This window comes from Anomalospiza imberbis, chromosome Z (assembly GCF_031753505.1).
Source record: "Anomalospiza imberbis isolate Cuckoo-Finch-1a 21T00152 chromosome Z, ASM3175350v1, whole genome shotgun sequence".
NCBI classification, from domain to species: Eukaryota; Metazoa; Chordata; class Aves; order Passeriformes; family Viduidae; genus Anomalospiza; species Anomalospiza imberbis.
Window position 1 is genome coordinate 52,458,682 of NC_089721.1, and position 117,555 is coordinate 52,576,236.

The 117,555-nt window shown below is 39.4% G+C and overlaps 2 protein-coding genes across 6 annotated transcripts; one reads left to right on the top strand and one right to left on the bottom strand.

The window, feature by feature from the left end:
* Positions 1–21,788: 21,788 nt before the first annotated feature.
* GRAMD2B (GRAM domain containing 2B) lies at positions 21,789–63,142 on the top strand. Of its 5 annotated transcripts, none has more exons than XM_068177440.1 (14): positions 21,789–22,011; positions 47,037–47,159; positions 49,226–49,307; positions 49,611–49,677; positions 50,595–50,698; positions 52,710–52,805; positions 53,479–53,550; positions 53,668–53,748; positions 54,384–54,495; positions 56,172–56,294; positions 56,484–56,571; positions 57,057–57,158; positions 58,699–58,792; positions 61,851–62,015. In XM_068177440.1, exons 1-14 carry the CDS (start codon positions 21,887–21,889, stop codon positions 61,884–61,886), a joined length of 1,305 nt encoding a protein of 434 aa, XP_068033541.1. In that variant the 5' UTR covers positions 21,789–21,886; the 3' UTR covers positions 61,887–62,015. The 5 variants fall into 5 exon arrangements, with proteins under 5 accessions (XP_068033541.1, XP_068033542.1, XP_068033538.1 ...); XM_068177441.1 differs by lacking the exon at positions 61,851–62,015 and adding an exon at positions 59,442–60,645; XM_068177438.1 differs by having other exon boundaries at positions 21,790–22,011; positions 61,845–63,142.
* Positions 63,143–74,917: 11,775 nt separating this feature from the next.
* On the bottom strand, positions 74,918–90,968 carry ALDH7A1 (aldehyde dehydrogenase 7 family member A1). Its single transcript, XM_068176943.1, has 18 exons — positions 90,755–90,968; positions 90,600–90,653; positions 89,577–89,642; positions 87,849–87,929; positions 85,405–85,528; positions 84,659–84,791; positions 84,027–84,071; positions 83,588–83,665; positions 82,648–82,745; positions 81,618–81,659; positions 79,913–80,007; positions 78,968–79,052; positions 78,571–78,677; positions 77,769–77,885; positions 77,236–77,333; positions 76,997–77,070; positions 76,172–76,247; positions 74,918–75,406 (listed from the first exon to the last, which is right to left on the bottom strand). The coding sequence occupies exons 1-18, from the start codon at positions 90,929–90,931 to the stop codon at positions 75,352–75,354; spliced, it is 1,605 nt and encodes a 534-aa protein (XP_068033044.1). The 5' UTR covers positions 90,932–90,968; the 3' UTR covers positions 74,918–75,351.
* Positions 90,969–117,555: the final 26,587 nt, after the last annotated feature.

Genomic DNA, 117,555 nt, shown 5'->3' on the forward strand with positions numbered 1-117,555 from the left:
GGACGGGGTTAAAGGAACAGAAGACACCTGATCAGTGTTCAGTGTCTCACTTAAAGCTACACATCACTTGAAGCACAACAATACTTTCTCATGCCAAGCCATTATCTTTGCTAGAATAGTATGTATTGCCCGTGGTGGTATTTCTCACTTAGGCAGAATATTCAAATGTGATACCAGAAATACAGCAGTAGATGACATAAATACACTGTGATCTGGGGGAAATTTCAGGTTCCCTCGTCTCTGTCTAAGTCAAGCAGACCAAATATTAAAAAAAAATTTAAATGCCCTATACCCAAAATATTTTGTTCTCCAGTTGAGGAATTATGAAGGCGGCTGATCAACTGTAAGAGTAGAAACAACACAGAGGAAACTGGAACTTTGTTTTCTTGTAAGAAAGTTGAGCTCTAGGCCCAAGTTTCTGTAATAGTGGTCAGAATCAAGTTGGAATTCAGTGTTTATATTCCTTTCTTTAAACTGAAAGCAATAAAAGTTTCAGAAAAGAAATCCATTGAGTTCTTATGTAGTTATGTAGACAATGTGGTTAACATTACCTACTCTTGCTGTAATATTATTTTCTTCCATATTTTAAGGGAAGGTTGGTTGGATGTTACAGCTTAAGTGTTTTTTTAAGGAATCATAAATCCATTTTGAATTAACTATATAACAGAATTTTTCCCTTGGACTTCACAGCTATCATAGATTTTCAAAAATTTCATGTGAAGCTATATTAAGTTACAGTAAAATCCCTCACTGCTTTTCAGGCTATGATTTCTAAGTGATAAGTAGATATTAAGGCATGTGAAAAATGACAACATAAACAACCTAATATAACAGCTTCTGAGCCACAGGCAACAGTAAAACTAAATTTCCGATACCAGTAGGAGTTAGCAGTACCCTAAAGATAACTGAATTGCATGGTGCCTGTTTCCTTCATCCTTAAGAATGTTTCAAGGTGCTTGCTGTCTTGCAAAACACTTTGATTTTTCTATAGTGCAGAATAAACTGCCAAGTAGATAACAGCATTATCTTGCTCATATATGGTTCTCATTTACTGAATTGCAATCTCAGAAGGAATCAAAACATGTAAAGAAAATACCCTCAAAAAGCTGTAGCATCAGTGTAGCTAATAGTCCTAATATATGACATAGTACCTGGAGTGCTCCAGAGACAACACCAATCTGTGTTAGAAACTCAGATTCCCTCCTCGGGATCACTATGAGTCCCCTTTCTTCAGCTATCTCTACTGCTGCCTTTCCTCATTCAGAGAAATAACACAGAAAGACATATTGTCTAGAAACTTTTCTATAATTCATGTGTAAGTTTTGAAGGCTGGGCTAATGTGAGATTCTTACAGTCATGTTAGGAGGAGAGAAATATCAGCAGCTCCTCCCCTATTTCATTATCTCTTCTATCTCTTCCAAGCAAGAATAAATGAACTCAGAATTTGGGTTCTCTTCCCTGTGGCACTGGGTACACACACTTTTCCTATCCCAGAGAGACTGCTGCAGTCTTAAAGAGGGTCCATCCCTCTGTCTTCTAGAAGAGCCTTTTATAGCACCTTTAGACAAAAATACCCACAACAGTAGAAAGAGTTGGATCCCCTTATCTGAGACTTCACTAGGGAGTATTTAAGACTTGGCAAAAGAAGATATTCTTCCAGTTCCCCATACCTGTTCAGGTTTTTGTTTATATCAGTTGTGATAGAAGCAAGAGGCTCAGGTGGACAAGTTTTCTCTACCTTGTGCACAGCAGTAGCCTTAATTACACAATCAAATTTCTTTCTACAAGAAGATCATCTGAGTGGCTTGGGATGCTGATGTTCATTATATAGAAAGTACTCTAGCACTATACTGTTGCTCTTACTACTCAGCACAGACTCACATTTTAATATATTACTCACACTTTATTCTGAATACTGATCCTGAGATCAGCTCAGCCTGTTAGACCCTGGTGCTAAAAACATCAAGGTTGTGGGTACAGTCCCCGTATGAGCCAAGAGTGGGACTTGATCCTTATAGGTTCCTTCCAACACAATATTCTGTGATGCTGTGGCCTGCTAATTTCTGTGTGAAATGCAGGTGTTTGTCACCCATTACATTGTCTTAGTGTGCACTTCCAAACACTCCACAAGGTAAAGGAGCATCATGATTCTTTTGCTTTTACTGATGATAAATGAAAGTATGGAAGTCAAAGTTAACATTGTGATGACAAACTTTTTCAAGTCAATACAATGTGATTTTTCAAGTTTTCAGGACAGAATTTCCATTTACTAAAGTTTAATTGTGAAATCTCAACATGTATGTGAACTGGGATGCTTAGGGTTAAAAGTAAGAAGCAAATAATTAATGAGGATTATAGCTTGGAGCTCAGGTTTTTGGGTCATTCTCTTTGGTTTGGTTACAGTAGTTTGGCTAGACTGACCTATAAAAATTTCAGTAAGACTTTGCGCAATGAAAATTAAATTCTCAAGGATAAGTTTAATCTTAGTTTTAAGACCTTTCTTCTCTACATCAGTCATCAAATACTCCTGTCTACATATCATTCAATCTCCACAAACCTTTGAAAGTTTTATCTCATACTCCAAATGTTTATTACAATTTTCTTGTTAACATCACTACTGTTCAGTATATTGTGCAAGCATACTGACTGTTCAAAATACAGTAGGAAAAGCACCCACTGTCCATTTACTTACACATGAAGATGTGCTATATCTTGCTGGAAACTGTAGTATTCCCAAATCATCTTTTAAGACTGCTTGGGAATAATTCACCTACCCCCTTATGCTACTGTACAGCATAAGCCTCTAAGTTGCATGTTAGAAACTATGAAATTAACAGTTCCCCTGCATTTGTCTCCTAGCCTCAAACTATTTCAAATGTATATATTCAAACAGACTGAATTCATTAATTATACTCGAACAATTGAGGGCATGATCACAGTGAACAGCACTACTGCTGCCAGAGGAAAATATTTCAATGAGGCATGATTGCAAGGGACCCCAGACCTTGCAGATTCTATTCTTATGCTCAAGTCAAATCAAGTGGCACCTTTCAAGTATTCAATTGTTTTTTAAAGAAAACAACTGCTTCAGAAAAAATGTTTTAAAGCAGAAATATGTTGTGTGAATGTTTCTGTCCTTTGTCTTCTACCCCTACATTTTATCCTGGAAGTTGAAAGAAGTTTCCTGAATTAAAAAAATTATTCATAATTAAGCCCTCTTCTCACAACAATGTCTCCTCTGCAGGGAATGGAAACTAGAGAAGTTTTATTCCACACATAATAAGGATTCTATGGCCTTCTCCCATACTCTTGTAGTATTTTTTCTTGGAGAATCAATTCCAGTTACTTGGATTTTCTGCTGGGTTTTTTGGGAGTTTGGTTTGACTTGTGTTTGGTTTCTTTTAAAGAACTGAAGCCACCTAGCTTTTAGCTTTTGTACTTTGATTTCTGTTACTTCCCTGGCTGAGTTCCTCTTTACCACAGGCAGATGTTCTCAGGCTGTGTCTTACAAGTGTTCTCTGAAAGTTGTCAGGCACATTTACATATTTATCTAGTAGCAGGTGTTATCTTGCCTAGAGTTTTTTCATGTAACATCTGTCCCAATTCCCTACTTGATCATAAAAGTTTAGTCCTGCTTGCCTCACAGGATATAAAATTGTTCTCTGGAAACAAATAAACTTTTGTTTTGTGTCAGTGGATTCCCATAGTATTCTAAAACTACTGTTCTGTCAGGATACTGGAAAATGCAGAGCTGATATTAAAACAAAAGTAAAAACCGACCAACTAAAACCCTAAACAAACAGAAATGTTAAAAACTCCGCATATTACACACTACGTTAAGCCTGAGGAATTCTCATTACATTTAAGAGTAAACTCTGCTAAGGTTTGCAAATGTAAGTACTGTTGTAAGTTTTTTGCACCCTATAGGTAAAAGTGTGTCTCTCTTTGGCTAATCGGCCCAATACTTTTTTTTTTCTGGAAAACAGCTTAGATCTCCACGTGTTTATACACTACAGTTTCATGAACTGCAGTATTCCATATCCTCAGATCATCTCTACAGTTTCAGGCACTATCTACCAGCAGAAATGGACCAAACCCACCATCTGCCAAGTTGTAGCTGTTTTGTGAAGCATGCATGGCTTTTCAGAGTTTTCATTCAGTATCTTTTCTTTTCTTGAATACACGTTGCAAATGAACTCATCTGCTTAAAAGTCTCACTCAGCTCCATCGGATCAGTAAAACCATATCCTCCAAGGTTAATTTTTGCAAAGAACACCAAGTTCTTCAAGTTCCTACGTTTACATATAAAGGCGACTCTACAGAACAAATCCTTTCATGTAACTAAAAGCCATGGCAGAGTAGGAAGCCCCTCAGATATACCATGTCATGACAACAAATGCTTCCTGAAAACCTGCAATATCACTTACTACTTATATTTGCAGGGTCAAACATTATTTATTTTTTCTATTATTTTTATTATTATTATTTTTGCATGTCTTAGCACACTACCGAGTGTGGTATGCAGTAATTATTCAGAAATAAGGTTTATGCAGTTCTGATTTCAGACACTTCTAAAGTACCAAAAGCCAGCTTTCGCACCTCATTTGCCTCGGATCTGCAGCTCTACTGCAGCAACAGTCAAGGAATCAGCCTGCAAACACTCAAGAAGGAGCACAAACTGCTCCTGAGGAGAGCACTGCCTCCCCAGAAAGCAAGATAATAAAGCTACTACTATTCAATGTCTTTCATTTTTCAGTACCTGCTAATTGAGTATTGTGCTACCCAATAAAGAGATACAACACATGCTATGAACACTGACAGGCCTTTTTCTGTCTCAGGTTTTGTGGCACCTGCAATTTTAAAAGCACTTGAATATCATGATCAAGATTAATTTGACTGGTGCTTCATAAATGCAAGGGAATGACTCCTTCATATTTTTGCAACAAATTGTGGCTCTCCTGTTTTGGAACCTAACTTTTCATCTTCAATTTCTTGTGATATCTTTAGACTCCATTCCAAAAAACTAGCATAACAATTAAGTTTTAAAGTCACTTTATTGAATGAAAAGTCTGTTGTTACAGTACTAATTTGGGAAAGTATTTGAAAATACTATGTAGCAAAACAGACACTGCACAGAATAATGAAACAATATAATACAGATGCAAGTCATTGGCAGATCAGTTCAGAACTACTGAGGCTTAATATGGTTATTAAAATTAAATTATCATTATGAAGTAATAAGTTTCAATACAGTATTAGGACTTGTTCATGAAGTAGCAGCTGTCAAAAAAAAAACTTCAAGATTGTGGCAAAGGGTGTACAGGTGTGTTTCTGCACATGTGAATGGTCCCAAATGATGACATTCACAAACTGAGTTCTCCTGAAGGGAGTGCTTAATTCAGAATGTTTATAAGACATAACAGATTTTGTCAACTTGCTTTCTGAATTTTAAATATAAAATGAAAGCATAGGATCCCATGCAAAGAAACTGGAGGCAGACATTGCATTCTTCCCATTTGGATTGTTTGGAAAATGCACTTAATGGTTTAATTCCAGTTGCTCCTACAGAGCAGCTATGGGGAGGCCACTAAAATCTGGGAACATCACAGGATTAAAGGAATGCTTCTGAAATCACAGAACTCTTGTAAGGCTCAAAGGAGAAGGAAGTGGAGACATTGCACACCATAGCTGAGTCTTCACACCTTTCTATGCCTGCGGTCTCTGCAAGCCTCTGGGGCTGTCCTGCCTCCCTTGAAGCATACATTGTTTCCCATGGTTGTCCATTCTGGCAGCAGCCCCTGCTCTGGCCATGCATGCCCAAATCCCAGATGTTCCTCCTAGCCTGACTTGTCCATACAGCATAAATTCCAATGTCCAGGCTAAGAGTCACCCCACAGCCCCAGCAGTCTGGGCACTGGCTGAAGACCTGTCCATCACAATTCTGGCTCAGGAGGCTTTCAAGCAGAATCTTCAAAGTCACCACTTCAGCAAAAATGACAAGGGCACTTCTGCATGGGGGAAAGGTGCCCAACTGGCTAACTTGCAGAGTGGGGCACTTGAGACCTAATGCTGAAGTCTTCCCTCTTCGTCCCTGGCCAATATCTCTTACAGACAGCAGGACACTGCACTGCCCTCATATGGCCTACAGCATTTCACAACAGTTGGATTTACTGCTCGACTCCTGAGTCCAAACACCTGCAGCTCTGGAAATGAAAAGTGGTAACTGCTATTTGTCACCTTGTCCTCTTGCTGCTGCAGCATGCCAAGACACAAGCTCCAGGGTGCAATGTCACCACCATGGAGCAGCATGGTGACATTTGAGAACTTACCCTTGGAACCTGCAGCCAGCCAGTGCCAGTTCCTTGGCATTTGCTGTCTGGCAGGACCAAGCCCAGCTGCTCAGGGAAATGCCTATGGCTAGGAATCATTCTGCTCTAACCCTGACAAGAGAATTTGAACAGGAGCCATCTCCAGGAAAAATATAATCTGCTTCTGCCTAGTATGAGTTCCTTCGGCTGAAAGATTCAGCTTCTCCTGTTCCTCCAGAATGGGACAAGAAAACAACTTGCAAAGCTGGTCTAGCATCCCTCAAGGAAGAAAAGCATTTCCAAACATGCACTGATTACCAAAGTGCAAACAGAATCAATCCCTTTTGTTAAAGAGGAGTGCTATGGTGAAGCTGTTGACTTTACCTTTCCAAACAGAATCATACATTCACACACCCCCCCTTCCTAGATTCATATGCATACACACATTAGTGGATTCCCCAGGTACTAGCATGGACCCTCTTATCTCACATATAAACACTCACAGAATATTCTGAGTTGAAAGGGACCCTACAAGGACCATCCACTCCAGCCTGTAAGTAAATGGCCCATACAGGGATAGCACAAACGTTAATGTTATTAACACTACGTTCTGACCAAATGAGCTGATCTCCTCTCAGTATCTCTTAATGGATGTCAGCCTTCTTTTAATCCTGCATCACCTGAGGTACAAGGTGAAGTGTCTGGAAGTTGCAGTTCTGATGTGGCACAAATGCAGCCCTGTAACTGGTGCACAAAGTGGCCCAACCTCTTGACCCCATACTTTCCCAACAGTGCACCAAGGCAGGAGGCCTAATAGACTTTTAGGATCTCAGCACCTTTTTGCAACAGTTGATTCCTCTGCATGTTTACAAGCACAGCCCCCCATCCTGTGAACTTACCTAAAGTGACATATTCAAAGTTACAGCATTTAGGCATCTTATTAGGTCAACCTGGAAATTTTCAGATTGTTCCTGTGGTTTAGGGCGTGCAGCTATATATGTGTTCTCCTTCTGTCTTCTTTTATTTTGTTGAAATCATATCCTAGAAATATGAAAATTCAAGAATGAGAAGAGTACTATGCTAGCAAGCCTCAGCTGTTTGCATCCTAATTTCTAATAAAGCTAAAGTCCTTTCCTGATCATCCAATGTATAGAGCTATTTGATCAGGGAAAATATGTATTTCAATTACACAAACCATACATTTGTGTACACTGTTAAAAAACCTTCTTTCAAATTCTTTACCTTTTCTTTGTCAGTATTAGCTGTATTTTCAGATACAGAAACATTTTACAGGTGTAGCCAGCCACTAGTTCAGTTTAGAATGGCATTTCTAACGCTATATTTGAAATTGAAGAGACTGTAGCTCTGTTAATTACAGCAAGAGCAAAGAACCAAAGCAACTATACAGAGACTGAATGAGATATCAAGAATAAAAGCTGAAGCCTCACAGGGTAGGCATGCAGTTTTGATGCTGCATAGTCCAAAATTAAAAAGCAACACAGGACTCAGTGCAGCCTTTGCTGTGTATATAAATATATATATTTTAAAAATATATATAAATACAAACAACACAGACCAGGACAGCTTTGCTTTCTTCATGATACTCTTTAACCTTTTAAAGACTAGGTATTCTGAACCCTGGAATAACAAGAAGGCATCCTGAATTTCACATATCAGCTGAAGCTCCTCTGATGATAAGTGAATACAGGCATGTTCAACTAGCAGTTTTATCCAGCTTTATAACAGGCCTTGGAGATTACACATCACCATCTGCACACTTTGGATTTAATTTCCATGGTTTGGGATGAGCTGAAAGGCCAATTTGCCAATGGCACACAATCGCCTGCATTTTGATTGACTGGTAGATGAGGGAAGACTTTTGTATTTACTACAATGAAGTACATTCAATAAGTAACATTGGTAGAATTACCAAAATTAATAGTTCCATCTTGCCAATCGTGTTCTTACTGAAAGAAGTGTGCTGACTCCCTTCTGCCTCCCTGCACACAAAGGCTTCATAATCAAACATAATAGGAAATCAAAACACCTCCAAGTCTTTCTTAGCTCATCCAGTTGTTACCATAACAACAACAACAAAAGATACAGTGGATGAGACTTTACTTTTAATACTGGAATATCTGAAGAACTACTTTCCACAGGCAAAAATCAAGTGGATACTAGATATTCTCTTCTTCAGTGGCAAAAGGACTGCAACCTCTCACAAGCCAAAAAGCTGCTTGAAGAAGGAAGCCTACAAGATGCAATTTAACAGAAGAAAATAATATACTAATAGTCAGATTTGGAAAATTTGAAGCAAAGTTTCTCCCAGCCTCAACACTCTAGCTGTGTCAAGGTCAAAGGAGCTGTGACAGGACACACATGTCCACTAAAAAGATCCTTGGTCCTGTATCTATGTAACTAAATAATGAAATTTAGCATATGATGCAACAGAGTTTAAGCACACAATCTTTGTTTTAATTTCCACAATACTGTTTCTCAAGACCACAAACTTGTTTGTACAAGCAAAAGCACAAAATGTGCAGCTTAAATATGATGTAAATACAAGCAATCAGCTCTTCTAGCTATCCAGAACCCTGACTGTGGACTTTGTGGCTATCTGAAGGGAAGAGGCACAACTACTCACTATGTAGAGAAATTGGGCAGAAAAACTCAGTCTCCAGATTAAAAAATAAAGTCATACACTGCAGAAGCCTTCAAAAGTAATGAGTTCAGAAACAGATAGATGTAGGTGAAAAGAAGGTAAAATAGAGCACTTCAGCATATTTTATGGCAAAATTGATACTTCTGACCCCTCTTCTATCCATCTCCTTCAAGAAAGTGTAATTTATAAAATGTTTTTCAAATACTTTTGGTCCTAAAGAATCTAAAAGTGAGTTTGGCATTCTTTTTAGCCAAGGAGTGAGGAGTTATTTTGAAAATTCAAAAGCCAAACAAGAAAATCACACAAACATTTTTCCCTCCCATAAAGAATTCTAATGAAGAGCTTGCACTGAGTTTTCAGGATTTTTAGATATAGTCACTTCCGCATATAATTTCAAGTACCCAATGAGTAGCACTTCTCACTTATACCAACCAGCACTGTATGTACGTCTATATCAGCTTTAGGACTGTGTGTGCTGGTTTCAGCTGAGGTAATTTCCTTTCCTTCACAGTGGCCAGTATGGGGCTATGTTTTTTAGATTTGTGCTGAACACAGAGTTGATAATACAGAAATATTTTTGTTATTGCTGAGCAGGGCTTACACAGAGCCAAGGCCTTTTCTGCTATGTATACTTCCACACTGACAAGAAAGTTGGGGGTGCATGTGAGGTTGGAAGGCGACACAGCTGGGACAGGTGAGCCCTGTATAAAGGGACCAAGGGGATTTCCAGGCCATGTGACATCATACTCTGTACATAAAGCTGGAGGGAAGAAGAAGGGGGGATTTGTCTTCTCAAGCAAGTGTTACACACAATGGGGCCCTGCTCTCCCAGAGAAGGCTGAACACCTGCCTGCCATGGGAAGCAGTGAAATAACTTCTTTTTTTGCTTTGTGTACATTGTGTTTGTTTGTGGGGATTTTGTTTTCCCTATTAAAAATTTTTTCTCTCAAATCACAAGTTTTCTCACCTTTATCTTTCTGATTCTCTCTCTGCTGGCAAGTGACTGCCTGGGGTTGGCGGCTGGCTGGAATGAAACCATAGCATTGTGACACTTTTCTTTCTCCAGCTTCAAGTGAAGTTTCACTTAGTTATGCAAGGTGTGTATTTCCAGCTGAATATTGGTATAAGATTTTTATGCAGGTTTACATCCAGAGGTTCGGTCTGTCGACATGTCCTTCATCTTTAGTACTAAGGGGAGGTACAAGGAAGGAAGCAATATCAAAACTAAGTGCATCTGTGCATATAAAGAAATCTGAGACAGATATTTAATGGGAAACAGGTTAAGAACTTCACACTATTAAGTATATCTGTTCTTAAGTAAGAAATTCTTTACTGTGAGGGTGGCAAGGCACTGGAACAGATTGCATAGAGAAGATGCGAATGCCCCATCCCCAGAAATGTTCAAGACCAGGTTGGAATGGGGCCCTGAGCAACCTGATCTAGTGGAAGATGCCCCCACCTGTGATGTAAGGGTTGGAAATAGATGATCTTTAAGGCCCCTTTTCTATTATTCTGATTCTATGAATTCTTCATCTTAACTTTTATAACCTCCCTCATAAATAACAAACGATGAACATCCCAATCACAAAATAAGATAGAGGTTATGTATCAGGAGCTGACAAATATTCATACTTGGTGGATACATATTATCTGTTATCCAATAAACTCAAATGTAGAAAATACAATATTGATACCTAATGTGGACAACATTGAGTAAAAAGCCACATAACAAACATACTTTTTCTAGAAAAGAAAAATTTATTAAACTCCCTTCTGTTTATATAGGTTTCTTGATTTTGCACTAAAACTAACAAATGACAAGCAAAAAGGAAATTATTAAGCACCTGTTTTGACATCTGCCTACCTTCAGATATCAACTTTCTTGTTTGTTCTATCATTCTTGGCTCAACCACTTAAAGTAGCTTTAACTTAAATTCTTGCTAAAATAATGTACATTTAAGGCACTTTATTAGCATCAGAAGGGTGAATGGCTTGCAGTGGAAAAAGTTTTCTTTGAAAAAAGACCATTGCTGAAGAGTCCTGTTAATACTCATAAATGCACCGCAGAGATAATGAAGAGCGCTCTCAAATGGGGAACATTTGAAAAGTACAATTTTAACAGATATGTTATCAGAATAATTTTTAGAACAATTAAATTAATCAATGAATTCTTAAAGATCCTGAACTCACCCCAAGCTGTAGGAAAGGCATGCACTAAATTTCTGCATAATGCTTTCCAAGTTGACTGCAGGATTTGCAGCCAATCATTTGCATAAGGCCCCATCCCAGGCAAATGGGAACTGGTGGCTGCAGCACTAACAAGAGAGGGGCGATTGTGAATCCATGACTGCGGCTCCCCAGGAAAAAAAAAGCAAATGCCCCCGGCACAGGCCACCGGGGTGGCAGAACCCGCTAGATGGTGCTGTTTGACCATATATTTAGTATTTTTGGCTTTGGAAAAAAAAAAAAAAAAAAAAAAAAAAAAAAAAAAAAAACAGGAGAGGAGAATAACAAATGAGGGCTATAATTTTTTTAATCAGCTTTGTCCTCATCATTCGTGTGAATGGTACTGATCTCCATCAAATCTCTTTGTTTAGGCAACATTAGATCAGAAAACGAAACTTTGGCCTAGTGGGCTTAGAGATATGTTCTATCCTTTTTTAACTGTTGTTGTCTAAAATAATCCAATTCTTAGGCTGCTGTAGTGATAGTGTGTATTATTCAACCATATATTATATTATAGCCTGGAAAAGACCTCTCATTATTAATTCAAAGAAACGGTCAGGTTTGAAAATAATTTACATTGACGATTAAATAAAAAGCAAAACCTAGACTGTAAGAAACAGAACATGACCTTTTGTTTCCTGAACCTTTTCCAGTTTACTCACTGATATATATCATAAATTCACCACACACAAAGAGAAAATTTAGTTTTTCCAAATGGCTTGTTCTACTTTGTCTTCACTTCAAAATAATAGTCTTTAACAGTCTAACTTCTATAAACCTTGAGTGCACACCAGGAAGGGGACATGGGGGAAACATGTCATCTTTACAGGAAATTTTGGTGTAAAAATGGCAGCTAACCCACAAACGATGGTAATTTTCTCCTGGAAAAAGAAAGTTACACACACACAGGCGCACACAAAAGTTAGACATGTAGGTTTAGGAGGCAAAGAATAATGGGTTGAGCCAAAAGGAGATTTTACTGAAGGGGACAGCGACAAAGTATGTAAAGCACTAAGCCATTAACATACAGCACACTGTATAAGAAGAATAAGAGTGATAATCGGAGACAGTGAAGGCGTAATCATTAGCAGATTCAATAGAATTTAGAAAATAGGTTTCTTATTGCTGGAGGCCTAAATAAAGCTCACAGAGAAGCATTCAAGAATCACACTACAATCTGCTTTTCCTAGTTTCTCATGAAAAGCTCAGAAACAAGGCTGAACCCAAAAGTTAGCTTCAACATCTTAGGTAAATAACAAATCCAGTGCTTGCTTGAGTAACAATACACAGATAGCAAATATGCTGGTGAAAACTGCTTATATATGCAAAGTCACTATTATGCCTCTATAACCTAGTATAAAACAGTGACTTTTAAGAGCATTTTTAAAGATACTGTTTTAGACACAAGACAAGAGGATACAGCCTCAAGCTGCACTGGGAGAGGTTCAGGATGAACATGAGGAAGAAGTTTTTCAACTGAAAGGGTTTTTAAGCATTGGAACGGACTGACGAGGGAGGCAGTGGAGTCATTGCCCCTGGAGGTGTTCAAGAAGAGAGTGGATGTGGCACTCAGTGCCACAGTTTATTTGTCATGATGATGTTCAGGCACAGGTTAGATCTGATGATCTTGGAGGTCTCTTCCACTGTCATGATTCTATGATTCTATCTATGATTCTATCATGATTCTACATAGGATTGACATAGCCTTAGAATGGTGGGCACAAAATACGAACTTCTTAAACTATGCAACATCTGGTTTATAATTCTGATTATAAGCCAAAAATGATTCAAAGTATAACTGCAGAGGTTTAATTTAGTCTTTCTGATATAAAGCTGACAATAATCTTAAAGGTTACCCACAAAACTAGGAACTGAGAAGATAAAATATTTCTGATATTTTCTGTCTTTCATTAGCACAAATAACTTAATACCAGATTAGATTATTCAGCAAATTAATGGACAATATTTATTATAATTTTTAATTGCTAGTAATTAAAAACAACATCAGTGGAGTTAACGATGTTAAAAGACTTGAAGCATTGTTTCCAGTTTTACTGGAACACTGGGCTATGTCTTCTGTTTAAGCACAAACAGTCTGTTTACTGCTATACTACGATTAACAAATTGATAGCTTGGCATAGCAAACTGAGCTACAAAACATTGGTTTCAACATAAAAGATTTTTTCTGCACAAATCAACAACTTCTTATTAGCTTATCTGGTAACCTACCACATATAGAATACAGCGAGTACAGAGAGCAATGAGCTTGATGAAAATTTCAATTCCTCTAATTTTTAATAATAAACTGTGTTAGCACTGAAAAGTAAAAAAAGGGTTGCTATATAATGCTAGATCTAGTAAAGATTTTTAAAGTGCTTCCTTGTATTTTCAAACATATATCTGGATATACTAATTACTGATACAAATTTCTAGGTATACTAATACTGATACAAAGTTGTAAATTTTGCTGCACTAATCTGTTTTAAATTTGTTCACCCTCATTCAAGGGTTAGGAAAATTTGCTGTAAGAATATTAAAACAGATTTGTAAAAAAGGTTGCTAAAAACCCAAACCCAGTTACCATCATCTGAGGAATGCATGCGGGCACGCACGGACTAAAATTACCATGGTTCAGCTCCTTTGAGTGATACTATCTACTGCAAACTGATCCAAACCATAGTTTTATGTAATTCATCTAAAGTGGAATGGTTTTCAAGGACACAGTCCTGTATTGCTGGTCAAATTGAAGAGCTGAAGTTTTGAAGGCTCTCCCTACCCCCCTTATTTGAATGACATGGGCTGCTTGAATAGGCTTTTTAAACACTCAGCATTAATTGGTAACAGAGACTAGATTGAAATCAGTCGAGTTCTTTTAACCTTTCCCAAATACCCTCACATCTTCAAGTTTCACTTAATGTAATTGTAAAAACAGGTCTGCTGTTACTCAACTCTCAAGGGTGGCATTAACTTCATTAGGTGCTGTTTGTACAATGTGTTAAGCTCCTCATTAGAACATGCACAGAGGTATTTTAGACTAATGAGGCTCTATTGTTATAACCTATCCCTGCTTAATTGCAATTTCTTTATAAGTAGCTGATGTGGTGCAAACTCTCTTAAACACAACAATCAGTTTTAATTGATGTGTACATTAAAATAAATCTTCCCATTAGGCTGCAGGCTGTATGCCTATTAACCTCAGAGAAAAAAAAATATTTTTTAAACAGACAAGAAAAAATATGTGTGTCCAACCCTGGACCTCACCCATCTGCAGATGGGTGCTGCAGACTCCTTCCTTCTCTACAGCCCTACACAGCACCCCCAGATGGGCCCTACAGCTACCAGTGAGATAGAAACATGGAATCATTTAGACTGGAAAAGACCTCTAAGACCACTGAGGCCAGCACTGCCAAGTCCACTAAACCATGTCCTCAAATGCCACATCTATAAGTCTTTTAAATACCTCCAGAAATTACACAGATTTCAGCTCACCACATCTGTATTTTACAGCAGCAGCCTTCATTGTCACCCTCAGTTCAGTTAATTCACTGTCTTTTTTCACACTAGAAGAGAAGTAGACCCAGAGGTCAGAATAGACATTCTCTCACAGGACCTAAACTGTGGTATTGAAGCTGTGCATGTGGTGATAAAAGGGACAGATGAAATCACTCACCTTGCAAATGCCTCAAAAAATGCTCTACACAGGACAAGTATATACAACAAGTTGCTTGTAATGAAATAAATTAAGCAAATCAAGGCAAAAACAAAAGCAAAATCAAATAAAGCATTATGCAGGCTGCAAGGAAGAATTTTGTTTCTGAACTATGTCAATTCTGTGGCCTTATGTGCTCTTCATGCAGGAAGGATGTCAGGCCTATGTAAATTTAAATCATGCCAAATATAAAACCTCCAAAGGAAAAGAAATGTACCTAAGTTCTTTTGCACTGGCAAGGCTCCTTCAAATTATAATTCCTAGGCAAAAAGTCTTTTGATTTTAACATAGAGAAACACAGATTAAGTAATGTCTGTGTATACAGGGATAGAAATTAACCTCTGAAAAGGCATTCAAAAGGAAAAAGTATCTTTTAAAACAAAACATGTTTTTTTATTTCACTTTCAGGAAGCACTCTACTGCACAATCACATAAAATTAATCTTGTATCTCTAACCCTTCCACCTATTGTTTGTGTTAAATAAAAATATACGGTAAAAGGTAGGAAGGGACCATATAAACAAGCAGGGGCAAATTCTGCTTGGGACTACATGAAGGCAGTAAACCACACTTTCCTTATACAGAACAGAAAAACAGATTTGAAGTGCTTAAATTTCATGGATCTGTTTACTTTCCTCCTGGGCTAGTCTAATCATTTCCTGAGAAAATCAAAGCAACCAAATCCATTAGTTGTCCATAAAGATCATCTTTATGATTACTGTAGGCAAGTTTCTCTCCAGTGGGGGTTTTCCATGCTTCCTACCTACAAATTAAGTTCAGTGTTGCAGCACAGTGTTGTCTGACAGTGATTGGATTAGAATTCTGATGAAGCTTCCATTCACCTAGGTAGGATTTTTTATAATACCTCAAATGCCATTCCCATTTTAATTATTTGCTACATGGATATATAAATAAAGCTGTTCTTGTTGGCTTCCTATAACCATGTTGCTGTTGCTTTGCTGATAGCTGTATTACCAGGTGCTATCTCTTTAATGTTATTATGGTCTTATGCATCTTCTTGGTGCTGTTACTCTAGCTGAACAATGCTGGAGTGTCCTATTTTATTCACTAATGTCTTTGCCCATGCACTCTTGAGAGGGGAAGTCACTATAGAGTCAACAATGATATTTTATACAGTACATACCAATACCTCATTTACCAAATGAAATATTTAATAAAGCAGAGGTCTAGCCAGGAGGCAGCTAGCTCACCACAAAGATGACAATAGTATGGATATGCAGAAATTTACAGCATTTCACAATGCTATTCACCGAATTGATTTCTTCCTTTCATGCCAGCAGCCACCAGCTTGGTAAAATAATATCTTCTCACTCCTAGCAAGATTTTACTCTAGGTCTGTCAGTAATCTTCATCATTAATATAGAAAGTTTGAAAACATAACCTGGAGAAACTCATCAGATTCAGCTGTGTAAATAAAGATATTAATATTAGTATTACAGTACTGAAGAGAATAGATCAATTCACATTTTTTAGTGTACTGATAATACAGCAAGAGTCTAGATAGATATCATTTAGAGAATGATAAATACTGCCATTTACAAAGCTGAATTTATCTAATTTTTTAAAGCATATCCTACAAAGATCTAATTTTTATTAAGAGTAATGGTATTTCAGTCAACCAGATGAAGTGTTTTTTTTTCTTCTTAATAACAAACCCAAGTCTCTCAGAGCAACAAGGTCCGGTTTTTTGTCTCAGACATTTTTGTCTCACTGTTCCTTATTAGCCTCAGGTGCTCAAGACTTAAGGCTTGAAATTGTAGTTTTCAGTGTTTCCTTCTGTTAAAAGAAAATTTTGCAAAGTCTCATCTTCTAAGGTAAAGTTGCCTTTCATAACCCTACCACATGAGACTGTCTTCTCCACCCCAATGCTTTCTTCCAAATTCATTGGATGAGGGTTTGTTTAAAAATGTTTTTCCTGCCTGGAAGTAGAGGCTTCCAGACACAAATACAGACCTCCAAAAGTTGAGCATATGGGAGTTCCAGGATGAGGAAGGGAATTGGATGTTCATACAGTGGAGTAACTGAAACAGCATCTACTAAGGTGACCACCATGCGAGGGAGCAGAAAAGAGAGTTTTAAGAGCATGTTCTAACAACAAGATTACTGAAGAGTAAAACAGTCACTGGCTTCCACAAATATGGACACCACACCATTCATTTCATTCCTGTGTCCCTCTAGGCATAATTCTTCTATGCTACATATTCACCTATCGCTCTCACTCCATTTGACCAGTTTTCTGTCCCCTTTCTCCACAAATTTGTCTGTGATTCTACACATGAGTTCTGGTCCCATGCAGCATTCTGAGTAGCACCAAAGGAGGCACAGCAATTCTGCATATTTGCCTGTAGCATCCCACATAGTCAACACAGCATTTGTGTAAGTTCAAGCAGGAACAGGCACAACTGAAAACTCACTACATACAAACTGAGTGTATCTCACTATTGGAAATAAAGCACAAATTAGAACAGATTAAACCCCAGTTCAAGAGGAAAACCAAGTAATCTAAGATCAGAAAAAGGAACAGAATATTGGAAACCAGATATAAAACTTACCTAAAAATGTCAAAACTGATTTTAGAGTGACCAACATGTGACCCATATTTCTTTCTTGAATTATTTGTGGAAAGGTACACTTTTCACATGTCCAGTTAAGAGGAAAAAAATTAATTTTTGAATAGACTTGGTTCAAGCAGGAAAAAAAAATTAGCCAATCATAACCATGAAGACAATGTGGGCTCTGAATCAGAGCAGCTGCTTCTGCATATACCTCAGAAAACAAAAATTATGAGAGCTAAACCCATAAAGCAAGAACTCACCTCACCATTATTCTAGGGATAATAACAGACTAATTATGCAGTCCAATTTACAGGCCAGTAAATTCTGAGACTCAGAACAAACTGATAAAATGACCACTCATTGATTCCCCTACTCCTTACTAAAAAATCTATAAGCTTTTGTGGCCATATTCCAGCCAAGATGTAAGCTTGCATAAGATTGTACATAATAACATTCACTACCATCTCAAGTCACTATAATGACCTTCAGCCTTAAGTTCAGCAGTTGGTTTATTGTTCATTTCGTTCATTCCTGGATGGTAATAAAATTGAACGTTTTGTTCAAAATATGCTTCCTGACATCTCTTTACAAACTCTGTCTAACAGCATCTCCCTGTATAATCATTTCAACTTGAAATATTTAGGCAGTTTCTTACCTATCACAAGGCACAAAGTCCTTCCTAGCATAAATGAAATCTTTTGCTCTGAATACTCAGATTTCACCACTTTTTTCTTCCTATCCCATAACATGAGACCTTTTAGAAAAGACAAAAGTACTTAAAATGTGTGTAACACAATTGGCATTGTTAATATATTTCTGAATATCTCTATCTTCAGAAAAAATACTCCAGGGACTGAGAAAGTAAAAAATAATCTACCATTTCTTTTTCTGAAGTAATTCACTTTCTTTTAATGGTAAAAAAAACCACAAATTAAAAAAACCCACAGTAGTAATGAGAACAACAACAACAACAAAAAAATGTATACATTTTTCCAGACAATTTCTAACCTTTTAGAGACAACTGCTGCAGACTGAAAATAAAATTGTATGAGGTTCAAGGACACTAGCCACATTTTTTCCCTCACTGCCTGCCTATCAGAAATAATTGCAACAGTCCTAGACTCAATAAGATATAGTCTAGCAGGTAAGCGATAACAGAGTGTCAGTGACAAAGGTCAGAATTAAAGGGCATAGTTTGATAATTGAGAAAAACAAGGATACACTTGGTCAAATATGAATATGGTATTTAAGAAAAGTAGATTAAAGTAACAGGAACTCAAGAAATAAAGGGGAAAAGTTGTTTTCATTGTATGAGACAGAAAGAGACAGAGCAAAAAAAATTTACTCAAGCTTACAAGCTACTGAGCTACCAGTTTCTTCAGAACATGAAGAACAATTCTCTGGGGAGAAGTCCATGTACAGCAGATAGCCACACCATCAGGAGTATCAACTTCTTCCCACACCTGATCCATCGCATCAGAAAAAGATACTGGTGTCTGTTAACTACTGCTAAGAAGTCTGAAGTGAGCAGCTACAAAAAGTCCTGTATCTGCCCCACATCTCTATCGGTGACATTTCTGTAGGTATCTAGACCTTCCCTGAAAATATTTATGAATATCAGAAAGACATGGAGTGATAACTGCTTTTAAATTTGCCCAGTGGTTATAAACTACACAGTTTTCATATCCTTGCATCAAAATAGAGCAATCTCAAAGATCATAATACAGCTTAGATCCATACAGAATAAAAATTGCATGAATCCAAGTCTTATCATTTATACAGACACCATCAGGTCAGCCCTTCTGGCCTCCTAACTACAACCAACCATCTACTATTTTTCAGCCCTAAAACAATCTCCAAAACAGCTCAATATCACAGTTGTGCAGACACACTAGAAATCAATAGCAAACTCAGTTTGTGTGGGCCTGATAATAAGGAGAGAAAATAATCTCTTGAGCATATGGTGACAGCACTCCCATCACTGTACCTTTCTGTTCCCACTAGAAACGCATCTTGTAGGCCTACTCCTCTTCTTTTCATCAATCCAGGGAGTTACTACTGCAACATTCAAGATGGATAAGACCTATTAATAAGCAAGAACCATGAGAGTCTCAGGGCACTGTCACACAAACCCATTTTTCTTCACATGGCCATACATAACACTGAATATCACTGCAACAAAGCTCCCGAGGTGGACTTGTCAGTGGTAGGTTTATGGATGGACTTGATTTACATGATCCTGTGATTCTACGTAGTCAGGCCTGAGCTGACCTAAACTAGCTCAGTAACACCAGCTGTAGGCAGGATGTAGGCATCCCCAGCCTAGTCCTTGACTTGGTTAGCATTGCACTAGCATGGCAAACCTAGAAGCCCTTCAGTACAGGCATATGCAAGTAGCCATATAATTGCAGGTTGAAAAGCCTTACATACTTACCACTTGCTATTGTGGTATAGGATGGGAAACAGTAGTTTACAAGTAGGCACAGTACCCTGTACAAAACTGCAAAACTTGACTGTTTTGTAGAACAGCAAAGATGCATAAAATTGGAGGAAGGAAACATGCCATAGTTTTTCCTTGCTAAGAATGTTCCTGCAATTACTCCCTTAGGGAAAAATTCAATTGCCCTCTCACTGTACTTGCTCTTTAACATAGAGAAAGAACACGGTTGCCATTCCGATTCTTAATGAATCATTTCATTCATTTCATCATTTCATTACATTTTACTGTACAAATAGATTGCTTTCAAAGATACATACATCATATTGATGATTCACAAGCTATGTCACATAAGTTTTCTGAACAGTTTTAAGAATGTTTCTTTCGTTGAAAATAATAAAGACTTCCTATCCTAAGTGAATAGATATGAACAACACAACAGAGCGAAAGCAATTTCTTCTTGTGATTAGAGAAGGAAAAAGCTTTCATATTTGTTGAAGGTTGTATCACTTGTTTTATGGAAGAGTAATAATGTACAGAGACTTTGCCTAGTTAAGCAGTCCTGTGTTTGTAGCCTATGATCACCCAGAATCAAGTGCAGAGTAACAAAAAGACCTAGATAGCAGGAAACGAAACATGTGCAGCATAGTGACTCGAGGCATTAATTCAGAATCCAAGTAGCTTAAATACAGCTCCTTAAGTACAGGTTTTATGGGGAATATTTAAAGATGACGAAAAGCATCTATTTTATTTTTTTCTGCCTTTTTTATTAAAAGTCTTCTCCCATTTTTTTGGAATTTTTGCTTCCAAGGAAGTAGCTGTTTCATCTTTACCTTTCTTAGCTACTATGCTAATCCTGTATTTCAATAGTTACTGTTTCACACATGTATAGATTTCACTACAATTTGTTTAATACCAATCACAAGCAAATTTTATATTAAAAAAAATCTAGGTGTTTAGTTATGAAAGAAACCAGAAACAAAAGAAATTAAAAAAAAGACATCCGTTTTCTAAGATGTCTTTGCATTTACAAATAAAACCTGTGAATACTCCAAATGAATTTGTACTGTTTCACAAGCTGTTTATAGATGCTGAGAACAGAAAGAGTGTATTACATTAAACATCTTTGGTCAGTCTCATAGACAAATCTTCATTACTGTGCAGGTCCAAGATGAAGTTTAACAGAATTTCTAAATGCTTTGGATGTTAAATCAGTACCATAAGAGGATTTGCAATATAAAGAAAGATTTCTGATTATTTCACTCACTAACCTAATCATTATAGTAATCTTCAACAAACAGAAAACCATGTAAGTTTGTAGTTAATGTTTGCCAATTTATGGAAAAACTGGTTAGACAAACTGGTTTTGTCCTGGTTGGGTTCCTGTGCATTGAGAATTAAAAGACTACCTGTATTTAAACTGAACTGCAATGATTTGACTTTTATAGCAGCTACATGCACACATGTAGACCAACTTGTCACTGGAGAAGTGCAATATAATAATTTTGGCATGTTCACAACAGGTAGATGTACTCACTTCTTAAACATATACAAATTTGTAATTCAAACTTGGATGCTTAGAGATAGATCACAAAGTAGAATTTGTGACAGAACATGTTTCAGTTTTAGGTATAAACCTGAAAGCAAAACATCATTTGAAACATAGTTCTTGTTTTACACTCCTCCATTAATCTAAACAAGTTATTGTTATTTATAATGAAATTTCAAAGACATGGCTCACCCAGATTTAATATGACTTTTGTTCTCAAGTAAACTTCTGAAGTGCTGCAGATAAAAAAGAAAACTCCCTTATGATGTCACAACACTACGTTACTCATTAACTGATTTTTAAACCTAGTTTGAGCTGGAGTCACACCAAGACAGAACTTCCTACAGCAGAGAAAGGCTGTGTGTTTCACAGGTCACTCTAGAATTGAACTTACCTAAGTCTGCAGTTAGGTCTATTAAAATGCTGAAAAAAGGAAGCTCCTTGGAGGACTCCGTTTTTCTTTCTGAAAGTCAGAACAGCTTCCGAAAATCAAGTAATGACACCCCAGCCAGTCCTACGGAGAGTGTTGGATCAGTATTTATAAGGTAAATCCCAATATATTTGAGTGCTTTGCATGTGCTCGATGATGAGGGAACAGGACAGCAACACAGGAGGGAACTAGGACAAGTGTACTAACGAAAATACCTAGATAAGGTATTTAATATAAAAAGGAAATGCACACAGAGATGGTAATTTCATGTATGTTACTGATTGCACTGGGAAGGGGAGCACTACTGTAAAGGAAAAACTTGTGATGGAGGGCAGAAGGGTATTGTTTTCTTCTTCCTTATCTATTCACACTGAAATAGGGCTTTGAATGTTTATAACACTACATACTAATAAAACTCAAGTTTTAAAGTGACCTCTATGGGGTCACCCAAATATCTATAATACTTGATCTCTGTACAAAACAAATGTAAACTTTGTTAGATCAGGGAATTTAACAAAATATTTTCATGTGTGTTTTGGCCTAAAGGAACTTCATAATGTTTATTACACTAATTTTCAAGATAAGTGCCACCTTACTCACAAGAAATATTCAAGGAAGTAGAAAACTTGCTAAATGAATACTAATAAAGGGTTTCCTGATAGAACATGGCAAAAAAAAATTAGGGGAAAAACTGTTTTCTTACTTTAGAAAGGTGGACTTGTTGAATTGCAAATCCCCTCTATGGTGGAATTCATTGCAATGCAGAGTTCTGGATAAATCATGCACATTTTAGACAGCACAAAAAATGAGGGAAGGCAATGTCAGAGGCCTACTGGCACTTAGTGCTTATCCTTCCTCATCTACTGCAGGAGCAAGACAAGTAAACACCCACAGTACTTATGTCAACCCATCATGAATAAAACAGCTTAAAATATCATTAGAGATTTATTGGTTCTTAATCTGCTTGAAAATTATTTGCCAAGGGCTGGTCCTTAATTGTTGCATGGTGCCAAACAACCCTTAAGAGTGATTTGGAACCTCTACATAGTTTTTGTGTGGCTGAATTACATTTCTTTGTGGCTGTGCACAAATTCTATATGGGGTGACAGATCTTATCACTAATTGGGTCACTACTATAAGACTGTTGGCCTAATTTTTCTCTTTTGAAATATTATTAGGGCTTTTTAATATTATATCTGCATATCATCCTTTCTTCCAACTCAAATGTCAGAGAGATAATGTCCAATAGTTTGAACAGATAATATAGAATCAGAAATTTTAAGTTTTAATTAGAGATTTCAATGACTCTTATCTAGAACTAATCACTCTGAGCTTGTTTTTAAAAAAAAAATTCACATGACTTTTCATATGGCTCTTGATCTCATTTTGTAATTAGGCATGGGACGTAAGTACATACAGAGGTATTCAGAGTTAAAAATCACAAGTTGGTGATTTTTAACTACTTCGTAATTTGGACAATATAAAATTTGTCCTCCTTTCTGTGTCGTGTCTAGAACACTGGGCAGACAGGTCTACCTACTTTTTTATTTACCACTAAATAACCAGTACACAAAAAGCTGCCATATATGCTCTGGGGGCAATGTGACCAGCCTTACAAAGACCAGGGCCTTTACCCCCAATTTCTCAATAATCAACCTGCCTGCCAAGTATCGAGTGGTAGGAGCAGGCCTTCTAGAAAACCACTTTACTCAGTTGCTGGTTCAGTAAGGATAATATGATCATAAAACCCTGCTGTGAAACCATACCTCTGCCAATAGCAAAGATGGAGTAGCAGGCTGCAAATATTAGACAATCTAATAAGGAAGATGCACAATAGCACATAATGAGCTAGACGGACTGAGCTCTCACCAAACTTGCTTTTCATGTGTTTGTCACAGTGATGGTAGATTAATTGAAAATGAGCCCCATGAAAAATCACGGAAAATGCTTTTGTAAAAAGTAAATGCAGGCTCTGCATTTTTAGGTACTATTTTCATACAGCCTTATTTATTTGGAGCATATTTTCTATATATGAAGATTCACCCACACAGAAAATTTACTATATTAATGATCCTTCTTGTTCATTCTAGTTATTCATGCCTGAGGAGAAAAACTGACTATACGCCTAAGTTTTTATATACATCTGTTTTCACCTCACGGTAATTAGCACGTGGATGAGCATGAATTTAGCAGAAACCGGGGAGTTATTAACGTTTCATAAAGGGGAAAGTTTATCGTCATGGCAACATATTATTCCTGACATAGAGCAAAACTGATTTCAGAGAGAAATTAAGACTCTGGAGCTAAAGCTGAGGTGTCAACTATACGTTATTGATCAGAAATTTGTATTGATAAAAGTACTGGCCACATGTTTTGCAGCATTTTATCAGCATGAATGTATAGAGTTGTTCTAACATCAGAACAAAATATGGGCTAAAAAAACAGGGATCTCAAGCTCCCATTTGAAGCCCATCCCTGATACGAGGCAATACCTGTATCCAGTTCTCCTAAAATTTAGAAAAATCTTAAGGCTTTTGGTTTTGAATAATCTCCTAAGTGACCTTAGAAAAAAAAACCCCAAACGTATTGAACACAAGAAAATTCGTTTTTTAGACCAGCAATTTAGACTACCAGTTCTGTGAACGTCATAATGCTATATATGTTTACACCAATCTTAGAAATAATTGCATTGCAGGTTATATATTAAATGCTTAAAAAAAAAAATTCAGCATTTGTCAGTAAGGTTGATATTAGGTTATCGGAACTTACCCCTTGTTGGGGTGAGCCCATAAATGTGGAAAAGTCTCTCCTCCAACCCGTGTCTCCAAAAAAAGACTCAGTAGTCTTCAGCTGTCCTATCTCAAGGTAGTTTATTGTATGTTATCTAAAAGATTTTCTTCCTGAACTGGTGCGGTCCATTCAGCAGTCAGGCAAGGACACACTCCGACGCCCAGGGGGCTGCTGCCTTCTTTTATATCATACATTGCATATTAGATGTTTACAGTTTTTCCCCAGGGCCCATCACCTATATTCAACAGTGACTTTCTACTCTAAACCAATCTGTGAATGCCAACATCACCATGAACATGGAGGTTAGGAAGAAGAAGGAAAGAGGACAGGGCACACCCAAATCCCTCCATCTTAGAACTTCTGACCCCCATGTACAAAGCTCAGACCCCTCTGTACAAGGCCTAAAACCTCCCTGTGCAGCACTCAAAAATTCCTCCTTTCACTTTGTGACTACTTCTACTATAATATCTAAACTTTTGTGATTTCTTATTCTTCCTGCAAGGTTGGTAAATTGTTCCATGGATCAGGTTCAAAGCCACAGGGGTCTGTGGCTGCATTCCAGGGTCTCAAATGCTTCTGACCTGGGCCCAGAACATCCAAGAGTGCCCAAGGGATATTCTGGGTTCCGACATTAGGTGAAAGTTACAAACAATTTTTTTTATTTTTTAAATTACAGAACAATGTTTTTAAAATTAACATGGAGAGGTTTGTTTTCTAAATATCTCATCAAAATGGAAATCAAAAGGGTTCTTGACTCCAGTCCTGACCCGGCAGCTCATTTGATACATTACAATACACAAATACAGTAAATACAGCACTCACGTTTTGCATTTGTGATCTGGCATTAATATTTAGCTATCTTTTGCTTATAACAAAATAACAGAAAAACTCTGTAACAGCCAGTAACATAAACTTTAAAGATGGTTTTGTTACAGACAGGTTTTTGTTTGGACACAAAAAGGAACCCTACATCCAGATTTTCTCTATGAAGATTTTTTTGACAGAAAGCTTTTATAAAGGAAATCTTGCATGGAAATTATACCCCTCAGAATCTTCTAGTGTAATTCTGTAAGACTGAGGCTTAGCTCAGACCAATTTAAGAAGTCATGTTAAAAAGATAGGCACATATACCACCTTCTAAAAGGTGTGTTGTTTTTATAGTTCAATTATGAGCACCTGAAACACTGGCAACCACCTTACTGCTCAATGGCTTGCATTTGGTCTTTGGCATTCACCCTTACTGGCCTGACTATGAAGACATATTTACACTTGTTTTGGTTTCTTTTTCCCCCAGAGTAATATAACTCCTAATTCTAAATGAGATAGAACAGTAACTGTATAAGCACAGTCAAATAGCTTATTATTCACAACCCCATCTGATGTAAAGACAGTGAGAAAACTGATAGTATGATTAATTCTTTCACATTATCTTGTGTTCCTCACTTTAACCTTCCTCTTCTAAAAGTTAAGAACAAGCCTTTCCTAAGCTTCTGGAAAGTCTGGGCACTCTATTTTCTTGTGGAAGATCAAATTTATTCTCAAACAAGACAGTTTTCTTTTTTCACATACTTAATCTACCATACTGCTGCACTTCTGAGACTGCTGGATGATTAAAGGTCTTTTTCAACAAAATGATCATCATATTTACACATATCATGAATGTTTGCATGCACTCAGGTATATGTGGTTCCAAAAAGGACCCACATGTATTCCTTCATTGAGTAATTATATATATGCATGCATCTTATTCATTAGGTACAAATCATCTGTTTGATACCCTAAATATACAGCTGTAGCTGGATTGAAATTTTTGTCCAAGTCACCTGTATACAGAGATGTCACACTTGGATACTGTCCAGGATTTTCCTGGACATTTATAATCAGAGGATGACTAACCAAGTTAATGTGACTCACCAGAGTAGAACAAGCAATACTTACATTTATCTTTTTTAGCACAGCTGGACAATATATTAAATGAGAACATATATCTCTTTTATTAAAAATGGAAATATCTTTTTTTAAATTATAAATGGAGAAAGCGGATTTTGCTGCCATCCGATTTCATACAATCATTTTAAATGACAAGATCTAGGCATCACAATATTCTAATATGTTAGCATTGCCATTCATGAGGCATCTAGGCCAATAGACTGCACAAAAATATACCATAACTGCTCTTTATTTTTTTTATCATGAGCTAAGAGAAGACAGTGATGTGTGTTTTTCAGCAAAATGCCAACTGGCTGAGTGCTTTCTCACAGCTGGCAAAACCAAATTGCTAACACGTCACAAGGTTGCTTTTTTCAATATGCAAGAAAGTTGCCATGAACAATTTGGAGTGAGATGAACATTCCTTTATTTCAACAGTTGTACTGTGTTTTTCCATTAACCCTCCATCCCATACTGTTCTTTTGAACACCATGGCACAGTAAGACAGTGGTGAGGCTCACAGCATGTAGTGTGTCTTCTGTGACTCTACACAGGTAATTTTGAAGGTCATTGGTCCTAAAATGGCAGTAAATATGCTGACGAGTACCTGTGCAATGTGCTACATGCTCACTGAGAGGTGGGCTGACACCATATAACTGATACTCCAGAAGTTTTGTGTGGCAGTCTCTCACCTTTGTCCTGCTGTGTGTTACAGCACCAGTGTAACACGGTCTCATTCACCCAATTGCTTCAGCATGGAGCCACAAGGAACAGTCCTGGCATGCTCCACCATTTGTGATAAATTCTCCCACTAGCTTTCAGCCTAGCCTACTTCATTTGCCCCATGCACTGCCCTGTCCAAAGAGGGGTTCAACCAATACCAATCCAGACTACATTAAACAAAAAATAGGAAGAGATAGTCAAAGACTTTCAGTAAACAGCTCGGAAGAAAAATATTACCTGATATGGGTATCTATAAAGTAATCTCAAACTTCTAAAAGCAATTAAATTATTAAATTCTTAATCCAGGCAAGGAACAAGAAGCAACTGGCCAAAACTGCTTTTCATTCATTACAAAATCACACCATTCACTGTGTTCTGCCCCTAGTTATCTTCCATAGGCTATTTTGGACCTTGGCTCCACCTATTTTGAGCATAGTTCAGGTATACTGAGTAACTTGAACACTGTTTTTGAACATTCCTGCTTGAGTCAGGAGTATCATCAACGCCAGCTCAAATCAGGTATGGCTTTGTCTAGCTGGGTCTTGTACCCTCCAAAGACAGAGTCTGTAGCTTCTCTGCACAACTTCTTCCAATGCTGCACCACCTTTTTAAGTCTAGCTGTTTTGTAGTTTTTTGTAGTGTACATCTTACAAGCTGGCTTCACTCTGATTTGTGGATGACTTGTGTGTATTACAGAAATTAGAATCTTTTCCCTGTTTCAACATCTTTCCAAATGTCTATTAGTTTGTTTCTCATACTATCAGTGCTCCTATTTCTATAGTATCTAACATAAGACTGCTTTACTATTACATTTCAACTATAAGGACTTAGCAGGTCTTCCTACACTTAATGGCTTCCAAGACATTTGCATAGCTTTCACAGAATCCTACCAATGCAGAATATCACAAAGAAAACTGAAAACAAGACATATACAACAACCTATTAGGCAAAAGTACTTGTATTCAGGCACTATTGAGGCTGTATCTCTTAATATATTTTTACACCTGCAAAGACATACAAAAGAACTCTATACTGAAGAGAAATGTGCTCAAAACACACAGAATGCTTGTAACCACTTTACTCTCTTTCTGCTTTGTTTCTTTCCAAGGAATTTTCCTCATATTCAGGCATGCTGATACTTGCCAGATCAAACTGAAAAATACTTTATGAACAGCCACAATGACTGTACTGAAATAAACCTTGTTAACTCAACCTCTAACACTGTCTATTTTCAGGTAGATTGTCTTTTTCATCATTCAACAGCAATGTCCTAGCCATGAATCTCTAACAGTTCCATTGCTTTTTATACTGACCTCTCCAGTGTGTCTCATTAGGCTCTTTTACTGTTTCTTGCTTCATGTCCTTCAAGATATGATTCATAACTATTCTGATAAATTGAGGAAACAGATTGGAAAGGAAAAGAACAAAATGCACAAAGGATATGTATATGGTCATACTTAATCAAGTCTTACAATCTGCTGCCGATGTACTAGCGGACAGCATCTCAGCTGATGTTTATAAAAGCTTCATTAGGTCCTAGTGCTTGAATACTAAACCTGAGTCAGCCTCACCTGTTGTGGAACACAAACACTTTACCACAAAATATGACGAGTGGTACAGGACAGATGAAATAATCTTTTAAACTCTTCTTTATACCACCTTCATAAAACTAATGGTGTTGAGTCTGGGGGATCACGCTTCAGAAAATACCTGGACCTACAAAAGAAGTCCAAATCCAGATTTTATATGTTTTATCTGAGACTAAAGATAAAATGAAAATGAGGAAAAGCAAGAGACAGGTTTTCACTGTTCTTCATATTTAATAAATTAAGAAGTAATGGCTTTAGATTTCAGCAACAAGGATTCCAAACCATGCTGCACATTGAGGACATCCCCTGGATGATAGCAAACACTGGAATTGGTGGCCTGGACACACTGATGAATTTAAGAACAACTTAGACAGAAGTCTTGCCAGGAGTGGCACAGGAATAGCAGGCCTTATTTAAACTCGGGACAGGGAATGAACTAAATGACTCAGTGAGCCTCACCCCATTTTGCTTTTCTGTTATTTCATATGTATCTGAAATATTTTTATTTTGCAATGAAAGTTATTCCTATTGTTCCATCTGTAATTTTTTATTCTTTACTGTGTTACACATAATGTTGAAGGTCCTAATTACTGAAAACCTTGAATCCCCTCTAAGGTTTAATATATTCTTCAAAGCAGGAACATGTGAATTTTTGTCTATACAGCATCACCAGTACTGCAGGCATTAAAAAGCAATCAGTAACTTTATAATACATTACTCTCTGTCTCTCCCCAGTCTGCCCTTCAGCAGTTAGAGAAAAACACAGCCCAGCTTTTCTCACAAGTCTGTTGGTGACAGCTTGATCTTCAAATACTTGCTTTTCTGTATCTGTATATATGAGCAATTATCACAGTACAGTAAAAGATCCTTTGTGCTTTCTTTTTATTTTTATGTAAGACTTGATCATGATAAAAGCATATGGTTTTCAAGTATATTCCACTCACATGAGCAGTTGCACATTTGCTTGTTTAATATAAGGCATTCCTCCCTGAATATTCCTGAGAATCCTGGTATTCAGAGCTTTTATCACTCAGGAGAGTCCCTCTCACTCAGGAGTTAATGCACCATGTACAGTTTGACAGAGCTTGGCCACAGGGTTTCTTTTTCAAATTCCTAAAAAACCCCACAAGCTATAGTCCTGGTTCATTACTTATTTCTTCCACTGTCATTATCAGATAAAAGCAAACTGGACTAAGGACATGTGTATCACCAATCTGCCAGAACCAAGTCTCTGACAAGTTAAGATATCATGATATGGAAGAAATAACTAAGCAAGGATTCCTATTTTAGTGCGGAGGCTTTAGGCATCAATTTATTTGAGCGTAAGTTTCTTCTGCACTAAATGAGTAGACAGATTTATTTAAATCAGAGAGCTGTGCACACCCTGAGAATGGAGTCAGATGAAATTACAAGAGAGACTGAGTTCCAGGACAAAGGAACTCCTTTCTAGTTCTTCCACCACTGAGCTAAAGACAGGAACCTCTGGCAATGAATGAACAGAACAGTCAATGGCAGCGTTCATCTCCTAAAGAGGTGGTTACACCAGTCAGACTGAAAATCTAAGCACTCAAAAGAAAGTTAATTTTATTTATTCAAATATCTAGAAGCCAGCTTCTCACCTATTAAAACCAGCACTTCTGCTGAACTGCAGATAGTTACACAGGAATTATTCAACCACAAGTCATCATCAAAATTAGGACTAAATTAGCAAATACATTTTTAGTGCAATGAAAAGCCTCCAAAAACAAGATGGGGGGTAAGCAGTCACTTTTCCTACCGATTCCACTCCTCCTATGCATGCCTTGTTAGTGCACACTTACACAAGGTCAATCCCCAGGGTACCTAAAACCTCACATAGGTTGCTGCACCCAAGCAAAGGGCCTGAACAGACACATGATGCCTTCCCCAGCCCATCAGTTCCAGCTCTACTCATTGTCCAGGCAGCTAAAATGGCTCCTATTCCATTATGGTTGGATAAACAAGATGCTGTTATATTGCCACAGGTTGTGTCTGGTGTTAGGAGGTAGGAGAAGCTCTGCAAAGCAGTGCCAAGTGCACTCAGGGGCTCCACAAGGAAGAATAGCAGCAGTCAATGTTTCACAAGTACAGGGCCTAACAGGCTGAATAATCTTCCTTGTAAATTAAATCTCATTTATTTTCCACATGTGCCTTGACATTTATGTTAAATAATACATGAACATTAGTTAATGGTGTCTCCCAGAAATACAGCCATTTTAAATGTCTTCCATTCTATGCATCTTAGCACATAGTCTTTAAATTTTCCTGTACTGGAGCCAATTAAACGTACACGGTCTAGCAAAAATCATACAGCAATCTCACATTTTTTGCAGGATCTTTGTACCCAAGCAACTATGGCAGTCTTAAGGCATTTCACCATTAAAACCACTTTCTTATCACTGATTTCCTGAAAGTATTGCAGCAATACCTAAAACTTATTTCTTGCATCTCCTTAAAACTAAATATTCAAAGGTGATTAATTTGCTTCATACGCTTTTCAATCTGAAATGTACATTAGTATCTATCTCCTACACCACTCTACTGTACATATTCTCCATTTAGTTCATGTGAATAGTCAGCTGTAAGAAAGTTATTCTATTATTAATTTTGTTAAAACATGAAAATAGACCTTTGCCTAGACATGTTAATCTGAACTCTCACCCCAAGATTTTCTCTCCTTTGATTGTGTACTTACAACCACAGAGTCCATTTAAGCTTTATTAAAACATAATTTCACCAAACTGAAACCTAACCGGGGTATTAACGAAGTAGCAAAAACATTTTTCATATGTACGTTCAGAGTTAGTGCCTGCCATGTAAGATGACTTGTGCCAAGTGCCACCTTAAATCTAACCTTCCTGAGGCCACTCAACTTGCCCCACAGCTCTGCCAGCACAGGCCCAAGGAAGGCCAGGAGTAAGCCAGCTTTCTGGTTTTCTACACTGTATTACATAATTTTGTCATGTTAGTAGAAATGAGACAAGGGCAAGGCCCATCTGGAATTAAATTTGGACAAGGATGTCAAAAACAAAAAGAAGAATGTCTTTAAATACATCAGAATAAAAAGTAAAGTAAGAAGATTCAGAGAAGGCAAAGCCACTGAACACCACCTTTCCATTGGTCTTCACTGACAAGACCAGCCCTCAGGAATCTCTGACCCAGGAGACCAGGGTAAAGGAATGTTGGAACCAAGAATTCTCCTTGGTCAAGAAGGATTGGGTTAGAGAATACCTAGGCAAATTCAACATACACAAGTCCATGGGCTCGACGTACCCAAAAGTGCTGAGAGAGCTGACGGACATCATAGCTATGCTCCTTATAGTCATCTTTGAAAGGTCATGGAAATCAGGCTTGGTGCCTGAGAATGAAGAAAGCAAATGTCACCCCAGTCTTTAAACACAGCAAGAAGGAAGATGCAGGGAGCTGTCAGCCAGTCAGCCTCACCTCGGTCCCGGAAAGGTGATGGAGCACCTCATTCTGGAGGCCACCTCTACCCACAGGGAGGACAAGAAGATGATCAGGAGTACTCAGAATGGATTTATTAAAGGCTAATAATGCTTGCCCAACCTGACTGCCTTCCACGATGAAACAACTACCTGGATGGATGAGGGGAGAGCAGCAGATCTTGTCTACCTCGACTTCAAGATTTTCAACACTGTCTCTAACAATGCAAACTCACAGGTAAACTCAGGAAGAGTGAAATAAATGGGAGGACAGGAAGGCAGATTGAGAACTGGCTGAACAGCAGATCCCAGAGTCACAATCAGTAGCACAGGCTCTGGTTGGAGGCCTGTCTGTGGTGGTGTCCCCCAAGGCTCAGTAGTGGGCCCAGTCTTGTTTAATTTATCCATCCATTCAATGACTCAGGTGAAGGGGCAGAGGCCTCCTCAGCTCCTCCTCCTCCTCTATTTGGCCCTGGTGAGGCATCATCTGGAGTGCTCTGTCCAGTACAGGGCTCCTCAATACAAGACTAGGAACTCCTGAAGATGTCCAGCAGGGAGTCACAAAATAAATCAAGAGTCTGGAGCATCTCTCGTCTGAGGAAAGGCTGAGAGAGCTGAGCACCTTCAGCATCAAGAAGGGATGACTGAGTGAGGACCTCATTAATGCCATAGGAACAGAGCCAGGCTCTGCTCAGTGGTGTCCAGCAACAGGAAAGGCAATAGGCAGAAACTGGTGCACAAGAAGTTCTACCTGAACATGAGGAAGAATTTTTTTACTCTGCAGGTGACCACACAGACCCGAACAGGTTACCCAAAGAGGTTGTGGAGTCTCCCTTGCTGGAGATATTCAAGCACCGTCTGGACACACTCCTGTGCCATACACTCTCGGATAGTCCTGTCTGAGCCAGAATGCTGGACCCACTGGTCCCTTCCAACATTACCTATTCAGTGGTTTTGTGATTTTTTTGTACAAAGCAGCGTGGGGGGCTGTTGTTGAGAAACCACCTACTTGTCTGCTCAAGATGTAAAGCCGCAGATGGAAATACCAGCTAATCATTTCAGAAGTACACGTTAGTAGAGCAGTCCTGAGGCCAGTATCAGTATTTGGACTACTGTCTGCTTCCACGGGTCACCGGGGAAGCGCACTGACAGAAAACAGGGCCCGACCACCGCCACCTTCCTCCCGGGACTGCGTCGATGTCAAACCGCGTTATCTCCTGTACCCCCGTATAAAACATTAAGGACGGCTTTTGCTGGAGCCGGCGGGATCCGGCGTCTCACGCGACAGCGTCCCGACTGAATAATTTAAAGCTCGTAAGGGATCAGCCTCATGGGGAGCGAGGCGCTGCATCCCTCACAAGCTCCGCGGCGCGGGCGGCGCCGAGCCCAGCCGGGCGGGTTCAACCGGTTTGTGGCGGCTCCGGCTCCTGCCGGCCCGAACGGCGGCGGCTGCGGCGGGTCCGCCCCGGGGCGGGGCAGCGAGGCCGGAGCGGGCGGCCCGGCCTGGCCCGCCGGCGGCAGAGTGAGTCGTGTTGCCCGTGCCGATGGTGCTCATGAGCGAGCCGCGGTGCGATGCGGAGGAGCCGAGGGCAGCGCGGGCCGCCGGCCGGCGGGAGAACAGGGGCGCTCCGCGGCTGTGAGTAGTGTCCGCGCCGGGAGAGGGGCCCGCGGGGGCTGTGCCCGGGCCGCCCGCGGGGCAGCGCCGGGGCCGCGGGGAGCTGCGGGCGGGGGCGGCGGGGGAGCCCCTAGCGCTGGGGCCGCGCTGTTGGGGCCGTCGGCCTGGAAGTTCCCCGGGAAGAGTCAACAAAGGGGCTCCGCCTCCAGGCTTGAGTTGAGCGCGAACACCCCCGCTCAGCCGAGACCTGCGCTCGAGTTCAGCTGAACTGCGAAGTTAGTTTTAGAAGCAAGGCATATAAATACTGCTTCTAGTAGCTTCACCCAACAGCCTGAAAATCCTTCTGAGCCGTGACAATTAAATACAGTAATTGTGCTTAATCGCTTCTGTTAAAGTGCACGGGCTCCTGTGGGAAGCTGTGATCCTTTCCCTGGGTGCCAGGAAAACCCAGAACTTTGTCGAAAGTTCACAAAGTCTGATACAGACAAGAGACGTTAAAATGGGAGTTCATTCTGATGTCCCAGAAAGTGGAGGATGTCCCTTCTCAGGAGAAGGATGGTGGTCACTTGCCGGTCCTGGCATAGTTCCCCACTGGGCAAGCCCAGCATAGCTATACCCATACTCACACTTCTGCTTTTTAACCTGAGAAGTACCGTAAAAATTGAGCAGGTGAAGAGGCTGGAAATATTCTTCATGAGGAAGAGGAGGCCCGGCTGGCTGGTAAAGGGTGTCTGCTTTGACTAACTGATGGAAGGTAGGGAAGTCAGAGTGCTCAGAGGGGTGGGGGGACTCCCCTGAGACTGCTGACCTTCCCAGCCTCTGATGATGACTGCGAACGTCCAGAGTTAAAGATTCACTCACGCATTGGTCTCTTGCTTCCTGCAGAGATTTCAAGTTGTTTAGTTTCTTGTGAGCTATGGCAATGACCATCTCGTGAAAACATTGCTGGTATCAAGCAGCTGCCTGTTTCCATACCAGGCTTCCAATTCTCATGGGTCTTGGCAGTCCCAAGGACGGTTTTTGAGAAGTTAAGCATCTGTGAAACAGGAAACTAAAACATGTGGGGCTTTCTTCTCAAAGAAATTAAGAAGAGCTAACTTTCTCCTAAACTGGGATGATTCCTCTTCCTAAAGAACATTTCTTCACAAATATTTAAACAGCTTCAAGGAGAAAGGCAAATAAGTTACCAGCAGCTAGCTCTTTCTCTTGAAACAAATTCTGAATAAGTCTGTGTTGGTTTTTGGTTTTTTTCCTCCCGCTGTTGTACACCTAATGTCTAAGCAGGTGTATTCCTAAAGTATGTATTGCAGTGAAATCTGTTGCCAGAAATAACTTGCTTGTTAGAGAGTACTGGGAATCAAAGTGTCTTCTAAGTGTCCTTTATTCTGTATGGTGTAATCACATCAGTGACTTCACACTACAAATGAAACATAATTCCCAGACCCTCTCTAGAGTCTTCTGACTTCAAGCCTTGGATCCTGATCCCTGCGCAGAATTATGCCAGTGAACCTAATGAAATTCTTCAGGTATGCAAGATCTGTACCTGATTTTTCTCTTGAAAACAGAACTGGGAGTCCAAGATAGTATATGGAGAGCTTGGTCTCTGAGGCATTGAACATGCACAGGTAACTGACCATCTGTTTTGCCCCCAGGTGTTTAGTCTTTCAATCCTTCATCAGTTAACAGTTTTAGAAGCAAGGTCAGTCTTAGCCAGTGTGATAAACAGAGAAGTCTTACTCACTGTGACTTTCTAGCTTTTTTTAGCTATCAATTTTTGCTGTTCAGTAGGTGTCATGCAGGGAAGAGCTAGGCAGTATTGTCACACTTTAAGGTACAGTGTTCAGCAATAGTAGCCTGACAGCAGGAGGGTAAAAAGACTGGGAGAGAAAAAAAAACTTGAAAAGGTTTGTCTTAAACTAGAAAATTGTTGAAGCATTTTCTCTTTGGAAACAAAATTGGAATTTATTTTTCAGCCCCATTTTACTGAGAAACTTGTCTGAGAAACTCTTGTGTTCATTTGATTGGGAGTTAAGCTCACAAGCCATGTATCTTTGGTTTGACTAATGTGAAGTTACGGGGAGATTGTTCAGCTGAAGAACAGAAGCATGGCTTTAATTCAGCTAGAAATGAGATTGCTAGAAGTTTAATTGTTGGAAGATTTGGTATTAGAAGATATTGTACATAAGTGTTTGTGGATTTGGTGGAGCTTCATTCCCCTCATGTACTTCCAGGGAACAATATGCAACTAACAGAGCTCATGATGACCTCCATTTGAAAAAAATATTAGCAGGGTTATAGAGGTTGGAATCTTTAGTGTTTTCCAAAGCTCAGGGGGAAGAGAGATTCATGTGTGTAAAGAGATTTATGTGTATACAGTAACCTTTACTTGCTGGAGGTATGCTTAGAATATTGTTCAGTTTAGAGATGAACTTCATAGCTTAATATGCTGCTGCTACCATAAAGGCTCCCTGGGGAGTAGGTACATCTGAAGGACCAAAGCTGTAAAAGTATTTTGGGTTGTTTTGGGTTTTTTTGGGTTTTTTCAGGATTTTTTTGATTAGTTTTTCTTAAGTGTTTCAAGATTAGAAACTTCAAAGATTGTATTTATCCAGCAGTGATTCAGAAGAGTTAAGTATTTTCATACTGATTCAGAAAATGGGCTACTCTGGCATGTTTAGTGATACTTATATATTTGCAAAGTTTCCAGTAGAACTCTGTGAGTTGTAACCCCAGAGATAACACTCTGGGGAAGATGGACACTGTTTTTATGCAGATCCAAAATAGTAATGTGCCAGAAGTTTGTCATTATGTGGAGCTCCTTCCAAGCATATAAAAAATTTGTGGACAGAAAAAACCTTCCAAGTGGAGCTCCCTAACCATTACCTCCTGATGTGGCCTTGGACCAAAAAGGAGTTAACCCTTGCACTGTATTTAGAGAATATTTATTTTTTTGACTGGGAAGTGGAGTATGTTTTATTTGTGATGGCACTGGACCTCCTGTAGAAGCTGTCAGCCTTACTTCAGGGACAGCAAGTGGAACAGATGTTTGAGCATTGACAATAAGAGTGTGGTACATTAAGGAGAAATGGCAGAGGAGTAATAGCAAGTAGTTCACATGCTTTGTCAGCATCCCTCTGCTTTTACCCATGCTTGCTTCTGATGAAGTCCATGAAGTACTTTCTGGTGCCACTGGTAATATTTGTTCTCATATAATTCAATCTGTCTGTATAAGTGTAATGTGATGGGTTACAGTATGCCAAGATTCTGCTAACATTAAGTGGCATATTCTGTCCCCTTATGGTTTACAGAATCAGGTAATGTCCAATTACCAAGTGTAACTTAAAGAAATGAAGGGACTGGGACTTAAGAGTCTGCAATATGTGAATATGTGAAAGGGTTTAATTATATTTTTTTCTTTTTTTTTTTTTCTTTTTTTTTGGAAAAATGCATTGCAGTTACTGGGGAAAATATGCTATATGCTACTGCAAGCAGTGGAAAATTCTTCCAAGCAAATTTGGTACTTCTGGGCAGGGAGAATGTGATTTTTGTGGTTTGTTTGTCTGGCATATTATTCTGCTGTAACAGATGTTTCTTAATAACTGTTTATCAGTTGATAAATTAGAACAGAATTAATTGACAGACTTGTACTTAATCAAAATTCACAATTTTTTTAGAAGTCCGTTACTTGAGAAAAACACAATATACAGAGAAAAAAGGGGAAGTCATTTATTACTGACTTAAAGTTTTATTTCAGCTTTGGTCTAGGTTAACTCCTTTCCAGCAGCCAAACTTCTACTGTGTTTTGCATTTTTTTTGCAAAGAGGGGATGAAGATACTAACACATACTAAGTATTATATTTTTCAATTGTTCCCTAGTAATTCTTCCTTACTCTTATAGCAAAAGTTATAACACATGATCTCCAAAGGAGAGGTTTGTAAATGAAATATTTAAATGTATGTGTGTGACAGGAGTTTTCCAGTCTAGGTTTGAACTTTCATTTGTTCATAATGATGTTTTTTGATCACTTCTGTTTTTCCCTTTTTTCTCCCTGCCATTCCTACTGTGTTCACTTTATGTGCATGCTTAAGTTATAATAGCAGCTTTTTAAAAATAATTTTTCCATGTGTAAATGCATGGTATGGATCTGAAGAGTTTTTTCTTTCCATCCAGGTGCTTCATGTAGCTAATGTATTTACTAGTTATATGCAATCTGTGAGAAATGCTTGTTAGGCAACATAGTAACTACAACTTTGGGCAGCAAGATTTGTTGCTGGTATTTGACAGGTGATGCATAAACATCCCATCACTGTATTGTCTTCTTACTTCCATCTCCATAATTGTTGCAGTCATGTGGTTAGAAATTATGTGCTTATCTAATGAGGCTGAGACTAGTGATCTGTATGCTGCGTACACAGCTGTTGCCAAGTCCATGTATATCCTTTCCAATGAATCTTTTCAGACTTGTGTTACTTCAACTAAACTTCTAGTTGGCACTGACTGTCTTTGCCTCTGTCCTTGAAAAATAGCACACTAAGGTTAGGGAGGTTAATAAGCTCCAGAAAGAGTGGCAGGAAATAATATGTAGGCTGCAGATAGGCAGCAGACAATTTCAGCAGACCAGCGAACGTAGAGGCAGACTGAAGCCTTCGCCCTCTGTGGATAGAAGAGGGAAGCCTAATTATCTGACTATGAAACAGCAGTTCTGTACATCCCCCATAAAACCAGCCATACCCTGGCATGTCCTGCATGTGCCTCAGTTTAACCTTCTGGCTATAGTTTCAGTCTGTTTGTTGAAGACAGGCCACCTAGGTAAAAGACTCTTGATACACTTTTGTAGCTGCCATCTATGCCATACTAGTTCAAGAAGACCTGTTTAGATTTGTTCAGCCTTTTTGTGAACAGGAAGGAAGTTTTATCTTACAGAAGTCCAGTAAGTAACAGGATTATATATATTCCTATTTGGTTTAGAGAAATTTTAAAACACATGTAATCGTGCTACGGCCGGCATAAGAGTGAGTGTGTTTTGCCATGAGGGACAGCTTGTGGCCAGTGGACAGGCTAAGATTCAAGAAGCTGGCTTTGAGAGCATTCAGACTCAGTGTCGTGGTGACATAGAAAAATAGAAAAAAAGTGGTGAAAATAGAAAATCCAGTTGTCCTTAGCAGGTGTCTGACTACCACATGTCACATCTGATCCTAATAAGACTACCTTTTTCCATGACTCTGGAAGGAAAACGGTTCCTTATGTTCAGTGTCACAGTCAAAGGCGCTGTTGTGACTGGTGTTGCTTAGACCCATTGTTGGGAGCTAGTATTTCCTAGTGTGAAATGGAAGCTTTTGTATTCAATTATCCACATTGTTCTGGTCTTTTCCATGAACACATGAGTGGTTTTGTAAGAATAGTCATAGGTTGAAAAGATAATAATGGGAAATTCAGCATTGTCATGTCCTTGGTGAATGGTTCACTTCTGTCCTTGGTGAAATATGTGATGAAACATCAAAATTGTACTCAAGTATTCCTTGAAACTTCTAATTTTGTTTCGTATTGTGTTTTAAACAAGGAAAGCGTGATAAAGCACAGTAGATAGAAGCAATGAGAAGTTCATTTTCATCACATTGTTTTTCATTTGGATGTGTTGTGCACTATTCTTGCTGGAGAACCTCACAAAAATGTAAATAAGATATTTAGGAGAAGAATCTAACACACTTTAAACAGGGAAATCTTATAAATTATTTTGGATTATCTTTTATCAATGCCGGCTTTCAAAGGCACTGCTTTATAAGAAAATCCAGCCCTCCTTCTCTTTATATATAACCTGTCAGAATAATTTTTTTTTCTCATGTACATTGATTAGAACACTTTTTGTGCAGCATAGTGAGTCATTATTTCTAAACCTACCATAGAACCAAAGCTGCTGGTCAAGGGTTTCATGGTAGCTTCACTTTTTAACAGCCAAGAATGGAATAAAAGTGTTGATAAGATTATTTCCAGACCTCTGCTTTATAACTGCATTCTTAATAATAGTTGTTAATATAATTGTGGGTGTCTGAGTGTCTGATTATTTTTTATTTTTTTAGCATTTTGGTTTTTGGGTGTTTTTAGTAGTTTTTGGGTTTTTTTTTGTTTTGTTTTTTATGTATTTGAGTCTGATGTAACTACTTAGTTTTTTTCAAAAGCACAATTAATGCTGAAAAACTGGCATCCAAGTCATTGAGGTATGTTTCTCTGGAGTTCTTCTTCCAGAAAGCAGAGGTGCAGCTTCAGGCAATGAGGCCAAACCTTTATGATTATTCTCTGGTGATCTGGTGATTGTAAAGATGCTTTTATTTTTTCAGATGGATACATATTGTTTCTGCCTGGGTTAAGGAACAGCTCTGATTAATAGATGTTTATATGGTGGTATTGAACATAAAAATTGTACATAGTTGAAGTATTTATCTTTTTAATTTAATTTGGTATTGAACAATTAATAGACCTGGCACTTAAGTGCCTTTTCGCTCTTTTTTGCACCTGGACAAGTCATAAATCAGGACTTTTTCTTTTCCCTTTCGCCTGTCACTTCCAGAAACTAAAGATAAAAATGTGAGTTAAGACTGTACACTGCATTTTCAGTATGAATTGTGATTCTATTTTTGTCTGCTTTGGGTTAGAAGATTAGGCAAGCTAGAACTAGGAGATATGAAAACGTTTTCTCCTAAAGGATGCAAGCAGGTTGAAGAATGAAAGAAACGCATGCTCCCATTCAAAGTAGAGGTGAATGAGTGTATTTTGCTATTTTGCTTCATCTTCTTTTTTTTTTTCTCCCCCAGAAATGTGTCTGTCAAAGATTTCTGTTGTGTGCTAGATTTGATTTTGCCTATGTTCAGATAAATAGTTGTTGGTCATCCTACTGAAACTCCCATGGAAACTGCATTATGGGAATCTTGTGGAGTTGAGTGAAGATACATATGAAAGGGCTTTTGCTTTTTGAAGTAGATACATGAAACGGAAACTCTTGAGAAGACAAGAGAGCTAAATGGCTTGTGTTCCTGTTCTAGTGTTAACTTAGTAAAATATCTTGTTATAGTGTCTCTGGTTTCAGAGCACAGGGAATTCTTCTGTGAGGTTTTTGGTTTTTTTTTCCCTGTGGAACTTGATAGTAGTCTGGTTTTGATTAGACAGGGAATACAGACAGTTAATAATAGATGGTATTTAGAGCAGAGAATTTACATACTTGCTAATGACGTCTGCAGTGTCACATTGATCTTGCTGATGTCCAAGTGGTAAGGCAGTGTGAAACTTGATCTAGTTATTATGTGAAATGTCTATTCAGCTGAGGAGAAAAACCTGACTCTCTCTGTCCTTAACAGTGTTGGAGGGGTTTCTTTTCAGTACTGAATCCAAAATTTAATTTGAGTTTTTAATGAAGACATTGCAACACAAACATATGAAACTGTTCACAGGTGAGTAATTGTTTTTTAAGAGGTAGATGTGGAATAGAACACAGTAAGCATTTCTGCAATTAATTAACTTGATATATAAAATTAGTTTCAGATTTTGAGGAAGTCCTAAACAATTAGTTTCATTTCTCTTTTAGTGCTATCTGACATCCAGATTTCAGTTGTGCCTACGGATGTGTTTCATCCTAGAAATGCCTAGAGAAGCATGTGGTCTATGTGCAAGCGTGCCCATCCATATGCATGTTTTACACAGTTAATGTGCAGCTGTGTAACTCTGCCTCCATTATGCCATGTTTGATCTCATGAGAAGAGAATTAGCCTGCTCCTTGAACAACCTGAGGAAGTTAAATCTCAGTCTGGTTCATACCTATTCATATTGGCAAACTCACCTTCTCTGTCATGCAGGGTTTCACATCTCCACACCATCATTAATGCTTTGCTACTCTCTGTATTTGGTATAAATCCATCTGCTGGCTGTAGATTAACTGTACAAAAGACATACAAAGTTGTGCACTTCACAGTCAGCTGCTTTCTTTTCTTCAGATTTCAGCCTTAAGTACAAGCTATGTACTAAGTATATGGAATTATACTAATACCAAATGGATACATTGTATCAATGTAACACCTATTATAGCAGTTGTTAAGCAGTTTTCTGCCCTTTTGTGATTAGAGTAGCTGTAGCTCATTTTCTGCCTGTTTTGATAATTTGGGTGTCTCAGTGACAGTCAATGTCTAGCGGTCCATTTGCATGGTAGGAATGGTATGTGGTCTTCAAAGCAGATTAAATCACAACATTTTGAGAAATTGTTTCTGGGAGATGTGTTATCTTATATAAACAGTGTTGTGTGCCACATAACACTAGAGCATGACTGTAGAGCTACAAGGAGGCATTTTGCTTCTGAGTGACCAGACTGTACAGACAACACCTAAATCCTCAATTTGAGCACTATTGCTAGTTTTCCAGTATGGAGGGGACAGTGGGAGAATATACAGTGGAAAAGTATTTTCTTCAGTCCACATGAGAAGTAATTGAACTGTGTACAGTATGAATGCAAGCTCATCAGATAAAGCACTCTAGAATTTGATTACACATGCAAAAAAAGGGTTTGTTCAGACTGGTGTGGCATAGAAAAAATATTTAGTAGAATGATGGGACATCTCTTCTGAAAGAAAACTTCAAGACTTTAGTCTGAGTAAAAGGTAGTTGGAGATGATTGCTTCTCAAGTACATGATAGGTCAAGGAAAATAAGTGCTTAGGAAGAGACCTGTGACCTGCAGCATGCTGAACAATGTCCTTCCAAGCATTGGTACATTCTATCTTACCCTCTTGTAGTCATCTCTGCTTGAAGCATGTTGCTGGTATATCTTTTGGACAATGCCTAGATAAGTCTCTTCATCCTGCTCCATATTCTCTGCTTTTAAAAACCTGCCAAAGTCTGTCATCTTTATTTGGGATCCTTAGACGTTTGAAGTCTCTCCCTTTGACTTTAAGTTTCTGTAAAAGTAATACAGTCCTTTACCTGCATAGACTCATGTAAGGAAGTAAGAATTAGCTTAAATAACACTATCTCTTAGTGTTAGGACTGTTCACACTACTTTGATTCCTTTGTCAAATCCTGTCAGTCTGCCCACAGCTACCCAATTAATCAAACAGAACCAAAAGATACAGAATGTCATTGTATTTGCGATGGATATTTTCTCGGGTTGTACCAAGCGTGGTTGTGGACATCTGGGGAGAAATTATTCCCCAACTTCTTGGGTTGATCATTTGCAGTAATACAGCAGTCTAACTGCTGTTGCAAAATTAATCATTTTTGTATTACACAAGTGAAACTGGACCAACAGGGCTTCTAAAGTACCATGGTGTCCTAATATGCATGCTCCATCCCCAGAAGGAATGTTGCACCAATGCTGAGTTACATTAAACTCTTGGAAAATATGCATTGACTCCAGTTTTGCAAACAAATTATGATATACCTAACATCTCTGATTATTCAACAGGTCTTTTTTCTTACTACATAACTGATCTGCAGTTTGTGGACTGGCAGACTGGTTTGTCACAATTTATTGTGGTTTCTGAACTTCTAGAGCATTTGTCAGGCAGACCAAGTAGTGTTGGTTTCCTGAGGAAGCTTTGTAGAAGGATTCATGTGGTTGCAGGGAATTGAAGACAGTAACTACCATATAGTTCTGGAATTTTGGTCTCTCTTGTGTATGCCTGAGAAGTGTTTGTGTCTGGTTCAGTACTGGGGTTGTCAAAGACAGCAGGTGTTTCTGGCCACTTCTCTCTCTCATTGTTTTTGTTCAATGCTTATTACTCAAACTATATTTGAAAGGAACAGAGGCAAAGTTGCTATTTTAGATTAATGTATTTAATCTTTTTCCTCTTGCAAAATTCCCAGTAATGTGGTAACTTACACAGGGAGTCTGAATTTTTCCGGTCCTGGTGAAGGTTAATGGCAAACAAGAAAGTTTGGAGTTCAGAGAATTTTATGCAATGCAAGGAACTTGACATACGTCTGCCACAAAGTTTTGTTTTCCCAGAAACCATTCAGATCAGAAGAGGAGAAGTTCCTCTAGCTTTTAAAATTTATAGATGAATAATGTGTTTCTGAACTACATTAGAATGGAACTTAGCCCACTGCCTTGGTTTATGTATTTCATAGCACTTTGACTTAAACACAACTAATGTTTATGTTAACTAACTTAGATGCAGTGTAGAATTCCACTGTAGGTGCAGGACTTGGCTTTGAAAATACTCCCTATGACAACTGTTCTTTATTTGGAAACTAGAGACTACTTTTCTTTTAGCTGTTATTTTAATGGGCTTGGTAGTAGTACCAAATATATGAGATTCGGATTTGAGTTTTTGTTTGGGTTTTTTTTTTTTTTTTTTTATTTCAGTGGTCACAATGTCACAAAGTTCTTTTGCTTTGCCCTGACATTTGTAAATCCAGTGGTTTTTAATGTGCATCTACTCCCAATAGTTGCAGTGAGAATCAATCACTACAGTGATTTTAAGTGCTCTTAATCTAATTTGTTATTGTTGTTCCTGACTTTTGTGCTCTTTTTACTAAGCATTTATGAGTTCTGACTCATTCATGAGAATGTGAGGAGTTCTTCTGATACTTAGAAAACACCTGCTGTGCGGAGCTGTAATTATCAGAAATATAAGGACAAATCCATCTGTAGTTTTTCATTATGTAAAGGATGCTTAAGGACATCTGGTGAAAGATAGAGTGGTAAAACTGTATCAGCTAGTAGGAATATACCCTATTGCTACTGTCAGTGTCATGTGTTACATGGGTGAGTCTCCTCACAGCTGTGCTGCTGCTCTCAGGAGGCATCCTGGAGAGGTGAACAGGTTGGCACAAGTTAGCTCAGCATTCCCACACTGTCAGCAGGATTAGCATATTGGGATGGCTGAGCTTTCTGCCACCTGAAAGCTGCTGGATGGAATCGGTTCAGATGGTAGAGATAGAGAACTAGTAGTAGTTAGTAGGGAAAACAGAAAGAGTGGATGAAGGAAAGGGAGTATGAATTGCAAGTAAAAAAAGCAGCAACAAAGCATCTAAGCATGCTGACAGATGTAAGTGAGTGGTAGAGCCTGTGTTATATGTTTTTTTTTTAAGATATTTGTACTATAGAGACGTGAGACAGGCCTCCTTGTTCAGTTGGTAGCATTGCCCTGTGAGAATAGTAGGCTGACCAAGGCAGTGATGGACACCAGTCAGGCTTCAGGCTCAAGCAACTAATCTTAAAAACAATGCTGTGTTATGTAGTTCTGTTCACTTGGGAGTTTTCATGCTAAGCTTTTTTTGAATCTGGAAGTTTTGCCTCACCCTGTTCCTTATCCCACTCATTTCTGGTATTCTCTGGCCACTCTTGGAGCCCAAGGATGTGGGTAATAGAAAAATAGCAAGACTGTGAATAAGACGTTTTCAGGATTTGCAGACTTTTGGAATGCAAACTCCCCTATGCTTGCAGGGAGCACCTTGAGTAGGTAGTCTGTCTGTCTGTTTAAAATCTCAAACAGCATAAAGCTGCTTATTTGGGTTTTTCAGGCAGATTGGGTTCCATTTGAATCTCATTAATTTCCTATTTAGTTGTCATTTATGTTGACTGAAAATAAAAGCTGATGATGCATGGTCAAGGCAGAGCTGATCCAAGAGTGAAGTTATGGGGAAATAATAGGGGTTTTTCCTTATTGGCTTTGTGTATAATTGAAAGGATTGAAAGTCACAGTAATAGCATGTGACTTAGGGAGTAGGAATTCAGTGCCCCTGTGGTGGGGAGTGCTAAGGATGCTGAAGAAGGCTTAGATATGGAAATAACTGCTCTATGTGAATATAAGATGCCTTGAGAATCCTGGCATTTGTCCTGTGACATAAGCTCTAGTTTATCTGTGAGGTAGGATAACACCTCATTAGACTTCAATTAAGGTGAGGCATATCTTCTGATCTTACTCATCAGAGTGTAATAAAAGCAAAAGATCTTTTTATGCCCTTCCTAAAGGAAGATTAAATTAGTTTGAGAACCTCTGTTAACAAAACTTTTGCCTTAGTAAGAAAAAAAAAATTGTTCATAGTAAAGACAGTGTCACATGATGGCTCTAGTCTTGCTGTAAAATAGCAGAAGTTAAACATTTTATGGAAAGCTTCTGTAAATGGCGTCATTCAGGCCAGGCATTAAAATAATGGGTGACATGGTTTGGTTTTCCTCTTTAATCCTAAGAGCATCCTATAGTTTTTGTGAAGCTTCAGGATTCTGCAGTCAAGTGTGTGTATGTATTTGTCACGTCCTTTTAAAGTATCATCATTCTTCACACTCCATTATTAATAACAGCTCTTTTTCCCTAAGTTTTCTGAGTTGTCATTTTGTTGGAAAGTTATGGAAGGGGAAGCCAGGGGAGGCTCTAGTAGCACATTGCTTAGCCTTCAGACTCTGGGTCCGTAACACACGTTTCTGAAGCAGTGGCACATGCTGGTGGCATGTGCTTCACTGTGGTGGCAGTGCTGCTTTTGTAAAATAAAACCAATACTTTTTGTACTTGGAGAGAAACCTTTATTGTGAAGATTTTGCATGTGGATGCTCATAGAAGATGGGAAGCAAGAGGCAAAATAGGACCCATCTTCCTCTTGCAATACTGAGCCACAAATAATCTGCTAAGCACCAAGTGCTGTCATGCAAGATGTTCTTCTCGTGGCTTGCTAATCAAATTTATTTCCATTAGTCATCTGAGTCTGAGTACTGAACATGGAATGCATTTTTCCTTAACGAGACATTCTCTTCAGAACGGAAGCTGGAGCTACAAGTTTTATGAATGCTGAGATATCCATGGCAGTCTTTCAATTTTCTGCTTTTCATTGCCGAAATTCCAGTACTGGAGCTCAGATGTATAGTACTGTCAAGTCCGTAGACAAAGATTTTTTCAGGGATCTCAACAGAAATATAAGTTGCAATTTTGTTCTTTAATATATGCTGTATTGTCAACATGTTGCTGTGACATTCAACATTATTGTGAATCCTGTAATACACACTTCTATTTCTTTGGTTATTTATTTATTTATTAATTTATTTTTCCCCCTGCAGTTCAGATGGAGAAAATGGAACTGATGAAAAAAGAAAGGTTGGAAAATCACCCACTGTATCGCTTCAGACCCCTACCAGTGAAACGGAGTATTTTGATGATCGGAAAAAAGTTGATGTTGATAGGTAATGTCAGAAATACTGTCAGTTTTCTTCTAGTAAGATAATTAGAATGGCTGCAACCCACTTCAAAAGCTAGACTGAGTAGCAATATTTATCAGATATCCTAGGGTTAGCTTGCACACTATGCAAGTGAATTGGAATCCAGGCATCTTCCTTAGTTGCTCTGTTACCCATTGCAAGCAGATACAATAGCATTTAGACCCTGCGCTGGTTTAGTTCCCTTGTTCTAGGAAAAGATATATTGCACTGTTTGGTGCCACTGCTAGTTACATTCCTTTCATAATCAATTTGACAGGCAGTCAAACAGAGCTGCAGTTTTAGTCCTGGCCTATTTCCAGAACACTTTCATGCTGGAATATTGATTGCACATGGTAAAACATAAGTTTTAATTTTGGACTCTGTGCCATATATTGCATCAGACTTTTTTAATGTCCCCACAAAGACACTCGTTCTTTTTTTGTTGGAGAACTGGAATGCATTTTAAGTGCTTCTAAAAGAAGCTAAAATCCCACATGGAGGGCTTGAACTTTTGCATCCCTTTCACTTTGTCAGCTGAACTATCAGTGCAAAAGTCAGTGGTCAGCCTGACACTGTTGTTTTGACCACAAGGCAAATATTTTAAAAAACATAATTGAATTTTATGAAGCATCTTTGAGGAAAAGGTATTTGAAGGAATACATTATCTTTTTTTTTTCCCCCAAACTTTGCCATCTTACCTCTCATATGCTGTAATTGACTACTTTTGGTGAAGGCTAAACATAAGATTTTTGTGAAGCTTGCAGTTTGTTTCAGTTTGACCTGTACTTTACATAAGCACACAAATACGTGTACTCATATATTTTAGAGTTTTCTTCTATGAGGGACTGCCTAGGATATGCAGCCGGTTTCTCTGCTGTCTAAGTCAGATTGCTATACAATCTCTTTCCTGCTTTGTTTCCATAACACTCAGGGTTTTTCTTCCTCTCACTCATATTGTGCAGTAATGGAAACTTTTGTAGCACCTTTATTTCCCTACTGTATCCTTACCACAACATATTTTTCAGGTCATTTAGTGTGAGTCCTGTGATATGTTTTTTAATTCTGCTGTTCAGTTTGCATCTGAGGACTTCTGAAAAAGAGCTACCTGATTTTATTAGTATGTTAATATGCATTTATTCTGTGCCACATAGATCTCAGAGAGAGTGTTCTCCTCTTTGTGATTTATGAAAGTTGTCCTACTTCTCTGCTTGTTTTTCTGAAGAATCTGTGTCATTGATTCGTCCTGTATCAAACAGGCAAAACTGATTTTCCCAGCCATTCCACAGAGAATTTGATCTGTACTTGTTTTTTTTTTTTTTAAAGTTGGTTGAGGTTTTGTTTGGATTCCCAGTATAAATGGCTGGAGCTGTACAAGTACAGCTACGTATACAACTGGCACTCAAAATTCCATTTCATTTCCTATAGGGTAGCTGGTTGTCTTAATGATTTCATTACACTACATTATACAGTTCATAGCCATCCTCTGACTTGTACACCTATTCTTCTTTGTTGCACTTTTCAAATGAGCTCACAGCTTGTTTTACAAGTTCATAGCTTTCTGTACACTGCCTTCCACCTCAACTACTAAGCTTTATATCATTTTATCTTGAATTGCTCTGTTACCCATTGCAAGCAGTCACAATAGAATTTACTCTGAGCTGACTTAGTTACTCCGTTCCCCCTTGAATTAGTAAGGAATGTGCTTGCTTAGTATTAGTATTTCACATGTTGCCCAGAAGCAAAGGTGAAGCTAAGCAATGTGATAATTCATTAAGTTGGAAAAATGTTTTGAACTTTTTGTATTTCCTTAGCAACTAGTTGGTTATTTAGAATACCCCTTCTAAATTAAAAGGAGACCTTCATCAGACTGTCGCAGCAGACTGATGCAGTTTAAGAAAAGATATGCTTCTCTTTATCTCTGCATAATCATTGATGATTTAGATAATTTATCTAAAGGATTATTATGTTCCATGAAAAAGCACATCCTGTTGGTAACTTACCAAGACCAATGAAATGGGGCCAGGCTTACATCAAATGCTTTAAATCTTCAGGACCAAGAGCAGCACAGATAGTCCAGTTCTGACAATCAAGAGTGACTCCAAGATTGAAAGGAAAAAACGTGCCTCAAATCAGGTAAGACAGAGACTCGTCTGCTCACATAGAGTAAAAGTAAACTACCATGACAGGGCTTTTGTTTAGCAACACTATAGTTTATGGTTGTATAAGGACGCAGGTTCCTTTGTCATCAGTGTATTAATGTCTGGGTAAAGCACAATATAGCCTTAATAGCCACATAGAAAAAAAGGAGGATTTCTTGCAAAACAAGTGGACAGAATGGGAAGGTGTGTGGAGGACAGGAAGTGGAGCAGGTCACTTAATTATCAGACTGTCTAATAAAGTGTGTTTGGTTTTGTTGTCGGGCTTTTTGTTTTTTAGCTGAAGGCAAACGCACACTTTCATAAGCTGTTTCTAGATGTTCCCATTGATGAGCCACTGAAACAAAGTAAGTATTAATCCCGTGTTGTTGTTGGCTGTGGACCCTAGATAATGTTGTTACCAAACAAATATGGTGATGTATAAGAGGAGCTACCTAAATTTTAAAAACTTTTAACTCCAGTTGATTAGAGCTACGGGGCCTTGATCCACATGCAATGGGCATTTTGTTGTAATCTTGGGAAACTTAAATTTCTGCATGTTTGGTATATTTGGAAATTGTACCCCACTTTGCCATTCCTGGAGAGTAGCCTAATGCAGTATTTTTTGGTACTGAATCTTCCTTAATAAAGATGGTACTTGAGACAGCATTGGTCAAGTGATTTAGCTTGAGTGCTTGAGATTTTGCTGTTGATGATGTTTTAATGATGATGTACATATAAGAAGGGAATTTTACACAGATATGTGTAGCAAATGCTTCTTGAAATGAATGCAGGGAAGGTGGTTCATGAGTGAGATGGTTTGTTCAATGTCTGTGAAGTAAAAGCAGTATTACTTTACATGTGTTACATCTCTATTAGACATCTAGTTTAGACAACAGCCATAGAGATGGAAGTTTAAAGACAAAAACCTTTCATTAAGCTCTTCACATTTAAGTAATACAGTTACCTAGAAGTTAGTATAGGAAGCTAGGTTTTATTCTCTCAGAAAATATTTTTGACCTTTGTAGGCCAGTTGCCTGTTGCTATTCATTTTATTAATTTCAGTTGTCCTTCAAATACTTTGAGTCTAAACTTAGGCCTGTGACATCTTCTGAGCTTGTCAGTATTAATTAAACTTACTGAAAATTTTGAGGTTTGACAATGTTAATCAAAAGGTATAAACTTAAACGTATCATAGCTTTGTAAAAAGAACAGAGTAGAAGCCAAATTGGCTTGGCTTGGGTTGTGATTACATTCAAGATTATAAAATTTCTGTTTGTTTCAGGCTTTACCTGTGCTCTGCAGAAAGAAATTCTGTATCAAGGAAAGTTATTCCTTTCTGAAAACTGGATTTGCTTCCATTCCAAGGTTTTTGGTAAAGACACTAAGGTTAGTAAAATGTTTTTGTATAGAATGGTAATGCTGTTCTTAACAATTTTTTCATCACCAGAAGTTCAAATTATTGTGCAAAGCTAGAATAGTAATAATTCCAAGTTTTATTGAATACAGTCACTGTTTATAAGTGGTGCTTGAAATATAGTCTATAACTGAACACTATTTTTATTAGACATTGAATCTTTTGTTTAAGGACTTCATGTCTGAAAAAACAGATGAAAGGATCTGACAAGCAGCAGTGAGGGCATTGTCAAACCCATGTAACACAAATTGCAAAAATGTTTCTCTAGGGTTAAGTACATTAAAGAGAAGGAGGAGGAGCAGGAGGAATGAAGGCTGAAAAACATTAAGGGCTCCAAGGCTATAGCTGAGGCACTGGAAAGAAGGATCAAGCATATTTAAGCATTTAGAAAGGAAGAACTAAAACTGGCTTTTGACCTGAGTAGCAAAGCTCTCTGAAGGATTCTTCTAGCAGTCCCATTTTGCATAAAAAGAGAACAGGATAAAAGAAAAACAAGTTGGCAAGGTTTTTACTTGTGAGCCCAGTATGCAGATCAGAACTGAGATGTGGACTGTTGGGAAGATCATAAATTAATCTTTCTTGGTGATTCACGTAAAGCTTAGTACCTCTGAGGTGAATTATATGCATAGAGAAAAAACAAAGACTTGCTCTGTTGCTTCAGACCTTTTGGAGTGCACTTTGTTTACATAAACTGCTTTGGTTTTGACCTCTTCTGAGGAAACAGATCAATTTGCTTCAAGGATTTCTTTGGCTTCTTCCTTTCAGGTGCATCCTGGAACAAAGTTCCTGGTTAGATCCAGTGAATTGAATCCTGAAATCAGTTTAGGGGTTGAGATTATCTCATTTCTCTGTGGTAAACTGTTTTGATGGTTTGCCATCTCTTGTTAAAGGGCTTTTTGTAAAGTGTAATAGGTTTATAGAATGTTTAAAATTATTGACAGCACATTTCCATAGCAACCTTATGGGTTATTGTGTTCCACTACTTGCCCCAGGACTATTGTTGATTTCTGGTTAATGGATTCTACTAGTCATAGACAGTGTATATGGTGGATGGTGTATATGTTGGTGAAAGCAGTATGACACAAAGCAAAAAACAACTGGTTGACTACTGTCATTCAATATTAGTAACGACTATCTTTGCAATTTAGTAAAATTTAAGCTGCTGTACTAGCAATCTATATTATCTTATAAGATATATTGTACTCTATATAATCTTATATTATATACATATCCAGGATTATTGTATTTGCCTAACTCACTAAATCTCTAGGCTTTTCAACTCACTGTCTCCAACCAGGTTTTTTTTACCTTTGTAAATTGGGATTTACAGGAAGAGCCCATGCAGAATATCTGAAGTTAAATACTCTGAAACTTAGTAGATGTTACACTAATGGCATTGGATGTAAACATAAAGAAGGAAGGAAAATTGAGAACTTTTCAATGTAAATGTAGACTGCCTCCTTGGTACACAAAGGAATCACTTGAAATCAGCAGGTGTGTCAGTATTGTGTCTTTCAACCTTGCTGAAGGACAAGCTGTTTACTCACCTGCTTGTTGCAGATCTGTAAATGGTGTGAAGACTTTTATGCACATTATTCAACAAGCTTTTCTTGTCTGATATGTTCTGAAACATTTGGTTTCTAAACAAAGAAGCATAGCTTTAAGATTGGTTAATTTTGCTGATCTGCATTACACTAATCCCATAGTCTTGTGAGAGCCAGAAGGGATCAGGAAAGGAAGACACAAACTAGTGTCTGGGTTAGCATTTTATAAAAGCTGAAGTAAAAGTAGTTAGGTATGGTTTCAGATTATTACTATTTCTTATTTTACATTAAATAATAGTATTCAGAAGGGCAGTAGAGACATCTTTAAATGGTGAAGGTCTGGCTTATCCCAGTAGCTGGGCTGGCCCCTCGGGAGAGAGCGTGATGCAGATTTGTATGCCAGTATTGGGATTCCAATGCTACATTGATCTTGTTTCAGATTAGTATACCTGTGCTGTCAGTGACACTTCTGAAGAAAACCAAAACTGCCCTTCTTGTGCCAAATGCTCTGATCATAGCAACAGTGACAGATAGGGTAAGTACTGGTAGAGGACAAGGTATTTCAGTGAGAAAATACAGAATAGAATCTCTGTTTGCCACATGCCCTCTGTAATCATTCATTCCCTTTTTTCCAAGAATTCATAGCACCAGAAGAAAAAGCTGAGTCAGGAGGTGCATGCATTTAGAGTTACCTTCTTTGTTAGCACCTCTGTCAGTGTTCTTCCGTTTACTTGTATCTCCTACCTAACCACTCATACCTTAGACACACAAAAAACTGTTGCTTACAATGATATTCAGAAATTGTAATTGCATCAATCAGTAGAAAATGTGCTTATCCTATGAGCAGTTTAAGAAACAATGCATTTTTATTGCACAAATATTTTGTGGGTGCAGGAGACAGTACATAAAAGCAAGTTTGGGATTTTGTTTGGAGTTTTTTTAAGGGGTAGGTAAAACACGGCATGAAAAATGTTTTTTAAATGACAGAACAGATCTGGAGTATGCTCTTGTTCTACATGTTAACTTTTATGTACCTGTTCTGTGTTCGTGTGATAAACATCAAGTGATAAGGCTTAGAAGGACCTCAGGTTTCTCCTGCCATACTAAAGTTCTTGAAAATTGTTACTTCATTAGCAAAATCACCAAGTTTTATTTAGATAAGAGGAAGACTGTCTTTTGCAAACAGTCATGGAACTTTTATTTTGCAGTACATGTTTGTCTCACTGCTCTCCAGAGATACCACCTACAAGCTATTAAAATCTATCTGTACACATCTTGACGTAAGTACTAGTGGCAGTGAAGATGGTATGTAGCTTTGTGTTCATTATTACTGCTATCTTGCTGTGAAATGGTACTTTCTGCTTGTGTTCCTTGTTAAAAGTTCTGCTTTTTTTCAGGATACAAGCATGGGCAACAGTCCAAATCCCTCTTCTGCAGAAAACAGCTTCAGGGCTGATCGCCCTAGAACTCTGCCCCTGGTAAATGCCTTAGAAGTTTGTTCTTTTGTTGCATGGCATCTTTCATTGCAAGTACTATTTATAATGCCCGAAGAAAAGAAACTGAAGAAAATCATGACATCTGTTTCTAGAATTTCCACGAGTATTTAATAGTGGAAAACAGTTGGAATAATTGGCATTATTATCCATGGCGTACAGTTTATATACATGCGTACACTTTGGATTTATTCAAGGTCTGTATGTTCTTCGTATCTCTGTCTAGCAGTCAGATTTCACTGTACTAACATAAAGTCTGCCATAGATAGTTTTTGCAGTGTTTCTAGTAGCAAACCTCTCTTCTGTAAAACTCTGTAAAACACTCATCTGAAAGAGCTGTGAAGCAGCCTGTGATGACAGAGTCTAAGTCTGCGAACTGCTCCTGGACTTCACAACTTTAACTTAACAGTCTTTCTTATAGACAAGGCAGGAGATGAAGCTTGAATTCTGGTGATCTTATGGAGCTTATTTTTTAGCTTGATCTCAACATGTTGATAACAGAGATTGTTCCTAGTTAAACAGTTCTAAAGCTTTGATCATTTGTTCAGATTCTAGAGGAAATTAGATTGTTTCGATTTAGAACAAAGCTGAGACTTTTTGTGTTTCATTCTCCCCATCAGGATTTCAACGAAGATTACTCTGATCTGGATGGAATAGTGCAGCAGCGTAGACAAGAGATGGAAGAGTCCAGCAGCACAGGCTCACAGACACCGGAGCTGGAGTGCTTCCAAGGTGAGTGGGATCATGGAGCCCCAAGAGAAGGAGAATGGACTAGTTCAGTTTTGCTTCTGTATCCCCTTCTGATGTGGAATCTAGATTCTCCATGGTCCTGGAGAATTGCCAGAAAGGAAATTTTGAGATCATCCTCAAGGCCTCAGTATCTACATTTCTGTTACTATGGCCCTCTGTAATCCAGACTCAGGCAATGACTTAGTCATCAGCAGATCTAAATTGTCGCTACTGGTTCCAGTTGCTTAGCCATGTGAACAGAAATAGAACGTAGGAGCTGCTCATGCTTTAAAACCCAAAGGAAAAATGAACAATCAAAACCCATTTTAAGTAGTTCATGTTACAGTGCAACTTCTGATCTATACTAATAACACTTTGTACTGTGGTGGCTTTTGGTCATCAAGGTTATTTTTGACATGTTTTTGGTGGGGTTTTTTAAACGTTCATTTTATTCTTTGCAGCTATTAAGATATTTGAAGATACCATCCAAAGTCGTTATTTCTTTACCACACTCTTTGTAATCTCTTGTCTCAAGTTCTTCACCTAACTAGCAGCTGTTCTGATTGAAACTCACTTCATAACTCATACTTCATAACTTCATGAGTACAGCAATACTTGTTTTGTGTAGCTCATGCTGAATGTTACTGTGAAAACCTAGAGTGTTCTCTTGTATAATTAATATATATTAAGATATTAATGTGTTTTTTTGCTGTTAGTACTCTGGGTTCCATCTTGACTATAATTTGTATAAGAAACTGTTGAAAGATACTGTCATTTTTATAGTAGTTCTCTATCATGTTATTTTTTATTAACTCTCCTTTTTGCTCTGTGTCTTTTGTTCAGCAGAATGATTTGGAGTTATTTGCTTTCATTGGTATTTGATATTTACTGTGCATCTGTCTTTAACTATGTGGTGCTGTTCATTAAATTGTGGTATCATCACATGCCACAGAAATGCTTCTAAATAATGCTTTAACTTGTTGTGTTACTTCCTGATGGCTAGTAACTAGCTCAAACCATTTATTTTTCCACAAATGAAAACCAATATCCAGGCAAAGAACCATCCTAGGAAAAGGAATTGAAAGCAGTGGTCAAAGATAGCACATCTGTCACTCATGGTTGTTTTTTGTACATCAGTAGAGCAAGTCCAGGGTAAACAGCTCGAGCATAAAACTGAGTGTGATTAGATTTTTCTGTTCTATTTCTTTCAAGATACCAGTGGCATTTTTAAAGACAGTCAGGAAAGGGAGTTTTAATGTCCTTTTTAAAGTAACAATGCACTATCCTCATTTGGTGTTGCTATTAAAGTAATTTGGAATCATTACTCTAGCAAATTCAGGCCTTTTGAGAGATTACTTTTGTGACTATAATCTTCTGCCTAGAAATTCAGTAGTAGCTTTCAAGATCTTCATGGGTTGCCATATTTTAAAAGATCTGGAATATAAATGCAAGATACATCATCTTCTTTCAATCCAGGTGCTTCTTTTTATTTAGTGTTGATGTGGAATTAGTATGTAAACTGTTTCAAGGATACTAAACCAACTTCTACTTTTTACCCAAAAGTACAGAAATGCACCTTTTAATATTCTCCTCTTCCTCTATTTCTTGACCAAAATGAGCTATCAGCAATTTCCTTTAATTTTGTATTTCACCTTTATTAAAATTCTTTCTTTTCCCAGATTATCACGTTGTTGAAACAGAGACTCATTTGAAAGTTTCCAAGCCAGAGGCCAAGTCTGTTCGTTCAGATGCGCATAGCAAACGTGGGCCTGATGGAAAAGCCCGAAACAGTCCTCGAAATGGTAAGAAATCAAGGACAGATCTTCAGCTGGAATGATCTGAGATAAGTTTGCATAAGTATGTCAGTTCACATAACATGGAAGATCTCTTTCTTATTTCTCCCTCTGCATCATCTGTTGAATTCTTCAAAACACTGTTTATATTCTGTGGTCTGCTCTGCTCAAAGTAAGACTTGGTTTTTTCCATTGCAGGCCATTCGGAAGCCTTCAGGTTCCTCCACAAAGTGAAGTCCCAAAAGCTCTTATCTCTGAACCATGTACTTGTATTTTATGCAATTCTGTAAGTTAGCAATAACAAGATTGTCAAAAACTAGGATTTTCTTACGTTTACATGATTGATATAATGTAAGCATGATGGATATAATCTAAGCTTTACTTGAGAAAAGGAAATTATTGGGAATTGTGGTCTTTACACTTCCCAGAAATGTGTATATACATATATCTATATAAGCCTGCTGTGACAGGCTTATACTTAAACCGGCCATTTACTTTTAAAAGCAAAGGGTCTTTTGATTCGGAAAATGTTAAAAGTGTTGAAGTACTTGCAGAGGTTCCTTTTTCATGCCACTTAGCAAACACATACTCAAGGTTTGAGATTTTCATAACTGTCTGAATGCCATTGATGGTATTCCTGAAATGTTTCTAAGAACAATACCTTTATTATTGAATACGTGCAAGTAACAATTTAAATGGCTTTTAACAACGAATTTATCAGGTACTGCCAAAGTTTCCTTAACTGATACACTTTATTTTGCTCTCTTACAGTGTTTGTGTTTTAATACTTTCTACCTTCTACATGAGATATAAAATCAGTGTCCTGGAGGAACGCCTTATGTCCATGACGGCCTTTGATTCGCATATTAAGGAGTAAGATAAACTCTGGAAAAATAGTGGGGATTTAAAATTTCTTTCCAGAGCAATGATTCCATGAAAAAGGTGTAACTTCTGTCTTCAGTCTTAGAGTAATTTGATTAGTTTGTTAGAAACATACTTCACGCTCTTTCAGCTAATACATCTGTCTTGCTTGTATAAAGCTTTGTGTTGTCTGTATACCATTTAGAAACTGATAGCCTGTCTTTCTGAAATAAAAAACCTCACACCACAAAACCAAACCAAAGCAAAATCCAAACACACCAAGAGATGGGTGTCTCTGTATTTGAAGAGGAAATAGGGAAAGGGACCATAGTTGCATAAATAATTCCTTTCTGTAGCTGGAGTCGTGGCTGTCATCTGCCCCTGCAGTTAGTTTTTTGGGATTTTTTTTTGTCTCCATGTTGCATAGATAGAAAATATGCAAACATTAAGTGGAGAGGCAGTGCAGAGGTGTGTGGTTTTTTCCCAAAATAGTTTGCCTCTATAAGTTGTATTGGCTCCCTGCTCTTGTCTTAGGAAGTTAAACTGGATACTGGTGAGAATACTAATCAGTTTATTGAGCGTTAGTTTTTGCATTAAGTCTTCTACCCTTCATATAACAGACTTTTTCTCTGAGCTGCTCTGAAAAATATGGTTTCAAAAGTCATTTTAAACTCCATGCAACATCTGCAGCCACATGCAACATGAGTGGAAATGATGACAGCTGGAGAAGCACCACATGAAAAAGAGAAGAGAAAAATAAAATTCAAGACAGAGCTGACTCAGGCATGGTGGAACTGTTTGCAAAGTGGTTCAAATTTAGCAAGCTCTTACATAAGTGCGCTTTTAAATTCAACTTTCTTTGATTACCCATCCATGACAAAACAGGTCACTCACATTGCACTTGTGGTCATACCAAACAATGACTGTGCTGTTTATGATCCAACTGGTCTCAGCTGTCATCTGTGGAAAGCAGTAGGATTTGTATGCATGTGTCAGAAGACAGAGGCAGGTTCTTCATAAAAAAAGGGATAGGAAGGAAATGGTGCTCTATCTATGCAGCCTTGCATTTACATTTTACCATTTTATAATGCAAGAAGTGGGGTAAACCTGTTCCACATAGTAGGCAATGTCAAAAGCCTTTTTTCTCACTTCTGGTATATTTTTATTAGCAGGGTACTATATCCCTCTTCAGAAACACTAACACAAGAAAGTCCTGTTTCTGTTGCTCTGATCCCAAACAGTACAAGATACAGGAAGGAAGATTTAATGTGCACTCCTGCAGTGTCAAGGGCTTGGGCCTTACGATTTCCTCCAAGTCGCAGGATGTTGAACTTACAGAGCTCTTCGGTTTAAATAGCTCTAAAGTGTTCTATCCAAACTTCTGGAAAATGAGATCATGTAAAAAATGTAGACAAGAAGTGACTTAGCACTTTTTTTTCTGTAAACTAGTTCAGTTTACAATTTTGGCACTGTTGCCATCTACATGTGTATCCAGTTCTGTTTTCCTCTTTTTTAAAGTCTGTCACACTTATTTTTTCATTCTATTCGACAGACATCAAGTGCACCAAGATTTGGGATCTCACCTGCAAATTAATGCTGACGCCCTTTGTGATGAGTTAACTGCTAATCTTAGAAAATTGGAAAAGGTAACATCGTGTGATATAATGCAAATGCTGATAGACCAGTTAGGTTCTTGCTGTGTTTCTATGATCTTTTATCTTGAGAAGTGTTGAATTACCCCCAGATTCAATACCAAAAGTGGCATGTTTTCCTAGACAAAGGACTAGGTTTTGGACTATAAATTAACCCTAGTATAAACATTGGTATGTGTAATAGCTTTGCCTTGTGCTGAAGCTTATAACCAAGCCAAGTGTCCCTGAGGCAGACACTTCAGGGGTGATTATTGCATTATGTAGTGATCTCAACTTTTTTTTTTTTTTTAATCCATCAGAGCTAAGGATTTTGAACTCAACATTTATTAGTATTTGATTAATTTTTCTGTTTGGAGCTTTTGTTGGAGTTTTGGGGTTTTGATTAAGAAAAATGGTGCCTGCTTACATATGTAGTCAGCTTCTTCACACAGAGTGACTGAGATCTGCTTGTTTTACTTCAGCAACACAAATACTGCTGCACCAGTTGTGCAATTCCCTATACCTGACCCTTGCTTTTTACCATTCTCTAATTGGAAAGCTAAATGTATTTGGTGACTTAAATTGGAAGCCTGTGCAAAACAAGTGGGTGTGCAGATCTTCTTTCCTTACTTGGTGTTTTTCCCTTTCTAAAACACTTTACCAGGGGCTCCACTGCTCTCATGGCTGTGCCCTGTGATGGGTCTGCTGGATGCTGCTGCTAAGGCTGTGTCCAGCATAGGGCAGGCCCTGGCCCTGGCCCACTGCTGTGGCCCCTGCAGACCTTGCCTCACGTGCCCCCAAACCTTGACAAATGCATCTGGTACCAGTGGGTGAAATACTGTGTGTTGGGTACACATACACAGGCTGAGCATGACAAAAGCACTAGTGGAACAAAACCAAAAGTTACTTGAATTCCTTTGAGCTTAAGTCACATGGGATATTTGTGCCTTTGTTTCTAAAACTGAGTCTGTGCCAAGGTCTTTCAACACCTTTTTTCCCCCAAACCAAATTTCTCAAATAGCATAAAGCTAAGACTATATAATATCACTGTTTACAAGTGTGGCATAGGTTTTAGAACTACTGCCAAAAGGGAGTTTCTTCCCCCATATCTTCACCCTCTTGGCTATGAAAATCTAGAGTAATGCTGTCTTCACCCCTCTGTATTTTCTGGATAATAACAGTGTGAATACAAAGGGAAAATGCTTACCAGATGGTTACCATAGACAATCTTCAGCCAGATTAGGTCATTTAAGAGGTTACTGCTTTCTGGCTGTCTGGGACAGGCTGGCAAGATGGTTAATAGGAGACCTCATTTCAGTGGGAAGCCAGCCAGCCAGCCCTTTGCAACAAGGCTAGGCACTGTCCCACTACCTTATATAGTCTCTGCGTGGAGACAGTAATGGACAGCTGCATAGTTAGGTCATTCAGCTGTTCCCAGAGAAGTGACCTTCTGTCCTGAATTAGAGTCTTAAGTGGTGTGCATTTTTTGTTTAGTGTCTTGCTTTCTTTGTTTAGTGTCTGTAGGATTGGAGCCTTAGAGACTTACCTTTATCTGCCAAATATTCAGGGTGATGAAGTGCTCTGCATACAAGCTAAATCAAAATTGCCTGTAGCTGCATATTGCCATATCCTGTTCTAATCTGGATGAGCAGTGGTTAGAAATATAATAGCTTTTTGTTCTCTGAGCAAAGTTACTGCAGTTGCTTAACAGTTTCATATGCTTTAGTGAAAAGTGCTGGTAACTGGCTGCAGCAGCAAAGGTAGCATACATGTTCTAGTATAACTTGTCATGTCTCCCCTTACTTTCCCTGTGACCACAGGACTGTAAAGTGGAACACTGAGATTATCTAGATTAAAAACTAAAACTTACTCTGCTTAAGTAAGTGAACCAAGTTAAAAATTGGTTAGTGCACAAATACGTTGCAATGACTTTTTCAGTGTGAGCTTGTGATTTTTACAAGTTCTCCTTCATACTTGGAGCCAAGGAACTATCACTGTTTAGCAAAATTCTACTAACTTGTCTTTTAATTGCATTTAGGAACTTGTTAAAATGCACTGTGTCTATCAAAGGATAAAGCATTAAATTGTGGGAGGGAAAATATGGCCTAGTATTACTCGTTCCCTTACACTAACTTACCAAGCTAAAAGGAAATTCCTGTTTACATGTGAAGCAACTCTCATAAAATTAGGTGTTTCTTACTGTTTCCCTTTCCTCAGAATGTCCTTCTTGGGAAAAGTGTGCATCTGAGATAGAAATCATGATGTAGGACTGGAAAGTGGTATCTTTGAACAGGAAGTACAGTAGCTCCTCAAATAAAAGCCTGAAAGTAGCTGTTACTAGATCTGTAACCAGTGCTGGCAAGTTACTAAGATACTGAGATATTGAGAACATGTGTGTCTGGGGATGTGACCCACTCTGTTCCCTCCTCTCTGCTTTTAAGGACAAGGAGATGAAAAGTGGATAAATAGGCTGTGTAAAAATAGGTCTGTTCAAATTATTCTCAAGGATACAACTGGCTGACATTACTTTGATTGCAGCTAAAGGAAGATAACCCACAATCAGTTCACTAAATCTGGTAAATGGGACATGTCTGCTAATGGTTAGAAGACTATACTTTGCTGTGCGCATATCATGGCTGAAGCTGTTACAAAACTATTTGAATTATCCATTTAGCTATACAGCTATGACTTGGAAGTTTGAGGCTTTTACTGGATTTTGATCAAGGTGAAAATAATTCAGTTTCTTGTCCCATTGCTTTTAGCTCTGATTTTTATTTCTTTCTTATTTTCTTTTGACTAATGGAGGAGACAATCTATAGGAGAAAATTTCAGGGGATATTCATCATATGAAACTTGCTAGTTGATTGTCTAGGTGTTCCATTTGATGCACTTATATTACACTTAAAATAAGGGAAGCATTTAATAGGAATACCATAGGTATGAAAAGGTGTGAGAGAATTAACATCTAGATAGAGTATATTGAAGAGTATGTCTTGATTTTATTTTTTTATTTAAAATGAAGCATAGCATTTTTTGCCTCACAACTCTTTCCCTCTCTTTTTCTAAGATACAGAACAACTTACAAAAATTGCTTGAAGATGGTGAGTGAAACATCAATGATCTTGGACTGCTTCAGACCTCATTCTTCCGTCTTGACAAACCGTTCCAAAGGAGCTCTGCTGGCCAGAGTTCAAGCTTCTTTATTTTCAGTCCAAGCCAAGCTTAAACTACTGTAAAGCTCATGTCATCATGCAAAAACATCAGTTGATTCTTCAGCATGTATCTATATATTTTGCAAACACATATGGTTTGGTCTACATGTATCTATGTTTTAAAAATGTGGGGATTTTTCTTTCTCTTTTGTGTGTGAATTAATGGATTTTATAGCTTGCTTGATTTTAGAGTTGCTTTCACCAGTGCAAACCTGGTGCATATCCTTTTACCTCAACATTTACTTTATGCCTATTGTCATACAAATATATATGTGAAGAATGTCAGTCATGCTTCATGTACTGAAGTGTTGTGTGAATGAGCAGGTATCTGTTTTAGCTATGATTATGGATTGGTGCTGTATTCTTCATTTTTACTTACTTCTCTGCACCCTGACATCACAAAGATCAGAAAACAAATGCCTCTCTGTTTAGGTATGCAAAGTCATGAATGTTTGAGGTCTGCTCAGTTCTCCAGTGCTGTAAAAAGGCTCAATTCCACTTTCTGTGACACTGTATCACCACAGAGGGTAAGGTCTGTTTCTGCTCAGAGGGTAAGGTCTGTTTCTGCTGGGCATTCAGGTTCCATTGAAGTCAAACCTGAAATCTGTATGGGCTTGCCAATTTGCAGTCTAGTTGCTTTTGAATAGCAGTATGGATGTGACACACCTGCACAACTTAGAAAAACAACTTGTTTTCTGTCCATTCATATGGTCTCTGTCCTTTAAGTTAATCAGTGTGAAGATCCTTATTCAGCTTTCCTTAGAGTTGTATGGGGTTTTGGTTGGCTGAGCAAGTGCAATTTGTAGTCCAGTAAATGGAAATCTAGTCTTGGTATGTGACTTCAGGGACTGGATATTTCCACATAATGAGAACTGGCAAATTAATGGTGCAGCAATACAAACAATCAGTGGAGTGAATGAAAAAGTAGACATCTGCTTCATTATATCACATACTTGTTTTTTCCCAGAGTGCCTAAGATGGGGATTTTTAGCTTTCTGATTCACCAAACAGGCTCATTAGTTTTTAAAAAAGCAATATTTAGGATAATAACTACTATCTGTGAAGTAACAGTATTGTTTATAATATGCTATGCATTTTATAACCATTTCTGTGAAATGTACCTATTTTGTTTAAATAAACTTTTTTAAAACCAGTGACTCGATACTATAATTTGGGTGAACCCAAGTCCATCCATCAGTTTTAGTCAAGTGTGATATTCATGAGGCTTACACCTCACGGGACAAAGTTTGTGCAAAACCCAGCATGCAACACAATGGGTTAGGAACTGCATCCTGCTGCAGTCCTTCCTCTGACTCCATTGTGTGTGATTTCTTTCTGGATCTCAATGGCAACAGTAAGAGAAAATTTGTCCCCCAGAGTTTTGGGGACACGTTAATAGTTATCTCAAGTTCCCCAAGTTTCTCAAGTTTTCTCCTTGGAGGATATTGGATGGGTATCAGAATGGTGAGGCAGCTTACAGGGCTCTGAGGGCTCTAGCATGCCTGCCTGAATCAAGATTCCACATGATCACAGTATGTAAGAAATTTGTGAGATCTGACTGTTCTCCCTATAGAAGTCTCTGCCTTTGCTTCTGCAGCTATCGTGACTTTATTGGAAAACTCAGCTTCACAGGAAAACTCTTGAAATAAGTTATTTTTAATTTTTTTCCATTATTTTCCCTACTTTCTTCTACAGTTGCACAGCTTATGTAATGTTTTGGACTTTCAAGCTCATTCTCTGCCTTCTCCTCTCCCTTTAAGTCTGTATCAGAAGTCTTTAGCTCTGTGGTTGAAAAACTGATGCCATGAGTCACTTTTATCAAAAGGAACTACAAGAAGACTTGGTTATATCCAGCAACTGAACTGAGTTAGCCTTTTACTTACCTTACATTGTCAAGGCTGTGCTTTTCTGCAGGAGAACGGGGAGAGATAATATTTGATAGGTGCCTTTTGTAAATCAGGCAGGCTAAACCCTTATCATTAGCCATACGGAACAAAATAATTACTGTGTGGAATGAGCAATCAGAGGTGGATGTGTGCCGTTTAGCCTGCTGCAGCAGCATGCCAGGGGAGGCGAGTCTGGACAAAGGTGTAACAGTGTCCTTCCAATACAGGAAAGTGAACTACGCTCCAGAGAAAGGGTTGGCTTGTGACACAGCGGCCACGTGAGCGCACTGGCACAGTTCAGTGTGACCTCTGCCCCTCAGGTGCTACCCTCATTCCCCCTTTCCCTTAGAGGGAAGAGTAGGATGTCTCAGGATGTCATACTCATCATGCATCAGGGCACAGGTGGGCAGCATGCAGTATTGGGGTACTCCAGGGAGTGCTGCAAGGCCCCCACATGGAGAAAGCTTAGAAGTGAGTGGAGTGATTTAAATCCTGTGATTCAGGTTTGCAACTGGAGTGGAGGGGGTGTGCCCCAGTGTTTGGGAAGGAAGTACTTGCAGCAAGGATAAGCAAGGAAAAGCTGCTTCCCCCAAAGCTGGGAGTCTGTTAAAGAGTAGGGAGACTTATTCCAGTTATCTGTGGCAGGTAGTGCATACAAAGGCTACAAGGAGGGGTTTTGCCTTTTGGCAAAAGTGGGAGTTTGCAGAAGTAGGTAGGAAAGATGTGTGACTTTAGGGAAGTCAGAAATGCACACAAAATTCTTAGCACACACTCTTGGTAGTAATCATTCATAATTTGCTGCATAGGCTGCATAGAAATCTGTTTTAAAAAGCCAATGTTAAAATTTCTTGTGTGTTTGTTTTTCCAGTTTTGTCTGCCTGTTGTCCTTGACAGCACAGAGGCTAGAAAAACAGCTGAGTTCTACCAGCCATTTAGAACCTAGTAGTTAATAGTGCCAGATTTTGGGAAGATGCTTTGAGTTTGGAGGTGGAAGGCGAGAGGGGCACATCACTTGTGTTGTCTCTAGTTGTAGTTAGTGAAAAAAGTAATGAGGATTTGTATTGGCTGTTTGGATTCAGGGATTGTTGAATTAGTTTTCTATCAAGGTATCAAGTTAATGGTACTGTTGGTGTGAAGGATGCAGCTAGCACTCCAGTCAGGAAGTATTATCAGCTGAAAGCCTCCCTCTCAACAGAACATCAAAGGTAGTAGGTCCCATTCATGTTTGTAGGAGAGACTAACAGTTGTGTATGTGTTTTTTTCTGAGTATATCTGAATTTAATACTATTAACTGCTTTCACATGAACCTTTGTACAAGTGTGTGGTAACGCTTTCTGCTTCATGCTACACCTGCACTTTCATTTCCGTGTTTCTGCCTCATAGTCACTTGACAAATGCTGAATATCCACGCTGGTGATATCCAGGCCTTTGCAGGCTATTGCTCAGCTGGTTCAGTTTCAACTGTTAGTGAGGTGTTATTCCCAATATGTAGGAGATTTCGCATTTACAGAGCAGGTGTGACTTGCAGTAATGATCAGAAAAAGCTGGCTATTTGGACAGAAAACTAAGCAAACAGTTACACTGAGCAAACAGTTCTTTTTGTGTTCAGTGCCTGTGTGAATGCTTCTATAAACAGCAGAGGAATAATGTCATTTGAAAGGATTTTACCAGCACCTGCTTTTTAGTTTCCCGGGTGAGACTATCTGAGTCTGACAGGCAAATTTGCTCAAGAGGGAAAATTGACTCATCTCATTTGGCACTTGTAAGTTTATGGTTTGAACCCAGAGAACCGTTCTGCTAAAGATGGTTGCATGTAATGAGACTTTAAAAAGGGATGGGTTTTTTGCTTTCTTGGGTTTTAAAATCTGTGTAGTATCATTTTGTGAATGTAGAGCCTCATAATATCCTACTGTTCATTGAACAGCCACAAAAAATATACGTCAGTAAATTTCATTTAATTTTGTCTAAAGTTACTCTCTGTTTATCACAAGCCATCCTGGATTTTAACAAAAAATCAGTCAAATGCGAACAATAAAACAATGTACAATCTACAGTAAATCCACAACACTTGTGAGAGTTTATTCCCTGAGCTTCATGGAATGTTGTGATGCCTATCACTATTGCTGTCCAAAATATAGGCATTTGACTTATACAGTTGTTGTTGTTTCAGACCTTCTGGTCTTCTTCCTGGTGGCACTTACTTACCCTCAAGTTTCCATTTAGTCAAACCGGCCAGTGAGACTATGCCTACTCATCTTGGATCAAATTATTTGGGTGACAAGGTGTTCTAGTGTTGGGTGATCTAGTGTTTATATGACCTTGATTACACCTGCTATTGGTAGTACCCTCAAAAGGGATGATCCCAAGAAGAAAGTGATTAGAACTGTGTATGAGAGGATACTAGCAGGATTAGTATGATAATCAGAAGTGGGTTTTTTACTCCTGTACCTAATTTCTTATCTATTATAATTGACAAGGGGTCAGGATGCAGCACCTTAGCAAGCAGACTTTGAGCAGGAATTCAAGGTATGTCAGTAAAGCCTTTCCAAAGACTGTGGTTCATGCACAAAATGGACAAGAATATTCCAGTCATCCCCTACTGAAGTTACAAATGCTTTGCTTGAATCACTTTATCTATTTTCCCCACAATGGGCAGTATTTGTGCCAAAAAGTCCACCCTGAGTTGGATGCCTGTTCACTAAGTAAACATCTGTGCTAAAAACTTTGAAAATTAGTTCAAGTTCTTGAAGACAGTTGCTGTAGAAAAGATTGCCCTGCCAGCCTCTGTGAGTTCAGTCTGGATAGCTTTTCCCCCTCATAGTTTTTTTTTTTTTAAATTTGTCCACTGTGGGTAGAGCTTCTGCTGATGTATTTTACAGTCTATGTGACTTTCTTATTTTTCCAGTTTCTGTACTAAGTCCATTTGGAAACTGCTTAAACGTTCATTATGTTCTTAAATTTGAAAAGATACCTTTCCCTGGCTTTACATAAACAGCAACTCATGTCTTGATGACGTAGTAGCTGCATCATGTTCTAGAGGTGTGACATTCTACATTAAGCTTCATAACAAGGATTTTATAGTCTTTGGCAATGCAGGTATTTTGGACTGTACAATAAAGGCTTCTTCAACTCCTGTTCTCACTTAATGGTATTGATAGGGTAATTTTCCACTGACTAGGCATTTTAGCAGTGCTTAGCAGGAGATTAAAGGAAAATCATTCTGATGTGCTGTCAAGTACTAAATTAAAAATCAGCTCTTCACACTATCTACAGGTAGATGGATAAAGGCTCCCTCCAAGAATAAACGGTAATGAGTAACTTAATTATAGCCTTACATGCTGGATCTAGCATGCAAGAAACAGCTCTGAATTCTTCCTGCACTTAGACCTTAGTATCATGGCAATGTGCACACATGGACTCATTCCAGAGCAAGGGCAATGTGGGAAGAAATCCAGCTTGTACTGGCAGCTGTTTCCACAACTTATATAAAGAACCACAGACCTTCTCTCACAAATGGATCACAAAGCATGAATGCCTCAACCTTGGCTTATGATACTCGCATGAAGAGATGTCCTTCTATGTTTTTCCCAAAAACTGTTTAAGTGATGCCACTGACAGCACACATGAAGAAAACAATATAATCTGCATCAGCTGACTTGAAAATGGCCACACTTCTAAAGACTCTGATCAATAGTAATGGCTGTAAGGAAGAATGCTGTGTGAAAGGCCAAGTTTGTGATTGTATGAACACATCTTTCACACTTCTCTTCCAAGTCTCTTCATGGATTTCTGATTCTGCAATCACTCTTTGACCATTACAGTAAATGCTACCACAAAAACAGTTTGTGGGTTGGAACTAAGTACAGGATTTGTGTTAGGTTTAGGACTAAGGATATGAGACTGCTTGTAGCTGAATATTGAGAGCTCTAATATTTAGCTACTCCCTTCTTCTGTTTATAGACCATCCTCTGCCTCCACTTCCCATGTTGTTCTACCAGATGTAGCCTGGATCTAAATGCTGATCTTCTAAATAGTAACCCATCCAAAACCAGTTAATTTTCCACCAGAGATATGGATAAGAGTCTGTAAAAGAGCCCAGTATCAAATGCAGACATGTTGAGCAATGCCTAAAATAATGCTTTAGGAGCTTTGCTGACATTGCAACATTTTTCCTCTATTGTTTCTCTAATTCCATGTGAATCAACATTGGAAACTGCAAGAATATTCTGAGGCAAGTTCTCTGCACACCTGTCCTCTATCTCTGTGCTTCCCCAGGGAGCCACAGCCACAGACAATGGACCTGATTTGTCAGCAGCACTAAGTTAGGCTTCTACACAACTCTGGTGTCTTTCCTCAGATTAAAAATTATGTAAAGAAATCAGCACTGCCTGATCCTTAAGGTTTTAGTCATTCATCTGCCTGAGTCACTTCTGATTCTTGCACATGTCCATCCCCTCTGCCATTAAGCACTTAATTGAAGCCAGTTGTGACTACTGTACAACCTGCAAGCAACTGCATTCCTTATAGACCAGTATTACTGTCACCCCACCATCACTACCTTCCTGGTCATGTGCTGCTGCTTGCCATCCCTACAAGTATACTCGGGGTGCAGTATCCCTTATTTTCTTCCAGGAAAATCAGCTGGAGTATTTTGTGCAAAGTTCACATTGCCAAGGTATGTTGCATCACTTTGCTGCATCAGCTTTGCTAAATAGAGCATCTGAGTAATCGGTTTGGTGGAGGAATGTGGAACTGGAAATTATGAGAGTCTGGGGTAATAATAAATTCATATCTTATGGGTAGATGTGGAAGATGCTGCTTTAGGTATTTCTTTCCCTTTTAGCAGCACTTTCCTATGCTCAGGCCAAGGTTGGATAAGACCATCATACACATGCCTGGACAAAAAAGAAAACAGTTACAGCTAGGTTTTGTTAGAGTCCCTGTCCTAGCTCAGAGAAAACTAACCAAATCAGGCTGACAAATGCTTCGGGACAGCTACTGATGCAGACTTTTTGGTGGGCCACAGAGAAAACAGCATTGTTTCAGAGGGGAGCACCTGGCCTCTGTGGGAAACAGAAGGATGAGGCAACAGTGTAACCAAGATCTGTTCAGCCTCAGATTCAACACACAAGCCAAAATCTTACTTTGCAATGCTCTGACCACATCTGTGTCAGAGATGGAACTCTCTTCATATTGAAATCTGTCACTGCACTGTGTGGCTGTGGACAAATAATAATTCCTCTGGAAATCTCATAGACAGGAGCAGACCTCGCTCAGCCCAAGATGTTCCTGGATTGCTCTTGCCCAGCAGTAAGGTTATGCTGCAGTTAAACCATCACGTCTGTGGCTTATGCAGTGTGAGGTCTTTTTTGGTAACTCTGATCCCTGGCAGTCAGCACTACTGATGAGAATTTGGGAGGGCACCCCAGCTGGGTGAATGTAGGCTTCCACAATGAAAGGCAGCAGGAAAGCACAGACAGCTTTTTTCTTGGATGAGTAGGACAGCAGAAAAGCATTTTGGAGAAAAATACAGCTTTTTGCACTCACTCTCCTGGGAAAGAGCTGCAAAGGAAATGTTCAGAACAGACTGGGAAGAACCAGATTTTTATGTGTTGGCTGCACTCACTGTATTCATCTTGCCTGGGTGGAAGAGAGTCTTCGTTAAGTGGCCTGGTAGGTCCAGATTCTCTATCCCCAGCAAATACAAATCTAGAGTAATTAGACAGAATTATACAAACAGAAACAGTACAAATTCAGAAGAAGAAAGAGCACAAATATTTTTGGCTCTGCTCTCATTATTTACTAGGCCATAACAAAAGTTAACTATTCCCTCAGTACCAACGGATGAGAAGCATTCAGAATGATGGAACAGGTAAAAAAAAAATTAAAAATAGCAAGTTCATGGAGATGCTATAGAGAGACTATTTTATCAGTCTACAGATTTTAAGGGGAAAAATTAACTGTTTTGACTCGGACAATATCTGCTCTATTTCTACAACAGAACTTGGTCCCATTTCTGGCAGGCAAATGATGAAAGACCCTGGCTTCCATGTTTTAACCCACATTGCAGAAGAAGTTTTCTTAGCAGCTTAAATACAGAATTCAAAATATGTTTTCTGAGTAGCCAAAAGGCATTGAAAACCAAGAAAATCATTCATCTTCTGCATATTCAGCAGGCTCCAAAATACAAAAAAAAGTTTAAAAAAAAACCCAAAGAAACAAGCTAAGACTCTGAAGAATTGCAAACTTCTCACTTAATTAGGAAATTTGTGGTGTGAAGAACTTAAAAAAGAATTGTGCAAAGTATTCTTTGAATTTACTGTTTCCCATAAGAATAACCCAGCATGGAATAACACAGACTAAGTACAAGGAAAAGTTACCCTTTCTGTGAACTTTCAGTATTTGTTCATAAAGAAGAAGGCAGTGAACAGCCAGAAGAGAAAATTATAGGATCAGCATGCAAGCCATAGTACTTAGACAAACAATGGCTAACATAAATCTCACAGAGATTTGAAAGGCATGGTTTGCAACATCAGAGATGATTTTTAGAAACACAGAACAAAGAGACTGGTGTGGTGCTTTGGCTTGGGTTTTTTTTCACAAAGCACACTTCATGAAATTGGGGCAATTTTTACAGCAAAGAACAACTTAAGAGGAACACAACCATCAAAATAATGTTTCTTCTGTTCTGAGAGGTCTTCCTTTGTGTTCTTGGTGGGTTTTCTTCCTTAATCGCAATAGATAGTTTTGACAGCCTGTTAGATTCATGCTTCAGTAAATGAATTCTGAACAGATTTGGACTTTTGGGGTGATACTGTACCTTAGTGAATATGTCTATCTATGTCTCATCTGCCATGTGTGTTAGCTTAAACTACATCTGGCTCCTTTCCTTGCATTTTCCTCTCACAGTAATCCTCTTCTCTTTTTGTATATTCAAAACCACACTCTTTCAATTTATCCTATTTTGTGCACTCTGCCCCACCTCCCTCTTGAAATAGTCTGATCTTTTCCAGCATTCCAAATGTATTATCCAGCAGTTAAAGTCCTGGTATTAGGTCTTATCCGCCCACAGTCCCGTTTGCGCCTTTCATATTGGCTTCCCCATCACCAGCATCTCATAATCTTTTCTGGTGACTTTGAATGCCTCATCCTCACTTCCAAGGCCCTTTCATTTTCTACAACCAACAATGGCTTGGTGTCTTCCGACACATTCTCCAGCAAAACTATGGTGCCTTTCAGACTTTGCAGGGAGTCACTACAGCATTTCATTGGCAGGGGAAAAAATAAATAAATCAGTAACACAGCTAACTAAAAAATATGTGAAGAAAACAAGCAGGCAAAACAGTCACAGCAGCCAGTGTTGGTTAAGCCAAATTAAAGTCCTCATACTGGATTTTTAACCTACAAGGACTCACTACAACAGCAAATCTTCAGAAGATATTTCAACTTACACTGTTTCATGAAACATCACCATAACTTTATTCTGTTATTTGTTCTGCCTTAAACCAACACCATAAATCAACTGTTGTCTAGAAGAGCTATGTGGCAAACAGACAGCCCCTATCTCTCCCACACATAATGATGAGCACATACAGTTGTAAGTGAATACAGTCAAATAGGAGCTAGGAAAAGGTTTATATTCTGGGATTCTACAGAAATCCTGAACACTTCTTGTAGTATATGTGTTAATAAAAGCATCAGCAATTGTGGTGAAAAATGTAGTTAGACAAAATACAGCTCAAGGAGAAGTATGTGCTACACTTTTTAGACATGTTTCTAGTACAGCTACCACATTGGACTGAGCCGTTTGTATTAAAGGTCAGTTTAATCAGGCTAGTGAATGAGTAGCCTTACAAAATCCACAGAAGACAGGAAGCAATATCACTTAGTAACAGTTTGTGGATTAACTAAAAATCCTTAGAAGCAAGAGAGCGTATATTTATCCTGCTCCTCCTGAATCTCCCATTTTTAAACTCGCATGCTGCAATTTCATTACGTCTGTAACACTTTGCTCAGTAAGCGAGCAGGTGATGATGTTAGCTTCACTACCACAGCTAAGGAGGTTTGGGACACCTGTAAAGAGAATGTCAGGAAGTATGAAACACAGTTGCCACATACTGCCAGCTTTTCAGACTTTAATGTAATGAAAGGATGTGCCTTCCTCTGAAATTCAGAGAACTAATTGAGCTGTTTGTTCCTTGTAAGTCCACCTTGAAATCAGGCTGTAGGAAAAGAGCTATAATGCCAGAGAACAGCAGCATACTGGGTAAAGTAAGTATTAAACCATTTGGTCTTCCTGGCTGAAACACTGTTATTTTTAACCTTTGGCTTTTGGAGTTAATGTTTTATATAACAATTGCACTAATCAACTGAGGCTTTTGCAGAATAGAGTGTATTTAATTACTAGCTCAGAGGCAGCAGTCCCAGATGTACTGGAACACATAAAAAGCATTCAGGCAAAGAGGTCTGTGTTCTACTCAGCTGGCTAGCAAATGCAAAGGCTGCCCTTGGGCAGGCGTTAGCCTGACCAACAGTGACACCAGGAGGAACGCAAAGCTTCTTAAAAAGGCTGTGTTATACTCTGATGTACAAGTCCCTATCCAAAATGCACATGCATTTTCCTATTATTTGGAGGAAAGTACTCAGCCGTATGGAAAATCAGTGCTAATAATTTAGCAGAAATTCAAGACCACTAACCAGTATTTACCTTTATACCAGCTATCCATAGGGCAAACATGTTCAAAGTGTGAGCCAAGATGCTTCTCACTTCAAGCAGCACTTCACTGGCAGCAGATGTTTGCACACTGAATGCATTAGTTTTCAAACACCAAGCATGTACCACATGACAGCAGGGCTGCTGATTAAGGAATACCAAAGAGAAGACACTAAAAAAAAATCCTAAGTCACTGTTTTTTACTCAAAATTTGGATTCTGTGTGATTTAGTCATTTTACCTCCATATTATAAGACTTAATTATTTTTCTGCTTCCACCTAGGAAAATAAGAGGACACACTTGTGCAATACACGACCAACATGTTAGTGCAGGACAAAAATAGTGATTCAAAAGAAAATCCAGCCACAGAAGTCTCCTGTAATTTACACTTTTTCACATAGTTACTAATGAAATTAATGCAGAGACATTAATGGGTTAGTACACCTAATGAGTCTTGAATGCAGCACCTAAACACATGATTTCTCATACAGAAACATAGGTGTCACAAATCAAAAGTTCTGGCAGCCATGTGGTTTTGAACCCATCCAGCAACAACACAAACAGAATGATGAAAACACCAGATGAAAAGAACGTGATATAACATGAATGGGCTGGTGTACTACTGCTGAAATAAAATGGTGAACACTTTCCCAGTTGCTTTATATTCAGCACTGCAGGATCACTTTTTGCAAAATCCAAAGCTGGAAAGTAGTGTTCTTGGTTCCTGAAAATCACCACCTCTGCAAGAAGCTGTGATAGGACACAACAGGATAGAAGAAAAGCAGCCTATAACTCCCATTCTCACATTTCATTAAAAAATCTATTTCTCTGTTTATCAGCAAAAATATTAGTAGAATTTTCGTTTTTCTTCAGGTAATAATATGGCAAAAAGAAAGGAAGTTACTTGTAAGACTGTTTCCCATCAAGGTCATTTCACAGTAAGCAATACTGTGCTAACAAATGAATTATTGATCACGTGTCATTTAACACTTGTTATTCACTGGTGTTACACACTCAGTGGTAATTAAGCTTATGCAACAGTGGAGGACGCTGATAGAATTTGTATTAAAACTGTAAGTCTATTATGTTGTACATACCAGTAGCTCCAAGACACATTTTATAACTTCTCAAAATTGCTTTCCTTGGGTGAGATAACCCACTGACAGCTAATGCAGTTTACAATCTCCTGAGTGGACTTTCCAAATCAAAGCAGAAATTGAGAAACTGTATGTTTATAGTATCTTTAAACCTCCTTAGTTCATTACTTCATCATAACGATAACTACTTATAGGCACCTACATGCCTGCCAAAGCATACTACAGTCTGCAGCAGTCTTTAAAAGACACTCTTCCCAGAGCCACTTCACAGGAAGTCATTCAGCAAGCCAATTCTATTAAGACTGCTCATCACCACATGTAAGGAATTCGAAGTTATCTGGAAAGAGAAGCAGCACTATGGCTACCTGCTCTGATGCCACACTAGCAGTCCAGTGACAGTGCAGATAGCAGATCTTTGGAATTCCCACACTTAGCAAAAGTGAGGCCAAGTTTGTAGCCTACTTACAGAGAGCCCATTGTATAACACAGATGTAAAATTCTAAACACTAGGCATTTTAAAATTAGAAACAAAGCTGAAAGGAGACCAACTAACATTGTGGTATGGTGGATTTTCGATACAGTTTGCATGGCATTGCCACCAAAATATCATCAAAATAAATTAATAGTCAAATCAGACTCCTAGAATCTGAGTCCATAATGAACAGTTCTGCCATGTTCAGAGATTGTGGAAATTTGGTATATGACATCAAGAAGAAAAGAAATCCCCAGAAACAATACATTAAGACACTCAGAAATTTCTCTGTGGAAAGCTAAAATCAGTCTAGTAGCACTGTGTCTTTTCTCATCCTGAGTCCTGAGCAAGGCTTCTGAATGAGCTGTTGTTGCCTGTAGTCTCCAGTGGCCAAAAGAAACTCTCATTTGAGGTGAAACACAAGTAAGCAATATGTCTTTCCCTATAAAAGTATTTCTTTGACTGCCTCTCCAGTTCTCATCTCCACCCAGTTTGGTTGTAGGGTATCACAAAAGCTGCGACAACCTAAATTGGCTGTAACCCTTTCAAGTGTTAAAAGGAAATTCCAAGACACAACAGTAGACCTCTATCTCCCAACATATGCTGAAAGTCTCCTTTCTGAAGGAGAGGCAGGAAAACTAAAGCAGTGCTTTTAGCCCAATGATTATTTTCCCAGCCAGCAGCTCAGTGTGTGAAAATGGATAGTCCTCTGAATATTCCTGCTCAAAAACAGTGAATAAAACAAATGAGAAGCCCAAGCTATTTCACAAAATGTACCTTTATTTATTCATTGAAAAATAGCCCTGTACTGCATCCAAATATCCCCCACAGCACCAGTTACCTGCAGGGAACTTGGCACACAGTTTGAAACATAGACGTTGTAGCTGGAAATATCAGCAAAAGCTGGGGAGGGGATAGAGGCAGTGTTGGTAATGAAATACAGCGTTAAGGCAACACGCTATCCAGGCCACCTGAACCCAAGGTGGTTAGTTTCAGTCACCATCCCTTCTTCCCAAAGACCACAGACTTCTCATTTGAAGACTAAATTAGTACATAGAAAGTGAAGCAATTTAAGAGTAGCTGATTTTCTGACAGAACTCGTTTCATATAATTGATTTTTATCCCCATGATGCTTAGGAGCTGCTTGATTCAGAAATTCTAGGATGGTTCATAGCACAGCCATTCATAAGGTTGTTACTGAAACTTGATTCCTTGAGCCAAGGGCAAATCTTTGCTGTAGTTGATTGTACTGAAAGAAACAACAAGTTAGAGAACAGACTTAATGACTGAGACAGATTATGCAGTCCACATCCTATGTACAAGCTGCTGATTCCTGTCACATCAAAACAAAAGATTTCTCTAAAGCAATGTGCCTACTTAAAATTATGAACTAACTTTATTCCAGTTTTCAATATAGTAACCATATACAGGAAAAGACCACATTTGCCATTTTCTCTTTCTTTATGGAGAATCTTACTTCTCTTTATCTATTTATCTCATATTAGGAGAATGTTAGGATAGAAAAACCAAGGTGGGATTTCTCATGTTCATAAGTCCTTGCATGGAAAGCAAAGATAGCACAGGTAAAGGCGATGAAAGTCAGCAGAGGATACTAATGCTCATCCACTATGGGCTGTCAGGAGATCTGTGGATAGCTAACCAACATATAGCTGAATCACCTACCAGAGGCAGTAGTGGTGCCCTCATGGTCCCCTCACTGTGGCTGAAACTCAGTGTATTTCCTGACAAGTTTCAGTAATTTTTCAGATGAGTTTAAAATCAATTAAGGGTGGGAGGAAACCCCAAAACCACCTTATTTTTTTTCCTTTGGAAAGTTAAAAAAAAATATCTTTATGAAAACCCCTAAAATCTTCTTCTGCTATGAATGTGAAGAAAAGGCAATCACACTTACAGATAGTCACATTCAGCAAAGATCAGCCTTGTAGTCAAAGATTTATATGTTTTGAACTTTTGGAAGTTCATCTGTAATTTACATTTATCAGGTCTGTCTTACCAAGTAGACCGTCTCATATAAAGTTTCCATGAATCACTTCCAGATTCTCTTCCCCCACCAGTGTGCTTTTCACCACCTGCAGCAAAAACATTATGAATTAAAACCTATTTTTGGACATGGGAATCAGGACTAATTCCAGGAGGCAAGACATTTTTATAAAAACACATGGGAAAAACTATTCCTTTCCCTTGTCCTATATATGAACTAAATTACCACCCCACACAACACACACAGCTAGCTCTCTCCTCATGTTTGATGTAAAAAAATGTCTCCCTGGAGTTCAAAGTCTCATCATGGTGGCACTAGAGGACTGTGTTTTAAAAACATTCATCTTAACAAAAGACAAGAGTAAAAGAATGTGCTGGTTCTTGTACTGTTTAATTGGTAAGGTTAATACTTCTTCTTCCACCCCCTCAGTTCCTTAAGTATTAAAAAAAGTGAAATAAAGGCAAAAATTTTTATTTAAATATTTTCTCACAAAAATACTACATACCATACATCTTATATAAACTTGCTAATATACACAGAATTGCTCAAGATTGTTTCATGTAAAACTTTTACACAGTTTTCCACCTGGCCATATATTTAAATACCTCCAGAATATATCTCTGAGTTACACTTCTTTGGTAGAGGGGAGAAGAAAATAACACATAGAATTTTTAAAAACCTAACACAGCTATTTTTAAAAGTTTAAATCTAACTACTGTTAGTCAATATCTGTTTTCTGCTAAAGCAGTTATGATTCAAAATTAACTTCAGTGATTTCTTCACATTTAGTCATTTAAATGGACTGATTAAAACATTGAAGAAGCATAAGTAACATACCAAAAGCACCTCCAATCTCAGCTCCACTGGTTGGGATGTTAACATTCACAATGCCACAATCAGATCCCTTTGGCCTACAAACAAAGATAAGGCACAATTCCTCCTTAGGATCAGGAAAGGCTCCCTCCCTAAAATAAGGGCTGTAAAATGCTCAACTAGCATTACGCACAGGTTTACAAAAGACATGAAAGACTGATCTTATGTTCCTCAGGAAAGTATAAAAATAATTTAAATTATACCCAAGCCAGCGGAAAATCCTTCCCAAATCCTTGGTAAAGATACTGCTGGAAAGACCTTGTTTTACTTCATTATTCCAAGCAAAAACCTCTTCTTCCTCCTAGAAGAAACATGTGTCAATGGTTAAGCCACGACTGTCCAAAGCAAAGCAGTTGCAAAGAAGCTCTGTGAGAAAGAACCCAACATACCACAGCCATAGAGAAAATGTACAGAACAGCACTGGGCAAATACACATGTACCAGTAATACCGCCATGCTGCATGAAACACAGTCTGCTTTTGAACAGATGTGAACAGTATCAACAATGAACACCAACAACAGGAATCTGCTCCTGTACAGATTCTCATCATAACTCCAGCGCTCTTCACATAAATGCACCTACACAGCGAGTTGAACAGTGGCTACCTCACAGTGCAGAACAAGAGCTACCACTTCTGGAAGCACTGGGACTATTGCATGGATATGACATGTCTGAGAGCTCTCTCGTGGCTCTACTGTTACCATCCTTGACACTTGTTTCACCACTGCTATTTTACCTTAAATTTCAGCACATACAGTATGGGGGCAAACGTCTCAGTGTGGACAATGGGTGCGTTATGAGGAAGGCCAGTCACAATGGTTGGTTCAACATAGTTTCCAGGGCGATTTATAACCTGCAAAATAATTAAAAAATAAACAAGTAAGTTCCAATCAGCATCCAACTTAGTATTAGTGTAGAAAAGGAATCTTTCATGGTCTGACCACTACAGCTGAGAAATCAGAAATGGAAGACCATGTAGTATGAGTAACTTAAATTTTACTTATTTAAGTATTTAAAATATAGAAGCATAACTTATGTCCACTAAGGATGTAATCAAATTGTAAAGTGTTGCAGCTGAAACTTCCTTTCTCCTACTTGTAAGCTACTTAGAATTCTAAAGGTATAAACAAGTTGCCAATGGAAGACAAGAAGCCCCAGAACGATAAGTCAATGAGAATTAGGCATCCTGTATGATGAAGATGTACAAGTGATTGTCTTGTATCTCCAGTATTTCCTCAAGTTAGATATTGTGAGGGACAGAAATGCAATTTACCTTTGTTACATGTTTGACATTTACATTGCTTTTTTTATTTTCACTATCACTTGCAATTGGGGAGTGGTGTAAGAGTAGCTTCCAAGTAGAATTGCCTTTACCCTCAAGACAGGATTCCAATTCAAACAATTCTCAATCTGAGTAACCTAACATCCTGTAGTGGCTGACAGAAAAAACTGAGGTACAAGCTTGGCCTAAGCCATCATGTTACTGTATGTTTTTCCTAGAGCACAAACTGGAGCAGGGAAAATAAAAGTTAAGTCACCTTTCCACCACAGACCACAGAGCCACCTTGTTGTTTCGCTTGCTCTACTGCATCAAGGAACATTTTCACTGCTTCTTTGGTATGAAGAGGCCCATACAGAGTGTCAGCTAAAAAAAAATAATTCAGAAACAAACTTTCATCAAAATTGTGTATGTTTGCAAATATTCTTATCGCAACATCTTGGAATTAACTGTTCTTTCTGTCCATGATGAGCAGTATTAGCCAGATTCTTCATCTTCCTTTCAGAGTTTGTATTCTAAATGAAACCAGCTATTTCCACCCCCTGGTAAATTGCTAAAATTAGATACTTTGGATCTATAATCACTTCAGAATTTAAACAGAAAGAAACCAGCAGCAACACTTTTCCTAAACCCATGAGATGGAAATAGCTACTTACAATCCCATGGATCACCAATGCGGACCTGGGCATAGGCCTTGGCAAGCTTTGCCACCACCTCATCATGGATGCTTTCATGGAGAAACTAAAACATGGTAAGAAAGTTGTAAGACAGTGCAGCCTATGTAACTATTCCTGAAGTACTACTGCACTTTGAAGGGGGATGAATAAAGAATGGAAATAGTGTTGTTCGTATTCAGCAAATCCCTAAATTAAAAAGAGACAGAGGCCAAGGGCTCTGAAACAGCACTAACACCAGAAAATGAAGATGTAAAACCTTCATCATAAAGATTTAAAACAAGCCAAGAAACAAGAATCTGTTTTAATTTTACCCCATATCAGATCAGTCTTATTGATGTGCTCTGTAAACATTTCAATTTAGTGTTCTAGAACAAACACTCCAGAAATTTTATTGCTCCAGTTGGAGGAATCACCACCCATCCAATACACCTGAAGCAATTAACACACATCTATTCTGCCTAATATTTACTGAATCAGCCCAACTCTGACAAGACTATGCAGACACTGACACTGTAACACCACTGAACTTGTTGAAAATGATTGGTTAAGAATTAATAACAAAGTAGGTAACACACACACACCCTTGTTTTGCTGCAATATAAACACTGAACCAAAATTTGTAGCAGTCATAAGAAAAGCTCTGGCAATGAAACCAGAAATACAGAATTTTGACAAGTACTATTTTCCTGACTTACAGCATATTTAGAAATACATACAAAGGAACTGTTTAGAGCTAGAATTACACTGGAATTAAACTATGTTCTTATTTTTCCAACCATACAGTTTTTTGACAAAATAAAAATGTGTTTCAAATATTATGTGCTGCTCTTCACAATACAAGGAATTGTTAGGCATTTTCTGAGCCAATTTGGAATTAAGTTAAAATTCAGAGCTACCCAAACCAGACAATACACATTTACTCACCAGCCTTCTAGCAGTTGTGCACCTCTGACCTGCTGTTCCCACAGCAGCAAATAAAGCAGATGGAATGAGTAGGTTCAGATCTGCATCTTCAAACACTTAAAAAAATTAAAATATGAACATGTTACTGGAGTAAACAGGCAGTTCACAAGACTTAAGGTGTTTAATATTAGAACCTGACAGGTTGGTCAAGAATCTTTAGGAACAGTTGCACTATTGCACAGCATAGTAAGATACAAAGAAACACCTCGAAACTCCTACTATTTCTCCGCAGCAGGAATTAGACATATGCAACTGGACATAGCTATAGGTTTGAACTACTGAAGAGAGCCTTTTGCAGTAAAGTTTGCAAATAATTCCAGTTTCCTTTTAATTCAGGAAACTACAAGCAATTTTTTGACATTTCTCCACCTTGTATGTCTCTCACTAAGAAGTTTATCAGCATAAAGTAGCAATGATAAAGTGTACCCATGTGGCATTGCAAAAAGCATAGCTAAAACACACAGGTGTACAGTAATATAAAATGTACAATGAGATGAACAAATTTGTCTGGCTAGAAGACATTGAAATGTTTTAAAAAGCTCAAAGGAGCCCCAAAATATCACTCAGCTTAACCAGTCCCACAAAAGTCTCTTAATCATCCAAAACTACAATGAAGTTCAGAACAAAGTCCAGCCAAATAATGATTCTGTGATCCTTCAAAGTCAATTCCAGAAAAGGCAGGACTTTAAACTTAAAAAATAAATAATGTTCAAAGCATAAAACAAATTTATACTGCTGGCTAAAAAGCAGCATAGGAAAAAAGAAGGACCTGCTCAAATGTGATTTTCAAAAAACAAGATGATGTAGCATCATGTTTGTACTTCAAACTTCAAGAGTATTTATATGCAAATAAGCACATTTGTCCAGAATATGAGAAAGGTGAAACAAAAGGCAACAGCACAACAGGACAACAATTTAGGTACTTACTGAGCTTACATATTCTTTTCGCCATGTTGCTCAGCTTTATAGTATTTATGTTGTTTATCTAGGAACTGGATCACACCCTAGGGTACTTAAACCTGAAAAATGTGCTACTGAAATAAATACCTGTATGCTTTTCTTTCAAGTATCATAAGTATCTTAGACTTTATATCTATGTACTTATACTCTAAAATGCTAAAAGTGTAGTGTTCATGAGATCACATATAAAAGTGCAGTCAGGCATTCGAACAGGCTCCCCAGGGAAATGGTGGAGTGATTATGGATGGAAGTATCCAGAAGGTATGAGGACATGGCACTTGGGGACATGCTACATCGATGAATATGCTGGTGCTGGGTTAAGAGCTAAAGTCTATCTTAAAGGTCTTTTCCAACCTTAATGATTCTACAACTAAAACTATCACAAAATCAAATTTATTTTAGTCCACAACCCATTATTGAAGCCTACTGTTTCTCTCATTCTGTTCTCCTCTTCAACACTGATTACTTAAAACACCTTGGAATCTCACTTTTTGTCTTAAAACACTGCTCCCTCCACAACACAAAAGACAGCAAAACCCCCAACATTCTATTATTCTACACGAACTATACATACTTTTAAAAGCCCAGTGTGGGGGGAAAAACAAGAAAATGAAAGAAACAGAAAAAAGTGACAATTAGCTATGAATATTTGCATACTAGCTTCCAAATATCATCTATGGGACTAAATTTCTACAGTGCATATTACCAATAATAGCATTGTTTCCTCCCAGTTCCAGCAGGCTTCGACCTAATGAAAAACACAAAATAAGTTACGCCATGTGCGCATGTATTCACTGCATCTCAGTCAGTGAGGCTACCTCTAACTAGAGCTAAGCTGCATGAAACATATTTTTATGGATAAACAAAATGTTTTAGAAATCACAGTCAACGAATCACTCTAGCCAAAGCAGAAAATTACAGCAAATACTACATCTATCACGTATTGTGAAGATACCTGCACAGCAGTTATGGCACAAAGAAGTTTAAAAAGAGGCAAAAAAATAGCTCTGGAAAGAAAAAGTTTAAAACAGACAAAAGTTGCTGCATAAATCATATGACATAGATAAAGAATAAGGTCCTGCAAAGATCAAAATGCACAGAAAATTTAAGTTCAATTATTTCCCTGGCAACTGTTGATCTACAATCTGAGACAAAAAAATTACAACCTGCATCTGAGTGAATATTAGCTATCTGTTCTGGTTTTTGGGGGGCTTTTTTACACTTGTATGAACTTCAAATGTATAAAACAAAAAAAAAATGTTTGCAAGGTGCTGTTCATAAACTAAGAAGTAAGAATCCAGCAGCTGAGATTCTTGCCTGTACACTTGCAAATATTTGCAACAAAAACAGCACCTCAAAAATCATCACTATATTTATCAGGAGTAAAAGTTGAGGGGGAATGTATTCATGTATTCGATTCCCATTGCCAAAAGACAATAAGCCCTGGTTATTCACCCTAACAATTTCCATACAATTAAACACTAATGGACACCACCACACCTCTCCCCAAATTAATTGTAGGACTATGGATTTGTGGATAAACTGGGAAAAAATCTGAATTGTAACAGAACTAACTGAAAAATGCCGTATGTATCTACAAGCAGTTTCAACCCCGATTTATCCAAGACAAAAAAAAAAAAAAAGAGGTAACACAGCTGAAACAAACTGTTATTTTAAAATCTTATGGGGCACTTCAACAAACATGGAAAGAAATAGAAAAGAGCCCACACACTCACCAAATCTCTCCTGAACCATAAGTGCTACTTGTTTGCCCACTTTTGTGCTGCCAGTGAAGGATAAGAGGTCCATTCTCTCATCTCTTGCCATTGCTGTCCTGCATAATGGGACACAAAGCACTGTGTTCAACAAAAGCCATGCAGACAGAAAAGCAGCTTGCACCTTCCACATATATCAACTTCAGCCAGGGAGAGCTTTAAAGCCAGAGACATTTCTTTGAAACATCAGGCAACTGAGCTAATGGCAGGAAAGCTTCTCCTTAGCCAGAAAAAAGGAACAAGGCTGTTTCCAGCCACCTTTTCAGGCCAAAAAAGCATCACTTGTAGTAACACTGAAATTCAGTCTAAACTATATTGTGAGATTGTTATGATCCATAAGAAAACATGCAAATCTATGGCTTTTTTTAATACTTGTCATATGTTTTGCCTTCTCTTTAAATACTCAAAAGATATACCTGAATATACATTAGTACTGGGGATTTCCTCATTGTAAAAATCAAACAAAGTGATTTGGATTGTACAGGTTCCAAGCACAGCACATCTATGAGTAATTGCAGAGTCCTGGACAAGCATGGAAAAGGGGAATTGCTCTCCTCCACAACTAATCCAAAAGACACTGTATATTGAAAACTCTCAAGAACATGGCAAGGGAACCTAATATTAACTGTATTCTTTGGGTGTAAGCATATGCAGAAGTGGAATATAAACTTAGTCATGTTTCTTCATTAAATACCAACAAGTTCTTCGTTTGCAGCTGATCTCACAACAGCAAGTAGACATACGTATTATATTTAATGCAGGGCCAGAATTTCAGACCAGCTGATAAAAATCATGGTAACATGTGCATTCCTAGAGACTAGAATAACTTCACAAGAAGTACCTCAAAGAATATTTTTTTACCTTTTATAAAGGTTCACAAAAAACAAGAAATATTACCTACCCAATGTCTGCTCCACCACAAACCAGAGAGCAGATTGCTCCAGGCAACTTGTTATCCTCCAAGACTTTTGTAATTATCCTGGAATCAAAGATGTAAAAATGTTAGAGATTTCTGACAAGTGCAAATAGGGAATGAACCACTAGAACTGTCTGGGGGTTTTGGGGTAGTAGTGGTTTGGGGTAATTGTTCTCAGGAGTTAGTATCAGATCTACAAGACTTAGTCATTACCTATTTTATGGGGCCTACTTTTATTTAGCATTTTAAAATAAGTGCTACTGGTAATGCACAGTAAGTATTTAAAATGTTACTATAAAGTAACAATATAATATAATGTTAATATAAAGTAACAATAAATCTAAAGGAAATATCGCTATGAAATTTATTCTTTGGAGAAGTTCTCCTTTTTATTGGGATGAAGATCAAAGAAACCAGAACTCACTTTGTAACAGCAACACTAACAAGGGATGTTGTAGGAGCACCCTTCCTAGAAAGGGGGAAAAAATACATTATCTTATTATTATTTTCAATTCTTTAAGAATAAGAAACAATTCAAATAAGCAATTTTTAGGGTCTCTGATCTACAGCACACTTTGGTTAGGCTGGTTTTCAGGTACAAATTAAGACAGGAGTGCAAGTATTTCCTTCTGCAGCTGAGCATTCAGAACTTCTACTGAAATCCATGTGAACAATGGCTAGGCCAGACTTTTGAGTGAAGGAGGTAGATGAAAGCAAAGTAGGAGATAGGAGAGAAAGTAAAGCTACTTGTTTCGATTTTTAATCTTAGCTGTACCAACTTGGAATATATTAACTACCACTGCTGCAACCTCTCATTCTGGGTGCTTTATTCACTGGCCATTTGGCTAAGTCCTAGATGGATCTGTACCTTAGTACCTCAAAGAGGAGCTTACCGCAAAATTAAAAAAGCTCTGAATAAAAATAAAGAGAATTTAAGCCTACATTACATAGAATCAAATATCCAGAAATACCTGACACTCAATAGTATTTTCATGTCTGAGTTAATAACTTTCCAATTTAAAAATACTGTTAGCAAGCTGGACAGCTAGATCTTACCAGAGGCAAACATTTCCACAGATCATTGCAATTGCACTGTTCCACCCATAAACTGCCACAGGGAAGTTGAAGGCCGTGATGACTCCCACCAGCCCAACAGGATTCCACTGCTCTATAAGGGCATGGCCAGGTCCTGAAAGCAATGCCACAACATAATGCAGTTTTCATCCATATAGTGTTTGAGGTTTTTCTAAAAAGAGAAAATATGTAAGCAAGAAACCGAACATCACTCTTCACTCCACCACAGCATTAGCTTGCAAAGGACTGTATTATTTGTGTTCCACAGCTTACCTGGATCAAGGTTAGCTAGATTGTGCGAAAAGCTAATGATTTGACAACATAAAGTTTTATTATTTTAGTTATTCAGTTAACATAATGATGACTTGTGGTAATCAGTAACTGACAAGGAAGTCTCTCCTGTCTAAGTACACTTCAAAACTTTTTACATACTTTTCTCTACTGCCTTTCATCAATAAAGAAATCAAAGAGAATCTAATGCTTCAAAGAAGAGAGAAAATGGATGGACTGACCTGCTTATCTGTCACTTCATTAGTTGGCACTTCAGTAGTTGGCACTACTGCCACATCTATTCCTAAAGCTCCCTAAATATCACACAGAACAGAGATCTTGATCCACTACAAGACCCTATATTTAAGTTACACCTCCATATCTTCATTTCTTTAAAGGAAAAAAAAAAACAAACAAAAAATTCCACAAACAAAGCCAAAAAAATAACACATACTTACTTTCTGAAGGCAAAATTGGTCCACCAATCATTCGGGACAAACCAACAGCATAGTCACAGACATCAACATACTCTTGCACTTCCCCAACACCCTCGACAAAAATCTTTCCCATTTCCAAAGAGACCTGAAAAAATTCAGAGTAAGAAACTTTTTTAAAAAATTCCCTTGGATCCCTAATATATTTGGTCTCCCCTTAATGTCAGGTGTATCTATTCACCAAGTAAGATTTTAAAACACACTTTTCATTAGAAGAGATTCACCTCTTCCTCAGTTATACAGAACTTAAAGAAACAACATACTAGACAACTGGACATGGGTCATATCCCAATACAACAGGAAGAAATTGAAACAGAAAATTAATGGAGAAAAATTTTTAAAAAAACTACTGAAAGGAGGGTCCAAAACAAATGAGATTCATATGTTTAGATCAACAACACCTTGGATTTATACCAGCAGGCTTGCCTACATTGTGGGCCAAGCAAGGAACAAGTTGGAAAAGAGGAATTACTCTGCTCCAGCAAAAGAAAACAGTCACTTACATTTTTCATAAGCAAACTACTCATTTTACAACATCTCAAAGCAAATTTGAGAGGTTTCATTTGCATACACTGCTGAAAATGCTTATACATGTTTAGTATTTTAGTAACCTGGGATGTTTAGGATCAACGTATTGATTTTTTTTTCTGAAGTTGATCTTAAACTACATCCTTCTCTTAATATTATGTTAGATTTATTCAGTTGAAATGTATCAGTGAGAATAAGCTGGTATTTGAAGATACTGTCATCCAAATATGGGAAAATTTGAAAATTTAGGAACTGAGAAATTACTTACTTATCTCCACTCAGTTTTGTGGTCATGCTCTAACAGCATGGACTCCATGCAGATATCACCTGCCATTTTACACTGATGACTGTACTTTAAAAAGGCTGTTAAATGAGGAATCAGGTTCTAAGGATTTCCATAGGATTTTTCTCTCCATGTGAAAGTTAACATAAAGATGACTAACTGTATTTCTATGATGCTTGTGGTCATCTCAAGACAGAAGGAACAGTCCCTATCTGTGACCAAAACCAGAGCAGCATCAGACATATTTACTAAGAAATACAGCAGTGGGTAAGTGCAGTAGAAACACCTGGATACTTCACCAGGGCATGGCAAGGTGAGGCTGGAAATTTCCTACAGTGTATGAGAATGATGAGTTTCTATACAGTTCCTTTTTACAAATCCTAAAACCAGACAAAGTCCTAAAACCTGAATACCTACTGCACTTCTTTCACCGTGAAATTCATCCCCAATCCTAGCAGAGCTGAACACACATATTATCTATTTGAGAAAACTAAGAAAATATGGCAAGAAGCTGTAAGTTTTGGGCAAGGAATAGAGAACAAACTTCTGTCTGTCCACACTCATCAGGGAAGCTCTACTGTTTTTGAAAACAGGAGTACATTAGCACCGTGATTCCACAACAGAAACTGTGCTGGGGAGACAACATCAAGGGAAACAGCAGAACAAAGTTTTGAAGGTTAACACTATGGGCTTGACTACACATGGAGTTATTCACTGACAGCTGTTTCTGAACAGCAGCACAGACAGGCAAGCCCCGCAAAAAGAAAGTGGAAGTTCCCCACTTGACTCCCTTTCTTCCCTGGCAAGAAAAGGACTAAAGCAAGAGTTTTAAAGGAGTGGTCCTTCAGCCTTTATGTCCTGCACGGCACTGCAAGATTATCTCATTAAGACCATCTCAACTTCTAAAGCCTCCTATTTCCACAAGTCACTTGGCAAAATACTGCAGATCACCAGAAAGAGCTCAAAGTTTAAAACTCTGTATCAGAGGAAGGTATTTTTTCAAGATACTTTTAGTATTAGGAAGTGCCCTATCTGACAGGCAGGAGGGAAAATAGCAGGGCAACAGTTGTACCACTCATCCCAGAGAGGCCCATAATAAATTTTCTTTTCCTATTACAGATTGTCAATTCACAGAATCACAGAATATCCTGAGATAAAAAGGACCCACAGGGATCAAGTCCAGCTCCTGGCCCAGCACTATCTCCAGGAATCACAATATGTGCCTGAGAGGATTGCTCAAATGCCTCTTGAACTCTGTCTGGCTTGGTGCTGTGACCACTTCTCTGGGGAGTGTGTTCAGTGCCCAACCACCCTCTGGGTGAAGAACCTTTTCTTAACAAGTAACCAAACTCTCAGCTGACACAGCTTCATGTCATTTCTATAACATAATAATTTTTAAATTTTCTTCTTATTTTTAAAATTAAAACTTAATTAGGCAAGCTAACAGAACTAACAGCAATTACTTAACAATTACTAAGGTAAGTACCGCAGAAAAAACTTAGTACTACTCAAAAAAATCCCCGTTTTGACACACCCCTCACCCTCATTCCCCACCCTCCCCCCCAAAAAATGTAGGTTACTTCTGAAAATACCTTACCAAGCTCCCTAGAACTTTGATTTTTTGTCTCAGGGCATCACCAATCTGTCGCACTATTTCTCCACGTTTAGGTGCAGGGATCTAGTCAAAACAACACAGAAGAATCTATGTGAGATTGAAAATCTGTAACTCCTGCTGTATATATACTGCTAGCTTTCTGTCCATATAGTAAGCAATCACTGATTGCTTTGCTTTTTTGTTTATCTTCCCAAGACTCTGTTACTTGTTCATTTTTATGATGTGCACTGCTTTATAAGAACCTGTTTCCTGACTCAGAGACTGATAATAGTACAAACCTTTTGTCTGTTCAAAACTTCAGTTTCACTGAATATTGCCAAAAGCATTCAGATTGTTAATTCTCTTACTTCTGTTCAACTACATCACCTGCAATGCAACCAATCAGCTGCACCTCAAGAAACAGGCATTTTTCATAAAAGTGTACTTACTGGTTTTTGAGCCTTGAAGTGTAATTAATACCACACTTTCAAACTTTCTTTCAGTATGACATTTACTTTGTTAGCAGAAATTAAGACACATAGAAACCTCAATCATGATAATATTAAGCTTATACACCAACTCTTAATATATTTTTTAAAATTTGGTATCAGTATCGTAAATAATAATCAATAGCCAAGTTTAATTTGCAAACCATACACAAAAGGATTTACAGGTTTAAAACAGCAGTTCTCTGTAAAAACAAGACTGAAGAGAAATGCATAAACCATGCAAGCATATCTCTTTACAGGCGATATCTTTCAAGTAAGCACATTACAAACAACAAAATTCACAAACTAATAACAAATAGCTTTGAGAAAAAGCCTTCAAGAAACATTTGATGTGTTGATTTTTTTATCTGTTGGATTGCTTTCAGATTATTTCCAAACATATTATGAGTTACCAACATTATACTCACAAATTGTAACAAAACAACACGTACTAACATATCCTGAGGAAGCTATTTTGTTCATCCTAAACTTTGTTGTTAGACAACAATTAAACTTTGTTGTCTTCAGACAAGATAAACTACTTTGCTGGCTACAACATAGAGTCTAGATCACCTTTTGAAATTCAGGTTGCAGGTTCTACCAAAGAAATAACAGGTAGCTGTAAGAACCAAGCCTGGCACAGCCATCAGCAGAATGGGTGCTGGCTGTACATAGCTGGTAGAGCTGCATGGGGAACTACAGCTTGCTAAGGAAAAATAGCTTAGTTAATATACACAACATAACATTAATGCTTTTGAACCACACAGTTGTTCTGTGAAATACCAAGAGAGCAGATGAACCAAAAACCTCCATGTTCATAACCAGCAGTTTTCCTCACACCAGGAGAACAAGATCAATGCAAGTTACATCTACAAATACTCCACAGAGCTCTCCCAGAAGAGGGGGTGACAGGAAATGAAACAAGCACAGAGATAGTTTACTTGCTACAAGGTTTCTGAATTTCACTAGACCTGTTGGCAACACCTCACAGGCACAAGCCTCTAAATCTGCCAGGGTTTTCAAAACAAACATATCCCACAAGTCAACGTCCTCATCTTTGTACCCCAATGGTATCATACACAAACTATCTGGGCTTGTTTCTTGAGGTCTCCATTGCAGATTTTTGCTCTAATGCACCACAACACATGTATGAACATATTTTTACACCTTCACCTTATGAGGCAATTTAATAGCCTGTCTCTGCCACAGATCTGTAATAAAAGAGAAGTCTCTATTAACTTACATCAGCCCAGACCTTCCATGCATCTTTAGCCTTCTTTACCGTTTCTTCATAATCCTCCAAATTACCCTACATGAAAAAGCACATCAAAGTTAGGAAAATCAAACCCCCAAAAGAAACGCCACAAAAAAAGATTCTGCATCCAACTCAAGATCAACATTTTTATAGAGAGTACTTGCACTACAGGATACCATTTTTATAGGATTTTTGTAACTTGACACAATTTGGTTCCAATATGACAAGTTGTCTGGAGACACTGTCAATGAAAAGCATATGTGCTACCTAAATTAAAAAAAAAAAATTAAAAAAAAATTAAAAAAAAAATTAAAAAAAAAAAAGCCATGAGCAGAAATTTTAATTCGGCTATTAGAGGAAGCTCCACATAGAATAACGGTCTTATATATGTTTGTATATATACATACACACACATATATAAATAAATACGTGCTACTCCATCAGCCTCACTGGGCATCAAGGGCTAGTTGAGTCTTAATACGCAAAAGGAGTAGGTTAATACAATAGTGCTACTCTTACAGTAAAAACATTCAAAAATTTACTACTTTAATGTCACGTTGCTCTCCTTCCTACCTCATCCCAGGCCACTTATCCCTACTAAATAGAAAAAATATGCTCCTGTTCTGCAACTTCCCTAAGAACAAACGAAAAGGGAAGGGTGGGACCGTTGCTCTTCCCAACAACGTTTGCAAGAGTGAAAGGCGGAGGGCTGGAGAGACAAGTAAAAAAAAAAAAAAAAAAAAGGCCAAACAGACTTTTTCTTCCCAGGAAAGCCGCAGGCATACTGCCAGCAGTAGGCCCTGGCTGCGACGAGCTCCAGCGGCCGCCCTGGACTCAACATCCCCTGGATGCCGATGTGGTATCGGGAGTTTCGTGCCCTCCGCCATCCGGGTCGCGGGCAGGGGCAGCGCCCAAACCAACGCCCCAGGACGCCTCGCTCCGGTGACAGGGCCCGCGGAGCGCCTCCCGCCCCGTCCCCGCCGCGCCGGTGCTGCCCCCGGCCGCGCTCACCTGCCGGACGCTGGCGATGGGCTCGTTGTTGGCGGGGCAGTACGTGGTCACCACCTAGAGCAGGACGGCAGCGGTGAGCGGCAGGCCCCCTTCACCCGGGGGACGGGGCGCGATCCCCGAGGCCCCGCCGCCCCCCACCCCCGCGCCCCCCGCACCTGCCCGCGGCCGCCCCAGCGCCCGTTGTACACGCCCGGGTTCTCCTCCTGCAGCCCCAGCTCCCGCAGCCACGCGTAGCGCTCCTGGCTGATCAGCAGCGTGGACATGGCGACGGCCGGCGGCGGCGACCCTGCCCGCGGCAGCAGCGCAGCAAAGGCGCGGCGAAGCCCCAGCATGGCCGGCGGCCACTGGCGCGGGGGGACGGGGCAATGGCGGCCGCGCCCCGCCCGCTCGCGGCCATTGGCGGCGTACCGCCCCGCCCCGCCCGCCTGGCCCCGGGCCCCGCTGGCCGGCCGGGCCCCCTTGACCGGGCCCCCTTGACTGGGCCCGCTGACCCTGCCCCCTGACCCTGCCCCCTGACCCTGCCTGACCGAGCTCCCCTGACCGGGCCTCCCCCGCCCCGCACTGGCAGTGCAGCCCAGCCTGTGTGCTGTCCGAAATCTACCCACACTCTGCTTCTTTTCGAGAAGGGACGACTGAGATGGGACCTCAACAATGTCTATGAGTATCTGAATGCAGGGTGGCAAGAGGACAGAGCCAAGCTCTGGTCAGTGGAGCTAAATAACAGGACGAGAGGCGCCAGGAAGAAACTGGTGAACGAGAAGCTCTACTTGAACATGAGGAAGAAGTTACTGTGCAGGTGACAAAACACTGGAACAGATTGCCCTGAGAGAGTTAGAGTCTCTCTCACTAGAGATACTCAGTAACCTAACCATCTGGATGCAAATCTGTGCCTTGTGCCCTGGGATGACCCCACTTAAACAGTCAGGTGGGACCAGATGATCCACTGTGCTGCCTTCCAGTGCGATCCATTCTGTGATTCTGTGTGATTCCATATGCCCCTCAAGAGCTGCAGGGGCAGAGGAGTCCCCAACTCAGGTTTTTCTAATTCCTGCAGAAAATAAGAACAGGGGCATCAAAACAAGAGCAAAAACCTGTAGCTATCCTTAAGCAACAAATAGTAATATGTGGGAGTTTGCACAGTTCTTTCCCTTCTCCAATACCATGCTTGAATGTCAGTTAAAAATCTCAGTGTCTTTGGCTTCTGAGCCAGCCACTTTATCTACATGCCAGTGTTTGTGAAGTTACAACATTTTTCTTTCTCGTATGCAGGACTAACACACTTACTTGATATGCACTCACGTTGCAAAACTGTAAGTGATTCCTATCCCATATTTTTACTGCAATTACACTTCAGTGACTTTGGAAATTTACATGACTCACTGTGATCATGAAGTATTGTTTGTTTTCATGAATGCATTATTTTCTGAATGGCTAAATCAATGAGGAATAAAGCTTGATACTAAGATCTAAATGTCTCAGCACATACTTATAGGATAGAGAAGAAATGCTGTTCCCTCAAGAATGCCATTGTTTATTTTTTGGTTTTCCACAGCTACACACTTTTCCTTAATGTGAATTGCATTAACTATAAATAATTATTTGCTCTTTAAGAAATGGTTGTTCGAGTAATTTTTTCAAATGAAAAATATTTTTGGATTATGTAAACAGATTAGCAGTAAAAAATAGTATTAGCAGGGTTCAAGAGCTGGCTTTGCCTTTGGCTGTGCTGCATGCAAGATCAAACTGTCTCTTTTACTTGGAAAATGTATTTGGATACTATAAAACTTGTATCAAAAAGGTAGCAATGTTTTCTTTCTGCAGACCTTCACCTTTTTTGACCTTATATATCTTTACATGATCAAATGGGTGTTTCACAACCACATAGCTGCAACACATGCATTGTATTCTAGCAAAAAAGTGGGACTCTCAGGGCAGTAGCTGAGGCATGGGAGCTGAGTTTCTGTTCCACAGCCTCTTGTCATCACCATAAGCAGGCAGTTCTCTAGCAACAAGTGCACACAGCTATTGGTGCAGTACCTACTTGTTGAGCCACAGCGAAAATCTGAAACCCTGGCACTGTGCCTGACTTGGCTCTGTTCATATTCTTTGCTCTAGAGCATCCAAGCAGATGAAAATATTACTGTCATAGATGGTGACAAAGTCCTTTCTGGAGGGACCTGGGGCCAACTTGTCTGCAAGCAGCCAGTGATCATGATGCATGGCTAACCGTGCGAGTCACGTGGGTATTAACCATCCACTGCATGAAGATATGCTTAGACCTACATTCAACATTAGCGCGGAGCCCAAGCTTTTTTTCTTCCTGCTGTGTCCAGTCCAGGTCCACATCTAAATCTAGGTATGTCTTCAGAAGCTGCAAGTACAACAGGGTGGTGAATTCAGGTCAGTGTCTGAAATAAAGAACAGACACAATCTGTGCTCTGTCCTACAATTGCAGAGCAAGTCTAATCACAGGGGAGTTTGGAGGATGTAAAAATATTGTGCAACAGCCAGATACATAGAGGTGGGAGTGGGAGGAAAAGCCCCATATCACACTACTGTATGTAGGTTTTTTCTATTTGTTCTACATGGGCATCCTGAGCTTGATATTTTTAATCTTTATTAATCAGAGTTTTAGAGAGAAATTATCTGTCTATGGTAAACTTACTTTGCTTTGTAATCATGCCAACATGACAATTTGCATTCTTCTTGACTTAGAGGTGTTGTATCCACCACTGAGAACGCATCTTGAAATTTGTGATATTTAAAACTGGTCGTGAAATATTATTCTGCCATAAGTTTATAATTAAGGTTGCTAAAATGTTCACTTCAAACAAAGCATTCAAACAGATATTGACAGGTCTCACTCCCTGATTGGGGTGGCCCAGAAAGGTGGCAAAGTGTCTCCTCCAACCCATGCCTTCAAAGAAAGATTCAGTAGTCTTCAGTTGTCTGGTCTCAAGGTAGTTTATTGTGTGTTATCTAAAAGATTTTCTCTCTGAGCTGCTGCGGTCCATTCAGCAGTCAGGCAAAGGCACACTCCAACACCCAGGGCGCTGGTGCCCTCTTTTATATCATACATTACGTGTTAAATGTTTATGGTTTTTGCCCAATGCCCATCACCTATATTGAACAGTGACTTTCTACTCTAAACCAATCTGTGAATGCCAACATCACCATGAACATGGAGGTTAGGAAGAAGAAAGAAAGAGGACAGGGCACGCCCAAATCCCTCCATCTTAGAACTTCTGACCCCCATGTACAAAGCTCAGGCCCCTCTGTACAAGGCCTAAAACCCCCCTGTACAGCACTCAAAAATTCTTCCTTTCACTTTGTGACTACTTCTACTATAATATCTAAACTTTTGTGATTTCTTCTTCTTCCTGCAAGGTTGGTAAATTGTTCCATGGATCAGGTTCAAAGCCACAGGGGTCTGTGGCTGCATTCCAGGGTCTCAAATGCTTCTGACCTGGGCCCAGAACATCCAAGAGTGCCCAAGGGACATTCTGGGTCCCGACAAGATATGAAAAGATTAACTTCAATGATGCTTGTGAAAGTTGGTAAAAATGCATCCTCATCTTGTCCATCAAAGTTTCCTTCTTTCCAGATCTGATCAGCTGAGCATTGTCACAGGAGTTCTTGGCTTCAGCTTAGGGTAAGAAACATTGTAGTCAAAGGGACTTAGAAAGACAGGCAATTCAACAATATCCCAGTCATGAGACAGACTTTGAATCCTATGAAACTGTGTTCTTGGGTTCTGGATTCACTACAGGGCTCTTCAGGGTTCTTCTTTGCTCTTTGCTTATTTTCTCATCTGTAGGAAGAGGTACAAGTCCCTTGCATCTTTAAAGCATATCCTAGGAGCAGTACCTGTACACAATGAGGGTGGAGACCAAATGTCCATGTTCAGGAGGTCCTAGAGGTTTTACACTTTTGTGAATATGGAACAGCTTCAACATAGTACAAGCAATTCAAACAAGAGGAGTGGGGAGGAAAAGGAGGAAAGCTTCCTCCTTAAACATGCTTAAAATTTTGCTTCTTTTCACATATTTTTACAGCATGACAGAGCCTTGCCTCAGAGCAGCAGGCTCCTCTGTCCTGTTCACATGACTGTGATTTCAGTTAATTTTCAGAAGGAACTGTGCCTTTTTGTCAGTGGTAGCACACAAGGAATTCAAAGAATAATAGTGATTCATGCTCTCAAAACAGTCAAATCTACAAGGGGGAAAGTAAACAACAAAATGTCTCTCTTGACCTGAGGTATTTCAATCAGTGCTTTTCACTTTTGTAGTTTGTCAGTTACCCATATTTTAAAGCTTCCTGTTTATACTGCACTGAAAGTGATAACTGCCAGGAATCACTTTAATCCTAAGAAATAGGCATATATGATGTATATCCCATAAAGACAAAATGGTTTGAGGTTTTAGGAAACAACAACAACAAACCCAACAAGGTATCTTGTCGTGTGCACAATGCAACAAGGAATTTAGCATGCTCAAAACCAGATTTTGCATATTTAGCTCCAAGTTACAGTGCAATGGACAACATTATACTATCTGGCAACAATCAGCAATGACTTAATACAAGTGATCAAAAGATCACTTCAGTGGGATCTGAGGCTGAAAAGGATGTTGGTTCAGCAACAACCTCTGCATTCTGACTTGTCCTCTTTCCATGTTGTCCATGCACTGGTAACAAGTGAGTTGCAGTTATTCCATGTGAAATGAAAGCATCCTTGGGGGCAGCTTGGTGACCTATACCAAAACAAGTTCCTCTACCTTTTATATAGCCTTTTCCACCTGCAGAAAGCAGTTTAGAAAGTAAGTGACTGTCATTAGAATTATTTCATCTAAGGAAATGGAAATCCAGATAAGCTGCTTCACACACTGAGGAGGGAAATCTCTTTGGATTTAAGTTTCAACCTGGTATTTAGCCCTCAGGCCTTGCTACTGTATCATTATCAGTGTCCCACTGTGTTACTGCTCTAGAGTTCTCATATAGACTGCAACTGTACTAAAAGCACTTTGTTCTTTGCAAATAACAAGCTCTTAGTAATGTAAAAATTACTAGCAAACACACCTTGCACGTGCTTGTCTTCTCATTGGAGTTGTGTATATCTTTACACTGATGGGTGGAATAAATGGTGATCAATCATGTATTTTACTCAGGCTAGCAGCCTGTGCCCAGCCGGGCTCTGCCAGGGATCCATACTGGGCTCCACACTGTTCAACTCCTCCATAAACTATCTGTTGATGGGATTGAAAGCATCTTCTCTTGGTGAATCCATCAGAAGGGAGAGCCATCTTAGAGAGAAACTCTGACATGCTGAAAGAGTGGGCAGGAAAGAACAGAGTGAAGACAAATGTAAAGTCCTCTATTGAGGAGATAACCAAAGAACCCAGGACAGGCTAGGATCTGTGTGGTGGGGGAACAGCCTTGCTGAAAGGGACCAGAGGTTCCTGATGGACAGTGAGCCAGACATGATTCATCAGTGCACTGCAGCAGCGGCAATGGCAAAAGGCTAGAGAACCTGCCTGTCATGAAGAAAGACTGAAGGAGTTAGGTCTCTTTTCCAGTGAAGGGAAGGCTCAGGGGAGAAGAGAAGGCTCAGAGGGGATGTAATCACATTATTTGAGTACTTCTGGGGCATCTACAAGGATAATGGAGGCTCTCTTCATAAAGTGCTACATGTAGAAGACAAAGGGCAGTGATACAGCCTCAACCACTGGGTGAGGTTTCATCTTGAGGCAGGAAAGACATTTCTTACAATGAGAACACTCATTGGAACAACCTCCCTAGGGACTTGGTAGAGTTCCCATTGCTGGTGGCTTTCAAGGTGCAATCAGATAAGGTGCTAAGTAATCTCTAGGTTCCCTTTTTCACAAAAGGATTTAATGATTTTCCAAGGTCCCTTCCATGATTCTCTGGCATATGTGGAGTTTGTTGTTCTAGAGTCCAATATATAAGCAATGGAGAAAAGGACAAGGACAGGTGCAAAAGAATTTAGAACATACTTGAAAAATTTGGATGGATTTGAGGTACATTTTGAATGATGCTAGAACTAGACCACATGGGAGGGGGAAAGAAAGGTCAGTGTTTTATATATACATGTGGATCTTTGAACAACTTTGTTATCAGTACAGGGCAAGACTGTACATATTAAGTAGGCATCCCAGAAGGAGTTTACTTGCCAATTTTCATGTCACCACATGAAAAAAAAAAAAAAAAAACAAAATGAAAAAAAAATCAACAAAAAACACCCCAGGAAAACCCAAAAAAGCCCCTGAAAACCCCCCAAAAAACTAAACACAACCCCCCACAAAAACCAACCCCCCCCCAAAAAAAAGATAAACCAAAACAATCAAACAAACAAACAAACAAACAAAAAAAAAAAAAAAAAAAAAAAAAAAAAAAAAACACAAAAAAAACCACAAAAAAAACCCCAAAACACCAGATCATAAATTATTTGGAAAGGTGGGACTTGAAAAACAACAGGAAAAAAACCCTCTGTGTTTAAAGGGGCTTACCCGGAAGTTCAAACAGCCAGAGAGAATCCAGCTTTTGTGCTGCTAATAGTGCTGGGGCCATGAGCTATACATTACATCTACCTGTTGCTTAACAATTGAGGATAGGAAGCAACAGGCCAATCACATTCAGCATTTTTCTCATGCTGATAACTTGTGTCTCTTCTCATGTAGTGTTTATGGTAGAAACCTAACTATGAAGGAAGTTAAAGAAATGGGTGTTTGTGAAGCCATCATAACAATTTTTGCAAAGGTTTCTCTCAAGTGTAGCTTAGCAGCTCAATGCCTATGTGGGTGGTAAAGTTGCTGTGAAAACAGCCTCCCCTCTGGGAATGTAATTATTCAGTGCTGTGCAGATTTGCATTTCTTGGTCTTTCAGTAGCATTGCTTGATGAGAAAGGTTGGCTGTGCGGTTGATACGGCAGCATTAGGAAGAGTTCTCTGTGATACATGTAGAAAATGGATACAAGGACATAAAGAAATGCAAAAACAACAAAAAGAATCATCCAAATGTTAGCTAACATGAATCTGGGTTTCATTATGATAACTTGCATATTAGAATAACAGGGCTGAGAGAGTTAGGGAAGAGAATTTACAAGAATGAAATTAGAAGATATTTGACAAAACCATTGTCAATATTGTCTGTTATAATTGTATGTTAACAGACAATACTGTCTGTTTTAGAGGCATCATATCTTTTAGTATCTTTGAAATACATACTTAAGTTCAAGCCCAGGAATATGTACAGATGGAAAAAAAAAAAAGCATTTATTTATGCTTCAATATCCAGTTCAATCAAAACCTACAACCTCTGGGGACTTGGCACAAGAGCAAAAGAGAAAGAAATTCAAGAGTTCAAATTCCATGTGAAGCTCCACAGGTTTTGAAGGGCAAAGATCACCTTCCCAGGAAACGTGGCTCAGCAGCATCCCTCCTTCTATATAACATTCCCATGAATATTACAGATTTGGGGCAGAATGGGCCATGCCTGGAATGGCTTGAGGCTTATTGGTATGAAATAGTTCAGTGTTAATTCTTAATTCCAATCTAGAAAAAACCCTGCCTGTCTGGTTAGAGAGGTGAGGAGTTGTATTTGATCCAGTCAGCATCCTTAGACTAAATGGACCTAGAAAGCCTAGTCCCACCTTGTCGTGGTTTGACATGGAAGTGAATTCTTTCAGGAAGTTGAGTCAAACCAATCAGTAGTCAAGTTTGGATATTGGCACCTAAAGTGACCACTAAAGGTGTGGATACGCCTCTGAGAACACAGGGGGTTAAAAGCAGGAACTCCCAAGAGCTCGCTCTCTTTGGTTCTGGTCAGGGTGCTGTGCAGATCTCCCCTGCCCAGCCATGGGGCTGGGTGGGGGAGGGGAAGCCATGTGGCCTGGTCAAGGTGAGCCGAGGGGTAGAAGGACTGGAACCGAGCCAGCTCCTGTGGACGGAAGGGTGGAGAGAAGCGGAGATGTCTTTGTCATCCCCCCCCAGAGGGAAGAGACAGAGAGTCCGGACAGCACCTGTAACTTTGCCGGCTCAGAGGAGAAGGAGGTGGGGGGAAGGTGTCCAGCCTTGGCCTTGGGAATCGGCTGCTGGGAAGAGATATCAACCGTCCAGGGAGTCTGAACTTTTAACCCTTTCCTGAGAAATGAAGGCTTTGTAAAATATTACTCCTCCTTGATTTGAAGTAGAAGAGAGACAGTCTGGGATCCAAGATGATAGAAGAAGAAATTCTTGAATTGGAAAGAGATAATGGAGTGGCTTGTGGCTGGACTTTTCCTGTTAGCCATAGACTGAACCAAATTCTCTTGACAGAAGCTGCACTTAGAGGGGTGTGTTGGTGGGCCAAGAGACCTGTTTCAGTGATTACCAGCAGAGGAGTAGAGAGAACAGAGGAGAGTTGAAGAAGGTGGCCCTCTGTCTTCGAGGAAGAAGAAGAGAAGAAGACCTCTGTTCTTAGACCTTCAGCCCCAGGGGAAAATGAGGGGGACTGTAGTCCCAAGATGAGAAACTGAACTGTTGTCTCTTTTGGTCCATGGCAAAGCATCCTTAAAGGAGCCCTATGAGCAGTCTGTGCATGCACGGTGGTGAGAGCACTGTGACATGGAAAGGAGAGTGTCACCATGGCAGATTTTCTCCGGGCGGTTGCCATGTGTGACATGGAAACACAAGGGTGGCAATTGTGTTTCCTGGGGGGGTCTGTGGCACAGGAGGGACTCCTGTCTCCCTTGAAGGACTGAGTCTTTGATTATCTGAAGGGTGGCAACTTGATCAGGATCCTGGGTGGTGTCTCACTGTTGGGTTTGTTTGGAAATTAGGTGGGAGGAGGAGGGGTGTTTTGGAAGGTCTTCATCCAGGATTTAGTGTTTGTAGTTTTTATAGTAGCAGTAGTTTAATAAAGTTCTTTTTTTTGTTATTAAGCTTGGGCCTGCTCTGCTCTGTTCCTGATCACATCTCACAGCAATTATTTAGAAAAGTACATTTTCATGGGGGTGCTGGCATCACGCCAGTGTTAAACCTTGACACACCTGTAGGTACAGTGGTTACTGATCTTTCTAGGCTGAGAAAAGTATTGCTAGGACTCAACACTTTTTCCAAAATGGAGGGAAATTATTTAACTCTCATTTTTGAAGCTGTTCAGTTGTGCAGTACTTTCTTCTTCTAATGTACATATCCTCAAAAAGAAAATATCCACTTCTGTACAGTTATATCAGTCAAAGTCATTTTTCATTCTGATGCTCAGCAAGATATCCAGGACTAACTAACATTTCATGGCAACTCTAAAATCCCTTAAAATTGCTGCCGGCATAGAACTGAAAACACACTGGGATGACTCAAACATATTGTAAATATAACATTACCTTGATCAATGTATTCCACATTATTGGTTACTGTATAATGAAGTCAACTTAGTAAGAATTGTCTGTAATTCAGTTTTATACATAGTGTTAGTTTGTTCAGTTTGAAGTACTGTATCTGTAACACACCTCCCATTTGGAATTCTAAGGAAGTCAGGAGGCAGTTCTAAGGATCAGTACTTAAATTATATGAGAGTTGAGAAACCTGAACTTCCTAGGGAGACCTGTGAAACCGACTGCCAAAATCAATCAGATTTGTGAGAAGTCAGGCTTGAAGGCAAGGCCCATTGAGCAGCAGGGACATTTTGTAGTGTTTCATACCTGATGAGAGCAGTTGCATGCTCTGGCTTGGACTGCCACTTTCTTCTCTTGATGCCTATATAACAGGTCAAAATTACAAGGTGCTTATATATCTTGAGTTATAAGATACCAATATAACCTGATTTATCTATATAACCTGATATCAATATAACCCAAATCATAGCCTTTTATACCTATACAACCTGAATCATAACTTTTTATACCTATATAACTAGATAAAAAATAACTTCTATACAATGTAATGGCTAGTACATGGTTAACTAGCTGCTTAATGCTGAATAGACAAAAAAGAAGAAAAAAACACACCAGGTGGATAGCTTCAGAGATAGGTAAGTATAGTACTAATGAGAAATTGGCAAATGTAAAGCCAGTTAGCCACAAAACAAAGAATTAAGGCAGGTTAGGACCAGACAGGCAAGGAACACCGTAACTGTGCATGCTCTGAAAACTAAGCTGAAAAGTTCAGATGTGAAGACCTTGGAAGCCTTCATCAAAGACCCCAAGGTCCCCAAACTGGGGAGGCACAACCACAGTGCAAAAGAACTTTTTAGAACCATGAGATCATACAATGTAAATTAGTTCTGGCACATATGTAATGATGTTGTAGTGACATAGTGACACAAAGCCATACTGTCTATATAAATATACCACAGCACTTGACAAGGGTGGGTAAGTTAGGTGGAGATATCTCCTCAGCCTCAGCGCTGCAATAAACAAGTACCTGCTCTATAGACACTGGTCTATGAGGATTTATTTCCAGCCCATCTTTCAGGCATCACTCTTCTGCAGCCTCATCTCCAGCTTGCGGTACTGGCAAGCAGGCTTGCGAGCGCGGCTGATGGGTATTCTGCCATCTGGTGGCAGTTTACAGGGGCACGATCTCTGTCACTAACCCTGTCCCGGACGAGCATAACCAGAGTGTGGTTGTAGCAACTGCAAAATGGTTTTCAGAAGATTCATGGCACCACAGAACCACCCAACCCCTGCAGAGACCATTATCTGCCCACCTGCATCTCCTGCATGTTTTCCATGTTTTCTGCATGCCTGTGGTGGCACCTGAAATGAAAACAGAGAAGCTCACCAGATGTATCTCTACAATGCTGTAGCTACTGCTAGTATATGTGAAAAAAATTTAAGGAAGGAAGGAGGCAAGAGGCGAGAGGAAAGGGAAAGGGAAAGGGAAAGGGAAAGGGAAAGGGAAAGGGAAAGGGAAAGAAGACCCCCTCCCCAAAACCTGAACTGAAAGGCTTGATTCTTCTGCTGTCTTCCTTCCTCAGAGGTGTTGTCAGTCCATGCCTGAGAGGGTCTCCTCCCCAGGCCATGGCCTCCTGCTCCCAGTATGTGCCCAGGTTCCCCTCTGCAAGGCACTCCGTGGTGCTGCTGCTGGCCTTGTCATGGAGAGGGATGGGATAAGACAGCACTCACACCTCCACAGGGATCTGAGATTTGCTGTGGTGAGATGTTCCTCTCAGAGAAGGGACATCAGGTACAAGGTTTCACTGGCAATGGTCCTGGTGTCCCCATGCAGTGTAATACATGTTTATGTCCTGGAGCAGCTGGGAGAAGTGATGTCACATCCAGTGCCAGAGTCAGCTGCGGAGAGGGATGGGGTGGCTTCACCCTAAGAACTGCAGGTCTCAGTGCCAGCAGCTCGGGCAGTGCCAGTTAGCAGCTAGGGCAGGGCTGCTACTCAACAGGGTACAAGAGCAAAGATCCTCTGTGCTCTCCCTACAGAAAGCTGCCATTGGGCAAAAACACTTTGTAGTGAGGAATTCCTAACTACATAATGGCTATGGGGAAGCAGATACAAGCTTCCAAAGGGGTAGGCTCTTCTCCAGCTCAAGGACTTTTTTGGGTGGGATGAGGTGGAACTGGTCTCTGTGGACTGTGGGAGAGGAGTCCTAGAGTTCTTCCTTTCCCAGCTCTGTGGAGAAACAAATCCCAGAAAGATCTCTTTAGCTTCCAGACTTGCTTCTTTTCAACTCAGAAGTGAAAATCTTCATATATAGGAGCTTTGTAGCCTGCTTTTGATGTCCCAGGTCACTTGTGATGAGCATTGGTGAGTAAACACTTGTCAGCTCCAACACAGATTCAGTTGGTTTGTATGGAATACTTCTTGAGTGATATCAGCAGGATGATATCACAGATCCAAGTCTGTATTGCCAGGAGCCTTTGAAAACCCCAGGCTCCGTTTTTTTGATCCTTTGGCCTGGCTCCCACCTCCAGGTCTACTTGTGTGCCTAGTAAATGTCTGCAATAAACCAAAGATTTTCTTTCAGCACTGATGCCTACTTGTGAGAGCACGTACACTGATGAGTGACTGGAGGTAAAGAGCTCTTTGCACAGCAGTCCCACCCTGGGACACAACCATGGATTCTGTGGACGTCTGGGCTATAGAGCCTCATGAAGAACTGGCCAGTTTGTTCTTCCCTCTTCTGGAGGCACTGGTTGTATATAAGCTTTCTCCTGGTTCATGCTCAAGTGTCACTGCTCTCAACCTGAACCATAAGAACATGGACATGGGGTGTAAGACCCAAATCATGAAAGCTCTAGTGGGTGAAAACCAACAGAAAATTAACATGAAAACATGTCACTAAGTATACCAGAGGGAACTGAGGCTGGGGCAACACATGTGCAGATGAAAGCAGGTGCAAGGAGAGGCAGGGCTACACCCTCCTATGTATCTCACCGAATCACAGAATGGGTTAGGTTGGAGGAGACCATGGTGGGTTAGCAGCTCCAACCTCCCTGCTCAAATAGGGTCATCCTTGAGCACACTGTAAAGGATTAAGTCCAGATGGATTTTGATTCTGTCTTGGTGAAAGAGTCAGTTTTGGATTCCTGAGCAATATTTTCCCAACTACAAGCTGAAAATAGAAGGATGTATTCCTTCTAATATAAAAAAAATTAGAAATTTCCTTGGGTTTTGTTATTATTTTTATCTTAAACACATCTTTGAAATCTTTTATGCATATATTTCTTATCCTATGAGACTACTGGATGGCTTTGATTATGGGATTTTAAAAGCATCCGTCTGAGAAACCTCAAAAGTTATGTACCACTAATTCTCTGTTCTCTTCTTATTCAGAAATATTCGGTGTAAAATATGATACATATTCTTTTTCTGGGGAATCAAACCAACAGGATCTGTTGGCAAGACTCTTTGGCAGTGTTACTTCAAATGGTGGTCTCTCTGGATGCTCAAGGAAGGAAGCTGACTGGAAGATACTGTTTATGCCCTTTGGTCAAGGATTTGCGTCAACATGATCATGTTGGCAGAAGAATGTTCTTAAGGCTGAATCTGCTACTATCCAGAAAGAATATGAAGAATGTTTCTTCCATGGGAAAGCCTTCATTATCTGAAAACATAAAATGTGTTTTCTTATGCGTAAGTGAATACTGAACATGACAGAAATGGAAGATTTGCATGTAGAAAAGTATTCCTCACTGGGTAGTCACAAAGCTGTTTGTTTACAGCCTTCTGGAGTATGAATGACCTGTGTGCATGGTCTGTGAACACCTGGGGTCATAGCAAGATACGTGAGCATACAGAGATTTCATAATCAACTGTTATGTCCCTTGCATTTCTTTACCTGCAAAGAGGATCCTGAATGACATGGATTCCTCTTCTTGAAATGAGAGCTGGAAGAAGACTTGTCATGAAAAGCAGATTTCATATTTGCTATAAAGGATTACTGCTATTCACAGGATCCCGTTTCTTTTAGCCTTTCTGACACTGATAACAAAAGGTACACATATGTTTACTGCAGATGGAAGTCTATAGAGAAGCAATTGAGGTCTTGGAAGTCTGCTCAAATATTGTACTAGGCACTGAAAAGGAAAAATCATTCTTCTATAGAAACTGGCTTTTGTGGAGGGAAAAGGGAAAGGTAACTGGTAGATGCTCCCAATAATGTATAGGAAAGGATGATATTTCTTGGTAAGAGGCATATTACCCATTCACAGGATGTGCACAATCAGTTCTCCTTCTCCCCTACATGGAGTCAATGAACCATAGAGAAGAGAGGAAATCTGATTGCCTAGATGAAATTACTTCTTTCTCCAATGTGTAAAAATATGCAAATGTTTTCTTTTTCTTTGGAACAAGACTTTTTCCATTTCTCTGAGTGAGTTTGCTTTGATACTTTGGTCTTCTTGACAGAAGCGTCCGTTTTCTCTCCCGGAGGCTGGTTATGTTGCCAAGAGGGGGCAGCAAACAAGCATAGAAACTACATGCCTGGCCCTGTATTAGGTCACATGGAAATATAAGGAACCATTAGCACAGGAGATCTGTGCCTTACTATAGTTACTGACCACTGCACTTAACCTGGTGTTAGTTTGTTCTTACTGCAAAAGAAAACCTCTGCACTGCATTTTTTCTTTCTGTTTTTTTTTTTATTTTTTTTTTATTTTTTTTTTCCAAATAAAATAAATAAGCCCATACTTCTGTGAAACATTTGAAAATATATCCTATGCCATGGAAAGCATGGCTGGACAAACAGCACACACTGCTCTGGGGATGCTGTGTAGAAGGCATGAATCCCACACCTGCCTTTTCATGGTTTTGCAGAGGACTAAATATGTATTACAAAGTGTACAGCTACACTATATCTTTGTTTCCATGTGTAATACATATAATTGTTCCTGCCATCAGCTCCTTACTGCAGGCCTCATTACACATAACACAGGCTCTGATCTCCAATGGGCAGCACTTTCTTTTAAGTCCATCATTCTTTTAATATCCAGAGCCAATTCCTTCATGTGTACTGCTACACAAACAGATCACCACAGAGAAAGACATGCTTATTAGGGTATTTATTCAACTGCTGTGGGCTGAACCTGATTTATTAAAAAACAAAATAACCTGATTGGTTCCAATACAGGTAATTATTTTTACCCTAAAAGGGCCTGCAGTGTTTTGACCCCTGTCTCTGGAGGCAGTTAGTTCTACTGCCCATATTTTTGAGATTACACTAAAACGTAACATTCACAGCAGATTTGCACTTAATGAGAAAAATGTAATGGCCTGACATATAAAACTGAGGTAGAAAGGGAAGGTCTATATAGGCTTTGTGTTACTGCAGGACAAGCTGCTGTTGCTCTCTGAGGTTCTGCTCTTCTAAGGTCAAACATCATTGCTGGCTCTTTACCCAGTAATTGGAAAACACCTGAAGTTCTACTGATAAAATGAAACTAATATTTAACAAGTGGAGCACACTGTTCTAGTACAAGTCTAGAGTTGTGGGAAAACACAAAGCAGTGGATGAATCCTGCCACCTGTTCTATACTTAGATCTGAACACATTAATGCCAGCTTAACCTTGTGTACAAAAAAAGAAAAGCCTTGGGTCAGACCAAGACCTAGTTGCGGAAGACCTTGGCCAGCTTCTCAGAGCAGGAGGTGCTGAGAGAACATCAAGCCCACAGGAAGGTATTGAGACAATTCCAGACACAGAAGGCCTCCTTTTGGAAACTTCTCTGGCTGGTGAAGGGGAAAAACAATGATTCCCCACCCGTGACCCTGCTGATTTCTCCTCAGCCAAGATATAGTTCATGAATCTGCATTTTAAGGGGAAAGAGATTGAAAGAGAGGAGGGGAAGGACAGGGAATGGGAGTGGTGGTGTTATGGCAGGCAAACACTCTTCCCTTTGTAGGTACCACCACTCATATGTACAAGGCCTGATTCTACCTCACTTGTTCTCTGTAACCTGTGCAAAAGCACTGGAGTCCAGATTTATTTAAAGGCCAATTCAGTTGTATGAATTTCCTGGAGGGCATGAGCCTTGGCTGCACTTTCATGCTACAGCTAAATTGGTTTGGCAGCTGCTGAAAGTGGCAGAACCCCTTCTGCTCCACTCTCCCCTATGGGGTTTGCTCAAGTCTGCGAGCAGCCTTAGCAGAATTAAAAACCGCAGCTCCTCCAATGACTTTGCAGAAAGGGAGAAGACTCCTTTAAGTTCAGCTTGAACTGTGCAAACAATAATTAAAGAAATAAACAAGAATGAGACAGTGATAGAAAGGCTGATCATTTGGTTTCTGCAGGTGGTGCCCCTTGTATCAACCCCCTCTGAGCTCAGCATTGGCTTCATAGTGTTTTCAACAGTTGAACTGACCCTCTGTCACCGATTTCATTCGAGAGAGAGCACAGATCATATTGGGGATGGATAAACTTAAACCCTGCCATCTCTATGCCAACATCTTCAACACAATATCTCCCTTTACATCACACGAACTACAAGAACAGCTCTGCTCCCCTGGATGGAGCTTCCTACTGGTGGTGGCTGATGGGTCTTTGGGGTAAGTGCTTGCCCCTCTTGCAGGCCAGAGAGCTCAGCATTGAGTTCACCAGTGAAACAGTCTGGGAAATATAAATATTAGTTTTTCTTTCAACATTTCTGCTTTTTTCATTTCTGCATGTCTTTCAACCAGTCAAACAAGCTGGTTGTTAAAGAAAAGCAAAGAATTCCTCTTTCCACAAAAACATTTTTATCACAGAATTACAGAATCACAGAATAAGCTGATTTGGGAGGGACCCACAAGGATCATCAAATCCAGCTCCTGTCCCTGCATAGCACCATCCCCAGGAATTACACCATGTGCCTGAGAGTGTGGTCCAACACCTCTTGAGCTCCGGCAGGCTGGTGCTGTGACCACTTCCCTGGAGAGACTGTTCCAGTGCCCCACCACCCCCTGGGTGAAGAACTTTTCTTGACATCCAACTTAAACCTCTCCTGATAAAAATTCAGGCCATTCCCCCAACTTCTGTCACTGTCACCACTGAGAAGAGATCGGTGCCTTCCCCTCCTCTTCCCCTCACAAGGAAGTTGTAACTGCAGTGAGGTCTCCTCTCAGTCTCCTTCAGCCTCAACAGACCAAGTGACCTCAGCCACTCCTCACACGGCTTCTCCTGGAGGTCCTTCACTATCCTCATGGCCCTCCTCTGGACATTCTCTAACAGCTCAATGTCTTTTATTTCAGTGACTAAAAGCACACACACTATGCAACGTGAGGCTGCCACAGTGAAGAGCAGAGTGGGATTATATGTGTGTCCTTTCTGTAATGGGCAGTAGTAACTCCAGATATACCATTCTCAGCAGAGAGCAGCAGAAGGCTAATGACTTCAGTATGGGTCTGGGAGACTCCAAGCCAATTAACAAACTATGGGGCTTCTCTGCTGTAATTATAGAACCTCAAAGCAGCATTTCAGATGTTTGCAGCAGTAATGAGACTATGGGTGTTAGCTCTAAGTTTGTGATTCTACATGCTGACAATGATGCAGATGGAGCCATCAGCATTCAGAATCTTCTGCAAAGTAAATTTTATGCTAAATCTGGAATAATCTTTGCAGTGCCACCTTGTAATGAACCTGTCTTGGAAAACTTAGGTAATATTGTGAATGGATCAACATGGACTATTATGCTATCAACAAAATTTTCTGAATTAATCCTGTTATCTGTTTAAGTCCTTCACCTCCATTGTCAATGCTTTTAATCTTATAAATTATAACTCTTCTGAGGCCATTAAGCAGCCTGCTGACCCAGAAACATTTTTGTTTTGCAGGCTGTTAATGTACTGTAAGAGGATAGCCCTGACCTTGTAAAACAAGGGGAGAAAATTTTCCATGACTCTACATACTGGCAAGAGTGAGAGATACAGAGGGAGGAAAGGATGAAATCGAAACTATAGCATTTGTCATAGTGGAAAACTGTTAAAGCAGACCATGATTAGAATAAAGCAGAAGTGATATTCATTGCTATTCTTTTATGAAAGAAAGGTAAACCCTTCACTTGACAAAACTAATGGTAAAGTTCTCTGTTAAGGCTTGTTAATTAAGTACTGCTGAATGTGTGCCATTTACGAAGGCATGCCTGTCACTGTGTCTGCTAAGAGGCACAAGTTGCTGCCAAACTGAAACCTTAGCTATGTTTGGCTTTATCTTGTGAGCTCTGACAGACATATATTGTTTTCCATTAACAATGTACAGCTTTTCACATCTTGTAGCTGATACAGAAAAACATTAATAGTAGAGGAACTCTTGTCATCAAAATGAAATCAATGCATTATAAAAGGCATTCTATGAAATATCTTCTGCTTTGAGAAACAGGCATTTCAAGGCTATTTTGGTTTTGTTACATTTGAAGGTTTTTTCCTATAAAAAAGCATTTGCTGATATATTTTTTTTATATCAAGAAACATTTTCTGGGATCATTCTGACTAAACTTTATTTTGCACATTCTTTACAGGAAAATAATAGACAAAATTTTGTTGCAGACAATAGTAAGAGAGACTGTATTTGTCTGCAATGCAAGTGTTTTGATCTGAGGCTGGAAAAGGAGAACAAAAGAAACAACATCCATTTGAAACACTTTTTTTTTTTGAAGAATTTAGGCCAAGGATCATTTATGGACACACCATGTGCTTCAGCTACATGCAGGCTTGTGCTGCATGTGCTGCAGGAAAGTAAGTTTGTGGAGTCAAGGGTCTACTGGGTGTCCACAGCCCTTGCAAAGCACCCTCAGTGCAGCCAGTCTTGGTGCCTGGGATAGCAGAAAGACCTAAGCAGAGTGAGAGAGTTTCTCAGTTAATCACCCACAGTGTCCCCAGGGCTGTGAGTGGTATCTATCAACAACAGGCAAGCTGCCTGCAACAGTGCAAGGTCACCGTAAGCAAGGTGGGGCTGCTTCCTTTGCCACAGTGGTGTGGCCAGAGCTCCCTGAGGAGAGCCACAAGCACTGTGAGCAAGTGTGAAGAGTTTCAGCTGTGGGAGGCTTTTGGCATTCCTCTGCCAGTGCTGATTCATTGAAGTGCTGTCTACAGTATTTATAACCTTTTTTATTTTTTCCCCACAGTGTAAACATACTTTTTTTCTGTGATATTTAAAATGGTGGATATAAGAAAACATGTCCATAGCATATAGTCTATAAATTACACTAATAGGGGGATTATGCAAAGAAAACAAGGAAAAGAGAATGGGAATATGTCTAAGAGAAATAGGGGCAGATGTGACCTAGCCTGAAATCTTATGCAGACAAATGTTTACGAAAGGAAATAAAAGGCTTGGACCAAACTTCAGCAACCCAGAGACTCTTGTTCTTGGGCTCCTGAGCTGTTTCATTGCTGTTGCTAGATATTTCTTCCACCTCTATAAAATCATTCTTTCTGTGATCCCAGAAGGCACCAGTTGCTTTTCTGGTGAGAGGTCTATACTTGCAGGTAGTATCCTACTGTGTAGTTCTCAGCCAATCTTTCACAGTTGAAGTCTTCAGGTCATTTACATCAATGTTATTCTCTTTCAATAGCTAGTTCAGAAAAAAGTGTTCCCACAAGTGTTACTGTGTTCTCATATCGCTGCCTAGTTCCTTCAAGAACTACATAGCTGTGTCTATGAACACTAAGAGCCTGCAAATAAAAATTACCATCTCATTTCAATGCTGAGGTGTGTTTTCTTTGTCACTACTTACCACTGCCCATCTTCGTGCCACACTTACCATGATGCTTAGTGTGCTGCCCTGCTGCAACTCCAGCCAAATGAAGCTCCTGTTACTTCTCTGAGGCTGTACTCACTGCAGACTGCAGTTCTGATGTACTTCTCCCAGGCAGCTGCCTTCACGCTACGTGCAGTTTTTTCTGAGCACCGCAGCAGAATGCAGCACTCAAAAGGGTATGCATGGATACTCTGGCAAAGTGTGGAAATTTGTACCTTTCTATGAGAGAAGTCTAAGAAATAAGCATTTCATCCAGCTGACCTGATCCTGCTCTTGCAATCATTGATGCTAGTGCTGGAAAAGCAAGCTGAGCAACCCTCCCCTGTGTTTGGAATGGTAAAAGAAAAAGAGTTCCAGAGTTTTGTTTTGACTACAAATCAAATACATGGAATTACATCTAAAGCTGAATTACTGCTCTGCAGGAAAAGCCGAAGAAAACCGTTGCCATGACTATTGTATTTGCAAAGGAGACTCCTTCCTGCCTCTCAGAGTACTCTGCAACCAGCAGCCTTCGCATTGTCTCCTCTCTCTGGAGGTTCCAAATTCTAGCTTGATAACACCTGTCCCCTTTGTATCCTGGTGGTCAGAGATGGGGAGAGACCTTGAGAATGCTGAGCATCATGTCGACTTGAGTGAAAGGATACTGGCTTGGGTGACACAGGAAAGGCATAGTGGTCACCTGGTTTAACAGCAGTGTTTGATGCAGGTGCTTTATTAATGGTTGGAAATCCAAAGTGCCCAAACAGATGAGGAAAGTTAGAACAGAGGCCAAAAGGGCTGGGCAAGCAAGGTAACACACTGGAAAAATGCTCTCTGGCATCAGCCTCAGCCCCCTCTCTCCAGAGCAGCTTAGGTGTTCAGAAATGCCTCCATGCTTTGCTATGCTCAGCTTTTAAATTAAGACAGTGATCTTTTTGTCATAGAAGGCTACACGTATTTTATTTTAAAGTCTTGTAGTCATTGTACAATGGAAAGCAAAGCTAACACACTCTATATGCATGATGGTTTATTTGGTTTTCTTTGCAGCTGAATATTTGTGATTTTAAATTTTTCTTTGTTCTGCCTGAAGGCCTATAAGGATTTCTGCAAAAGTGCTGAGACATATCAACTGGAATAAGCCATTTTCTGGGATTTTTTTCTCTTAAAAGTACAATCCTTTTGCAAAATTTCTGGAATTCATTTTACATGTTTCTCTATCAACTTGACATGTGGAAAATGTGAAGTCTTGCAGTTGCCACCTTGCCCTGCACTGTATTTATCCCTTAGAGAAAGGGCAAAGTAAAAGCAGCAGCTTTTCCATCTCTGAAAACCATCAATCTCATTTGGTGCAACCACTAAATGGGAAGAAAAAAAGCAAAACCCAAAGCAGAGATAAAGCATCTTCTCCTCAGATTTCAGTGCTGGAGATGGTCTGCCTGCACACTCTGGCTGATAGCCAGAGTTCAGGGGTACCCAAGGTACCAAGGACAGTACCTGGGTACTCGAGGTACTAGTGGCATATATTCCAGAGATTTATTATTCTTAAATAAACTAAGGCAAACTGTGGAGATCAGCTTTAATGAGGTCAGCACAGTTAGCATTAAAAACTAAGCAAACTTCTCCACTCTGCTCTTACTGAATCTTCTGAGACATGCTTGCAAGAAGCCCCAGTAAAATGTATCCAGCTTGTGGAACTGGCAGCCTAGATAAGGAAGGAATTGGTTAAGTGAGTGTCTCTTTGCTACTAAGGCAGCAATGTGAAGCGTATTGTCAAAGGCAAGTGCTAAGAGCCTGTGGACTTTCCTTAAGCAGGCTGGTTGTCTGGACAGAAGGATGTGGGACAATGCTAAGGGGATGTCCGGGATCAAGAGCAGTTCCACAAAGAGAACAACTACTGCTGAAATGAGACTAGTCTTATCAGAAAATCACCAGAAAGGCAGAGACGCCTCTGCACAAGGGAACTGAGAAACTCAGTAGGTGAACTCTATGTCATTTAAAAAAAACCACCAACCTTCTGCCTCCTAATATAGACTTAAGCCAGATTTGGAAAATAGTCCATGCCCTGTCTTTCTTCAGGATCAAGCTAGAGCCAGCAATCAGAGACAGACAAAAGAAAGAGTCCGTAGTCATGATTTAGTAGGAAGCTACCTCCAGAGAACTCTTCACTAAAAGGCCACACTCTTGACTCTACCAGCTGCTTATGGAAATGGTTAGAAGGCAGAAAATGAGAGCAGAACTTTCCAAAGCATGTAAGCATGTGATAGCATGCATGCATACTCACACATACATCCACGTGGCCACTGGGAACTGGGATACTTTCTGACAGACAAAATGGTTTCAGGATATATATGGCAGTGTAAAAGGTCATGGCTAGTCTGAACAGCTCGGTGCCTCTGCGGACTTCCAGTGACAGTTATAGCTGACTGGAATACAGGGATGCTTACAGCACTTGCATCTGAAGCCAAGGACTGAAATACCACTCTCCTGCTCCCAGCCACTCAGCAGATTCTGTGAGAGCTGCAGCGTGTGGTGTGCTGCAATCCAGACCGTTGCCTAGCACTCATACTCTGTTTTGTTTGCTCTTTCTGATTGTGCTGGCTGAGGCTTAAGATAAATTGAGTAATCATCTAATTACCCATGGGCACCCCTTTCTACTGCCATCTATTTGAGGAAAAGTAGCTTTACCACATGGATATTTACTTCCAACTTTTTTTAACTCCCTGGAGCCTTTAGAATGTTCGGTTCACCCACAGTACTCACTAGCTGATCAGCTCTGTTGTTTTTCTCTGCAATTAATTAGCAGAGAGGTCTGTGCAAATGCCTGGGAGTTGAATATGCATACTCCCAAGTATCATGATTAGCCTAGTAGGTTTCATGGTAGATTAAATGTCTGTTCTATACTTGGAAAGCAGAGGATGTAATATATTTTTATTCCACCCACTGTGGAAATCTTGTGAATTCAATAGCTAAAATTCTGTTTATCAACACTGTTGGGCCCCTCTTTTCCTTGGCCTGGAAGCTAAGAAAGGAAAATAACAGGGGAATAATTTGTGTAGTTTCAAAAAAGGGCAGCAAAGGAGACTGTGAGCAGTCTGTTCTGAAAGTTTCACATCTATAATATACCAGAATGGGTACAGACTGAGGGACACCAGAGGCTTCTGGTGTCAGAAGGGCATAACCTGAAGTTTAACAGAGCATAAGTATTAGTCAAACCAATCAACTGTAAACAAAATCACAGTACATTCCCAACATGTCTCTGATAGATCACACCATGGCAGAGCACTGTTCAATCCCAGCATGACTAGCAAAATGAACACACCTGGCTTTACAAAATAATGGCATATTTAAAGTACCATGAGCTAAGCCAGCTAATTTGTAAAGCTCAGCTATTTTTGTGCCTTTTTTTTAAATCTCTATCTTAGACAACCATCAGCTTTAAACCACTGTTCTCATGAATCTGAGACTATCTCGTATTTTGCAAATGTTGCTTTGTTAGTGAAATTTACTCTGGTAGTTGATTTTGCCACATTTAAATCCTACCTTGAAAATTTACAAGTCTTACTGCTCAAGATCTGCTATGGAGCCTAGGGCAGAAGAATGCCATACTGAAGAGGCAATGTATGGTCATGGACTGGCTAGCAGGAATATCTCAAGGTATATGAATTCAGATGTGCAGGGAATGAATGCCAGGGATTGCCAGGAGAGGCAGAAAATTTTTTCTTCTGGGAAAAAAAATTTTGCTTTCACAAGCTTGGCAAATACTGCCTTAAAAACTAGGTGCTCCACTGACACTGATTTTAAAAATATAAATGTGGAGCACCTGAAAATTACAATCTCTGTGAATGTAATTTCAACCTCTTGAAATAACACCGGGGCAATGGAGAGAGGAAAGGAAATTTGCAGCTTGCATGTCCAACACCAAAATAATGTGGAAAGCTATAGGTAAATTAGAACGTATAAAACCTCTGAATTCCTTTAAAATTGCCTTATTTATGCCTGTTAGAATCCTTGCATCATGTGGAATAGCATCTGTGTCCTGTAGCATATTTCCATTACTAAACTATTGCATGTATTTGAGGGAAGTTAATCTATAAATTATTTCTATTATATGAAAATATATACACACAGGCATACAGCTATACAAATGTATAATTTAATAGCTATAAAATTAGTATATCTGTAAAACTTTTTACATGTTGTAAACAAACTTAGACCATTATCTTCTTATTTCCCTTTTTCATAGTACAGAAAAAAATAGAAAGCCAAATACTGTTATGGATAGTTGGTACAAAACCCTGACTCCCCTGGAAACAAAATGTCATCCTTACATCCCAGAGTGAATATGCAGAAATGCTTATTTCCTCCTAAGAAAAGAGGCACTTCCTGAGACCAGACTTCTCTGTCTCAGTCTGTGTCCACAGGCAGACTGCAGACAGTTTCTGCTGTCAGCTGTGAGTTAAATGCCAAGGGACAAGGAAAGCTCACAGCTTGCAGGCAGTTAGCAAACATGCCAAAACTTTTCAGATCCTGCCGACTCTCATCTCCAGCCATCTCATAATTTCTCATGATTTTAACACCAATCTACACAAGAAGAACAGATTTCTGCTCAAAAAGTCTGTTTGCTTGCATAACAACTAATGATTCAGTTCCCAGAATTTTATTGTGAGGATGACAGAAAGAAGAGTTTCCAGTTAAAGGAAGAAACTTTGTCATCTGGCTTGTCCAGCGTGCACTTCCATATGAAAGGCTGGGTTTTTAGACCAGAAGTTGAACAGTGATGTCACCTAATGTGAGCAAACACAGTTTAGGAGACTAAGCCTACATATGCAACTACCTCATGCGTACAATCTCCCCAACCAGAGGGTGTGTCTAAGGCACATGGTGTTTGCTCTCCTGAGGGAGAGAGGGGTATTTAGTGATGCAGCACACATAGACAGTGCTCAGGCTTAGACAAGGTGAGAAGGTTCCTTGAGCCCTCATCCTGGCCCAGGCCCTAGCCCAGGGGTGCAGGTCTGCATGCCTGGCCAGCCAATGCAGGAGTCTCCTCCCTGTGTCTGAGCCCCTGGCAACAGACATTTCCAGCACATGTGTCTCTGCCCTCACAAAGCTCTTCTGCTTTGTATGAAAATACATAAATATTCATGGTTAAGAGCAAGTTTCAGTGATTGCATGTAGCATCAATGGTGGTATCTGTGATACCACTGGGACTGCCAGAGGTGTGGGCAAGTACTGGCAACCAGGAAGGAGCTTTACTAAGGTAAGTTTGGCAGCAGTTGGCAGCAGTTTGCCATCCCTCCTTTGTTGCCCAGTAGTCAAAGTACCTCAGGGAAGACCTAGGATTCAGGCCATGCTTGAACAGGTTTTTCAATTTATTATATAATTTAGTCTTAGCTCACAAGCAGGCAGTTGCACAAATGCTTTACGCATCTGTCTGCTCAGCTTGCCATTTGCTCTTGCTCTCATTTTTGGAAGCCTGCTTGATGTAATATCCTATAGTGCCTTCCTGACCTGACTCTCAGTCAGGTCTGTGTAGGCAACTGGGTGCCAGTTTAGGGAAGACACAGATTGCAGACATAACACAGAGCAGCTGGAGTGCTTGTCCACCTTGCAAAATGTAACACAGTTTTTTTCTGAGTTAGCTTGGGGCCTGACAGAATTATCGTTATGCTGGGGATACCAAACATTGCATGAACAAAAGTGGGATAAAGAATTTGAAGAAATCACTGTACTAATGCATATATATGCCTTCTAGTGCCAAAGCTAACAACTGAGATGTGGATTAGATTAGATTTCTCTTTCCTGTATTGCTGAGCATAGTCTGCCTTTAAGATTAAGAAACCTCTGTACCTTCTGTCATAAGGATAAGGAAGTGAAGGGTTGAAACTCAATACAGCACTTTACAACCACATCTACTACTGAAGTCAGAATCTGACTTCCAAAATATATCAATGGCAATCTTGAAAACCCTTCAGCTGGTTCATACCAAGCACTGTCAAGAACTATCTAATGACCTGTGACTTTTTCCTTATGGTATTACCATTTGTACACAAAATTGATATCAATTCTTCAATCTAGATAAGCGATGTGAATGCAACAGTAAAGCACTGGTGTATGAGACACAGTGCTACAGAGCTGTGACCCAGACACTGAGGGGACAATTGCTCCACAAAAAACCAGAGGTGTCTGCAAGGTGGGTAGCACATTAGTCCCTTGTGTATGTGACAAATCCCTGCTGCTGTCTACTGTGAACAGCTGTGAGAACAAGAATACCCTGAGGTGAGAATTAAGTAATCGCAACGCTAGTATTCCACTTAACACCATTCTTCATTCATAGCTTTGAAAACCAGAATGTTTTGAGGAGGGAAACTGCAAAACTGAACAAGCATCAAGACTGACTTGTTCTTTTCAGTGGTATGCATTGTGTTTGTGGCACCACCAAAGATCCCAGCCTGATATCAACATCCCTCTTCCCCATGGGCATGGGGCCATTTCTCCTACATCTGGCATGGGGCCAAAGAGAAGGGGAGGTAAGACAAATGAAATGGTTGCTGGCAGTGTGCCCATGACAGATTGACTAGCTATGAATGATAGAAGTTGAAACCTTAAAGCATGGATTGCTATCTCTTATTTTTCATGGTACAACCTCTTATTTTTCTGGCACACTGGGTCAAAATATTTGCTTTTTACCTCTGGGAAGTAGGGCTTAAGTTCATTCTGGGAGCCAGACAATAACTGCAGTAGGGAAGTGCAGGCTGAGGCCATGCTGTGCTGGCTCTCAGTGCCCCCAGAGCCAGGTACTGCCAAGCAAGTGCTTCCTCCACAAGATAGTATGAAAGTATGAAATTCATAGAACAGCAGTCAGGAGGCAGCCATATAGTCAGACATCCTTAAGTCCACTTACATAATGAGAATGGCCCTCTTAAAATATAAATGATTCTTTAAGATGTATATATAATGATATATTTGTCCTGGTTTAGGACAAATTAGGGGAAAATCTCCAAAGGAGCCCCTTAAAGGAAACAAACCTCCACAACTCTTCCCCCCTCCCCACCACAAGGTTCGGGAGGAATTTCTTCGGAGGAAAAGTGGAAAAAACTTGTTTATTAAGCAAGAACAAAAAAACAGTCCCCAACACAAGAAAAGCAGCCTGAGATGACAACAAACGTTTTCACCAGTCCAAGAGAAGCCAAACGGCTTGGGCAGTCTGCTGAGGAGGGTGCTGAGCTTCTCTGTCATGCAGACTCCGGAGGAGTTCCTTGACGTTCCCGAATCAAGGTCCGAAGCAGGTCCGATGTCTTCAGGGAAGGGGAGGAAGGAAGGAAGGGAAAAACAAAGATAGAAAAATGGCAAAATAAGGCAAGCAAAGAAAAAACAAAACAAAAGCAAGAGAGCAGAGCAAGCGAAGCGGGCCTAAAGCTAGCAGCAGCAAGCCAGAGCAAGCAGCCGGGGGAGGGACACGGCTATAGACAAAACAAACTGAGAGCACGGGAACAGGAATACACGACTGGGATACAAAGCATGAAAATGTCCTGTCACCCCAGGACATTCCACCCCTTATCCCATATTGTGAACATGTTAATGAACACAATGTAAAACCTTTCATCTCACGTGCTCAAACCTTCCACACTTACACATTTCCTTCCATCTTACTTGCTCAGACCTTTGACACTTTCACGTTTCCTTCTGTCTCATGTCTGTATGATCTAACATACAGACAATGGTGGTAACGTTCAGCAAACAATGGTATCATCCCACAATCAGATCTCCCTGAGGTACACAACGGGTTGTCCCATCTTTC

What these genes read in the sequence shown, in the direction of transcription:
- GRAMD2B (XM_068177437.1), top strand. Translation starts at nt 21,887, where the DNA reads ATGCTGAAAAAAGGAAGCTCCTTGGAGGACTCCGTTTTTCTTTCTGAA. An exon ending in CCGAAACAGTCCTCGAAATG is followed by an intron (nt 56,295 to 56,483) that starts GTAAGAAATCAA and finishes TTTCCATTGCAG; the next exon opens with GCCATTCGGAAGCCTTCAGG. An exon ending in TTTGATTCGCATATTAAGGA is followed by an intron (nt 57,159 to 61,844) that starts GTAAGATAAACT and finishes TCTTTTTCTAAG; the next exon opens with ATACAGAACAACTTACAAAA.
- ALDH7A1 (XM_068176943.1), bottom strand. Translation starts at nt 90,931, where the DNA reads ATGCTGGGGCTTCGCCGCGCCTTTGCTGCGCTGCTGCCGCGGGCAGGG. An exon ending in GTTAGTGTTGCTGTTACAAA is followed by an intron (nt 83,666 to 84,026) that starts GTGAGTTCTGGT and finishes CTTTGATTCCAG; the next exon opens with GATAATTACAAAAGTCTTGG. An exon ending in TGAGATTGGAGGTGCTTTTG is followed by an intron (nt 76,248 to 76,996) that starts GTATGTTACTTA and finishes TTTTTGCTGCAG; the next exon opens with GTGGTGAAAAGCACACTGGT.